Raw genomic sequence first — 143,842 nt, forward strand, 5'->3', positions numbered from 1 at the left:
AGGATGACAGGGTGATAGGGCCGGGTGGCAAGTTAATTTCATGCTGGGTGTCGATGTACATTGATTGATGGTGACTCCTGGAAAGCTTGATCCATTAGGCATGCCTGTGGAGGCTGGGGAAGGAGGCGGGGTGCAAGGCCAAGGCTCTGCCAGGCCTGCTGCAGGGGACGTCAGTCTTACTACAGTTTCACGTTGTTCCCGCTGAGCTGTGAAGGGCTGTCAATCCCAGAAGCCAGTGGGTACTAGGCTATGAAGTCCACCCTGTTATTATTTTAAATAGCAAACCTGACCTGCTTGGATTGGGGTGGTGGGAGGAGGTGGACAGAGGGCTTCCTGAAGGCCCACCAGACCCTGGTGGCGCCTCCTGATCAGGAGCTGCCCTGACAGCTTGTCCTGACGGCTGGGATTTGTCCTCTGGGGTCTAGTTGGGGGTCTGGCTCCTCCTGCTGCAGCCCAGCCTTTCATGTTACCTCACCCACCTGCCTTCTCCAGCGGCCAGCCTGCTGCTATCAGTCCCTTCCTTCCCCACTGATTGTGGTGACCCTCTGCCCTGGGTTTTCCAGAAGCCCAGTTTCATTATTTTCTTAATAAAGGAGATTGTAAAATGCATCTCAGTAAGATTTAGTAAGAATTTTCAGGTAAGTAAATTCATACATCAGGAAATAGTCCTTAGCAGACTCTTCCCTAGAGGTGGTCTCTGAACGGCTCACCTGCCCTGGAAGCTGACCTTCGCTTTGTTGAATCTGCCCCCTCAGAGAGACCGTTCTTGCTGGTTCACTCTCCAGCAGCCCCCTGCAGCACCCCTGTTGCACCACCACCTGTGTGACAGTAGCCGGTCTGCTTGTGGATTTCTGAGGGCACTACCCAGTGGGAACTCGAGGGCAGAGGCATGGCTTGTCACGTTCCGGGCCTATCCCGACACCTAGACCAGCACCTGGTACACGCCAGGTGTTCATGAGCTGGTTGCGTTTCCCTGATTTCTAGCACTGGCCTCATGTTCTGGCCCATCGCTCTCAGCCAGAAACCCAGAAATCCCAAGCGCCTTATTGGAAACATTCCAAGTCAGCAGCTGAGTTTCCCATCTAAACGGTCACTATAAGGGAGCCACACGGGCCATAGCTCTCCATCCCTGTGGCAGATGGAACAGAGGGCCTGGGACCCCAGGGGGCTCTGTCAGGGGCAGCGGCTGGGAGGATGGTGGCACCACTCCACACCCCGCACAGATGGCAGCAGGTCCTTTGAGCCTTAGTCCTCCCAGGCCTGAGCTGAGCTGGTCCCCTCAGGGGTGCTCTCAAGGGGCTAGAGCTCAGCTTCCCGGGGTCAGAGAGTTCCCAGGATGTGACAGTCATAGCTGGCCCCAGGCTTCTCCTGGAATTTCCCTTTTTCCGGAAGGAGGGTGAGGTCGGGTTTCCTTTCATTTTAAGGGAATAAGGGGACCCAGCCTGCGGAGCTATCGAGATTTCAGGGTGTTCAGAGTTCCAGTCGCCAGGGGAGCTGGGTGTGGTCCTCACGGGACCAGCCATCGTGGCCAGTTGCATTTCTGCCACAGGTGGCGCCTGTGGCCTCAGCTTGGCTGGAAGCTCTCCTCTCTTGCAGCCAGAAGAGGTCACTCTGTGTCAAGCCCGTTGTGGAGCCTGATCTGAGCATTGACGCAGCTGTGAACGCTCGCCAAGCGACCTGGTGTCAGCCTGCTCTCCTGGTTTTCAGCCACTTGGCTGCTGTTGTATCCCTCTGCAGAGCCTTGGCATCCCTTCCGGCAACCAGCAGGGCACCTGGCACACTGTGGGGCTCGGTAAACGTTTGCTCCATTGCACTCTATGGCTCCATGCACTTTTCCCTACAATATTCCCCCAATCCTTTCACCTGGGTCTGCCGCCGCCTCCACCAGAATGGTGCATCCCAGGGTTTGTCACAGCACAGGCTATGATTAGGTCAGGCTTTTGGAACTGATGTCTGGTGAGTCACCTCAGGGTGATGACCCAGCATGGTCAATGGGACCCTGACCTCCCAACAGTCCCTCACTCCCGTGACAGAAAGCCAAGAGGGCCCATGGGCTCCTGGCCCCCATCTCTCACTCTGCTGGGTGCACACTGGCCGTCACGGTGATCCCTCCTCCAAAGTACCCCTGGTCCCCATTATAACCTGCTTTCTCAATTGGCTCAAAGCTGAGTGTGTGTGTGTGTGTGTGTGTTTGTGTGTGTGTGTGTGTGTTTTTTAGTGAGCCTTGCACTCCTAGCTCCAACCCTGTGCCCACCCATCAGACGACCCCTTTCCCCATATCCAAGCCTCATTAACTTAAGACAGGGCTTCCTAGTCGTGTCACAGCATAGTTCAGAAGGGTGTTCCCTGGGGTAAAGGGGTGATGCCACTATGGCTGAAGAAGAACAGCCTGGCAGCCCTGCTGTCCCTGAAAGACCCCAGGGCTTAGAACATCATACTGTCCTCTTGCTTCGGACCCTCCCCAATTAGACGCTCTGAGTGAAGGTGGACCCTCCCTCTTGCAAAACAAAAGAAACACAACCGACACAGTTTGCTCAAGTGACATATTTCAATATAATCTCTAAAACTCTATGAATTGAACAGATAAAATACCTCTGGGCTATTTTGTTACAAAATATTTGCCATTTGGATTAGTCGCTGGGTGCAGCCACCCCACCTTCCCTAGAGAGGTTTCTCTCCAACAGGGTGAGGGGTGTCTGCCGGGAGGAGGTGCAGCAGGGAGGTACGCACAGCAGAACACAGGGCAGACAGACAGATGGTTATCACAGCAGCTAGCGGGTACAAGAGACATTCTGGCAGGCTACAGGGATCAGGTGGGGTGGGGTGGGGCAAGGGCCCGGGGCGTTAGACATGTGTGCCTTTGGACACAAGCAGGCAGGCAGGCAGGCTTCCAGGTCAAGCTGCCCAGGCAGGGCCTCGCTCCAGGTCTGGAGGTGGGACTTGCCCAAAAGTGGGTGGGAAAGCTCATTTTGTTTCCACTCCTGATTCTGGAGCCAAATGGATAACATTGAGAAAGGGGCTCAGGCCCCCCAAAGTAAGGCCTAGAGAGTTGATAGAGTGGGGCCATGTTGGGGCTGTGTCCGGGGATCAGTCAGCACTCCACTGCCCTCAGCCTTGGGAGAGCAGGGCGTCCCATGAGAATCTCCAGCGGGGCCTCTGCAAGGGCAGGAGGCTCGTCCCAGGTTTCTGGGGGGCTAGGCTCTGGGGGTGGGGACAGAGGGGGTCCTAGCCTTAGCCTGTTGGCAGAACAGGGGAGGGGGGATGCAGACACTGAGAGTTGTTGTTTCCCTAACAGTGAGGAGGGCCAGCTGTACCTTGCCCAGGCCTCTGGGGATGACAAGCCTCACAGGTCAGGCTTGGCCCCTGTGCTGCAGAGCCCAGGCTGGTCTGCTTCCTAGGCCAGGACTCCCAGTGCTGCCAGGGGGCCCAGGGAAGCCACTGCAGTGCCCGGGGGGAAGCCCCAGTCCCCGAGCATCCGGGTCCTCAGAGAAAGGCTCTTGTGTGATCCATCCCCAAGACCTCTGAGGTTCTGTCTAGAGAGTCATGGCTGCAGCAGAGGTGGGAGGAAGGGGCCAGGGCTGCCATGCCCACTGACAGGGAGGAGAGCACTTTGTCAATGAGAAGCACTATGTGGGCGGTGACAAGGGGCCTGACGGGACGGGCTGCTGCTTCCTCACCAGCCCCTCACATTCATAGTCCCCATCCCATAATCAGGTTTAGCCACCTCAACCCCCCACCCGCTTCCTTCATAACTCATAGTCCCTGCTGCCCACCCATTAACTTCCACTCTATTTCCAGGCCCCCTTATTCAAGATTCATTCACTCCCACCCCAACTCTGCTCCTGCTCTCCGCTGGCACTCTTTACGGGCGATCCCTGCCCTGGAGGCATCAGAAATGTCGGAATTTGTGGCCCCATCTGTCAGCCACTCTGTTCTGAAAGGCTCTGATTGGAGTGTCCTTGTTACAGTAGGGACACAAGAGAGGGACCAGGACAACAAGGACAAAAGCAGCTCTGCTGGGGAGCCACACGGAGGAGACAGCAAATTGGTCACAAGTTACGGATCCCAGGATGACAAAGACAGGGCTAGAAATAAACTCGCTGGGTGACGCCATAATGACGTTTGGTGACCACACACATACACATGAAACCAGGTCATCTGGAAGCTCTGAGCGCAGGAGAAGAATCGGGGTCTCCTAGCTGGCCCAGGGCTCTGCATTTGGGGCATGGGGTAGGGTCACGGAGAAGCACACTCACTTTAGACCTGGCCCACGTTCACTTCCACCTCTGGGGACACTTTGATAATGGGCTCCAAGTAGGAGGGGAGCTCGACGAAGGACAGCACTGGAATGATGGCCCAGGACTGGAATCTGGCCCGGCTTGGACAGACACTTCCTGAAAGGGCGTGACTGGGGCCCTGGTATCTTCTGAGGCCTTTGAGGGGGCTGCCCAGGCTCTGTGGGGTCACCTAAAGGTTGACTTCCAATGCTATTTGGCCCTGAAGGGGTCGGTGAGACCCACTTTGCGCTCCTTTGCAATTTTGAGGGTGCAGGCACTCTCCAGGAGGCGGGCCTGGTGCCTTCCTGGGGGAGGTGGGGAGCTGGGAGGTTTAAAGGCTGAGGGGCAAGTTTGGGATGGCAGCAGGGGAAATGCAAGTGCCTGTGGAGCGCCTGCTTCTCCTGCCCACTTCTGCATCCACATCCCTCGTGGAGGCCACGGAAGCCATGCGAGAGGGAGCCCGGCTCTCCCAATCCACCTCCTCAGGCTGCACTTGCCCTGGGCACACCACGGCCCCTCCTCCCTGTCTCCACTGCCACAGGGGAAGAAACCAACCACTCTATTTCCAGGCCCCCTTCTTCCAGGCCCCGGTGCACATTTTGCGGTGGCTGGGTGTTATTTGGGGCTGGGGAACTAAAACCCTAAAAAGATTCATTTTAGATAAATGACCTCATGGTTCCACAGCCGGTTGGATTGACCTAGAGAGAGCTGAGACCGGTCCCCCTCCTCCCTCCCTTTCGCAAAGCTTTCTTGGAGTCTGCGCAGCCCTGGACAGGCAGGGCCCAGCTCCAGAGAAAGGGCAGGCCCTGGGAGAAGGGGGAGGACGTGGTCAGGACAGCCAACATCCTTGGGGACAGACAGACCTCCTGCGTCTGCCAGTCGTGGGGGGCGGGGCAGGTGCAGCAGAAAAAGACCCCTCCTCACACTCCCTCCAGGGATCCAGGGACAGCTCTCCTCCACTCAGTGCAGCACCTAGAGCTGAGCGGGGAGCCAGGCCACTTTCTGTCCGGTGCTGGGTACTGGCTCCCAGCCCCTTGCACCACCCTCCCAGCCTGAGGCCCAGGGCCCAACACACTCAGACTCAGGACCCAGAAGCTGGGTAGGTCCTCAGTTCTTGTCCCCTGCAGTCCATGGTCCACGTGGTGAGTGGTGGCAGGAGGAGGAGGAGGCCGGGCCATGCGGCTGTGCAGGGCCCAGGAAGGTGCAGTGGTGTCTCCAGATTTAAGGGAGGGGGTGTTCAACTGAGTAAGGGAAGCATGTCCGGTGAGGCAAACCCAGGTGCCAGGGATTGGGGTTCTTTTCCAAAACAATGGTGATGGTGACCAGGAACACAGCGTGCCAGAGTGTGGGGAGCAGTGAAGGGGCGGCCGGGGCTCCTGGGTACAGCCCAGGGACCCTGGTGGCAGCCCCCTGGGGCAGCAGTGTGGGGAACAGTCTACACCAGGCTCCTGGAGCCGCTGGAGTAGCGGCGCCTGTGCAGCAGGGAGCCTGGAGGGCAGTACTGGTGAGGGTGGTTGTAGGGGGGTGGGGGTGGGGGCAGCGGGGGCTGGTGGATGACCTTGAGCGGGGAGCCCGGGCCGCCCAGGGGTGTGGAGCCACAGGAGTCAGAGGAGGAAGAGGCGTAGCAGGAGAGAGCCTGGCTTAGCAGGGGCTCCATGCGGGCCAAGCAGGGCTTGTCCAGGACAATGACCTTGACAATTTGCTGACACTGAACCAGGGTCCCTGGGGGCGTGGGTGGTGATGGCGGCAACGGCGGGGGCTGCTCTCTCAGGGGGCTAGGCTGCGGGTCTGGCGGTGGCACCGGAGCTCTCCTCTCGGCCCCCAGCCCGGAGTTGTGCTGGGACGTTTGAAGCCTGTTGTGAATTGACACCTAGTTTAGAAACAGCCAGAGAAGCATGAAATGTTACAAGACTAATTCCCAGCTACTAGAACTGGCTACCCTGAGCCTCCCTTCTCCCCTTCCCTGGCTCCTGTACCCATTAGGGGCTCTCAGCCCTCACCTTGACCCACTCCCCATCTCTCCACCAGAGGAAAACTGGCAGCTAATAGAGGTTCCCACCCTGCAGTCCAGAGACTGATGTGTTCTGCCACCGACCATGAGCAGCTTCAGTTCTCTCGGCCTCAGTCTCCTCATCTGTGAGATGGGCGGTTGGAACATAGACTCACCCAGGTTCTGCATCACTGCAGTCTGACTCATGGCTCTGCTGGGTGGCTTTGGGCTATGGGTAAACTTCTCCCCTCTTCCTCTCTACCAGCTTCTGAGCTTGAAAAGTTGGGGTAAGGGTCTCTGCTCCCTCCCTGCCTCCCAGGGTGTGTTGAGAACCAAGGGAGGACTCAGGGACAGGGTTAAGCACCTGAGACTTTCCAGCCCTCTCCTTCCTCTAGCTTTGTTAGAGGGGAAGCCTCATGGTCACTGCAGACATCATGAAGGCACCCAAACCCCAGAATGCCAGGGACCCTGAGGGGTGATCTGCACCTCCCTCCGCCCCCAGACTCCCAAGGCCATGACCACACATTCAAGAGCAACCCAGAGAGCAAAGGCCAGAGTTCGATCCCTAGCTGCCTTTATGGCCCAACCTGGATCCTGGTTAAACTTATTCTGCTGCAGGAGGGGGTGCCCAGAAAGGACTCTAATCCTTATCTCCTACGTGGGGAATGAGGAGGTGGCCCCCTCCCTCAGGCCATGGAGATCACTATGAACCAGTCTGGCCTCTTCTTGCTAGCAGTGGGAGGGGGATTCTGGAAGGAGAGGGCTTTAATTCCTCACCCCGAAAGTCTCTAGATACTACAACCCCCTCCTGACACCTGAGCCCTTTGGGGGTGGCCGAGCCCCTGCTCTCTGAGGATGTTTTCTACTGTCCTTGGAACCACCACCCAGGACAGGCTTCTCCAAGCCCAGGAGGATCCAGGCTACAGGGAGAGGACCTTATCCCCAGGCCTAGACCAGGAAGGCCCAGCCCAAAACGATCTTAGGGCCCTAACCAGCAGATCTTAACCCTATTTATTGGCAAAAGGTGCAATTTCAGGGACCCCCCTTTCTGGGTCCCCTCTCCCAGTGGACTGTGTCCCTCTCCACAGCTCCGAGCCCCATCTGTCTGCTCTTCCATAGTCAAAAGTCCCCAGCCATGCTCAGTATGTTGCAGTCTTTACTCTTCATTCTCAACCTCCAGCCTTGGCAGCACTTTCCAGACCTGAGATCCCCCAAAACTAATGAAGGGGCCCCTGAGCCCTGCACTGCCCTGCCAAGACACAGGGTGGGCAGAGAGCGTGGCTGGGCCACTTCCCTCCTGGGGAACCCTCACTTGGGCAGAAGGCCTCTGTCCACTGCTGCTGGTGGGGCAGGGTGGGAGGGGGGTGCGGGGGGGAGGGCCGGGAGCAAACTCCCTTCCCCACCTGCTCATATTCTGACCTATTTACCAGGAGAAAAGTGACTAAGACAGCAGGGGCAGGCTTGTGTCCCTTCTGCTCCCTCCACCCCCTGAGACTTTATGGCTGCCCCATCCCCAGGCAAATGCCTAGCTGCCCCAGTCCAGACTCGCTGAACCCTCTTCCTTCTCCTCCTCAGCTTCCCCCATGTAGCCCACAGCTCTGGACCTCATCCTACCCCTCCTCTTCACCTCCCCTTTCTGATCCCACCTCCATTGTCTCACCTCCCTCCTCCCCACCCCAGCCTGATCCCTTATCTCTAATAATAAGTGAAAAGCAGGAAGTGACAGCAAAACATTTTCACATTCTGACCCCCTTCTCACCTCCCTGCTGAAGAAAGGGGAGAGAGAGAGAGAGATTGATTGAGGATGGAACATGAGTAGCAGCCCGGAAGATGGAGAAGCGCCTGCCAGAGGGGCTTGGCCAGGCAATGAGGAATGACAGAGAGGGCAGAGGACAAAAGAGCTCAGGATCCAGTTGAGAGGGTGGGGCAGCGAGGCTGCCCTCTGTGCGGGGAGCAGAGGCTGGCAGGGCCCTGGGGCTAGCTGGGGGTGGCAGCCTTGCAGATAGCCACATGGCCCTCTGGGGAGGGCTGTAGTGGAGAACGGGCCATCAGAGTGCTTGTCCTCCCTGTGCAGGTCCGGCTAAGGTGCGGGCAGGCTCGCAGAACAAACCCGAGGGCAGGTAACTTCGTGTGTTTATCTGCAAGGCTAGAGAATGGGCAGCTGCAGGAAGATGGGGAGCGGAGGGGGCAGGGGATGGAATACCCACCCTGGGGGCTTGTCAGCTGCTGGGGCAGGAAGCTCCTCGGTGTAAAGGTGCCTCCTCCAGACACAGGTGTGTGGGAGATGGGGGCCATGGGGAGCGAGAAGAAACTGGGCTCCCCTGGGTATCCTGGGGCGTCCCTGAGCTTAGTCAGGCTGGTGGGGGCAGGGCTCCTTCCCCAGACCTCTATGTGGGGGCTCCTCCAGCTTGGGCAGGGGGCGGGGGACGGTGGGAAAGGAGGTGTCTATGTGAGCAGCTAGTGGTCCCTGGAGGCTTGGCAGAAAAGGAGTGAGGAGGCTCATTGGGGTTTGGGGCCCAGCAAGGCCCACAGTGGCAAGCAGGTGACTCTTGGTGCCTGGGGAGGAGTAGCTGCTGCTGCTATTCCCCCAGTCCTTCCTATGTGGTTTGAGGATGGGCTTCCCTCTCACATGGACAGTCTCCAGAGAGATCAGCTCTCCCCCCAGAAAACCCCTAAGACAACCCCAATGTATTCTGCTTTGTTTTCTCCTGCACACACCCTACCCTGTGGCCCACTTTCCAGATGGACCAGCTGTTCCAGGGAGAAGCTCTATCCTCCAGCTTCTCCAAGAGGCACCGGAGGGCAGAGTCCAAGAGGCATGGGGAGGGGGGCGGTGTGTGGATATTGGGTTCTCTGATACAGCAAGTGTTGGGGGATCAGTGAGCGGTGTGCTGGTGGCGTGGGCTTGGGGGTGTGTGGGAGGGCTTCATCTAGAAGGTGTTAGTCTGGGAGCTGGGCCTTGGAGGGCAATCAGCTGGGCCAGGCTGGGGGGTGGGAGGAAGTGCTGCAGCTTAACTAGGCGCTGAACAGTGGCATTACCCATGCTAGCGGTAACTTTTAATTGTATCTCTTGAAATTGGTAAAATGGTGAGTCGGGCTGGGGAGGCATTGATTAATACCTGAGAAGAGAAACAACAGAGACAGTGAGAAGGACAAGCGGGGGCACAGAACCACTCACCGGGGCAACCAGGCCTTCACTTACCTCCACCGTGCTCTCCGAAGGCCTCTCGCCCAGCGCAGCTTCCCTTTTGGCTTTGAATGCAAAGAGCACAGGGCTCATTCTCCACCCTCCCGATACAAACCCCTACCCCTCCTACCCCTCCAACTGAGCATGCCTACAACGAGAGGGCGTGGTGGGTGAGACTCTGGGTGCCACGCCACTCCTGACTGAGATGCAGCCAGGTCAGTGGCCTGGCAGGGGAGCCCAGCTGTGTGACCCTGGGCAAGATGCTACACCTCTCTGAGCCTCCACAGACCAGAAGATCTCTGAGATTCCGTCTAACGTGGGCATTGTGGAGCCTTCCCGACATGGACTGTGCAGGCTGGTTATGAGCTGGCATTGGTTCTTGGCTCCCAGAAACACAAGGAGGCTCTCTCACTGGGCATTAGTGGGCACCACGTTCATCGGTCTCCTTCAAACAGGCTCCCTTGTGTGAGGGAGGGGCCAAGTTCCTTCTTTGTTCCCATCCCTGCTGCTTGGCCCACTGGTGGGGATTCAGTGAAGTGAGGCTTCCAAGCACTCACCGCAGGGCCTGGCACGGAGAGCCCATGATGGCTCTGGAATTGTACAACGGTGGATGACGGCCTGGCGCAGCCCCAGAGACCCTGTGGACCCCCAGGGACAACTTGATGACTTTTTCTGGCTCAGTCATCTTCCTTCCCTGCCCATCCCACCCAGCAGGCATTCCAGGGCTCCTCTGCCAGAACCCCTCTTAGTCGCACACCCCTGGGGCGGGGGAGGTTGTCAGCTCCCATGCTGCACTCATCCCTCTGCTTTCTGTAGCACAAAAGGGAGCTGGGCCAGTGTTTGGGATCAAGCGTTTGGAGGCCCCTGATGGACAGGGCCTGGGGGACAGGACCTGGGGGACAGGGCCTGGAGGGACAGGGCCTGGGGGACAGGGCTTGGGGGACAGGACCTGAGGGACAGGGCCTGGAGGGACAGGGCTTGGGGGACAGGGCCTGGAGGGACAGGGCCTGATGGACAGGGCCTGGGGGACAGGACCTGGGGGACAGGGCCTGGAGGGACAGGGCCTGGAGGGACAGGGCCTGGGGGACAGGGCTTGGGGGACAGGGCCTGGGGGACAGGACCTGAGGGACAGGGCTTGGGGGACAGGGCTTGGGGGACAGGGTCAGGGGGATAGGGCCTGGGGGACAGGGCTTGGGGGATAGGGCCTGGGGGACAGGACCTGGGGGACAGGGCTTGGGGGACAGGGCTTGGGGGACAGGGCCTGGGGAACAGGGCCTGGGGGACAGGGCTTGGGGGACAGGGCTTGGGGGATAGGGCCTGGGGACAGGCCTGGAGACGCACGCTTGGTCTGACCAGGGCTGCAGCTTCAGAGAGGCAGCTGGGCTGCACAGTGTGCAGTAGGCTGCCAGGGAGTCACTCACAGCTGTGACTCAGCTTTGGAGTTCAACAGCTGCGGAAACAAGCAGCTGTGACCTGACAGAAAGAAAGGGCTGGCTGAAAGCAGGCGGGGCGTGGGGTAGGGAGAATCACGAATGCATGATGGCAGGTCAAACTCCAGTACAGAAGGTGACATCACAGTGCGCATCTCCATGCAGCTCAAAGAGCCCTCGGTCCGGCCTAGAAAATGAATCCCATCTCCCAGCTGGTGTGACTCGCCCTGTGAGCACGTATGTTGCAGCAGCATGGCATCCTGGCTGTCACTGAGGGTGTGGACCAGCATGAAACCCACTGGAGTTTCTCGGCTCAAGCCGATGTCTTTTTAGGACCCTGGCTCCGCCGTGCTTAGTGCGGGTCACACAGCAGGCACTCATAAGTGTTTGTTGCATGTAAGAATAGGTGCCTGAATGAATTAATGAGCGCATAGTTCTGGGTAGTTTGCTGGGGGGTTGATGCGATGGGGTTTAATTCTCATGCCACCTCTCCTAAGTCTTTTTCATTTGGGACTGTGAAGGTGGAGTAAGTCCTCCCTGAAGGTGGGGGTGAGGGGAGAGCAAGGGTAGGTAGGCAGAAGGTGTCAGGAAGCAGGCCTAGGAGCATGGCCAATGCGGGTATAAAGCCGAAAGTTGGCTTCATTCGTCTGGAGTGAATAATTCAACACCCCTGTGAACCAGCAGTCTCCCGAGAGCCTGGGTGTGTGAGGGCAGAAGGCGTCCTCACTAGGGCCAGGGCTATCAGGGCTCAGGCCTGACTCCCCACCGTGGGCAGCAGGTGGACGCCAGGCCCTGGGGCAGTCTCTCTCCTTCCTCCTCACTCCCACTATGAAGGCCCCGTGGGAGTAAGCCTGGAGCTCCTCAGCAGGGAGAAATGGCCATGGAAACGAGAACTTCCCTCACCCAAATCCCCGGGAACCCAAGCCCAGGGCGGTAAGTGGCCTCTGTGCCCTCCCTGGCCCAGCCATCCAGGCCTGGGGTCTGAAACTCCAGAGCAGGGCCAAGGCTCACCTGTAGGCGATCCCTGCTTCAACTGTGGATCCACCTGGGCTCCTCCAGACTTGAAGGAGCGTGTCTTTGCTCCCTGCTGCTTCTCCAGCTCCCCTAAGAAATGGAGAGGCTCATGAACAGAGAGAAACCCTAACCTCAACCACAAGAAAAAAAACGAAGCAGAGAGAGCAGGATGAGGACGAATCCTTGACACATGCTACAAAACGTGGGCCTCAGGGTCTGGCACCCCACTTCATGGCAATTACTACCCTCTGGAGCCTCAGTTTCTTCATCTGTATATGGGGATGAAATATCTGCTTGACTGTAGAAGAGGTTGGAGGGCTGTGTGGGTTTGAATCCTGGTTCTGATACTTTCTGTGTAGCTTTAGGCAAGTTACTGAATTTCTCCATGCCTCACCTGAGGGACAGCAGTGCCCAGTTCAAAGCATCATTAAGGGGATTTACACGAGAAAATATATATAGGCACTTAGAACAAGACCTGGCGGTGGCAAGTGCTCAATAAATATCTTTCATTACAATGTGTAAGACGCACTTGGCACAGCAGACTTTAGTGACGTCTAGCCCGCCCGCCATGCTCCCCAGGGCTCTGAGCGCCCAGCCTGCGGTGCTTCCACAGTGTCTTCTGAGTCTCCCCAGGAGAGACCCACGTGCCCGGGGAGGAGGGGGTCTGTCGGTGCTGCCCAGCCCGAATGGCCAGGGCATCTGGTACTCAACTGAGTTTGGTACTCAATTTCAATTTTTCTCTCTAGACTGTAAACCCATTCCTCCTTGTTCTCTGGGTGCTGCTAGAGAACTGCCAGTTACCATCCTTGGAGATTTGACAGTCATTATTAAATCACTCCAGCTTCTCTCTTCCAGGAGACATAACTCAAGTTCCTTTTATTAAAGCTATTCTCCTGGGTCCCATTTCCTGCCTCTCTGGTTGTCTATAATCCAGGGACACAGACTGCAAACCCCCGAACCAAAACCATTTGTCCTGATTACCTGAATCACAGCATCAATCAATATGAAATTCTTTTACTGAACTGAGCTTCGTTCCTCTCCCGCAGAGGGAAATTGGTGCTCAGTAAACGGTAGCTGTGGCTGATTTTCATTTCCTCCTTTCTCCTTGACTCCCTGCCTCCCCGCCCAGCCCTGCATCTTCCCTCAGCTCGCCTTTCCTTCCTCCTCATCTGAAGAATAAGAGCTAGATGTCTTTCCCTATGTCCCTTCCCTCTAGACAGCAGGAGAGGATATTCAGCTCCTGGCATACAGATTCTGGCGATGTCTACTCCTTTGTACTCATGGGAGATACACGTTGTCTGCTTGCAGGCGGATGGGAAAAGGTGCCCCTCCCAGCAAGGCTGGTGCCCATGGGCCCACTGTGGCTCCCCGGGGCTGTGTGGAGCCACCTGTGACATTTTGACAATGAGAGAAGTAAAGCCATTTCAGGGTGTGTCCTTGAGAATGTTCAACATCAACGGTAGCATCTCTGAACATGCAGCCCAGCCCTCTTGAAAAGAGGCTGTTGGTTACACTGTGAGCTCTAGCAGGCCAACGAGTGTCGAAAGGGAATTTACACACCCTCCCTCCACCCAGTGACTGGAGTTATATATATAGTCTGGTCTAGTGCAGTTTTCTTGTTTTAACTTGATTTAGTTTTGGTTGTTTTCTTAGGAGATTGTCAACAAATCACCTGTTCTCCCAGAGTGGAAAGTACCTCAAAATCAGACAAATGCAAATTCCAGCTCCTCTGCTTTTAATATGCATGACCTTGGACATACCCGCTAACGTCTCTGTCTTATCTGGCAAATGGGGACAATGCACCCACTGTGCAGCATCTGTGTGAGGATTAGGGGAATATAAGAAACTGCCTGGCACATAGTAGGTGATCCCAAACACTGATTAAAAAGCAATACTATGTAATACAGCCCTGGCTCAAAACCCCCCACTGCCTCTCCTGTTGTGTAGTAGATTTCTATGACTTTATTTTAATCATCACTAGAGGATATGTTTATTGATTTTGAGAGCGGGAGGGGGGAGAGAGAAAGAGGAGAAACACTGATTGGTTGCCTCCCTTATGCACCCTGACTGGTGATTGAACCCACAACCTAGAAATGTGCTCTGACTGGGAATCGAACCTGCAACCTTTTGGTGTATGGGATGGTACTCCACCCAACTGAGCTACCAAGCCTGGGTACATTTTTATGATTTTAGAAATAGTTTTCAACTAAGTGGCTGTATAAGGCAGACCTGAAGTTTAGTTTTCTTTTCTGTTTTACTTTCTGAATCCATTCTTGTCTGAAAGGCTATCTGAAGCCACAGTGGTGCTTAAACAGGAAAAGCCTACAAATGGACATAAGTAAAAAAGCAGCCAGTAAACCAGAGTCCCATGTTCTCTAACCGCCTGAATTGGAGCCGTCAAGAATCCAGGCTTTCCTTAGAGGAACAGAAAGACCACGGGGAGGGGCAGCTGGAGAACCGGCCTGGGCTCTTCTAAAGCACGCCATGAAAAACTAGGTAGGACGACTATTTGAGATGAAAGCAGACGAAAGAAATGAAACAACCAGATGTAGTGTGTGAACCTGGACTGGATCCAGGGGAAGAGGCTGTACAGGGAATCTGATGGGAGAGAAGCCGGGTCCGGACCTCTCTGGTTTGCAGGCCTGCCTTGGCCAGCTCGCTCAGTGTCCCAGCCAACCAGCGGAGTTCTCACTTGCAAGGGGCACATCTGTAGCCCACAGCCTGGCCAGGTGCGCACACGCACACAGCTCTAGCTGACCTCGCTTTACCGGAGAAGAAACAGAAGAGCAGTGCAGCTGCAGGGAGCTGCGACGGTGCAGTGGGCCGGGGAGGGTTCAGGACGGCAGGAGGGTCCTTGGCTCACCCTACACTCACTCCAAAGTGGGGGAAGGAGGCAGAGCATGTCTGTCTACAAGCCCACTCTGTCCCTTGCTGACTGGGAGCTGGCCCGCCCGCCCTGCCGACCACCTCAGGAAGCCTGGGTTGACTGTGTTCTTACACTCTATCCGGATCTGCTCCAGTTCCGTCACCTCCGCGATGGACTCCTTCAGGTCCTCCACAAACTTCTGCATCTCGTCTGAGCCCAGGGCACAGAAATGCAGTACCTGCTTCTTCTCAGAGCCTGAGAGCGGGGTCGCCAGGGTGATGCCATGAGAATAATCTGGAAACCAGACCCAGGCCCATGGGCCGTGAGCAGCAGCGGGCGAGGCTGGAGGCAGCCGGCTTGCTTGCCCCTCCCCACTCCCTACAGCCCTCAACTCCCCCCAACCATCCTCTGCTACATCTCTGGGTCCCACGAAGACTCACACTCATTCTCAAAGAGGTGGAACTGCATGCCCAGCAGGCCCACCGACTTGCAGAAGGTGTATGTGGAGGAGCTCTTCTTTTTCGGGCAAAGCTTGAGAATCTGTCCAGGAGAGGGAGACAGAGATGCACTGGCGGGTGTTCACATGCATGTGCCCGGATGCATGGACCTCCAGGGACGATCCTGAACATACAAGCAGATGCACGCAAAGATACATGCACACACATGCACACTTATGTACTTAGGATACATTCACACACATGTACATATACATCTACATCTGCACACACATATCCACGTATATAAACGTCCCCCTGCATCAAAATGTGTGTGTGTGTGTGTGTGTGTGTTTATTGCATAAGACCCTCCAGTGGCTATTCCCACTGCACTTAGAAGAAGCCACGCCACACTTCCTGCCCCACCTGATCTGGTCCCTGCCTTACTCTGGCTTATGCTTAAGCCACACTCTCGTCCTTTCTGTAGCTTGCACAGGGCAGGCTCAGTCCACCGCAGGCCCTTTGCTCATGCTATTTCCTTTCCACACAGCTTTCTGCACAGCGGGGTAACTCTCCTTACTTAGATCTGAAATGAAATGCCATCACCTTAGAGATTCCTTCCTTGAGCATCCTATCTAAAAAACAAACAAAATAAACAAAAAAGTCCACCTTAACACCAGTCACTCCTGATCCTATCGCCCTGTTTTATTTCTTCATAGCACCTTCCTCTCAATTTGATATTATCTTCTTTATTTGTCTTCTTAATTATTTTTTAAATCTCCCTTCTCTACTAAAATGAAAACTCTGTAAGCCAGTTGCTCAATACACAAAATATTGAGTACCTCCCATGAGCTGGACTCTGGGGACACAGGAAAATGGGAGATAGAGAGCCCTGCCCTCAGGATGCTTATCCGTGGAGGAGGATTGGCTGGGTCAATAAAGCACAATAAGCAAAAAAAAAAAAAAAGTGAAGAAATGGATAAATAAGGTAATTTCAGAAACTGAGAAGTGTTTTGAAGAAAATGAAATAGGGTAAGGATTAGACAGTGGCTGGCAGGTTCCCTTGCTAGGTGAGCAGGGAGGGCTTGTGTAAGGAGGTGATGCTCAAACTGAATGCAGGGAGAGTGGTGGCACAGGTGGGAGAGGTGGGGTGAGGGGAGGAGCTTTTCAAGCAGATGGAGCAGCAAGAACAAAGGCCTGTGATGGAATGAGCCTGGCCCATGAGAGGCAGCCTGCGGGGCCCAAGGTGCCAGAGCAGCCAGGGAAGGGGGGGTGGGGCATGAGGTCAGAGGTCCTGGAGGCCCATGGACTTCCTTCTCCTGCACCAGAAGTCAGGGTCAGGTCTGAAGCATGGCAGACAGGCCTGATCTGCACTCTGGAAGGACCACTCCTGGCTGTGGCAGATGCATCCTGCGTGTGATCGTTAGATTTGGGATAGTTTTATTAGAGGTAGTGCCAACACGACTCATGGATAGAGGGGATGTGGGGTTTGAAGGAAAGACAGAAACCAAATCCTGTTCACCACTGTTTGCACTTAGAATAATGCCTGGCACACAGTGGGCACTCATTGAACAAGTGTGGAATGGATACCTGGCTTCAAAGACCAAAGAATGAGTACCATACAGATGTAGGCACACACACACACACACACACACACACACACACACACACACACACACCACCACCACCACACACACCAGCACCCCTTCAGGCCCAGGGACAGCACATGCCCCACTGAGGTCCACGGCCCTGCACCATACACCCTGGCTGTGGGACATGAAGTGCACCCCTGCACCCTGCCTGCCCCAGGCTTCCGCTAAACCGAGAGGAGGAGGGTCAGAATCTAGTTCATTTCCACTGTGACTGGGGACATGATTTAGCCTCTCTTGCCTCTGTTTCATCACTTATAAGGTAGAAATGATCCTATCCACCTGAGCTACCTCACACCCCACAATGTGAAAACGCCACAAACAAGGTAAATCAGCCAATAAGTACACAGCACTCGGTGTGAAATCTGGGGGGCCCCTTCCGCCCCTCTCGGGGGTCCCTGCTGAGGCTGAGCAGGGCAGAGGAGCCCTGGGCCGGTCCGCTCACCACCAGCAGGTCGTTGAAGAGGAACACCTCCCTCTGATGTGCCGCCTGCTTTTGCAGCTTGTTCACGTCTGTCACCTCAAAGAGCCGGCTGCAGCAGACCAGGCGGCGATGGGGCACTGACAGCACCTGGAGAAAGGCACCTGCTCAGCAGGAGGCACCCAGAGCTCAGGGCCCTCCCCGCCCCACAGCACCCATTTCCCTGCAGATGGAGGGCCAGGGCTCTATTACCGGCCCGAACTGACCCTAAACCTCCTCTCTCCTCACTGGGGTCCTTTCCCCTTCATCACGCTTCTTAGGGAGCATGACTGGGGTGAAGGGCTCAGTATGCTGGAGTAAATGAGGAGGTAAAGGGATGGGAAAGATAGTTGGTAAGCGCCTTCAGACTATTCATATCCAGTCACTGTCAACCCGTTTCCCTCCAAGACCTTCTTCAGGGCACCCATGTCCCAGGCTGTGGCCTGCAGGATAGCACTGCACTCCCTTTCCACTGCACACCCAAATGCAAGTGTGCAAGAGGGAGGGGACTATAGGGACATCTCGAATCTGCTCCAGGGTGTAAAACAGTCCACTCCAGTGGCATCTGCAGAGCAGAGAGACACTGAAACCTCAGCATATAGGCTCTGGGCAGAACGGGGCCCTCCCTGCACACACTGGGCAGCGGAGCCGTGCACAGCCTCCAAAGGTCCCCAAAGTGCCCCCCAGCAGTTCAGGGAGGAGGAACTGGGGACAGACCCCAGAACTGACTCTACATCCTTTGTGTTTATGCCATAAAGAGCCTCCGCTGGCATGCAAGTAGAGCAGTAAACTACAGAGAATGCTCATCTTAAAAATCACTGCAAAACCACAATGTATTTACTGTGACACAGTCACAACTAAAGGGCACCTCAGTGGTTCAAGACACCACAGTCCAAAGCCTATGTTAGCCCATCCCCTGTGTCTATCCAGTAGGACCAGCCAGGTGTGCCCAGGATCCACTCCTTCCTAAACCTCCCTATTTAGCCATCCAGATGCTTCAACCCTAGAGCACTGGGCAGTTGCCCCACACCTCACCTCAGTCTTTCCCGCTGTAGCAGCTGGAGCAAGAGGCAATGACGCAAGGAAAAAAAGAGGGTGGAGTCTACGAGACATAGCAGGGACTCAGTAACTACTAAGTGCAAGAGTAAAGGAGCAATGGGGAGATATGTACACATGTAATACCTTAAAAAAAACTGGAAAAAACAGAAGAGGAAAAAAGAAATAATAATTAAAAAAAAGAGTAAAGGAAAAGTGTTTTTGAACGGCAAGGAGGAGAACGAGAGATGTCAGGAAGAAAGAAATGAGAGGAGAGGTGATGGGGGAGCTTAACAGACACAGGAGAGGATGTGAACCCCCAGGGGTACTGTTCTACAGTGGGCACTCACTGTCTTCATGCCCACGATGGACTTCTCCACCTTGGTGACATACGTGACGTGGTCCTCATTGGACTTGAGCTCCTTCTGCTGTATCCTTTCGTAGATGCCCACCACCAGCTCCCTGGGGATGTCTGCGCCATCATCCACACCTGTGGTGAGAGAAAGGAGGCGGGGAGGTGGAGGAGGGAGGTGTCAGAGGCTCGAAGCCAGAGAGGGGAATCCCCCTTCCAGACAGATGCCCTAAAAGAGTAGCCTTGATTTTGCCCTGCCCCTGCTCCAATGCCTTCAATGGCTGGCACCCATACCCATTACATTAAGGACAAACTCCTTAGCCAGGCACCAGAACTGCTATAATGTGGCCCCACATTTCTAGCCTCGTCTGGAATCAGGCAATGAGGCAAGGTTCTGCTGTTCCAGAACCTGCATTCCCACCTCCCAGGCCTTTTCCTTCATCTCCAAATTCAGCCTCCCTGTTCCTGCCATGTGCCTTTGCTTCTGCCGTCCACCTCTCCTCCCCCGTCCCACCATGAGAGTATCTTGAAGGCCAATGTTCTGTCTTATTTCCTTTAGAATTTTCCCCCTCCCAGGCTTTTCCCTCCCTCCCAAAAGGGAGAATGGTGCTCAGTAATTAGTTGTTGAATAGGTGACAAGATTCTTCCCTCACTGGGAAGGTGGAGGTAGTTAGACATTGGATGACAGAGGCAGCCCTGTGTGCAATGCAGGTAAGGAGACCCTGTACCCATATTCTACTTCACAGAAATGGTAAAACTCTGGTAACAAACATTACTAACAGAAAATATATCAACATGAAAACAAATTTCTTTAGAAGCAGAAACAGAGGCAATAAAAAAAGTCTACTTTTTCTAAATCTTTAATAACAGTACACTTTTTTGATAAGAGGGAGACATTGAAAATTAATCAACTTCGGCAAGTGTCCTTAAAGGAGTTTTCCTACAACTGAGAGGACATTCACATTCTATGAGCAATTCTCTGTATTGACCCTGCTTCTTCCATATCTGTATTTGGTCCTTAAAGGTGGGCTAATGGGCCATGCAGCACCCCAGGGCCTGAAAGAAATCTGGCTGGGGGCAAGACAAAGCAGGGATCGAGACGGAATAAAGATGGAAGGTAAAGATGGAAGGTTGTACATCTCTTTCTGAATATTCTGGTAAAAAGGAATTTTTAAAAGAGGCTACACCCACAAAGATGAAGAGGAGGGGGACGATGCGAAGGCAGATGAAGGAGTGACTGGATTAGCAAACCTAAGAAAGTGGACACTGAAGAACCACAGAACCTAGAAGGGCTCTAGAGTTGGCGGCAATCGGATCTCATAAAGTGGAGGTGAAGGTGGGCTGGGAACAGGGAAATAGGCTGAAAATCTAGAAAACATTTATGTCTTCCTATCCCTTCCTCCATTGCAGCAGAACACTGAAGGCTAATCCTCTGAAAGGGCTGAGCCAGGAACTCTGGGTTGGGGGTCCCTCCTTTAAGCCCATCCAAAGGAGGGAGTCTGTGCTGAAAACTAGGGGTAGAACTGATGTCTATATATTAAGAGACACCCCGCCCCCCCCCCCCCACCCCGCTCAACCCTATTCATTCACAAAGATCTCAGAATGTTGGCAGCCAGACTCATAGCCTTTGGACAACAGATTGGACATTTCTCTCCAACCAGCATAAGAGGAAACATCTAAAGATATTGCAGTAGGGGTCCCCCAATGAAACAGCTCAACTAAACCACCCTATGATTAGTCCACCATTCAGCAGCCCGCCCGTACTCACAGAATATTTAATCAGCTGTTTAGTGGCTCACTCTTAAATATAAATGGACACCTGTTCATCAACTACATATGAGAAAGAAGTGCGGGAAAAACAGAAAACGGAAGCCAGAAGAAATAGAGGCAAGCAGGAAGAAATTGAAATAAGCAAATAAAAATATATCATTAATGTCTTCAGAGATATATAAGAAGATATTGCATCTACAAAACAAGAATAAAATGCTATAGAAGAAGATTTAGAGAAGAAAAAATGAGTTATTTAAAATGAAAAGTATGACAACAGAAATGGAAAACTTAGTAAGAGACTTGAAAGGTAAGGATATCTTCAAGAAAGTCAACTAGAAGACAAAGATGGCAGGTAGAAAACTATAAACATTAGAAAATCAAACTAGGAGATCTAACATCTGAGTAATGAGAGTTCCAGAAAAAGAGGACAGAGTAAATGGATGGTGAAATGAACAAATACAATATTTAGAAAACTTCCCACAATTGGAGGGCTTGTGTTTCTAGACTGAAGGAACAACCCAGTGCCTAGTACAATATATTAAAAAAAAAAAAACCCATCATAAGGTACACCTTCATGAAAATTCAGAACAGAAAGGACAAAGAGAAGAACCTATAACTTTTTGGAGAGAGCAAGAAAAAATAATAGCAAAAGGTCAGGAATTGGAATGGCAGAGGGTTCGTTAGCATTGTCAGTTAAAAGACAATGGAGCAATGCCTTCAAAATTGAGCGTTTAATGTTTCCAATCTGGAATTCTATTCCCAAGCAGATTGCCAATCACGAGTGAAGATAGAAGCCCGGCTGGCGTGGCTCAGTGGTTGAGTGTCAACATATGAACCAGGAGGGCATGGTTCAATTCCCAGCCAAGGCACATACCTGGGTTGTGAGTTCAATCCCAGTGTGAGGCATGCAGGAGGCAGCCGATCAATGATTCTCTCTCATCATTGATGTTTCTATCTCTCTCCCCCTCTCCCTTCCTCTCTGAAATCAATAAAAATATATTTTTAAAAAAGTGATGGAATTAACCTGATTTATTTTTTAAAAAAAAGTGAAGATAGAAAAAGATATATTCAGACACACAAGTTCTCAAAAAGTTTGCCTCCAGTGTACCTTTTTTCAAGGGCGGGGGGTCGGGGGAACGTGTACCTTTTCTCTCTCAAAGAAGAAGCTATGAAATGTAGGCAACAGAAATCTAACACAGGAGCAAGGTGAAGGATCCCCAGACGATGGTGAAGGGAGATAGCAGAATGACAGCCGTGCAGCTGTCCAGACCAGAGCAGAACTAGAGGCCCCAGGAGACACAGCTCCCAGAATATGAACCTCAGGAAATACCTGCTGGGGCTCAATGTGTTTAGAGGAACTTGACACTTGAGGTGAAGAGTTTGGAGATGAATTAATGGCAGGTACATAAAGAGCTAAACAAATGGAAAAAGAATACAAGTATTCACTCCAAGAAAAATAGAAAGGATTTGTAATCATTTTATACTTCAAAACTCAGCTTTGTATTATGTTTACTCAGCTTTGGATTGTGTTTAATATAAACAATGACATCACAAATATGATGCTACAAATGATGCATGGAGTTGTGATGTAATTTTAGTGGGGATGGGTTAGTGAAGGTAAGTGAAAGAGGGCTAAATCCTTTTATTCCACTGTATGGTCTGAATGTTTATGTACCTGTCAAATTCATATGTTGAAATCCTAATGCCCAACGGTATTAGGAGGCAGGGCCTTCTGAAGGTGCTTAAGTCAGGAGGCTGGAGTTCTCATGAATGGTATCAGTGCACCTATGAGAGAGACCCCACAGACTCCCTCACCCCTTCCACCTGGGAGGACACAGCGAGAAGCATCAGCTAGAACCAGGAAGTGGGCTCTCGCCAGACACTGAATCTGCTTGTGCCTTGACCTTGGACTTCCAGCCTCCAGAACTGTGAGAAATGCGTCTGTTGTTTATAATCTACCCAGACTGTGGTATTTTGTTTTAGCAGCCTGAACAGACTAAGGCAGAAATTAATAGATAACACTTAAAATTTTTTTAAATGAGTAAGTAGCAGAGTGTGAAAGAAACTGCATACCACAATATATGTACTGTACAATCCTGTTCATATAAAATTCCAGAACTGGCACAACTTGGCAGTGGTGATGGAAGGTCAGAGGAGTTGTTACTCAAGGGCAGGGGTACTGAATGGAACAGAACCTGGGAGAATGTTCCGAGGTGAGGATAGTGATCTATATTTAGATCTGGGTGTGATTACATAGCTGTATAGGAATAGAAACATTCATCAAGATCTCAGATTTATAAACCTTACAGTATGCATTTTTTACCAATATGCATGACTAGGCCCAGAGAGCAGCGTCCAGTGCCCTTGGCTGCTGAGAGACAATCTACAATTGGGCTCAAACTCACAGTATTAATACTGAACAGAACAGGCGGGAGCAGTGGTCTCGTCCACCCCGCTGCCCCCACCTCCTCACCTCGAAGGTTTCGGATGAAATCCTCCAGCATCATCTTCCGGTCAGGCTTAATATTGGGGCTGTACATGTCGGTGTTGAGGAGGATGATGGCGAAGGCCAGGATGAAGATGGTGTCAGGGTTGTGGAATTGCTGCACCACCTCGGGGTTGCACATGCAATAGCGCTGGCTGTGGTGGGGGACACAGAGCCGAGGCTGAGGCCTCTCCCCAACCTCCCAGCTCCAGCAAGGGGGACTGTGGGGGCAGGAATCAGGCTCTCTGCAGGCCTTAGGTCTGGGCAGCTCCCTTCCCCTTGCCCCCCCCCCCCCGACCCCCGAATACCCCGCAGCCCCTCACACCCCGCAGCCTGGTCCTCTTCCCCTCTGTGGGGACAGGGCAGGTGTCAAACACCCACAGATCCCACCTCACCAACCTTGCACTGATGCTCATTAAATATTTGCTTGTTGTGGGATGAATGAAATGCATGCAGGCCCCGAGAGCCCAGTGCTGTTCCAGCTTGGAGAGCTCGAGGGGCTCTATCCCTTTTGTCTCCCTTCCTCCTTTCTATCCAGCCCACCTCTCCCACCTCACCAGGAGGGCTTCTCCCACCCCTAGGCCCACAGCAGCTCTCCTTCTCCACCCCATTTCCCCCACCCAACCTCCCCAGGTGTGTGTTCTGAGATGTATGAGGGAGGGGCTGCAGAGGGGATCCTACCTGAAGGCCTCTATCAGCCGCTCCACCTTCTGGGCCTCCCCCTGCACGCGGATGTGCGCCTGGAACTTGCGCAGGGCCTCGTCCAGCTCCATGCCCGAGAAGTCCATCTCATCCACCACGCAGCTGAGGCGGCGGGAGGAGGGTCATGAGGAAAGGTCGGCCCCACACTCCCCCATCCCACTGGAGCTGAGTAAGGTGCAACCACCTGTGGCTGGAGGATCCCACCCTGCTGGGGTGAGGGAGCGACTTTGCTCTCTGGGACCTCCCCGGCCTTACTCACCCCTGAGGGGCTCCCTTTAATAACAAAGAGAGCCTTTCCCATACCTCTCATCTAACACAATGGTTTGTAAGGCAGATGGCTGACTGTTGTCTCCACTTCACAGCTAAGAACCCGAGGCCCAGAGAGGCCAGCAGGTTGCCCAAGGCCACAGAGCTAGGAGGAGGTGAAACTTCCAAAACCCAGGTCCTTTCTTCTCAACCTCAGAGCATCTCAGTGCCAGACGAAGGTTTAAGACGTGCAATTTACTCTCCTAGTCTTCAGAGTCCTGCTGGGAGCATGCATGTCTCCCTCGCTTCCCTTTCCAGGTCCCATTGGAGTTTCTGGTGAAGGGACCTCCTCCTGCACCACCCTCCCATGGGCTCCCAGGTCCTTCCTTTGCAGCCAAGGAGCCCCAGCGCTCAGGGGAGCTGTGGCCATTGGGAGGAAATGACATATCATCTTAACATGGGAGGGGACAGTGTGAAAAGCACAGCCATCCTGGGCCTGGGCCCACCACTGAATTTTTTGTGACTTTAGTTCACAGACTCACCACTTGGAGCCTCAGTTTCTTCTGAGAAGGAGGAGGTCAGAGTCCTGATCACCAAGGGCCCCTCTACCTCTTAAATGCCACCTCTAACCTTGGAGAGTTTGCCTCTGATGTTCCCCTTTGGTGTGGGGGGGAGGAGGTAGTGGAGGGCACGTGCCAATCACCCCCACTAGGCAGCCTCATTCTTTTGGCTTGGGCTGCTCCTGGAGGGTCATGCCTACTGTCCACTGGGTCATGCTTGTCCTCTTTTGGGGAGCCTGTTCCCTGGGCTGTGAGCAGCAAGGGGGGAATCTAGGCCTGGCTCAGCGCAGACCTAATTCTCCCTGAGCTTACACATCCTAACAAAGCTCTTGGAGCTGTTTCCTCCACTTCTGCACCCATGCTGCACTCCAATCCCCTGTCCCGATCATTTTATACCCAGCCCCTCGCTGCCCTCTGGAGGTGAGAAGCCCCCTCTCTGCTCCCACAGCCCCTGGAGACCCCACCACAGGGTCAGGACCCCAGGATCAATGTCCCCTCACTGCTGTCTGCCAGTCCATGCAGGGCTCGAGTCCAGTGTGTGGCTCAGAACCCAGGATGCCGACGGACTCAGGAGAGTGGCTGCCTGAGTGGAGGGATGAGTCCTGACACCACTCCCACCATCATCCCGGCTCCCGTGCTGAGCCTGATGCTTGTGCAGAGATCCCGCCTACCCCAGTTGTGCTGTCAATGTTTAGGAGAAAGAAAGGGGAGATGCCCACGTGGTGGTGGTCATGGATCGGCTCCCCCAACTCCTTTCAGGGGGACCAAAGGGAAGAGGGCACCCAAGACTTCCTCAGAGGGAAGGGCTGATAGGGGCTCTCCTTCCCCCACCCTCCAGGGCAGGGAGGATGGCCATCTCATGCTGGGAGCCTGTCCTTGGCTTGGTCAAACCCAGCCTTCTCTCAGGCTTATCCATCTGGATAGTGAGTGAGTCAGAGGGTGGGGCTGGGAGGGGGAGGCAAGAATTTGGCCCAAGCATGAGAATTGGCAACGTCTGTGTCTGAGCATTTGAGACGGACAACTGGGTAGTTGGCCCTCCAGGTTCAGCCTGATTTCTTGGCAGCTCTTGTCGCCTCCTCCCTGACCCCTCCCCAGTGGAATGTGAGCTCTGAGATCAGCATCATGGGGCCCACATCTGCATGTCCCCGTAGCCCCGCCTGGTCAGGTGTTATAAATCCAGCATGATTGAGTCATACAGGGATGCCAGCTGTCCGGAAGAGGTGAACCAGACAGGGAGGGAGGGAGGAATAGGAGGGAGGAGACAGAGACACAGAGGACACAGAGAGTCAGTGAGAGAGACAGAGAGAACAAGGAGTGAAAGGCAGAGGGAGAGAGACACACAAAGAGAGGCAAGGAGATGAAGAGAGAGAGACAGACAAGCAAAAAGGGTGAGAGAGAACAAGAGAAAAACAAAAACTAGGAGAGAAAAGAGGGGGAGAGACGGAGGGAATGGAGGAGGGGGAGAAGAAGGCAGGAGAGGTGGAGGAGGAAGAGGAGACAACGACAGGACAAGACAGAGGCAATGAGGGGAGGAAAACAGCAAAGACAGGACCTGGTGGGCCTCGGTGTGAAGTGGCGGCGGGCGGCGGCGGGGGGGGGGAGGGGGGGCACATTGCAGCCTCTCACCCCAGGGACTCCCACCCTGACTCTTTTTTTTTTTTTTTTTATTGATTTCAGAGAGGAAGGGAGAGGGAGAGATAAGATAGAAACATCAATGATGAGAGAGAATCATTGATTGGCTGCCTCCTGCACGCCCCCTACTGGGATGGAGCCCGAAACCCAGGCATGTGCCCTTGACCGGAATCGAACCCGGGACCCTTCAGTCTACAGGCCAATGCTCTACTCACTGAGCCAAACTGGCTAGGCCTCCCACCCTGACTCTTGCAAGGCCAAGGGGAAGGGCAATGAACCCCAGCTTGGCCAACCCTGCCTGTGGAGCCTGCTTCCCTGGTGGACCCAAGAATGGCCCCTGGTTCCCCTGGTCTGGTGTCTGGCTGCCCCCCTGCCCAGGAACACTTGTCCCTGTGGTCCATCTGCCTACTCCTTACCTGGCCCTGACCTCTCCCTGCAGGCCTCTGAACCCTGAGGTCCTGGCACAGTGCACCCCTCACAGTGCCCTCCCAGAGCCTCTGTGCACACATCCTCTGCTGCCGCACTCTGGTCCAGGCCTCACCCCTGAGGGGGAGGGTGGGTGCCCAGAGGCCCAGGCACTGTGCGCAGTGGACAAAGGAGGCGGTGGAGCAGCTGGGAGAGGGTGGGATCTGCTCAGCCAAGCACGATGGCCTAGTTTCCAGCCCTTCACTCAGGTGACACGAAGCCGGCTCACTCGCTCTCAGGCTGCAGCTAAAAGCTCCAGTAATGAGCCCAGAGCCTGCGAGTCAAGCACTGGGATGGAGACGCAGCCGGGTGGAAACTCCAGCCCACGATGGGGAGCACTACATAAGTCAATCACGCCACGGGGACGATGACTTCAGGGGAGGACACCTGGGCCGTGGGGCAGACAGTCTCTATATCACACCTTTGAAAACCCCACGGAAGGAGCTCTTTAAAATATAAATCCCCGAACCCTACCCCAGATCTACCGACTAGAATATCTGGAGGCAAGGCCTTGGAATCAGCATCCTTCAAAGATTCTTTAAAAATTAAAACTAATAGCTGAGCTGAGTGCAAGGGTAGGGGGATCTGGCCCATGTAGAAGCTTTTAAGCTGTGAGTTCAGCAACTCACAGGCCAACAGGCAACAGCTCGTGAGGGCACATGTGTCCCTATCAGCTCTCAGGGGCTGCCTTTGCAGTGGGGTGGTGAGGGGGGAATGATGGAGGTACAGACAGATGCAGTTCCCCACCCCCGCCACACACACACACATTTCATGCTTTCCTCCCTGCAACTGCCACCATGGTTAATGGGCCACAGTGGTTAATGGGTAGCTCGTGTCCTGGCGTTCTTGGGTCCCAGGGGGGGAAATAGCAGTGTTTTCTGCGAAATCCCCAGATGGCAGCAAGAAGCCATGCTGCACGGTGGAAAGGCACTATTACCTCCAGCAGACAAATGCTTTCCTCTCTGCAGAGCTGGCGTTGGGCCAGGTGACCTCTCAGGACTCTCCCCAACCTGACAGTCTCTGACAAGGACTCAGCCAGTCTCCACGGCTCTGCAGATGCTCCGGGATGGCAGGAGACTGGGCATCATCTCTGGCTGGCTTTGGAATACAGCTCACGATGACTGCTTCTCTTATCTCCCGGAGAACCATCACTTGCCTTCCTGGTGAGCCTGTGCCTCCTGGGGCAGGTGGCTGTGCTGTCTAACAAGCGTGCTCTGGTGGAACCTCACCTCTGGGGTCTCCATCATCCTGGGATCGCCCATAATCCTTGCCCTTCTCACAGCATGATTGTTTTCCCACCTCCAAAGAAGCGTGGGCCTGCACCTTGACCTCTGCTATCTCCCCTCTCACCTTTTCCATCGCTTCTCTTATTTTGCAATATCTAGCAGCACTTAAAATCTCCCCCTCCCTGTCCTCTTTGCCACCCTAGAATTCTCGTAGGGAGCAGATTGTTGACAGTTTTTCAAGTCCATCCTGCTGCCTCCACCCAGGACAACCAACTACCATTTCTCCTCTTAGATCATCTTTAAGGTGAAAAATATCACGTTTCTAGGTGGTATTTTTTGATGTATAATCTCCCCATTTTACAGAAGGCAAAACTGAGACCCCAAAGCGATTGCTCCATGCTCCCACAACTAGGAAGCGCAGGTGTCTGGCTTCCTGCTTGTGAGCCTGTCCGCACCGCTGGGCTCTCTCCACTTCACTGGGGTCCTAACACTAGTGGAGAAGCTCCTCCGTGCTCTCACTGTTCTCAGTGCCTCACTGAGTGTACAATGACAATCTCCTCAATCCTGTGCGGTGCTAATTATCCTGTTATTTATATTACATACAGGAAAGTGATGCTCACAGGAGAGCTGGCCCTGCAGGGAGACTGCATACATCCACTTCCTCGCCAGCATCTCTGGGGCCAGGCACACCTGCCCCTCCCCCTCTCAATGTCTGATGCTAATGTGTCTCTCCCTTAGGGCTGCTCCCTTACCCAGATGCCTGATGGGAGCTATGAGGGGACAAGGGGCGGGGCGGGGGGGGGGGCGGCAATTGGCCACAGCCTTGGAGTCATGTGCGAGGAGCCACTTCTCTTAAAGCAGTCAGCATGAGGCGGTGTGGCCACCCTGCAGTTTCAGAGCTGGCCTGGGCACACAGAGCCCATGGAGCCCACGGCAGGGGCTAAATTCTTGCCCTCCTACCTTCCCCTTTCTGGTCTGCCCTCCATCTTTCCCTCACTCCCTTCTTCTCCCCTCTCTCCCTCCCTCTGTCCTTCCATCTCTCCCTTTCTTCCTTCCCTCCTCCCTTCCTGCCAACAAATATGCATTTAGTGTCTCCTATGTGCCAGACGCTGTGCTAAGGACCTGGTATAAGTACAGACAACAAAACACAGATCCTGTCCTGATGAAAGAAACAAATGGAGTTTAAATAATTATTTCATTATAATTGTGATGAGTCCTATGTAGGCAACGACAGGGTTCCATGAGAGGACAAAGGAGGCATATTTTATACTGGTGTGTTCAGAAAGGCCTCCTTGAGGACATCACATCTGAGCTGAGATTGGAAGATGAGTAGGAGCTGACCAAGGGAAGAGGAGGGTGGGAGAGAGCTTGGAGGCAGTGGGGAAAGCACATGCCAAGGCCCTGAAAGGTCAATGAGGCTGCAATGTGGAGAGTAAAGGGGAGGATGGAGACTGGCTGACTGTGGGGCTGGGAAGATGGGCAGGGGCTCGACCAGTTAAGAGCTCTGTGAGTCGCGAGAAGGATTTTGGAGTTTATACTGAACGCTGTGGGAGACAATGGAAGGGGATGACCAGAGGAGTGATAAGATCCAGTTTGCTGTAAGAAGGCTTCGCTGGCTGTTAGGGAGAGAATGAACAGAAAAAGGAGGGCAAGGAACCAAGAACGAAGGAGGGGTCCAGTTAGGGCACTACTGCAGAGGTCTGAGGTAGAGAGGGTGGGGTTTGGGCTGAGGTGGAAGCAGTGGAGACACGCTGAATGGACAACCTGAGATACATTGCAGAGGAAGAACAGATGCACCAGGTGACGGAGGGCATGTGGGAAGTGAGGAAACAGGAGTCAACAATGAGTCTCAGCTCTGGCTTGGCACCTGGGGGCCTGCTGCTCATTTTTTAGGACGAGTTGATGATAGGGTGACAAAGGTGCTGGAGGAGACAGGGAGACTTCAGTTTTGGACACATTAAGTTTGAGATGTTCTTTCATACAGTATCAATTTTTCCCTCTCTACTAAATTCTCATTAGCACTTAAATTATTTTATTTTCTGTTTTACAAATTAAAACCCTGCTTTGACCCTTCTTTGCTCTCTAGAAACTACTGTTTTCTCTATTCCTTTTTAGAGCCGAACTTCCAGAAGGCATCCCTTCTGTGCTGTCTTCACTTTCTCAACCCCATTCACTTTCACCCGGCTCCAGCCACGCTTCTACCCACAGCATGCCACTAACACTTCTCTTGTCGGGGCCACCACTGGCCGCCATGCTACCAAGTCCAATGGAACCAACTTCTGTCCATGTTCCACCAGCCTCTTGGCAACATCAACATGGTTAATTACTCCATTCTTAAAACACTCCTCTCTTGCTTCCACCACGTCACCCTCCCTCAAGTTACTCATTTCTCTCTGTGGGCCGATGCTCTAACCATCGAGCAGCACCAGCCAGGGATTAACCAGCCCACTTTTGAGTCCTGCCTGTTGTCTGAATCTGGGTGCTCTTGTCTGAATGCCAGTCATGGGCAATACTCACATGACCATAGGTTGTGCTAGCATCTCTTGCAGAGAAGTCAGGTTGTATATGTTTTATATTTTACTTGGTATTTATTATTTTAACTTGTTGTCAGTAAATATTTGACAATGTCTGATTTGAGGAATTCTTCAGATAAAGTCCCAAACCCAGCATCTTCCTCCCCCCAAAACTGAAAATACAGGCACGTTATTTAGTATAATTTGCATGCATTACTGTACTGTGCACAAACATATTCATATCAAAGACTGAGTGTTCTGAATTCTCAGCAGCTCGGGAGGCTGTCCACTGGGATCTGGCCTCCTCTGTCCCTCCACACTGCCACCAGGCCCCTGCTTCGCCGTGCCTCTGGGCTCCACCAACTCCTCCCCTCCCCAAGGCCTCTGCTGAGATTTAGGGCATCATCTCCCTCCACAGCGTGACTGCAGAAGCCTCCTAACCAGCCTCGTTGCCTCCAAATAATCTCCCAGAACAATCCTGCTAGGTCCAGCTAGGACATCATTTGGCCCTGTCACTCCTCTGCTTATGTTTTTTTCACGGGTTTCCCACATCACTTGTAGGAAACCTGAGCTTCTCAGCAAAGCAAGCCAGGCCCTGTTAGCTTCCCAGCTTCTCCTGCCCCTTCGGCATACTGGCACCCCTCCTGCCATCTCACTATCATGCCTCCACACTTTTGCACACACTGTTCTTCCTTTCTGCCACCCAACCCCAACCTTGCAGTCTCTGTTTAATTGTCAATCTCTCCAGGAGGATTCCTTCTTCACCACCGGACCCTGGCACGCCTTCTGTCTACCACCGCAGTTGTGCCCATGTCCTAACATTTACCTGCCTGTCTTCCCACCAGGCTACGTGCTCCTGCAGGAAGAGGCAGTGCTCTGAATCTCTGCATCCCCATCCAAACATGAATCCAACAAACACTTGTAAAATGAGTAAGTAAGAGACCAAGTGAATGAACGAGACCTCGAGCAACATGGCCAGCTGGGGAAGGAGTTCAGTGGCCTGCACCTTTGGAAGCTCTGCCCTGTGACCCAGGATGGCTGGGCTCACCGGCTTGCTGTGCAAAATCATCTGGAGCTGATCTGACACTTGGAAAAGCTGCCAGGGAATGGCCCCATGGGTTCCATCGGCAGGCAGCACGGCAGAGTGGTGTGCAGGTCCTTCCCTCCCCCCCTCAGCTGCACACGCAAGTGAGTGAGCGATGATGGGGCACCGGAGGCTGATTAGAGGGCTTCCCACAGAGCTTGTCTGGACCTGCCTCGCAGGTGCTGCTGATGGGCGGTGCGGCAGGAGTAGTTCAGGGCTCCTTCTGGGCAGGCCTCCCTCTCCTGTGGGTATCTGCAGAGGCTGCAGCAAGTAGCCCACAAGCGGCGGGGAACCTTAGCACAGATGTCCTCTGCACCTGTGTAAGGAGGTACAGTCATGCATAAAATGGCTCAGCCCTGATCTGTGTGTGGCATCAGTTTGTGTTGCAGGGAGACCCACATGATGTATGGTCAAAAATGATTTCTTTTAAAAAAATAAATTTATTGATTTCAGAGAAGAAGGGAGAGGGAGAGAGAGATAGAAACATCAATAATGAGAGGGAATAATTGATTGGCTGCCTCCTGCATGCACCCCACAGGGGATCGAGTCCGCAACCTGGGCATGTGCCCTTGACCAGAATCAAACCCAGGACCCTTCAGTCCACAGGCTGACGCTCTATCCACTGAGCCAGACCAGCTAGGGCAAAAATGATTTCTTTTTTAATGACAGTAAGACAGTGTCTGGCAGGCAAAGGAACTGGTTGGGAGCTGAAGCTAGGTAATGATAGCAGCAGAGCAGACAGCAAAGATCTGGCAGGTGAGGCACAGGCCAAGGCAGGGAGAGCGGCCTGTGCTGCAGACCCGGCACCTGTGCTCCCGGCGGAGACTGATTCCAGGTTCCAGGATGAGGGTGGAAAACGAAACCACCCACAGCCACGGATGCAGGAACCCTGGTTTTATTTCTGCAGTTCTTGGCTCACACAATTCAATTAAAAATATCCCCATCCGCAGAGAGTTATTTCTGTTAACGGAACTCACAACGTGCCCAACAAAGGTGAAGGCTTTTGGGGAAAGTGCGATGTGGCTAAGGAAATGGAGCAGGAGGAAGTGGACGCAGGAGGATCTGCTGTGCTCCTGGTGATGACATGAGGACAAAGAAAATCGTTTGAGGGGCCTCCGAAGAGATGGCTGCCAGTGACACCTTGAGGATTCAGGAACCACAAGAACTCAGTATAAACTATCCAAACACATTGGAAGTCAGTGTGGAGATTTCCCTGAGGTGATTTCCCTTTGCTGGGCCTGGCAGCATCTGTTTGCCAGTGGATCTCAAACTTGAGTGGGCATCAGAATCACCTGGCGGGCTTATTAACGCACAAATTGCTGCCCCAGAGTTTCTGATGCACTGGGTCTGGGTGGAGTCTAAGAACTGATGTTGCTGACAAGTGTCCAGGTGCTGCTGCTGTTCTGGGGAACACACTTTGAGAACCACTGTTCTATGCCAGTCATAGTGGGAGGAATGAGAAGCCAGGCCTTTGGTGTCAGATGCCCTTGGGTTTGAATCTTGTTTCTATCATTTAGCTGTTCGGTCACTTAGCCTCTCTGTGCCTCGGTTTCCCCGTTGGTAGAATGGAGCTGATACCTATAACACCTCAGGGGCAGGGTGGTTATGAGTTTTAAGAGAGTTCCTAGAAACAGAGCTTAATAAAGGTAGTTTCCATTATGTATCTGGAGACCAAGTGTGAACTGACATGCCAGGTGACTAAGTGGACTTGAAGTTCCTTCCCTCTAGCATAGGATTAAGACCCTCCCCCTCATCACCAATGAACTCTGCCTGAAATTACATCATCAGACATTCATCCACTGACCCTTTAAAATATACATATACCAGAAACAGAAAGAGGAAACTGAATCTAGCTCAGACTTTTTGAGATTTATGAATCAATTTTTCAGCTCTGCTTTCTTCTCAGATGAGAGGGTCAGAGCATAGCAAATAAAGGTGAGTCAATTGATAGTACCTGATTCTGTTCAATTCTCTGCCACTGGCCAGGGGACTAGTCATTTCCTCTCTCTGGGTCTCAATTTCCACCTGATAAAGTGAGGGGGCTGGACTACTTGACCATCCAAGGGGTCTTCTGGTACCACGAGTCACACCTGGGTCTGACAAGGACTATAAAGGCATTAGGCCCACACTTCTCTTGGGGTACAGTGCAGAGGTAGGATGATGTAGGCTTAAGAACTCAGGTTATGGAATCATTCTGCCTGGCTTCAGATCTCAATCATGGATTGTGGACAAGCTACCCACCCTCTGCTCCTCGGGGCCTTCATTTGCACAGCTTGACTGCACTCACCTCTCAGAGTTGCTGTGAAGATGAAATGAGGTTTTGCATGGCATGAGTCTTGGAACAGTGCCTGCTGGCACACAGTAAATGCTTAATACGTATATGTGAGCTGTGATCATTACGCTTTGAGGTCTGCTCACTCACAGCTGACCCTCCTAAAACCCCAGGAGATCGTAACTCCCAGGAAGCCTCTTCTAAAGTCCTGCATCAAAGAGTGGCCAGTCTACACCACACCTGAACATCACACACGGATTAAGAGAGACCCTTCCAGGGCTAAGGCCTGACTATTCAGAAAGGAATTGGGTGGCAGGTATATTCGTTTTTGTGTAAAAGCCCAGTTTATATGATAATGTGGCCAAGCCAAAGGGAGTCTCAACTCTGGACTTGTTCACCCCACACTTAGGATCCCAAGATCTCCACAGGGGTAAGTGGTTCTTCAGTGCTCATGACTCTTTACTGTTAAGGGGACTCTCTCATCTATGTGGGGGGGGGGGGGGGGGGGCGGGAGGGGAGGTGGAAAGGTGGTTGGGGATGGGGGAAAGGCACTGGAGAGGTAGAAGGTCAAGGCCATAAAACCCCAAGACATCACTTGTAGAAGAGACCCCCTCCTTCCATTCCTCTGGTGGTGACAGCCTCAAGTTTTCAGAGCAGTGGAAATCACCCCAAAGTCTCTATCCCTTTCTGCCCCAGGCCTCTCTCCACCCTCCTCCAGACACATAAGGCTCTGCCTGGGCCCTGAGGGCTCTCCTCGTGGAATTCACTGGGACCAGGGAGCGGTTCTGAGGTTGCACGGGGCACTAGGGGCAGGAAGTCCTCAAATACTTTCTTCCTGGTGACAGAAGGCCAGAGCCTTCCAGACAGCTGAGTGTGACAGACAGCCTGTCTTCATTTCTGAATGTCCCCTAAGAACAAATCTGTTACACTCTGGCCAACACATTTCTATGGGAATTAAATAATGAAATCTGACTAAAATGTCAAACTCTTCATATCTAACAAAGAATGAAGTAGACACAGTGAGAGAAGGAACACTCAGGAAACTTCCTTCTAGCAGTTCAAACCAAAAGCTGCCCTTTGCAGGCACTTCTGTGGGAATGACAGACACCAATGCCCTCCATGTGCACGAGGTTCACATTGCAAAGATCACGCGGGCCCGAGAAGAGACCACTCACAGCCACTCACAGCCAGCACCACCAGTCCCTGTTCACTGGCCTTCACACCTGCTGAAGCGAACATTTCAGAAAGGAAGTAGAGCAGAGCCGAATTTCCCAGCCATGTGAACACAGAGAGGGAGAAGCTTTCAGCCCCAGAGGATCCCAATCCCTGGGGCTCTCTCGCTCCCACTGCCGCTCCCGCAGCTGGGCAGCCACTGTTCTGTCTCCTCAGTACCGAGAGGATTTCCTCAGAGCGCAGCATGGTCCCTTCCTTCCCCAGAAGTTCTTACTGTCTGGGGAGTAGACCCAATCTCAAACCAGACCTGAGGAGTCTGTGGTTTCCCTGTGTTGGGGGTGGGGTGTGTGGGGGTAGGTGGGTTCATGGTGGGGGTGTATCTAATGCCTTGTGTGTTCAAGTAGAAAAGATCATAATAGAAATAGCTAACATTTAAAAAAGAATTTACTAAGCATCAGGTGCTGAGTTAGATACTTTATATGCATCTAAAATGTTTAATTCATAGGAGGTAGGTACCATTATCTCCATTGGACAAATGAGGAAAGTGAGGCTGGTTTCTCCTTAAGAGAAAACAAAAGTGCCCCTTCCAGGTAAACACGAATGTACAGGACCCTTTGAGCTCAGAGGCCTTCTATTATTACTCGAATAAAGCCCAGTTGAATACATTCCTTCTTGGAATGTGTCTTCTATGGAAGTAGGACACAAAGGGATGGAGAGGTCAGTTTCTAGGAGCCCCGAGGGCCTGATTCTGGAGGCAAACATTACCGCATCTACATGCTCAGACACAGGGCAGCGCTGAGGCAGCCTGCTCAGCCCCTCTTCCTGTCCCCCACAGGCATAAGAATTGGGGTAAGGGTCCCTGGGGTCCCACCCTTTCCTCTCCCAGAGGCTTTCAACCTCTCCCCTTCCTGTCTGGCTGCTTCTTGGAGAATGCTGTGGCTTGGGCTGTCTCAGTCTCCAAGGGGATGGGTGACTTATGTCCTTTTATTCAGCAAACAGCTTTGTACAGAACGAATGCAACTTGCTGAATGTCACCATGCGGGGGCAGGGGAGTCGTGCAGAATCCCAATGAAGCCTTTCAGGCCTAGGCGAAATAGCACCGGTGACGTGGTTATTGTGTTTTCCCTCTGGTGGGAGTAAGAAAGAGGCAGAGGATCCGAAAGATACCAGGACAGTTGGCTTGAGTGGCGGAGAAATGCCAAAACCCCCAGCGCCTGGCTCCCCGGCTAGTGCCTGCCTCCTCCTGCTTCTCCACCTTCTTTCTCCTGGCACTTTGCAGGAGACAAACCAGGTGGTCAGCACACTGCAGACTTGGGGGAAGAGGGCTCCTTTCTGTGTACAGAGGCTAGTGTGCAGAGACCTCAGAGCCCAAGCCTGCATGGCTGCAGAATAAAGCACCAGGGACCTAGGCATTCACTGGGGCAGAAATGGGGCTCAGCTCTGTACTCAGTCTTCCCCAAACCCACAATGCCTGCAGGAGCTTGCTCTGCCTCCTCTGCCTCCCTTTCCATGCCTGGCTTTTCCATTCTTCTCTCCCAATTAACACCTGGGTCTGTAAATTCCCTGAGGCCATGAGCCATTCCTGTTCCTCCCCCATCCCACATACACACACTGGGACAGCCGGCTCAGCCCTATTTCCAGCACATGGTAGGCCCTCAATGTTTACTGAATGAATGATGAATGGTCGTCTTGTTCTCCCATGAACTTCGGTGCCAGCACTGCCCTGGAGCCTGAGGGATGCTCTGGCAGGAGGACAGAGCCTGGCCTCCATGTTCAGGGCAGATGACTCTGCATGATGCCAGTGTGCTACAAATGCAATGGGAGATGGGAACAATGATAGATTCACAGGAGTTGGAGGGACCTCTGAGGTCACACAGCCCAACCTCTGGCTTAACAGATGAGAACTCTGAGGCCTAGAGGCGAAGTGCCTTCCAAAAGCTATATAGCCTGTTAGGAGCAGAGCCAGGTTCAGAGGACAGCTCTTTCTCTCAGGTCCAGCCATCTGTCCTACCCCCCGGGCCCCGCTACCCCCTCTCACACACACACTGCCTTCCTCATCCCAGGCCTGACTCTGCCTCAGCTGCTAGCGCAGTCCCCAGCCTAGGTCCCCTGCCAGCACAGGCTGCATGGCTGGTCTGAGTCTCCAGCCCACACACTCTGTCTCCCAGGGAAGATGGCAATTAGTTTCCATTGTGCTGTTCAGCATGACCTGGACTGGAGAAAAACCGTGTGTTCCTTATACTCTAGGCCAATGTGAGCCAGACAGGTTAAAATTACAGGACCAGGCAATACCAGGACTTGGGACACAAAAGGTCAGGGACTATGAGTGAAGCTTAGAGACAAAGCAGTGTCATCCAAGGGGTTGGAGCATCCGAAAGAACAAAGCCATAGGGCACAACACCTCCACTCACCCTCCTACAGAATGGAAAGGGGGCAAAAGCCAATGAAAAAGCCAGAGAGGAAAACTACAAGAAGACTGGAGAAACCAAGATGGCAGCATAGGTAAACACCTGAACTTGCTGCCTTGCACAACCACTTCAAAACTACAACTAAAACACAAAACGGACATCATCCAGAACCACAAGAAGGCTGGCTAAGTGGAAATTCTATAACTAGAAGGGAAGAGAAAAGCACACTGAGACTCAGAGGAGCTGCGGAAGTAAAGTACAGAGGTACGAAGGCGCATGCACGCAGAGAAGGCTGGCAACTGAGGATGCAGCTGTCTTTTTCAATCCGCAGGGAGACACAAGCTCCTGACTGCTCTGAACTCCAGTTCTGGGTGAGACTCTGGGGACCCAGACTCATACAGGGAGAAACTGGACTGTCTGGCAGCAGGCAGAACTCGAGGATGGCTTTTTCTCAGAGGTGCTTGCAACGATTATCAAGGGACACTGAGACCCGGGGCCTCTTAGGGCAGGGCTGACGGGAAGCCATTGCTGTTTGCTCCACCCTGAGACTCTGCCCCATCCAAGCTGTGCGCAGAGGCTTTTGCATATGAATGGCCTGGTCCTTTGACTTACCTATCAAACTGCCGCTGAGTCAGAGAGACCCAGAACATCCAAAAGAAGGCCCAAGGTCCCACAGCAGCTTGCATTGCTTCACAGCTGGGCCTCATCTGGGCACCTCCAAACCCCAAACAAAGAAGAGGAATCTGCAGATCTCTCCATAGCTCCTGCTGGGTGGCCTCAGGCAGAGGCTAAATTAGCACCTCCTTGGAGATACAAGAGCCAGTGTACCCAGGGATCAGAGTAGGACCATCCAGATTACAACTTCTCAGATCCATAAGGGACACACTCAGGGGGCAGACTCAGTTAGCACCAAAGCCCCACTGAGGCAAGTCTTGCCTCATAAGGGTGTCTCTAGCACAGAAGTTCTTCCAGCGTAGACACAGCTGATCCTCACAGCCAAGTGGCCTGGAGGTCAATTCCTCCCAGTGATACCAACAACAATCAAGGCTTAACTACAACAAGACTGTGCACACACCCCACAAAGGGGTGCACCAAGAGTGTCCACCTCAGGTAACTGGGGAGGCAGAGCCACTGGGTCCTATAGGACACCTAGCACACAAAGCCACTCTATCAACTCAGGGAAGCAGCCAAAATGCAGAGACAAAGAAACAGGTCACAAATGACAGAAATGGAGGAAAGCAAACTACTGGATATAGAGTTCAAAACCATGGTTATAAGGTTTTTCAAGAATCTTCTAGAAACCACCAATAAATTTAGTGAGACCCTCGAGGATATGAAAAAGGACCAACTAGAAATTAAGCATACACTGACTAAAATAAAAATAATATACAGAGATCCAACAGCAGACTAGAGGATCCCAAAAATCAAGTCAAAGATTTGAAATACGAAGAAGCAAAAAACACCCAACTGGGAAAGCAAAAAGAAAAAAGAATCCAAAAATATGAACATAGTATAAGGAGCCTCTGGGACAACTTCAAGCATACCAACATCAGAATTATGGGGGTGCCAGAAGAAGAGAGAGAGCAAGATACTGAATACCTATTTGAAGAAATAATGACAGAAAACTTCCCCGACCTGGTGAAAGAAATAGACTTACAAGTCCAGGAAGCGCAGAGAACCCCAAACAAGAGGAATCCAAAGAGGACCACACCAAGACACATCATAACTAAAATGCCAAGAGCAAAAGACAAAGAGAAAATATTAAAAGCAGCAAGAGAAAAACAGTTAGTTGCCTACAAGGGAGCACCCATATGACTGTCAACTGATTTCTCAGCAGAAACTATGCAGTCCAGACGGGAGTGGCAAGAAATATTCAAAGTGACGAATAGCAAGAAACTACAACCAAGATTACTCTACCCAGCAAAGCTATCATTCAGAATTGAAGGGCAGATAAAGAGCTTCATAGATAAGAAAAAGCTAAAGGAGTTCATCACCACCAAACCAGTATTATATGAAATGCTGAAAGGTATTCTTTAAGAAGAGGAAGAAGAAAAAGGTAAAGATAAAAATTATGAACAACAAATACATATCTATCAACAAGTGAATCTAAAAATCAAGTGAATAAAAAATCTGATGAACAGAATAATCTGGTGAATATAATAGAATCAGGGGCATAGAAAGGGAGTGGACTGACAATCCTCGGGGGGAAAGGGGTGTGGGGGGTGCGGGATGAGACTGGACAAAAATCATACACCTATGGATGAGGACAGTGAAGGGGGGGGAAGGTGAGGACAGGGGGTGGGGTGGGAACCAGGTGAAGGGGAGCTATGGGGGGAAAAAAGAGGAACAACTGTAATAATCTGAACAATAAAGATAAAAATAAATAAATAAAAATAAATAAAGAAAGAAAAAAATAGAAAAAGCCAGAGAGGTGAACCAGATGGAGGAAAAACAGGGGAAGGAAGGCACCTGGAAAACTCGACCTTTCTCCTTCTATTTTCCTTAGAGCACCCTGCACAGCAGGGGTGTGGTAAAGGGAAAGAGGAGCCAGAGGCAGAGGGAGAAGAAAGGAGGGTGCAGGGAAATGCTGCACATGCATTGGTTTACTTTCCTTTGGGAGGCATTCAGAGCATCTCAACCATCTGAGAGGGACAGCAAATTGTCCAAGGCCACCGAGAGTCACAGGCAGGAGCTGGGTTCTGCCAACCAAGGGCCATCTGGGGATTTCATGGTCCCTCAGATGGGTCCAAGCCACCACTCTTCTGACTGTGCTCAGTTAGAGACAATCACCCTATCGGTGAATTTAGGAATGTGACAAGGATTCCAGAGGGCAACTGGTCCACCCCTCACAATCCAACATCCCCACTCTACAGGCAGGGAAACGCAGGCCCAGAGGGCAGTGACTTACCACAAGACACAAGACCACCCCTTAAACTAAACCAGGTCTCTGACATTGACAACCTTGTCAGACAGGCTGGGTGACTCCCACGCTTCCAAAGCCTTGATCAGGAGCCCTCTGCCCCTCTGTAGCAGGCCCTTGCTGCTCCAAGAGCAAGGACAAAAAGGAGAGGTTCTCCTAGCACCCCAGGGAAAAACTCCTGCAGACTGTATCCAAGGAGAAAGAGGGGAGGGAAGTGGGGGTGGCTCCCTATAGAATGATGACCTTCAAGAACATCTGAGCCTAGCGGGCCTAGTGGAAGAGAGAAGGAGCATCAGAGAGTGGAAGGGGCCTGGAGCAGACTTCCTAGGACCTCACCCTCTCTTTGCCAGGGAAGGGGTGCTCCAAGGCCCCAAGTAATGCCACCTCTGCCCTGCATCTCCAGAGGGGGAGCGAGTATGAAGAGACTCTTGCCCATCCACACCGACAAAGCTGAGCACTGGCAAAAGCAGCCCTCACCTTACCCCACATCTATTAGACTTTAAAACCATTTTCTTCGTTGTGATTAGCGTGGTCAGTGTTTTCCTGCTCTAAAAACCCTCAGTCTAACCCCCTTTTTTTCCTGCCTCATGTTTGCCTCTACTGATATGAAAACGACCCTGATTGGGAGCAGAGAGATGCTTGTGGGGGTCTGGGGTCTGGACAGGTAGCACAGAGAGGGTGGGCTGAGGGCCTGTTCCCCAGGCCGAGATGGCCCCAGCACTGACAGCCCTCTTCTCTTCCAGGCTCATTCTCTTGCCCCTGAGGGTGGCAGAGAGGGTGGTCTTTTTATCACCCTTGACCATTTCTGTACCAATGGTACTCTGTGCACAATGTGCCCAATAAATAAAAGACTTTCTAGGGGAAACAGGCTGGTCAAAATGCGGAGACTGGCTAAAGGTCATGGATATTCTGGTTCCTGGGGCCAATCAGGAAGCTGCTAAGACTGGGGAGAGGATTTCTTGGAAATGACCAAGACTTCAGAGGTCCCTTTCTCTTCCCTGAGTCCCTCCCCAGCTGAGATCCCCCTACCTTCTCTGGACATCCTGGTGGGGGTGGGGTGGGAGAGTGGAGTGGAGGGAGAGTGCCAAGAGGGCAGGGCACTCACTCTAGCACATCGTGGTTGAACTGCTTCTTGTTGTTGCCCAGGAACTCTCCAATCATTTGCCGGCTGAGGCCTTTACGCTGGAGCAGGAAATGGGCCACTCCGATGGGAGTATCAGGGATGAAGCCACGTGAGATCAGGAACTGGATGCCCTTGTCCGGGTTTCTGGGGGTGCGGATGGGGGTGGGGAGAAGGAGTAGAGAGTGAGCCAAGGCCATCCATGACTTCTTTTTCTGTTCTTCCAGCCAATTCAACCCGAAATAGTGCCTGGAGGTCCTTGGAAAGAATTCTCAGGAAATGCCAGGATTCCTTCCTCCACAGAGGGGTTCTCCATCAGAATCACCTTTCACCTGAGCCTCACTCTCCTGAACCTCGCCACAAAGGAGTGAAGGTAGTGTGGGGCAGGAAGGGGGGAAGGGCAAGTCTGGCCAAGCAAAGTGAATTTCAGAGCAGGTGAAGAGGTGTCCTTTTCCTTCTGGCCTCACTCCCATGGGATCTCATCCTGAGGTCCCCAAGTCCTTTCTGCCTGCATCTTGCTGTCTATATGCAGTACCCATCCTGGAATCTGGAGAGGATGAGATTGGGAAACAGCAGTGGGATCTCCCCCACACCCCTCTTCCCTGTGGATGGTGGATACACAAAAATCCTGCTCTCCAGCATTTACTTTCTCAGGCTTGAGTCTCTATGTGTGGGTGCGGGTGTGGGTGTGGGTGCTGTGTCTTAAGGCAATTGTGCTCACAGTGTGGTCTGCAAATCCACACTGCTCCCTGAACTGTGTTTTACTGGCCCAGGAGAATATAAGTACAGAAATAGAGGGTAAGCATTTAGAACCTTTTATAGCACTTTGACATTTTCAGGACAACCAAGCATGTGATTGTTTTTCTAGCAGTTCATTTTTATTGTATTTTACACAAGTATTGACCCACAATGTGTTGGGTAAAAACCCAAACTGGTCCTTTACCACAGTTTGAGAACCACTGTCTTGAGGGATCCAAGTGTCTGTGTGAGCATTTGTGTGCATGCCCAAGTGATGCTGGGGATGTGTCCGGTGGGGGCTGCTCACCAGGACGGCAGCCTGAGGTGAAAGAAAAAGCAATGGATTGGGAGTCAGACAGATCTGGCTTCACCTAAGCCTGCTGCTTACTAGCTGTGTCAGTGTGCAACTCACCTTACTAGTATGAGCCGGTTTCCTTTCTGTAAAATGGTATAACAATGCTCTCTCTAATACTGTTGGGAAGATTGCAGATGCTTTATGAACAGTAACTGTTCTCCCCAGGATATACAATTCTGGAGACCAGGGGATGTCTTACTCATTTTTGTGGTCATGGTGCCTGGCATTCAATAAATAATGCATGTGGGCAAGAGGGATGTTGTATTTCCTGGCTCAGGTCTGTGAAGAAAGGGCCAAGTGGAGGGTGGAGATCAGTGCCTCATATACTTGAAATTTCCATGTGTGTGCCTTCTGCTTGCCACCAGCTCTAAACATTCTGGTTGCAAGAAAAGGTTGGGCTCTGACAGTCATTCTCTCTCTCCTTCCATTCCCCTTCTCTTTGTACTACACCCCTGCTTGCTTCATATTCTCTTTCTGTCGCCCTCTCCCCCTTTTGTCCCACACCCTCTTCTGCTTTCTACCTGTACTCCTTAGAGTAGGTCTCTTCCCTTTCCCAACCCAATCCCTCATGCACCTTTCCTCACTTTCTCCTTTGCTCTGTTTCTCCTCTTCATCAACCCCAGAGGATTGCTGAGTGTCCCTAACTTCATATCCTACCTGAGGGATTTCTGCTCAATCCTCATGTTATCTGTACTATTATTTACTTAATATTGTATTTTCTTTTAAAGTCTCTGACTTTTCGAACTCTAGCTTCATTTTAAGCAGTAACAGTGGTGAAAGCATGGGTTTGAAATGCTATTTTGTTCCTAATTTTTCTTAAAATAAATGAATAGCAAGTACAAGTAAAATCTGTATGTATTTGTACACAGTATCTTAAGGAGGCATGGCACAGATGTCACCTGGGAGGACACTGGATGACGTGCTAAATTACCCGGCACCCTGCTAATCTGTCTTCCCTCCCTCCAGGACCTCCACCCCGCCCCCCTACCCCCTAGGACGCGCTGCAGCTCCAAAGCCAGAGCTCACTCACATGTTGAAGAGGTTGAGGCCGATGCGGTAGAGGCGTTTGCGCAGGGTGTCAGTGGAGAGCGTGGGCGACTTGCAGCTGGCAGGGTTCTCGCAGTGGTAGCGCGGCAGGCTCAGGATCATGGCCTGCAGGGCCTCCTTGGAGGCCGACGCCGAGACTTCCGAGCCGGACTTGGCGGACTTGGTGGACGTGCTGCTGCTGCTCAGCTGCTCCGAGTTGTCGCCGGCCTCCGTCTCGGTCTCGGCCTCGGCCTCGGCCTCAGCCCCTTTCCCCATCTTCCCTGTCTCCGCCTCCTCTACCTGCGCGGCTGGGGCCTCCTCCACCATCGCATCCGCGGCCCCATCCGCTGCCCCAGGCGAGTAGGCGCGCAGGGTCTCCCCAACTCCCGCCTCTGTGCACGTGGTCTCGGCGGGCGCGTCTTCCTGGCCCGCGGCTGGGGTCACTGGAGCCTCCTGACCTCGGGCCTCGCCCAGCTCGGCTTGGCCCCGCAGGGGCTCCGCTGGGGCCGGAGAAGTCTGTGCGCCCAGGCAGTTGGCTACTGACAGCGCGGTGGAGGAGGAAACGGAGATGTTCTGGTTGGCGATCTGCACCGTGACATCCCGGAAAGCCATCATCAGGGTGCTGCTGTGGCCCTGGGCCAGGCCCGCGGCCTCGGCGGCTTCTTCCTCCAGCCCCGGGCGGGCGCTCTCCTGCTCCCGTATCTCCGCCTCCAGGCCGGGCTGCCCCGCGCTCGCGTGCAGGGCTTGGTGGATCTGGTAGGCGCCGCTCTCCTGCAGGGAGCACATGGTTTTGAGGCTCCAGGTGCTGAGGGCGTCGTCGATGGACTTGGCCAGGGACTGCACCTGTTCGGTGAAGGAGTCCTCCAGCTCGGTGAGCGTGCCCGCGAAGGTGGGCGGCAGGGAGGGCGAGCGCACCAGCGGCAGCCCCAGGAGGCCGTAGCCCTCCATGAGCGCCTTCTCGGCCGCCAGGCTCTCCGCGGTGGGTGTGCGCACCTTGCGCAGGGAGATCCGACGCGGCAGGCGGCTCTCCAGAAGCGAGTTGCGGATCTTCTCAAAGTTCTTGCTGAGCTGGTACTGGCGGAAGGCGGTTTGGATGGTGCAAGCTGCGCGCCGGGATACCAGGTGGCCCCCGTATTTGTGTTCTAGCATTTCAATCTTTAAGGACAGAGAGGAGGAAGAGCAGTTAGGGAAGGGGTGTTCCAGCCCTTCCAAAAGATGGGGTTGATGGCTGTCCATCAACGCAGGGAGTCGCCTGGCTAAACTTTGCAGGGACCCAGACTGCACAATTGGGGGGACACTGAGGGGCTCAGGACTGAAAACTAGCATGTTGGCAGGAGATACCAGGTCCTTGGCAAGACCCCTAGAAGTGTAGGATGTAGGAATGGGTTCCAGGGCTTGGTAAAGTCGCAGGTAGCGGGGAGAGGTATTGCTGATTGTAGTAAGATATTGCTGGCTTAGCCCTTTCTGTCCTGGGCAGAAAGCAGGGAGGAGGTGCTACACCCAGTGTTCTGGCACCCCCTGGCCAAACCCACAGACACAGTCCGTCAACCCCAAAGGGCCTGGCAGATGGGCAGAGGAGGAAAAAGGAGTCATGAGGAATCAGGCACAAAGATGCCTACACTTGCCAGATTATTGTTCACAGGATAAATGCTCATTGGAAATACTGGAGTTTCTGGGCTTTCTCTTTAAAATGCAGTAAGAATTTATCACAGTCTCTGCCCACCTCATGATGAGGGCTGGAGGACAGCAGTAGAGAAAGGAGAGACCACCCCATCTACAATCACAAGACCAAGTAGTAGTCCTACTGAAACAGAATTTTTAGATTGGAACCCGGATTCTTTGTCTGCCAAAGTTGAAGAATGAATCCACAGAGGGTAGTATAGCAAAGGTGGAGATTTATTGAAGAACAAGTACAGACTCCCACATGGGGAGAAGCAGAGAAGCAAAGAGTCCCACAGAATGGACTCACACGTGGGGTCCCACCCACTTCCTGTTTCCATGGTTTATAAAGGCTGTAGTTCCTGTGTCCTTATGTCCCCTCTGATTGGTCAATATTCCCTTTTGAATTGGTTACTATAGTGACTCCTGAGGCCCTCCTCCCTCATTGTTCTATTCCTTCTGGGCTTTCTTCCTTCTTCTTTATTTTGTAAATATAGACCTTTTTTGGCTACTTCCAGTTCCCTTGTCTTATGGAAATATACCCGTTGCTGCTTCCTTGTCTTATGGAAATGTAACTGCACCTGGCTTCCTTGTGTTATGGAAATGTATCGTCTTCCAGTCTGTAGCCCTGTGTTTTTCCATGGACCCCAATTCTAAAAATTCCCTAAACCTGCCTATGTTCCCCTAAAATTCCTGTTTCACTACTACATACTGGCTGTCTCACATCATGCAGTTTCTCCTTTTTGAGTCTCGGGTTCCTCAACTATGAACCAGAGACACGAATGACACACTGACAAACTTGTGGGATTGGGTGAAGTAAAGCCTGTTGCAAATTCCAAAAAAAAAAAAAAAGATATTGCTGGTTTGGGGGTGATTTTAAAATGTTCCTATCAGCCCTGGCCAGTGTTACTCGGTGGTCAGAGCATCCTTCTGCTAGGGTCGCGGGTTAGAGCCCCCACTGGGTCGGTGCATGAGAGGCAACCAATTGACCTTCCTCTCTCTCTCTCTCTCTCTCTTCCTCCCTCCCTCCCTCCCTCTTGTTCTCGTTCTCTCCCTTTCCACTTTCTCTCTAAAAAAAAGAAAAAAAAATCAATGGAAAAAATATCCTTGGGTGAGGATTAACAAAATAAAATAAAATGTTCCTATCAGAGATGCATATGGAAGTATTGCATAATATTTTGAATTTGTATTAAAATACTCTATCAAAAAAGTGGAAGGGTTAGAGAAACAATACTAATAAAAATTATTGAAGCTGGGTGATGGTTGTAAGGCAGTTTATTCTTTCTACTTTTATGCACATTTAAAAATAATTTTAAAAATTAAACAGAAATGCTGCTATTCCTGTTCTCTGCTTTCCCTCTCAGCATTCCTGTCACTGCATTGGGGCAGTCCCTCGGGCATCATAAGGGTTGGGATTGAGGTTTGATCATCTCTGTGTTCCCAGTACCCAGCCCAAGGGCTGGCATATAGTAGGTACTGAATAAATGTTAATTTAATTAAAAGGTTGATGGATGGTGGAGGATGGATGATGGATGGCTGTTTCAAGAGTGGGAGGCCCTCCATGCTGCTGTGCTTTACAATTCCAGTCACCGCTGTTCTCATCAATGGGAGCTGTACCACCAGGGCCCGGCTTGGTGGGGCTGCTGGTGGGGGGCACACTGCCTCGTCTGGGTAGATCTGAACCCAGGAAAATGTCTGACAAGAGGCCAATTTGTCCCACTTTACTCACATCCTCTCAGCTCTGTCCCCAGTCTACTGTCTTTCCTACCCCTTAGGTTATGCTCCTACTTCTCTCTTATCAGAACTTCTCAGAAAAGCACTTGAAAGATATTCCCACTGAGATGTGAATGACCAATAACATTTAGCCATGCCCCTTCCTGGAGATTTTTGCATTTAAATAAGGGACAAGGACTATGTTAAGGGGATGGACAGACAAATGGTAGCACTGTGGGCTCCAATCAGTCCTTAGGGAAGTTTAGAAAGTGAGAAAGTGTTCCTAGGCCCTGAAATTATGTCCTAGTCACAACCATACACTCCACATATATGAAGTGTCATTCCTGAATTAAGAATTGGGATAGGTGGGCTGAGATAAACAACTTACAGCAAGAACAGCATTATCCCACCCATGTTCCCCCAGAACCAGGGGTGGGAGGGGTACAGATAGGCCAAATTTCGTTCCTCAATAGAAAGAATCATTCTACTCATTTCCTGCTCCACTCAACCCACCAGGGACTGCAGCTGACATGATTGCCTCCCCATTATTCCAGCAGTCCTCTCTGTTCCCACTCTGTGGGTACCCCACAGCTGGACCAGTGGAGGCACCCTCCTACCCCAGGAGACCTCACAGACATAATCCCAATCCTCTGGAACAGTCCCAGGTAAAATGAATGCCCTCATCTTCAAGATTCTCTCCTAGCCCCACCATCCAGTGCCCTTAACCTGTCCTCAAACCTAGTGGCAGTGCCCTTACCTGTCTCTCTCTCTCCCACATCCAACCCTCTCTGAAGATAGTTGGAAAACTTCATATTAAGGTTTGGATGGCCCAAAAGGTTTCCTAATGACTCCTCCCAGAAGTATTTGCATTTTATAAGGAACAAGAGCTTAAACAGAAGGCAGAAAGCTCTCCCAGTCCTCATGATCTTCATATTGTAGGGGCCTTCAATATGCTCTTTAAAAAATCATACTAAGTGTATTAGTTATCTATTGCTACATAGCAAGTTACCACTAATTTAGCAGCTTGCAATAACACGCGTTTATTTTCTCACAGTTCTGCATGTCAGTAGTCTGGGCACAGCTCAGCTGGGTTCTGTCCATGGAATCTCACCAGGCTGGAACCAAAGTGTCAATCTCATGTAAGCTCAGAGTCCTCTTCCAAGCTCACTGTTGTGGAAAGAATTCAGTTCCTTGAGATTTTAAGATTGAGGCCTCAGTTACTAGAGGCTGCCTGCTGTTCTCAACCACAGGGCCCTCTTCACAGCAGGGTTGTTTGCCCTGTCAAGGCCAATAGGAGAGAGTCTCTCTGATGCTTCACCTTGTTTTAAGGGGTTCAACTGATCAGGTCAAGCCATCCAGGATGACCAACCTTTTGATGAACTCAGCGTCAACAGATTGGGAACCTAATGATAGGAGTGATGTCTCTCTCTCCATTCTCAAGTCCCACCCACACTGGTGGGTGTTGTGCAGGATGTGTACACAAGGGGGCAGGAGTCTGGGGACCCTCTTAGAATTCCGCCACCATACCAATTGGACAGTTGCTTATTGGGTCTTTATCTGAGCATGACCGCATGTACCCAGGAGCTCCAGAGACACACCTGCCTTCCAGGCATTCTGTTCCTGCTTTTGCAGAAATCCTGCCAGAAAGGGAAGAGTACTGTAGCTCAGCTGTTCTCCCTGCAGAACTCTAGCAAGTCTCCTGAGGCCTGGAATGTAGATTGGCCTTGGCTTAGGCAGGAAAGTCCTCCAAGGAGAAGTATAGAGTGAGGGGAACTGACCACTTACCTGCCCCCTTCTCTCAATTTCTGTCTCCTTCTTACCCCTCCCCAAGCACCAAGAGAAACTGACACCAGATAGGAAATTACACCTCTTTTCTACCTGGTCTATTCATTAGGGAAACCCCACAACCAAGAGCATTCATTTCAGGTTATGAGATGCTATTGACAATAGAGGGAAAGTATGAAATCCCATTGCCTGAAATGCTTTCAAAATAGTAAAGGGGTCCCATCCTCCTTGCATGGTATCAAGGAGGCAGGAGGCTAGCTGGGATAACCCTAGGAGACTTCTACTAGCCACTGTGCATGCTTCATCAAAGTAGAGAAGAAAACCTGATTTTAAATTCTTGAATCTGTTCCATCAAGTCCTCCACTAGATTATAAGCCTCATGAAGGCACAGACTTTGCCGGCCATGTTCACTGCTTTATCCCCAATGCTTGGAGAATGCCCAATCCATAGTAGGCCTTAAATCAATATTTATTGAATAAATTAAAGGGTTAATTACAGAGTTATCTTTGTGACTCTCCAAAACCCTCCTAATCTGACCTGCAACTTTCCTCTCCTAGAACTGATTGCCTCCTTTGTGCATTTACTCCATCCTCTAGGCTCTCTTTTACTTGTATTTCCAACCCTTACCCCTCCACTGCCCCTTTCCACCAGCCTACAGACTCCCAGATCTCCCAGGCTAAAACACAACTCTGCTTGGCTCCCCTGCTCTGGGGGCACTAGCTCAATCTCTTTTTATTTCCACCGAACCTCTTGGAGAACCAGTCTACACCCTCTGCCTCACTCTGTGAGCAGATGCCAAATTGCTGATCCAACCCTGTATGCCCTGGCTCCTTGCAGTCTGCCTCCTGCCCCCACCAGTCTTCTAAAATGATCTTTAGTGACTAAACCTAATGGCCCATCCTCAATCTTCCTCCTCACTCTTTTCTGCAGCTCTTGATATTTTTATCACCCTGAAACTCTGTCCTCAGCTCTCCTGTCTCAATAGAGCTCCTTAATCCTACATTTTGACCACCAAATCCCTAAGCATGTCAGTTACAAGTCATATATGTGCCATCTTCTATTCTCCGGACACATTTTAATTATTTTTCTATGCACTTCTGGACATTTTCCATGATTTCTATGTTGGAAGTCATTAGAGAAGCCCCTGGTAGTTGATAATTAACAAGTAATTAAGAGGGAAACTATCTCTGGCAGAGCCTTTGTGGCAACTCTAAAGATGTTCTGCCAGCTGTTCTTACCTCTTGCCTGAAAACCTCGTCCACACTGTCATAACTTCACTCTACTTTAATGGATTGATGAGAAAGCCGAAGGGGATATGCTCAGTCCCAGATCTACCTCTTCCCTGCTGGTTCACTTTGGACATGTTTCTGTCTCTCAGTTTTCTTATCTGTTAAATAAGGCTGAGCCTGCTGACTCTGCTGCTTATTGTGAGGCTTAAGTTATTTCACATAGCACATGGCACATAGTAGGTGATCAGTAAGTGGTAGCTATCTGATGATGACAATGATGATTATGAATGACTCTCAAATTTCTGTTCTTAGCCTTCATCCTGCATTTCCAACAGCCCATGGGTTTCCTATCCACCTATTCAAAGCCATTGTCTTTCCCCACCTCCCCCAAACCAGCTTTCAAGGACTTCCTTATTTGCCTAATAGCACCTTGGCTGTATGCCATCCAGTTGGGAAACCTTTCATTTGTCCTTGGGTCCTCCTTTGCCCCATCCTCCATATATATCAGCCTCAAAGTTCTATAGCCATGCCCTCTCCCAATATCTTTTGCAATCACCTTGACCTTTCCACCAGACTGGTGTCATGTGGGCTCTCTTTGACTCCCCACCTGGACCACTCCAGCAGCCTACTCACTGCCTCCCTGCTTCTTACTCATCCCCACCATCTACCTTATACCCAATTACCCTGATCACTGCTCTCAAAAAGCAGGTATAAACACAGGCTTTCTGTTGCTTGAGACCAGTGCCCAAAAGAAGTATAAATGCTTCCTCCTGACAATCTGGCCCAGCCTACCTCCCAGAGTCTACTCCACAGAGTCCATACACACAGCAGTTCCCCTTTGCTCAGTTCTCTCGCTCTGAGCATTTGCTCAGCCTGCAATGTTCTCCCCACCCTCAAATCCTACTCTTGTCCCCTTTCCTCCAGGTATAACTTGGCTCCTTTCTTTAATACCTATCTCCAGTGTGCCTCATCCACAAAGCCTTTTCAGTCCCCCAATAGACCAGGTCTTCCTGCCTTGGGCCCCACGGAGAATTTTTTTTTCCATTTATCTTTGTGATATTTGTCTAATCCCTCCTTCTCTCCCCCAGACTCAACAGAGCATATGTTATTCGAGGCCTCAGATATGTCTTAGTCATCCTCTGATCCATGTATAGCACCCAGCACAGAGCCTGGCATGGAACAACTGCTCACTGTCAGTTGTTGGCTCTTCTCCATTTGTTCCAATGTACTGAATGCAACCATCTCCCATTTATTCCAGCTCTGTGCCTGCTGCACCCCCCAGCCTGCATGTCTCTCCCTTCCTCCTTCCCCTACCCTCAATGCTCTCTCTGCACCTACAGACTAGACCTACAGTCTCTGCATCCTTGGTGCCCAGCGCTGAGCCAGGGCCATGGTTAGGACCTAATAAATGTTTGCAGACATGAACTAAACTGAACTTTCTCCTATGTCCCAGGGGAAATAAAAATCTAGGCTCTCTTCCAGGTCTGGGCTTGGAGTCAAATGCTACACACCGCCCCCCACCTCGTGCTTCCCATAGGGATTGGGGTCTTGACAGTGCCTTAGGTCAGCACCACCCACCCTAACCCTGTTCTTTTATTTTTAAAAAAATATATTTTATTGATTTTTTTACAGAGAGGAAGGGAGAAGGATAGAGAGTTAGAAACATTGATGAGAGAGAAACATCGATCAGCTGCTTCCTGAACACCCGCTACTGAGTATGTGCCCACAACAAAGGTACATGCCCTTGACCGGAATCAAGCCTGGGACCCTTCAGTCCACAGGCTGATGCTCTATCCACTGAGCCAAACTGTCAGGGCCCTAACCCTGTTCTTAAGCAGGGCCAAGCCAGAGAGTTGAGAGATAGATGTGGGAGGGAGGGGCCTCTGAGCCAAGGAGCAGCTCTGCTCACTTCTCTCTAAACCCCTTGAATCATGGGTAATTGTGGCCTCCCCTCCTCCCAAGAGAGCAATCTCTCAGCCTCTGCCAGAAGAAGCAATGGAGGGGGCTCCGGGCTCAGTCTCTCTAATGAGCCTCTCAGTGTTAATTAGAACATGCTTCCTCTTCAGGTTGCTACTGAGAGATGGCCGCCAAGTCAGGGTGGGGAAGGAAGCAGCTAGCTGGAGAGCCACGGTGCTGAGGAACATGGGGGAGGGAGGTGGGAATGGGGATGGGGGGGGGGCTTTCCTCTGATGTGAGCAAGGATTTCCTCTGATCCAAGATTTCTCAATTGAGAACATTGAGACATTACATGGAATAAGCCTGCAGGACTTGGCAAAGCAAAGCTTACCCTGACTGAGTAGCAGAGTCGGGGGAGGGCAGAGGAGCCTAGGAGATGCTCAGGGCAGCCCAGGAGAGATCGGCCTGACTGGGCAGGATGTGGCCCCTGCGTCTTCTCTGTGTGCCAATCTCCCTGCCCATTGTCCAAAATACAGAAATGCTCAACATGGCAGGGCACTGAGACCTGCCCACCAGCAGGGCCACCTTTGGGGACCTTCCCTGATTACAGTCAGGTAGGGGTAGTAGGCGCTGCAGCTCAGCTACTCCTAGGTCAGAGACGCCCTCAGGTGAGCTGCTTTGAACCCCAGCTGAGCTGCTGCCCTCTTCGGTGTTCCCACAGTGCACTGGGTGCCACTTTCATGGAACTACCCTTCACCGTAACAGAAAATAGTGGCAGGTGCTGGGTTAAAATCCTTGATTGTGAAGTCCAAGTCGTGGCTGTACGAGGGATGACCCATACCTGGGATGTATCCTGGGGCAAGTTACTTTCTGTCACTAAGCCTTAGTCCTCTCCTTCTTAGATGGGGAGAGTAATAGTACCTCACTCACTGGGATATGGTGCAGAGCTGAGGACATAATGCATAGGAAATGCCTAGTACTGTGCCCAACACATAGTGCCCTTTATGCCAGCTAGTACTGGTTACATGTCAGTGCCCACCACTGGATTGTGGGCTCCCTGAGCACAGGGACTGTGTCTTTAGCATTGTGGTGTCCCCAGGCCTCTCACAGGTCCTGGACAGAGCAGCTGCACTGAATGCAATTGTGCGGAGGGAACCCCGATGTGCCTTGCCATCGGCTGGTCCCCTGGGACCGCCCCCTGTCCATGGTAGGGCTCTCACCTTCAGAGTGAGCAGGTCCTCAGATACATCTGGTACAACCCCTCCTTTCACATCATAGTTATTAAGATGAAATGAGGAAACTAAGGCCCAGAGAACTGGAAGCCAGCACTTCTCCCCTTGAGAGTTACCCCCATAGTGAGGCCAGACCCTGAGGCTTGGGTATAGGGGACCCACTGGGGAAGGGCTGCTTTCCAGAGAGACATGGCTTCCATCCAGGACCCTAACTTGGGGAACAGGACCTGGATACCGCTGACTACAGCTCCATGGCCCTGGTTGGACAGCAGAGAGCTATGTAATACGGACATCTGAAATTGGCTCCAATGGGCTGCTCTCGACAGTGGCAGGAACAGGATGCAACTCTCTAGAGAGCCTGAATGAATTTGGAAATCACCATAGCCACTTTCCTAAAAGGCCCCCCCAAAGCGACCTGCATGTCCCTCAAGGTCGTAGTTCCAAGGTTCATTGTGAGGGAAGTGAGGGAGGGGAGAGGGAGCAGAGGACGAGAGAAGCTGTGCAGGAGGGCCTGCTCACTGTGTGACTATGGGGAAGGTACTGGGAGCGGGGAGAGCAGGGAAGCCTGAGGCAGCCCTCATTCACATATTCCTCCAATTCTGAGCATTTCCTAGGCACCAGAGACTGTGCTGGGTGTAGGAAAGCAATGGTGGGCAAGAGCAGGGCAGCACCTAGTGCCCAGCTCTAGGGAGTGTTTGCTCCTCACACAGACTATGAAGTGAATAGCACCCCTGGAGGTATTCAGTGCACAAGTTACTCAACTCCATGGATAACCCTGAGAATGACACAGTCCTTGCCCTAAAGTAGGACAGCTACCAGACAGTGCAGCGCCAGCAGTGGGGTACCCAGTGAAAGCACACAGCCAGGCTCGGGGAGCAGGGCTGAGACCTGAAGTGTGAGGAGAGATCACCCGGGTGAGGGTGATTGGGGTGTGGGAGGGTGGGGGACAGGGAGAGTATTCCCAGCAAACAAAATATGTGAAGGCCCAGAGGCAAAGGATGGCATGAAGACAGAAAAAGGTAAATAGGAATGGCTGGAACCCCGAGTGGGCCAGGACATGGAGTGATAGAAGAGCCTGGAGAAGAGTTTGTCCTACATGTATGAGGGGCCATGGAAGTACCATGGGGGGAGTATGATGATCAGATGTGCTCTTTATAAGGAGGACTCAGCTGCAGTGTGGAGATAGGTTGGAAGAGGTATAGCTTTCAGGGAGATCTGTGGGGGTTTGTCCAGGGGTGCAGGCCAGAGATGATAGTGGGCTGGTCTAGAGTGGGGGCAGGAGGTGGCAGGAGAGAGTGGGATTTGGAAAATAGTTGAGAGGTAACATCATTGGGGTATGGGGTTGAGCAGATGCAGGGGAGAAAATGACTGGGGTTCTAGACTGGCTGATGGAGCAGGGCTGGCAGGTTGGAGGGCTGGGGGAATGATGATTGTCCAAGATTCCTTCCAGCCCAAGAACTATAGGATTTGTGTGACTGGTGGAAATCATGGGATCAGAATACAAAAAGCAAGATCTCAAAGAAAACTAGAGTTAGGTCCTGGCTGAAGGCTTCATGCCCACCCCCACCTCCCTTCAGGTCACTGAGTTATTATTTTCCCCTTTTCATCTTTCCAGCATCTTCTTCATGCTGGGCACCATGTCCAGCACTGGGGATATAAGTCAGGTGCCCTGTTTTCAAGAGGGAGTCAAGTAAACAGGAAACGATGATATAGGGCTGAACAGCTATGACAGGGGACCCCAGGGCTATGGGAGAGCTGAGAAGGGGCATCCAGTGCAGTGTTGGGAGGGCAGGGAGAGCTGCCAGGGGGAGAAAGCACGGAAAGTGAGTCCCAAATCAAGAGGAGGAGTGATGGAGGCCCAGTGCAGGAGTATGGAGGGAGTAGGAGCATCAGCAGTGGAGTTAAAGGGAACAGCATGTACAAAGCCCCAAAGAGATGTGAGGCAATGAGGCCCAGAGAAGTTAAGCAACTTTTTCAAGGTCACATAGTTCATTTGCAGAAGAGATAGGAGCAGAGCTCAGCCTCTAGTAAATGTGTGCCATGTTTTTAATCACTTTGCTCTAGCCTGTCAATATCTTTTGCCCCTTCCAGATGTGCTTGGCCCAGAGAGACAACTGAGCCAGGGGAGGTGAGCTCCTTCCCAGGGCTGGGTCCACTTAGCATGAGGATCCTGTCACTTCTACTAACCCTCACCTTTCCTGTCCCACTCCTGCTGGCCTGATGTGCAAGCCCATCTATTAGCATTATGTCATGTCCACTATAAAATGTGTCCATGGTACTAATCAGAACCTTGTGCACTCTATCTCCCACCTAGTCATCGGCATTAAAGGAATCCTCCCGTCCAAGCTGAAGCATGAGTTTTCTGTGCTGTTATTAACTGGATGCTCCTTAAGTTGAGCTGTAATCTCTTTGTGGAGAGACCATGCCCTCCTTCCTTGTTGCCTTGCATATCATAGTTATTAAAAAACTAGAGGCCGGGTGCACAAAATTCATGCACAGGGGGAGGGTTGTCCCTCAGCCCAGCCTGCACCCTCTCCAATCTGGGACCCCTCAAGGGATGTCCCACTGGGATCGGGCCTAAACAGGCAGTCAGACATCCCTCTCACAATCTAGGACTGCTGGCTCCCAACCACTCGCCTGCCTGCCTGCCTGATTGCCCCTAACCGCTTCTGCCTGCCAGCCTAATCACCCCCTAATCACTCCCCTGCCAGCCTGATCAGCGCCTAACTGCTCCCCTGCTGGCCTGGTCGCCCCTAACTGCCCTCCCCTGCTAGCCTAGTTGCCCCTAACTGCCCTCCCCCACCAGCCCGATTGCCCCTAACTGCACTCCCCTGATGGCCTGGTCACCCCCAACTGCCCTCCCTTGCAGGCCTGGTCCCTCTCAACTGCCCTCCCCTGTTGGCCATCTTGTGGCAGCCATCTTGTGTCCACATGGCGGCGGCCATTTTTGACCACATGGGGGCAGCCATCTTGTGTTTTGGAGTGATGGTCAATTTACATATTACCTCTATATTAGGATATTCACTCAGTGGGCCCTAACTATGTCCAAGGCCCGCTGCTAGATGCTAGGGGAAGGGTAAAAAGATGAATAAGAGATGGTCTCTGTGCCCAAGGAGCAGAGTCATGGGGAATTGAGAGGACTCCCTCATCTGGGCCAACTGGCCTCTCCCATCACCCCGTGGTGTTCCAGATGGGCTGTGCTCCAGCCACTGCACGGACTCACTACCTCACAAGCAAGACATTCTGAGTTTGTAACATCTCTAGTTGTTAATCAAGCTAAAATCTTCCTCTACTATAGCTTTCATACATTAGTACCACTAGTTTTGCCTAGAAGGACAGAAAATACATCTAATCCCTTTATCACATGCCAGCTCTTCCATACTTAAAGCTTGTCTTCATGTCTATAGTTTCACCATATGTCTCCAGCCAATCCTGGAGAATCCTGCAGAATTCTCATTTCCCCCTTAAATGAAGCCCCATAACCAAGCACGGGCTCCAGACAGGCCCGAGCAGTAGCACCGTGGGGCTCCGTGGCTGCTCCCTATTCTGGGGCCTTGCCTACCCTGATGTGAAGGCTGCTGTGCTCACTTCTCTGGCAGCTGCTTCACCGGCTGTTGACTCATCTTAAGCTTTCAGTGAACTGAAGCCCTAAGGCCTTTCTCCCAGGACCAAGCCTGCCCATCTTATACTAGTGATGTGGGCTTTTCAAAGCGAAGAGCAGAACTTTAGATTTTTCTCTATTTAATTTGACTTATTTCACACAAACCATCTTTCTATACTGGATTCTATCATCAAGGTATTAGCTGTCCCCTACTAGCTGTGTCATCAGAAAGTTCTGCCTCGTTACAATGATTGAACCTGACAGGACCAAGGATAGTGCCCCACTCACCTTGGAATTGGCACTGATGGAAAATAAACAGTTTTGAGAATTCTGTTTGAGAACAACCCACCTGATTATATTGTGATCTAATCTACTTTCTATCATGTCTGCATAGCTATCATAAGAGATTTTATCAAATACCATTTGAGAGCCAGGTGCACCGAACTGCAGCTGGCCCCAGTCCAGGACAATAGCTTTGCATTGATGCCTAAAGAAAGACATGAGGTTGGTTTGGCTTGATTCAGTTTTATTGACCTTTCTATTAGCTTCCCTTCCTAAGACTCACCTTGTCCACTGTATTAAAGATTGGTTCTTTAGAACCTACTCATTTCAGAGCAAAAGGGACCTTGAAGATGATTCAAGATCCGATTCTCAATTTTGCTCATGATAAACCAATACCCAGAGTGCTTAACTGGCATTCCTGAAGTCACAGCTTTCCTAGAGCAAGAACAAGGCTCTTTTGTAGCAATATCAAGTCATAATGTCTTTCTCTAAGCACATTCATACACATGTGTGTACGGACACACATACACACATGCATACATACACACATACTTACAGATCTCCCTTCAGGTCTCTTAATTGTCCACCAAGAAAAACTGTGGCATTATCATTTTGGGGGTTCAACTGGGACCCCATAACTGACCACTTTCTCCTCCTGCTTCACAGAACAGAAGATAAGGCCTAGAACCCCTCAAAGGGATTTGTTCTCCAGCAGGGGAGCTTTGGACTTCCCCCAACCTGGGTTTATCTTGGGAATCCTCACTCTACCAGGAGACCACTGCCTTTGAACCACATTTGAGCTTGATGTGCGCCTAGGCATGGGATTGCCCCTTGAGTGGGCATATAAGCTGGGCTATCTCTTCTAAGTAGTGAGTGGAGGTGGGACTTCCCCAGAGAACAATAGGCCACTTGCCTAATGCTTTGTGGGGCAGTTTAGGCTTCCTCCATATGGTGAGAGGAGCAGAGCCCTGGACACACTGCCTAAGGGCCTGGCATTGTGACCCTACCAAGTAGAGGCTGGTTACATTGAGACTGGGCTGCAGGGAAGGGCAGATTAGTTAGCTCATTTTGAGAGAACTGGTTGCAAAAAAGATGCAGTTGCAGCAAAGGTGGGCCCAGATGGGGAGATCCCTGGTACCCTAGACAGTTCCCCAAAGCAGGGCCCCTTCACCACCCCTCCCACCCCCCTTAGAGGCCCTGGGTACCTGTTTATTCTTTAGGTCAAGGGAGAGTTCGTAATCGGAGGCAGCAGGGGCGTGGGAGCAGAGCGCTGTCGCCAGGGCAGGCTGCTGCAGGCCAGGGGAGGCCCCACGGTGGGGGCCAGCCCTTGGGGAGGCACCCCCCGCCCCTGGCCTCTCCTCCTCCTGCTGCAGCTCCTGGGCTTGAGCCTTCAGGGGATGGGCACTGGGTCTGCCGGCTGCCACCACGGAGTCCTCCATGCCCCCACTGGCCTGGGCACAGGAGCCGTCACTGTGAACAAAAGGCAACGGTGCTCGGTTGGCGGAGAGTGGGACAGGGTGCATGTGGGTGCAGGGGTGGGGGGAGAACCTGCAGTCTGGCAGCAATGGGCCTTTCTAGTGGTGAGGGCTGGCGGAGATGTCTCCTGCAGTCCCCTCTGGGGAGGGGCTCTCTTGGCATGGAATAGCCACAGGCAAGGAGGAGGACCTAAACTTGAGGAGGGTATCCCGCATCGAGGAAAGAAGCAGCTATGGCCAGAGCTCATGAACCTCTACTTAGGGGCAGTAGTGCAGAGTGGCTAAGAGTAGGGTGCCTGGGTTAAAATGTGGGCTCTGCCTCTTAGTAGCTAGTGGGTCTCTGAGCAGATTACTTAACCTCGCTGTACTTATTTCCCCATCTATAAAATGGGCATAATAACAGTATTTACTTCATAGGAATGTTGGAAGGCTTAAGTTAGTTAACATTTTTAAAACAGTGCTTGGTTCATGGTAATTGTTGTGTGTAAGTGTTAGCTATCATAGTTATCAGATACTTGGCTTCGATAGTGAGGAGAAAGCTGGCCCACACTGGACCAGCTCCCTCTTTTGTCCAGACGAGTCTGGGGAAGGAGTCATGCTTATAGGCCTGGCTGGGGCAAAAGCCCCTTCAGGGCAGGTGGGTGTCAGCTTTTCTGGGCTGTAGCTGTGAAGAGGAGGGTTCTTGCCCTGCTGGGTTTGGGAAGCATCTGTTCTTCTCTGGGCCCTCCTCTTCTCCCATGAAGCCACCAAACAGGCTGAGCTGTAGCTGCTGCCTGCCTGCCCACTATAAGAAGACACCTGCTAGCTGGACAACCACAGCCCAGCCTGCCCTGGAGTGTTAATGCAGTTAGGTCTCTCCCTTCCCCAGTCAGCCTCCAAGTTCTTCCCTTTACTCAAGGCCCAGTGCTAAGCCACCTCCTGCAGGAAGCCTTCCCAGGCGACTCCTGCTTTCACTGCCCCATGTGCTGGAATACTAGGAGCTGTGCTTAGAGAGTCGGTATCTATGTCACAGAGGAGGAGAAGTATCGAGGAGGAGAAGTATCATGGCTCTCAGTATGGGCTCAAATCCAAGCTCTTCCACTGTGTGGCTTTGATCAAGTTGCTTTTTCTCCGAGCCCTGGTTTTCTTATCTGTGTAGTGGGCATACTAGTACCTAGCTTACTGGGTTATTCGGGGTGGGTATAAAGGAGTCAGTATATGTAAGGTGCTTAGCACAGTTCCTGGCAGAGTACGTGTTCAATAAACATCAACTCCTGTTTTCCCCATCTGTCCCCTCCCAGAGGCTAGGACCTATATTCCACCTGGTTCTCTTCCCACACTTAGTGCTGGGCAAAGGATGAGTGCTCAATAAATATTTGCTGATGTCAGAATTAAAGCGAATCCAAGGACCAGAGGATGGCCTCTGCAGTGGACAGTGACAGAAGGCCAGGACTGAATGGGACCCTCAGGTCATCTAGTTCACTCTTCCAATCTCCCTTTTTCACAGATGAGGAGCAGGGGACCAGGGAGGTGGCATGAGCCTAATTAGAGAGCTAGGCAACATCAGGACTTGCTTATTTCCTCATGGCTTTGCCTCCATCTAAGATGCCCCAAATTGTACCAGAGAAGAGACCTCTTCCTGTTGCCTCCACCCAATGTTGGAGCCTCCTGGTGCTAAGAATAACCAGGGCAGAGTGAAGAAGCCTCTCTTCACTAAACCTCCATCTCTCCTCCCAACATCCCCCAAATAAAGGAGAGCTCATTGGCTTGCCCTGGAACCAGGAACCTCAAACTCCCTAAGGTACCCTTCCTTGCTACTGTGCATTCCTTTGCTCTGTCATTTCTTGTGTGGCCACCAATGAAGCTACACAGTTGGATGAGCTCTAGATATTTGATATGGTTTTCTTTTTAATTAGTATCTCCAGGAGGTTCTTTTAAAGCTCTGACTTCAACTCCTCTTGCTTAAAGTATATGCCCGTTCTTCCTTCAGGGCACATGGAAACAGCCCTTTCCCTCTGTGAGCACAACCTGCCGCCAGGCTCTGGAAGGCAACATTTAGTCTCCTCTACAAACATCCATCTCCCCCATGACTGTCCTTGGAACTGACAGCCAAGGCCTCTCCACCCCAAAAGGTTTCAAGACTTTAGAAAACTGGTGGCTACTCAGGGCTAGAGATATCTTTAAAACTAGCTCTTTGTTTTGTCTGATTGCTAGAGTGTGCTTGGCAAGAGGTTCTGGGGAGTTGATGCCACTCAATAGCAGGCCTCAACCAGCAAAAGCAGAGGCTGGTAGATAAATATACCAGCTTCCTCCTCCCTTGTGCAAAACAACTCTGAGGTGCATTCCATGCCGTCTCCCCAAAGTGCCCATTGCAATGGAGCTCTGGTTGGCCAAAGCAATGATCTAATCATTTAATGAATTTGTTTCCTTCTTTTCTGTGTCTCATTCCCAACTCTCCTATTGACACTTCGTAGAGTTACCTTGCTCCAAATAAACGACTTACGTTAAAACAAAACTAACTTTTGAAATAGCCTTCTGTGTGGGCCACCCCTCTGGATATAGACTAGGGCTCTGAGGCCTTCTCACCTGAACTCATTCACAGGGCCTAGGAGTTAGGCTGCTCCCACTGCCATCTCCAGCACATACACATGTGCACAGATGCATGTGCGTGTGCATGCGTGCACTCATGCATGTGCACGAGTGCACACACACTCGTGCACACACAATGTTTCTAAATAGTTGTGAGGCTTTGAGTAATTCATGTCCTCCTCCTGGGTCAGTTTCTTCACCAGTCACGTAAGGGAGTTTACTCCTCTCTCAGGACCCTTCCAGCTCAGACATTTTAGGAACGTGGGTTGCAGTGCCAAGACCTGTCCAACCAGGCCCACCAATTCCAAGGTAGAACCAACTCTCACCTATGTGCACAGGGACCTGAGAGACTGTGGCCCTCACAGGTATATGATTAAGAGTGTAGAAAGGAGACCCTGTCCTTGCCTTCCTTCCTTAAACTTCTCCACAGACTTGTGTGGTAGAAGGTGACTATGGAAACCCAGGACTGCTATCATCAGTATGGCAAAGTTTAAGGTTATTTAATGGAGGGCAAAGAACATTGGCTTTGATTTCAGGAAGACCTGGGGTAGAACTCTGGTCTGCTACCTATTACGTGACCTTGAGCAAGTTACCTAAACTCCTCATCTACAAAATGGGCATCCTAATAATTCTTTTGCAAGATTACTGTGAGAAATAAATATAGTCTGCAAGGCACCTAGTACAGTGCCTGGCACACAGTAGTCCTTGATAAGTGGTGATGGCAGTGGTGGTTGTATTCTGAGCTGGAACCCTACAGCATGGAATCTCAAAAGAATCCCAGAAAAATAGCATGGAGAATTCCTAAGTGGAAAGGGTTCTCAACATTTAGTCTTCCTGCCAACCTTCATGAAACAGAAACAATAGAATTTATGTGTTTTTTATCATACCTCCTGGCCTTTCCCAGCCCTCCAGACTAACGCCCAGGGTGTTTTGGGAGAAGACTGAAGATGGGCTGGCTTCTTTGAGGCTTCCTCCCACCTCTGTTCTCCATTTATGGGAGCAACAGCACAGTGAAGGGCCTTGCTCTGGAATGTCACCAAGTCATGGGACCCATAGAATCCCCATGGCCTCTGAGGAATCTGTGTATATTCACCACCTATCGGCCATCCCTTTAACTGTAGCCACCACAGTGTGGGCATCCCCTGGGTGGGCATTTGTCCAGTGCCTATTGTGTGGATTTGTGCTTTGGTCACTTTATCAAAGAGCAGGGGAGGCCTGAGTGTTCAGTACCTCTATTTAAAGGCTGAGCACCAATAGAATGTTCCCACCCTCTATTTCCCTCTCTGCATGCCATCTATAAAAATGGTCCAAGGAAAGAGGTGTCCCTTAAGCTTCCAGAGTTTGCTGGGCTGATCTCACATCATAAAGCTGCCATCCTAGTGGGTCAGATTCCAGGCAGCCTGGTACTTGAACAATTATCATTTGGAATTTACTCTGTGACCTGCATAGCTTCTTGTAGCCCCTCCCTTGAGCTGCTGGAGGGGGATCCTGGTGATCGTAGCTGTCTTGGACTCCATGTCCATCTCCAGAAACAGAATCGTTGAATGGCAGTCTACTAGCCTGGGGACACTTAAGGTCACTGCTGACATATGGGGGATGCTAGTCACAAGAGTCTTCCCTGGGTTAAGGCACCCATTTGAGAAGGTGAAAAGTAGAATGTGAGTGGCACCAAAGTAGAGGTTCTTAGAAGGCTTTGGTTGTGCCCACGTGATATTAGGCTGATACATATACAGGAGCCCGCGCCATCCATGGAGGTTATTCTATGCACGAGAACATTGGATTTGAGTGTGGGAAATGAAAGTCTTTGAGAAATTGAGAAAACTAGAGTTGCTCAGAAAAATATGTACGTTGGAGCTGAACATCACACTGGGGGAGGGCCACTCATTGGAAAGCCATCTTGTGCTCAGAAGGATGCTGGGTGCCTGCTGAGCACACCAGTCCTGGCGCATATGCGACTGCCCTGGGGCTCCAGTGACCACTCCAGCCTATCTACCATGTCTGTTACCATAGTTGACTTCCTAAAATGCAGATGCTTTGATCTCAATTCTCTGTTCAAAACCCATCTGAGACTTTCCAATGCAGTACTGCTGGGATGAAGTCCACCCGTGCGGCACTCAGGAGCATTCATGATCTTTCCACAACCTCCCTTTCCAGCCTTATCTCCACTGAGTGACTAACCATTCTGTCCACAATGAAACTCTCCCCAAATCTGCCAAGCCCTCTCAGACCACCATGCCCCTCACATGACTTCCTTCTGCCTGAAATGCCTTCTCCTCTACATGCCCTTACCTTTCTACCTACTCCCTTCTTTGACTTTGACTCATTCATTGCCCCCAGAAAGAATCCATCCACTCTCCAACATGCTCTAATAATTCTAGGCACTTGCCTCTATTCCAGCAACAACCATTTCGCACTCTAATTTTTCAATGAAGTGTCTGTCTTTCTCCTCCACTAGACTGTGCCATACACATCTTTGTTCTCACAGGTGCTTATCACAGTGGGCTGGCTCAAAAAGCATGCTTAATAAATGTTAAGTGAAAGGATGGATGGACATGTGGGTGGATGACTATCATTTAATCTGTACTACTTTCCCAAGGGCAGAGCTACTGGGTTGGGTTTGGTGATGCAAGTTTCAAAGAATGACTTCCTTACTCAGGCACAAAAAAAGAACGAAATCTAAAGAACAGAATAATGCCGAAACCGGTTTGGCTCAGTGGATAGAGCGTCGGCCTGCAGACTGAAGGGCCCCGGGTTCGATTCCGGTCAAGGGCATATACCTTGGTTGCGGGCATATCCCCAGTGGGAGGTGTGCAGGAGGCAGCTGATCGATGTTTCTCTCTCATCGATGTTTCTAGCTCTCTATCCCTCTCCCTTCCTCTCTGTAAAATATCAATAAAATATATTTAAAAAAAAATAAAGAACAGAATAAAAAGTGACTTCCTGTTCGGCTTTGGGAGTGCTGCTGGAGCCTGCCTTCAGTAGTCAGCCCCTTCCACTACTTCAGGGCTGTCTCAGCTGCAAAGAGCTCCTTGGCCCAAAGTCACGCCCTTCCCAGGGCTGTCTGCTGTTAATGACTAATTGAGGTGGTGCTATAAAGGCTCAGCCATCAACATGGAGTAAGTTGATAGGCTGTTCTTATTCCAGAGCTCGCGGAGGATTGGCCATGTCTTCTGTTGCACCTCTGTTGCATTTGCGTTCTCCCTTTGCCCCACGCTGTGTTCCTCCCCGCCCTTCCATGGGTGTTGATCCCAAGTGCATCCCCTAGCAATCATTCGGCACCCTGAGCTCAGAGTCGGCTTCCTGAAGAACCCAGTCAGTGATGGATACCCAGCTTTTCATTTCCTTCCTTTTCCTCAACAGCAGGATTATCCTGGTCTCTCTACCCTCAGATCTGTGAACATTTCTGGGTTCACATACCTTTGATAAGAACTCTGGGCTCTCTTCCCAGAAAAATACACATTATTTCATACATGCCAAATTTTATCCCCACGATCAGAGGCCTTACAGACTCCGTGGACCCAGGCTAAAAACACTATTCTGAAGAGATGATCATGGATTATCATCTATATGCTGAGGACAGTGCCAAGGGCTGCAGGCAGCTCTGCCCATACAAAGAAAATGTTTGTACCACACACCACAGAGCTTCCAGACACAGGTCACTGTTGTCCTCAACCCTGAGGGAATCCTCGTTCATAAGTAAGAAAGCTTGAGTAGCATAAGGCCCCTGGCTCAGCAACTTACTAACAGGGTGACCTTGTGCAAGACACCTTACTTTCTGCTCTGCAGTTTTCTCATTTGCAACATGGGGATGTAAATATCTCTCTTCCAAAAGAGTGATGAAGGGAAATGACTTCCTAGATTGGCATGTGGCCACCAGGGGAAATGTAGCCTTTCCATAAGAGGAATGAGGAAGGAGGAGGGCACCTGTTAGGACCCCGGCATCTGCCAAGAAGCTGAGTCCCTGCGAGGAGCTGGAGGGGCCAGAACTGAAGCGCTGTGTAAGGGCAAGGCAAGGGTCTGGGCTTTGCTTGGAGAGAAGATGTCAGGGGCGGGGGCGCCCAGCCTCAGGCTTCCATACCAGAGGCTGGCTTGGGTGGTGGTGGCCCTTGGCACAAAGGTGGAGAAAAGAATGAGGAGGACTATAGGCCCAGCTCTGAGGCTGGTTGGTACTGATGGTGGTGGGCAGGTTGTGGGTGTGGGGGGAGGGGCTGCTTTCCCATGGGTGCAGTGGCTAGAACAGTAATTACTAGAGACTTGCTATGGTGTTTTGAAGGCCACAGGCCTCCTCAGGCTGGAAGATTCCCCCGCACTAGATTATCCCAGACTCGGCCAGCTCTTCTTAAAGCTCTCCCGGGATGAAGAAACGAGGCATTTTCCAGACAAAAAGCTAGTAACATGCCTCACATCTCGAGATTTTTCAGCCTTTACTAAAACACATCTTTCTCTCCCTTGTCCGAATCAATAAAGTGATCTTAGGTCAGCCGTGGGCAAACTACGGCCCGCGGGCCCGTTCGGCTGTTCTATCCGGCCCGCGGAGCCGAAAGAGCGGAGGGTTCTCTTGCTCTCCCCTCCGCTCCTTCACCAGCAGCAGTGTTAACATGGCAACGTTGGGAAACACAGCCGCAGCTCCTTCTTCTGAGTGGGCAGATTTATATCCGCCCATTCAGTAGAAGGAACCACCTCTCAATCTTCCAGAGGCTCCTTGTAATGCCCACGGACGCGTCCCCCGACATCACCCTGGGAATGCGTAGACACCTTATCGTGGTGATGTAGGGAGACATGCCCCTGGAGAGCACAGTATTAGAGCATTAGCTAAAAAGGAGACCAACAACACTGTTCCCACTGAAGGTGATGTTTTAAAGACCAAAAACCTTTCAACCCAGTCTACATTGCCATCTACATCTACGTCCCAGGCATAATTTGGAAGTTGCACTAAAGAAAACGTTTAATTTACTGTTTACACATTTTGTTCTTTTCTATGTGTTTTAGTTTTAAATTATTTTATTATATTTAAGTTTAATTTGAAAGGCTTTTGTACCTTTCCTTTGTTAGGCAATTTTATTTTGCCTTTGCCATCTTCAATATAAGGTATGTTATTGTGCTATGATTCCTCCATTTTTTGAAGTTTCAAATTATAATAATTAGTGTTTACATTCTTCTTGTTAAAATGTTTGAAATGAATAAAACTATTGAAATTAAAAAAAAAGACCGTACCCTTTTATGTAATGATGTTTACTTTGAATTTATATTAGTTCACACAAACACTCCATCCATGCTTTTGTTCCGGCCCTCTGGTCCAGTTTAAGAACCCATTGTGGCCCTCGAGTCAAAAAGTTTGCCCACCCCTGTCTTAGGTGGTCAGAATAAGGGAACAAGGGAAGCCAGGTACCCTTTGAGGTTCAGGTGGTACTGGGGAGGGTTGAGGTGAACCGAGGGCCAGTGTTAAAAACAAATTCACTCTGTGCTGCTTCAAAGCACAGGCTGGAAATGCTGCTTGAGGTGGTGGAGAGAGCGTTCACATAACCTTAGGTATCGTCTTCTCTCTGGACCTCTTTCCTCATCATGAAATGGGCAGTTTGAGCAAGTTGCTGTGACATCTGGAAGGAAGGAGGGCCAGCCTCCTCCCTCTCCCCTTCTTCTGCGCTGGTCCAGGGCCCACACGCACCATCCCTGTTACGCCCACCAGTCAGCCCTCCACACCCAAGGACACAGCACCGGCCTCCCCCTGCCTCCCCACGTCATTTAATCCACGCCAGCTCCTCCTCCGGCCCTGGCTCCGTGACCTCCATTATTTGAGCTGAAAGCCAGGTCTCAGAATAGAAACCCCTGAAGGAGGGCAGCTGTGGCTTTCTGGGCTCATCCACTTGCAGACGCTGCCCTGACTTCATCCGTTTTGACAGAAGAGCCTCCCTCCCACCTCCCAAGGGCCCTGAGAGAGTAAGTTATTCTCTCTCCTGTCGGCTCCTTGGAGACTCCCGCCTTTGTTCTCACGGCTGCTCCAAAAGGCGCTGGCCAATCTAGTTTGTCTGTAGGGCTTTCTGTCAAAGGGATCTTGGCACTTCTCTGAGCTTGTGCCTGCCCCACACCCAGGCCCACAATACCAAGGGGCTCACTCCAGGTGGGCAGCCTGTGCCCAGATGTCCAATGTGGGAGCACCCCTGCTTAGCTTACCCCATAGTGGAACATTAGCCCCTGGCACGCCCCAGAGAGGCCTTATCTAGAAGCTTCCTCAGGAAAGCTCCCTCACAGGCTCCCCAGCTGACCACACTGACTAATGCCATCTTATTGCCCCCAGAATCCTAATATTTTTGACTATTTTATTTTCTCACAAATAGGCATGGATCTGGTAGCAAAATCAAGCTCTAAGGACATCCTCCCTGCTCCCTGCCCCCTCCACACACACACACACAATACACAGTTTCACAAATGCGTGCTTCTCTCACCCAGGCACACAGGCTCAGTGTACACCCGAGTACACCTGGCGCACTTTTATGTGTGCTGTGTTATTACCCCTAAGATAGGATATTTCCTCCTCCCAACGTTCTCATCTCACCAACCTTGAGATGTAGCTCCAGAACGGCTCCCCTTCAAACTCTCCCGGAACACACTACCTAAGTCAGCAACAACTGGTACAGGCAGCACCTAATATTTACAGCCCAGTGAACTCTGGTCTTCATTACATTTTTCTTTTTATTATGAACTAGTCTATAGTGCAAATATGAATAACATACATGAGGTATAAAGGAAAATATACACCTGCACCCAGCTCGAGAAATCGCCCATCGGAAGCCTTAATACCCGTGTATTCCTCCTCCCTCCTCAGAGGAATCCCTGTACATCATCCATGTTCATCATTTCCCAGCCTTCCCTTCGGGGCAGAGTCCCTTCCGTCTCTGTGTAAGCATGGTGGCTGCTTGGCAGGAGCACACGTGTGCACAGTATGCTGGGTGGGAGGCTCAGGAACACTCCAGGTCTGGCAGCCCCTAAGGGGTCAGGAAGCCCCTCCTGTGTGGTGGCAGGACTGCAGAGATGGCCCTGGTCTGACCGCAGCTGGGTGTGCCCATTACTTCAGCAAGGAAGACTTTCAGGAAAGAAAATGGACTTGTCCCTTAAGGACCCACCCCCTGCTGTCCCTGTGTGGCCTGGGTGTGTAATGATCTTCAAATGGACCATGGTGACTGTCGGGAGCCACGTGGGTGAGGCTGGCAGAGGTGTGCTGAAGAGAGACATCAGCTGTTTAGCATCTGGGAGCCGGGTCCAGGGTGTGAGAGCCTCAGGAGTCGCTGCAAGGAGGGAGCACATGAGGCTGCGGGCAGTGTTGGCCAACTCATGATCAGGGGCAGCACTGTGGCAAGCTCCAAGTGTGGGCTCGGGGCCGGGCTGCCTGGGTCTGAATTCTGGCTCTGCCTTTCACCTACTGTGTGGCCTTGGGCACATTGCTTAACCTCCTTGTGCCTCACTTTCCTTTCTATGAAAGAATTAGGGAGTGATATATGTCACGCACTCAGTAAGCCTTATATAAGTAGTAACTATCTTTTTCCTTTTTAGGATTTCCAACATGCTATTTTGCTAAATAAGAAAAACTGTTAAAAGTGCTCTTTAATTTTCCTATCCTATATAATAAAGAGGTAATATGCAAATTAACCCCCACACCATCACAGGGTGGCTGCACCCACAGTGGAGGCGGGGTTTCTATAACACAAGATGGCTGCGCCCACAGTGAAGGCGGGGTTCCTGTAATGAGCAATCAGCAGGGACCTGAGGCTGTGTGGCACTGGGCTGGGGCAGGGGACCTAAGGCTGCACCCCCCGCCCAGCGGGGCTTGATGGGGTACCTCAGGCCGTGCCCCGCTCCTGGTGGGGCTTGATGGGGGACCTAAAGGCATGACCGCACCCCAGCCCAGGCCTGGGGACCTCAGGCCGTGCCCCCTGCCCCACTGCCAGGCTGGGGGACCTCAGGCTGCACTTCCAGCCCTGGCGCCAGGCCGGGGGACCTCAGGCCACGCCCCCTGCCCCAGCACCAGGCCGGGGACCTCAGGCCACTCCCTTCGCCCCGGGCCAGGGGACCTGAGGTTACACCCCTTGCCCCAGTGCCGGGCTGGGGGACCTGAGGGTGCGCCAGGGGACCTGAGGCTGCACCCCCCCACCTGGCAGGGCTTGATAGGGAACCTGAGGCTGCGCCCCCTGCCCGGCGCCTGGCCAGGGGACCTGAGGCTGTGTCCCCCGCCCAGCAGGGCTTGACGGGGGTGGGGCCGGCCAGATCTGGATCTCACCCAATGGGGGTGGGGCCAACCAGGGCTGGGTCTCACGTGATTTCGAGGTGCATGCGGGTGGGCGGGGACTTGACTCTGGGTCCCATGGCGCGCTCCAGACTCTGACAGGAGGAAGATTTTCATATAAATTTTACTTATTTTCTTTCATCTCTGACATTTCTATTATAGAGAAAGGGCAAATAGCAATATTAAAATATTTCCTCTAATTAATTCCCTTTTAATGTGCATGAATTTTGTGCACCGGGCCACTAGTTTATATATATAAAAGCCTAATATGCTAATCATCCCTCCAACCGTTGGACTGTTTGACCAGTCGCTATGACACGCACTGACCACCAGGGGGCAGATGCTCTAACTGGTAGGTTAGCTTGCTGCTGGGGTCAGGTGATCAGGACTGGGCAAGACAGGCCGCATACGCCCTGGAGCCTTCCTGCAGTCCCTCTCCGGCCCCGATTGATCATGCACTGGTGGGGTCCCTCAGCCTGGCCTGTGCCCTCTTGCAATCCGGGACCCCTGGGGGGATGTCAGGGAGTCGATTTTAGCCCGATCCCCGCAGGCCAGGCCGAGGGACCCCACTGGTGCATGAATCCGTGCACCGGGCCTCTAGTAATATTATAAAAGAATATGAAAAGTAGGAAGGATGTAATTTCAGAATAAAAAACAGTCCTTTAACTTGAACTATCATTTTTTATGTTCTTGGTGTTTTGTGCTAGAATTCTTTAAATGGAGAAGTACTGGACTTTTGTCTATGGTGTAATTACTGAAGCTCTGAGCTAGAGATGATGCCAAGAGGAGCTCACCAGAAGGCAGTAAGGGCTGGGAGGCAGCAGAGTGTAACGAGATGAGATTGAGAACCAAACAGACCCACTGTGGTTAAAATCAGGCCACTCTCTATCGGTATGGCATTAGGCTAATTCCTTAACTTCTCTGAGCCTATTTTCTCATGTGTGAAGTTAAGATGCTTGCCACATGATTTTGCTGGGAGAGTTAACAAAATAACTGTCCATTAAGCCTCTGGCACCAAGTTGATGCTCAGTAAAGGTAGGTTTCCTACTCTAATCTGGGCCGGTTGTGCTTCCCCACCTTCTGGCTCATGAGCAATTGCTCCCTGGAGAACCAAGTCCTGGTCTTGTCCTTCTTGGATCTGTCGTAGAGCCCTGTGATGGTGACCTACACAAACCATGTGTGCACACAGCCCAACCCAGACGCAGGGCATGAGACCTGAAGTCCCTTTATTTCACCCTCCTCCTGGTGCAACCCAGATCAGTCCTACCTCACCCCAGAGTAGATGCTTCTTTGGTCAGGAGCCATTTCCAGGGAAGGATATCCTTCCAGCTCCTCACAGGCTCAGTTTCACTATATGCCAGGGGAAAGGGTCTCTGATGGCCCACAGGTGCTTATGGCGGTCAGGTGTGTGCTTGCCAAAACAGGACACAAGAGATAGAAATGGCAGAATTACCTGTAGCGTAGGATATTGCTCTGGACATTCATTAAGTTACTATGCAGCAAGATTCCTACCTGTTTCCCTACAGCCACCTTCCTTATCTTCACCTTTCCTACTGGAGGTCCTTCCTAACAGCCGTGGGCAAACTACGGCCTGCGGGCCGGATCCGGCCCGTTCGGCTGTTCTATCCGGCCCACAGAGCCGAAAGAGCGGAGGGTTCTCTTGCTCTCCCCTCCGCTCCTTTACTTTGAATTTATATTAGTTCACACAAACACTCCATCCATGCTTTTGTTCCGGCCCTCCGGTCCAGTTTAAAAACCCATTGTGGCCCTCGAGTCAAAAAGTTTGCCCACCCCTCTAGCTTCAATCTTCCTTGCTGCAGTAGAAACTACTCACAGCTTCCAGTATGAGAATGGCCCTGCTATTTCCCACATGTCTGTGGGTTTCCGACGTGTTTAGTAGGAAGGGACACTGCAGGACACACTGGCTTTGGGAAGAAGCCTCACAAATCCCAGTCTGGGGAGCCCTCCACAGGCAGGGCAGGAGTCAGTGCCGGGCCATAAACCTTTCCCTGAGGGGTTAAATGGTCTCCTTCTCTTAGGAGAACAGACAGTCAAACTGGCAAGAAGATTTTCCTGATAAAAGTGCCTCTGCTCTTAATCTCATCCCAGCCTGCACTGTGACGGCCTGGTGCAGGGAGAAATCATTTCCTCTCCTGCCCTGATGGCTAGAAAAGCTCTTTTCCCGCTGTGGCCCTGCTTGATTGGCATTAATCTGGGCCATTAGCTTCTCTGGCCTCTTCCCCCAATTAGTCCTTCAGTTCTGAGAGCCCCTTTCTCTCTCTGATATTGGGCTTTTTCCAGCCAACACGCTATCTTTCCTGGGCTGGGTTTGAATAGAAACATCTGAAAGACTGCTTCTTCCTCCTCCTCCATGCCCATTGTCCGCCATCCAAAGAAGAGATGAACCCTCTCCGTGAAGGGCATGGCTCAATGACCCCAAACAACCTGCAAGGAGTGTATCCCTTGCTGCTTGCCATACCAGGGGCTCTGCCACTAGGTTCTCACACCTGAAGTACTCAAGCCATTCTCTCTAAATTGAGTTTCTAGACCCCTTCTCCTGGGACTCCTAAATCTTAACTGACTTCCTCGTCTTTGCTCTTGAAAATCCAGTTTTAAAATAGCTAGCATTTATTGCATACTGACTATATACCAGATACCTTGCCATGCATCATCTCATTTAACTCTCCCAACTACCCTAAGAGGTAAGTGGTATTATGATCCCCATTTTACAGATAAGTAAATTGAGGGTGAGAACACTTAGTAATTTAACCAAGGTCACAGAGTTAATAAGTGGCCAAGCCAGGACTGGAACTGGGATTTGAATTGCTCTGTCTTATGTTCTCAGCTGCTCCACATTCTAGCGCTTCCTTGAAGTCGTTCTGAATTGGTCTCATAGCCCAGGGCACTCCTTTACCACCTCCTCACCTCTCTCTTCCTTTCCAACCTAGAAGGGAATCTGTGAAAGTCTTCTGGTGCTCAGTCCTCTGTCCTTGGAGTGTTAAGGTCATGCTGACGGTGCACTTCAGCCTCCTTCGTTTCTGTCCTGAGAGTGAACAGAGTGCACCTCGGTCTAGGACCAATGCTGAAGCCTGCCAGCACCGGGGGGTGTGGGGGGGTGGGGGTGGGGAGCTCTCCCTGTGGCATTCTGGGGGCACATCGACTAGACTGCAGCACTCAAATGTGTGGAGAACAGGGAAAATGATAGGAGGTGCTTGTGCAAGGGCTGCAGGTTATGAGTGAGGTGAGTTTGTTCTCCTTTTTAAAATTTCTTTCTATGTTTTAACAATAAGTAAGACAGAGAAAGGAAAAGCCCATGCCCTGGCCTAGCCCAGGCTTCCCCCCGTGTGCTCGTACTAGTCAGCACACTGCCTTTCCCATCTGCCTCTTGGGTCTACTGTCTGTGTCATACCACTTGCCCTTTGTTTTGCTTGTGGATGTTCCTGGTCTCCCTATGTGTATGTCTCATCCTTGGCCTGGGCACAGTGCCTTCTTATAGAATCGCTGCCAGAGGGGCCTAGGGGGTTAGACAGCCCCCCTTCCCCCATCATGTCATAGCTGAGGACATGGAGGCACAGGGAAGGGGAGTTCCTGGTCTAAGTGAGGTGGTGCAAAGCCCCAGCTTCATCAGGACTTCTACCTTGTTCTGCACTTGACCGGCTGTGAGACCTTGGGCAAGGCACCTTTCTCGGGTCCCTGGGCTCCTCTGTTCAATAGAGGGCCGCTGCACGCCTTGGCTCGCTTCCAGCCATGACATCCTGAGGTTCTAAATGAACAGACGCTTCTCTTTGCTCCTGCTGGCACCTGTCCTTGCCACAGACAACAACACATGCCAGTCTTCCCTCAGACACAGCTGTCTTCCCCGTTTTGCTTTTTAATTGTCACAAAAGAAATCTCTGAAAATCTCCCTTCTTAAGCCGTTCCAAGGCCCCTCAGAGGCAGTAATGTCTTTAAGGATGCCTGGTGTGATTAAATCACTCTTGCTATAGAGCAAGATTATTTCCTCTTTTTTGATTTTATAAAACAAATTTAAAACCTCTTTTGTCATACATCAGAAACACTTATTGGAATTATAAATTATGTTCATGGTCATAGTATTGGTTAAAAGATAAATGAATAAGTAAAGATGCCCTTTCGGAGGAGAAAAGCAAGACAAGAAAAGCACAGGAGATGCTGAAAAATCTCTAGGCCTGCAAAGAGAGGTGACTCTCTGGGAATAAAAGAAATATATATAGCCAAAAACTCAAACAGGAAGTTTCCGGTTAATAAAACAAGAATTTGTTTCTCAGAAAATGGTTCAAAACTCTACATTAATGAAGGCTGACTGAACAAAGATAGCCTGACATTCCTTGTGGTATATTTCATTTTGTTGTTCTGAAAGTTTTATCTTTAGTTATGTTTGTTTCTTTAAATAATAAAGTCTAGAGCTTTTTTTATCCCTACAAATGTCATCTGGGTCATCTCTCTCCTCAGTTTGATTGCGCTGACGTGTTTACCTAATTTGCCTGGAGTCTGAAAACAACCTCATGCACAGGGTGGACGGGCAGGAAAGAAAGGCCTGGCCTTCTCAACCCTTGACCTACAAGCCAAGTTCTCTCGAGGAGCTGGCCCTGAGCAGCCTGCTTCCTCTGGCTGGGAAGAGGGAGCCAGCTGTTCACGTCCCAGCCACACTTGCACTTCCTGTGCCTAAAAACACCTCCCTTTGTCTTTTTTAAACACCTCCTTTTGGTTATCAGACTCCAGCGTAGAAGCTGCAACAGATGCTTGGCTCAGATCTTCATTCTGCCGTTTACCAGACGTATGGACCTTGGATAAATCATTCATTATCTCTGATCCTCAGTTTCTTTGTTTCTAACATGGGAATAATAATAACATTTTATGAGCTTTTAGTGAGAATGACATAATACTTGTGTAGCACCGAAGCAAGTGCTCAATAAATGACAGCTTGTATTCTCCTTCCCTCTCTCACGGGTGAGGGACACAAAATACAAATAGTGGGAGGAATTCTCCGATCATTTCTAAATGCCGCGGACAGGAAGCTGTCTGTCCTAACTAGCAGCTCTTTGAAGGTGGGCCCCGACCTAGCCTCGCTCACACGGTGTAGCCCTCTGCTCAGCCCCACAGTTTTCTAAGTACCCTCTGGTGACAGCCTGGGCCTCATGAAGAGACCGGTTGTAGAGGATGCGCGAGGCCTGGGTGGGAAAACACGCAAGAAAATTGGCTGGACAAGTACTTGACTCCAAACACGAGTTTCACATCCCAGCTGAGGAAAGTCCTCTGAACAAAAGGCCAAACATCATGACAAGACAAAGCTTTCCTAACACTTTCGGGAAGTAGTGTGGGTACCCACTGCAAGGTATCACAGTATTTTGCTATCTTTTGTTTTTGTGCCTACTAGTCTGGTAGGGAAGACACAGGTGGAGCCAAAAGCATGGGGAGGTGAAGTGATAGGCCACACAGTTCCCTGGTGGACAGATTTCACCAGCTCTCGGATCAAATTCTGCCATCTTGTGTGGTCACTCTCAGGTGAGGAGTCCAGCCAAGGTGGACTCTGCTTAACTACATGAGGTCCTCAGAAGACTGGCAAGCAAATTTGCTCAAAAAGCCCAAATAAGAAGGAGCAGCCCCTCCCCTCCCCCCGCTGTGTCCCACACCAGACACAGTCCTCAGTCTCCAGAGTCCCACGTGGGCCAAGCAGGCAGGACGCTCCACTCCAGGGCACGGCATGGGAATGTTTACAGCCCTAGGTCAGGTCCCATGAGCCCAACGCTTGCAAAGGCTTCTGGGAACTAACCAATGGCCTGCCCCCACCAAACCCCCACCCCAGGGCTTGGGAGGGAAGCTGAGGCTTCTCTGTGCCTCTAGGGACTGGGAGCACACAGTTCTGCAGCCCCAGAACAACCCACACCCTCCTACTGGTGGGTGGGCAGGTTTCCCAGCAGCCTCTGAGCCTCGGATGTGACAAATAGAGTAGGCACTGACACCAACGCTCCCAAGCCCAGCGGTTTGAAGACTAAACTGTATTGATTGAGAATTTAATTGCTCCATAATGGCTGAGTAAACATGGCGGATCTATTGATCATGCCTAAGGCAGGCTGGGGAGAGAGGAAAGTCCCCGGATGCACAGGACAGCACCAGCTAACACAGGGCTCTCCCTGACAGCCATCCTTGGAAGGGTGTCCCTTCCTCAGGGGCCTCAGCCTCTGCTGCACACACTCTTCGGGCTGGTTAGCAGGTGACAGACAAGAGGGGTGGAGGCACCAGGAGGTTCTGGTTAGGGCAGGCGGCTTTCTCAATGAATGTATGCAGTCAGTGGGAAATGCAGGCCACAATATCCTTATTTTTTAATGGGGCACTGAAAAACCCAGTACATAGAAAAATAAAACCCCAGAAGCCTGCGCACTAATATATTGACAGTGGTTAATTCTATCTGACTGGATTCAATTTTTATTTTCTTTATGTTCCTGTATTTTCCACATTTCCAACAACTAGCAAGTGTAACTTGTAATCAGAGAAAATAAGTGTTATTTAGTATTAAATGAAATGTCTCAAAGAACTTCTCCTACGCTATTAAATAAAAAACTCCTAGCAGCAGCTCCGTGGAAAGAGGTTACGTTTTGGAGTTAGACCTGGGCTCACCTTCCAGCTCCAAACTGATCTGCAGTGGTCCCTCTATCAACATACCGAACTTCTCTCCTTCCCAGATTCCTTATCTGTCAATGGGAGTAGCAGTATCTCACAGAATTCGGTGAGATAAAATATTGAGAGTGCTCAGTGCAACAACCCTGGCATGTCCAATAAATATTGTGTTGAATAAATATGAGTCTCTCTTCCATCCTGGAGCAGGACAGGGTGGTTGAGAAGGAAGGACCAAATATTGGGGGTGAATCAGTTCATTTGTTGGGGCCCAGAATGCTGCCATCCACACTCCTATCCCGCCCCCTCCTGCTCCCCAGGACTGGGGGTTGTTCTGTTTCCTCCCTAGCACCTCCTCTCTCTGACCTCCACCCCTCCAGCCTCCCAAAATTGCCCTCATAGAAGCCAGTTTTCCTCCTCTTGCCTCGTTGCCACCCACGAAGACAAATGGGCTAGATGCCAGGAGGTAGCTGGCCAGCGCCAGGGTCATTGTTCCAAATGTCACCGAGAGCCTGAGAGGGAGGGTCCCCCCCCTCCCATAGAAAGTAGGGCAGCAATTACTTGTCTATTCAATTCCCCAGAATAAAGCTCTGCCGTCAGCTAGCAGCGGGAAGGAGCTGGGAAGGGGGATGAAAGAGGCTGGCACGGCCTGCTGCCCCCTGGCTGGCTCTGGGCCCAGTTCTCACCTGAGGGTCTATTACCCTGGTAAGCATAGGCTGTTGCCTAGGGATGTGTGAGCCTAAGCACAATGGAGCCCATGATAACTCTGTGCCAGCCCCATAACTGTTCCATTATACCCAGGACACAATGCCTACCACTCAGCCTCCCCTCTGTGAGACAGCAGCTCCTGGACTTGCTCTTCCCACTTCTGGGAGCATCACCTCCTGGCAGGCTCCAGGTCCCCAGAGAGATTTCTCCTGAGCCCATCCCTCAAAGGCTGCTCTGCAGGTGGCTGGGGAGGCTGTGCTAGCACACTCTAACAGGTTGAAGCTTCTCCCTCTTTGGAAGGAAGTGAGGGTCTATCTGGGGCCCTGGGGCTCTCCCCTGGGCTGAGGGTTTGCCTCAGGCGGCTGCAGCAGCTCCTCTCTACTGAGGATCAGCTGTGGGTGATAGACTTACACAGATCAGCTGCCATTGCAGCCCCCAGGGCTTGAGCCCAGTGGCTCATGGAAAGGGATTCTTGCTCAGTCCCACAGCTTGGGGTGGGGGCAGGGAGGAGACAGCCTCCCCCGCCCCCACCAACACTTGTGCTGGCCTTGGTCACCATTGGTGTCAGGGTACAGAGGAAGAAGGTGAGGCGGTCTCTGTGACCAGCTCTGAGGTCACACAAGAAAGGCCCCAATGACCCTAGATCTGATGATTGGTTTGGATTCCTTATATTGGTGTCTCCTATAGAGATCAACTGGCTAATTCCCAGAAATGCTCGGAAGAGCTTGAGGCTGGCTGAGATGGTAGGAAACCAGACTGACCAGTGGGGAGGAGCCTGGCTTGTTTTGGAGGGCTCTGTGACCCGCCCACCCTGAGCTGGCCCTCAGCCTGCTCTCTGACCTCTACTTTCTTGTAGAGAAACTCACCGGGGCTTGAGCTACACTGGAGGCGGGACACCTGGCTAAAGGAGAGGGATTCAGGGCTGTGAAGGAGTCATGGATAGGGCTGGGAGCAGGGATGTTGGGAATCTGATGGGAGAAAATTTATCTCAGAATGGAATTCCCCCAAGAATCCAAGCATAGACAGATCCACTGACACACTGTCCAAAAACATTGAGGTAGCCTTCTTCCAGAGAAGCCGAGAAACTGTCATCAGAGAGACAGACAGACAGACAGACAGACAGAAACACATTCTAGGAAACTACAAACCAGACAGACAGGACAACTTGGAATACCTGGGAACAGAGACAGACAACAGCTGGACCAACTTGGGTGCAAGCCTCCCTGCCCCACCCCGAGGGGAGGGCTGCCATAGGCAGCACTTACAGGCCCCTCCCTGAACCAAGGTCAAGAAAACCTTCCACCCCACCTCCCTCCCTCCCTAGAGCACCTCCGCCCCCAACCTTGGGGCCTGCCCTTCAAAGGGTGCCCGAGATAATAGGTTTCCTACAATCCCACCCTGAATCTTGGAAAATAACTCTATTCCCTTGGAGCCCAGGTCCCATGAGGGGCAGCACCCTTCCCTGCCTCCACATACACCGGCCTCTCTCCCACCCCTTCCTACCAGGAGCCAGACTGCAGGGTGGGTCCAGCAGAAGAGTGTTAGCATGTGGGAGAGTGAGAGGAGTGAGTGTGAGAGAGAGGACGGACCAAGGAAAACTCAAGGGAAGATTTCTGTTGCTGGGGCCCCTGGCACCAACTTTGTGAGGGTATGAAGTTACCCATCCTCACCAATGCCTGGTGCTCAGGGAGCAACAATTACCTGTCCACTGAAGTGAGTTGGACTGATGGGGTGGGAGGCAGACTACACAGCTTTCCTTGCTTCTCCTTCGCTTCCAGGGAGGACATTTTTAAGAAGAAGACTCAGCCACATGTCTGAACAGTGACAGCTCATGGAAGGAGCCAGGGCCCCCTATCTCTTTCCTCCTAGACCACCCTCACACCACTCCACTCTCTGTCCTCTCTCCTTTCTCTCCACTTCCTCATTCTCCCATTTCTCTTCTTCCTTCCGGTTTCTAGGTGAGCCATTTCCCACTTGGAGGCATTGCAATGTCCCGCTAGATGGGGAGCTCCCCGGGAATCCAAGTGGCCTTACTTGTCCTCGTGTTCTGGCACAGAACCACCCAGGCATGGCACAGAGCCTGGTCCTTCCCTTTGCCTTCCGTCCTCTAACGTGGTTGGCTGCAGGGAACACCATGCCTCCCGAAGCCCTGGACTGAAGGGTCTGGAGGTGTTACTGTGGCGCCACTGCCATAGTTCCCTCCTCAGAGTCCTGCCTCATGCCCAGCCCCCTCTGACTTCTTTAAGGGAAATGAGTAGTAACGCCTTCCGGGGGGTGTTTTCTGTCCTTAAGCTCGATAGCCATCATCTCTGATTATTATCTAGTTATTTTTCAAGGAAGAAAGGGAACGATGATGGGATTGTTAAATCTTAAACCTGGAAGTGGCGGGCAGGGAGTCAAACGCCGTAAGTGTGCATCTGAGCGTCCGTACTTACTGGCTGTGTGACTGTCTGAGTGCTCTGAGCTCACTCGCCTCTCAGGTAAGACAGGGCTTATAAAACCTGCCTGGTCTTGTTCTCCTAAGCAGGTGAGAAGCTCAGTGAGGTTACATGTAAATGTCATTTTCTAGACAGACCAACCCCTTCATTATACTGATGCAGAAACTGAGGCCCAGGGGAGTTATGTCACTTGCCCAAATTCATTCTGACAACAGGAAACTGTACATGGGGCAAATTTTTGTCCCAAATCGAAGGATCATGACTGAGTGAAGTAAAGAACAAGAGAAATGTGCAGAACTGTGAGACAGAAAAATTGGTGGGAAAGAGAAGAAAATGAGGTGGAATAAGGGACAGAGACTGACAGCACACACACCAAGATGAAAGGGAGTGGAAACTGATGTGGGCGGGGAGGAGGGGAATGGAGGAGCAGCAGGGCAGCCAGATAGATGGATGTGGGAGGAGAAAGATGAAAGCATGATGGAGAGAGAACACAAGGGAAGGAGACAGGAAGAAAGAGGGCGTATGAATAACCCAAAACAAGATGAAGGAGAAAGCTTGGGACAAGTGATACCAAATCGTGACTTTTCACTACTCCCCTTCCTTCCCAAGTTGTCAGATAACTCATCAAAGGTTGAAAAATCCCTGAAATGAAAGTCAGTCATCTTGTCTTCCTTACGGAAGGAGAAAGATCAGGAAGACAAGTGGAAATATTTGATATAAGAGGAAAGTGGGCACTCTCATTGGTTGAGCAACTATTGTGCTCTGTAATTACAGCCACATTCATTTCCCTTGATGTTTAAAAATGTAATTTACATAGGTCATTTAGAGGGGAGCAGTATAGGAGAGGGCATAATGACCTCAAAAGTTGGGAATGGCTCTCCTGGGTCCAGAGGAAACAAAGAGAAATGGAAGTATGATGAAGGAAGTAAAAACAAACAACCAACAGCACAAGACTCAAGGAAGAGGCCAAATGGTGCGGTGGTGTGTGCTTTGCTCCGAGGGGAAGGACTGTGGGGTGGGGAGGGAAGGACCATCCACCAATGACTTCCCACCTTTGGGAGGCCGGGTCTGCGCAGGAGGGCTTCTGCTCGGCATCGGCAGCTGGGCAGCAGAACTGGTGCAGCACGGTCTCATTCCTGAGGGCAGAGCAGAGGAAGAAGGTCAGAGCTCGGCCTGGACAGGCTGGGCCCGGCACGGCTCTCTCACACCAAGGCCTTTCTGCCCTGAAACCTTGCCCCTGTGTCACTAAAGTCGCCAGCATGGATGCTCTGCCATCAAGGCCCAATTCAAACACCGCCTCCTGCTTGCAGTGCCCCTGACTTCCTGCCAAGGGAACTCTTCCTCCTTCTGCACCCCCTTCCCCTCAGTAGGCTCCTCCAGTTGTAGGAGCCATTTGTTTCCTCTGTCTTTTATCATTATCATAGTTCTTTATTACCCTGTTCCCCACTAAGGTCCGGCAAGGCAGAACTAGTCTACCCACCTGTGATACACAGAATTGCATACAGTAAACATTTTAAAGCTGATCATATGCAAAGGTACAAAGCACTCACACAGAGGCCTTCATGTTGCCAGCTGAAAATCCAAGGTATGGTGCTTGATGGATTTGTTTGACAGGGATGGAAAAGCAATCCAGGAAGCAGAGACCTGGGCTCCAGCGCCAGCTAGCCAGCTGTGTGACACCTAGTTCACCTCTTCTGGGTCTCAGTTTATTCATTGGTGAAAAAAGGGAGTTGAACTAGAGAAGTGGTTCTCAACCCTGGCTGCTAGAATCACCAGGAGATTTAAAATCGACCCCTGCCTGGGCCTACCCCCAAGGACTGACTCACTTGGTCTGGCCTGGCTCGGGGGCAGGGGAGGGAGGGGGTGGGCACCAGGACTTGTTATAGGTTCCCAGGTAATTCAGCAGAATTGAGAGCAATTAGACTACATAATTTCCAAGGTCCCTTCCACCTCTAAAATGCTGTGATTCTAATATCCACTTTGAGCCAAGTTGGGGTTTAATATTGAAATTACTTTTTTTCATAAGTGATGCTGTCCATTGCCTTCTCTCTCTTAGCAAGCCGTCGCTGTACTGTGCATTATGGAGTCAGAGAATGTCAGACTTGGAAGGGCCCTGAAAGATCACCTGAAAGGGATTTTTAAACTTCTTTAGCTTCAGGACACTTTGTCCAAACCCAGTCTGTACTGGAAGCTGCTAAATCTGGCTGTCCTCATGGAAGAAAATACTGTTGAAGCCTACCTTAGACAAAAATGAATTCCAGAGAGACTGCATGTTTAAATGAGAAAATAAAACAAGGGAAGATAAAGAAGGAACCTTAGGAATATAGCCTACGTGTTAAGGAGGCTTAAAACAAAACAGGAAACTGAAAAGCCAGTCAGAAAAAGATAAACATGTCTGACTACACAAAGTAAAAACATCCAGTATGAAAAAAGATACCCTATTAAATCAAAAGAAAAATGACAGAATGGGAAAATATATTTGCAACACATGTGACAGAAAGCACGTTAATATCCTACTTTGAAGTCCCGCAAATTCATAATGCAAAGACAAACCCAGTAAAAAAATATGGGCAAAGGATATGAATTCCGGTTGACAAGAGGAAATCCAAAGAGCTGGTGAGTATATGGAAAGATGCTCCACCTTATAGGAAACAGGCAAATGCCAATTAAGGGAACACTGAGAAACTATTTCCCATCCCCCAGACTGGCAAACACAAAAAGGACTAATAAGTGCAAGTGCTGGTGAGGATGTGGGGCGAGAGGTGCCCTCATCCATTACCTGTGTAGATGTGAATTTTTACAGCTGTTTGGAAATTAAAAAGAACACAGTTCCTCTGACCCAGCAATCCCACCTCTGGAATTTTATACCCTAGATAAGCAAGTACCCATTTATGAAGGTATTTGTAGAAAATGTTGTGGCAGCCTTATTTTTACAGGATGGGGTGTGTGGGCGTGGAGGGGAGAGAAATAAAACCACTGGAAATAACCCGAATCCCAATCAGTCAGGGAATGGTGGTTGAGTAAACTGCGATAGCTTCATCCATACTATGGAATTATGTGCTATATCTCTTGGCCTGGTTTGATTTCCACAATATATGGCTAAATGAGAAATGAAAGTTGCAGGGAAATTATATAGTTTTGTAAAATAAATATTAACCCCTCTCCCTCAAATGCAAATTCTATACATTGTGCTATATTCACATATGAGTGCATACATAACAAGCTATTAACATTGGTTATCTCAGCAAAATTAGAATGGGGGGGGGGAGAGTGTAGGTATAAAAAGGAAAAGGAAAAAATGGTGTAATGTTAATTGAAAATCATACCTAATAATAGACAAACATGTAAATTGACCGTACCTCCGCTACGCCGACAGCCAATCAGAGTGAGTAGGCAAATTAACCCAACAAAGATGGAGGTTAATTTGCATACATATGCACCCAGCAGCCTGGGTCCCGGGAACTTTCTCAGCACCCAGGTCACTCTGAGGTAGGCCCCCCGTGTGTCCTGAGCAACCTGGGAAGGGCCTGAGCCAGGGGGCTCCTGGGCAGGGGCAGAGCCGGGCGATCGGAGGGATCTGGGGGTCCCCTGTCCAGGCCCCAAGCCGTGGCCAGAGGCTTGGGGCCTGGGCAGGGGCGGAGCCAGGCTATCTGGTGATAGGAGAAAGCTGGAGGGCCCCTGCCCAGGCCTGGAGGCTTTAGGTCTTGGCAGGGGTGGAGCCAGAGATCAGAGGCAATCAGTGTGAACTACAGAGGAAATACCTTTTCTGACCACTCATTTGCTAAGCTCCCTGTTTGCCACTGGTATAATATTCTTAATAACTTGGGTATAAGAATCCAAAAAGGTGATCTAGGGTTTTTCCACCACACTCCTGGAGAAAAAAAGGAAGGTCTGCTGCTGGAGGGCTAAGAAATGTCATATCCTGCCCTAGCCAGTTTGGCTCAGTGGATAATGCCTAGGCTTGCCAACCCCAGGGTCTGGTTCGATTCTGATCAAGGGCATGTACCTAGGTTGCAGGCTCCTCCCTGGCCGGGGCCCAGGTCAGGGCTCATGCAGGAGGCAACCAATCAAAGTGTTCCTCTCACTTTGATGTTTCTCTCTGTCTTTCCCTTTCTCTTCCACATTCTCTAAAAATCAATGGAAACATATCCTCAGGTGAGGATAAAAAAAAAAAAAAAAAAAAGAAAAAAAGAAATGTCATATCTTATGAAAGACACATCTTGAAAATGCCTAAAGAAAGTTGTTATTTTGTCATGGTGAAGGGACTGGAGTCCGTGTTGATGAAAACACCTTGGTGGCTGGGGTGACTGGCAGTGGCTGCAGCAGCAGGGTGATGGGGCGGTAACTTCACCTGATCAGCCCGGTCGCCTCAGTAGGACATCCCCTGAGGGCTCCCAGTATGTGAGAGGGGGCAAGCTGGGCTGAGGGACCCCCCCCCCCACACCCAGTGCACGAATTTCATGTACTGGGCCCCTAGTGTTAAATATAAAATCCTACTTATGCTATTACTATAAATACATTAAAATTGAATATGTACCTGAACAAGGACTAGCAAGTGTCAGGAACCAATACAAATATTAATGTCACTTCAGAATGAAGCAGGAGCAATTTTATGTTGGATTTTTATTAATTTAATAGATTAGTAATTATTGATTATGAATAATCTATAAATTATAGATTTATATTTACTACAACTAATATAGTTTTTTTAAAGGGCAATGAAGCAATAATTGAACCTGACCCCTCATTTTACAATTGAGAAGGCTGAGGCCCAGAGTTGGGGAAGTGATTTGTCTAGAGTTGTTCCCTGACCAAAGTTCAATCTTCCAGTCAACCCTACCATTCCTGTCCAGCCCAGGCATTCTGGGGCAAATCAGAGCCTTTAGAGAATTGTCTTGTGATACCCTGAGGGCCACCTGGCATGAGAAAAGAGGGAAGGAGGAAGGAGGAGACAGGGCAGATGTGCTCAGAGGCCGAACAATGGAGCGGTAGACTCAGAGGTGTAGCTAAAGCCGAGAACCTACCCCTTCACCCCAGTCCCTACTACCAAGTGCACCTCTGCCCCAGAGCAGGTTCAGAATTCTGGCAAAAGCCCTTGAGAGCCTAGGCGAAGAGGCACAGCTTGTTCACCACCTGCCACACTCGCATTTCAGGAAAGAGAGTGCACGCAGACACCGTCACAAGCTGTTTGATCCTGCCCATTTCTGAGAAGCATCCTCCCACGGCTGGGAGCTGCTCCTTAGACCAGGCACTGAAGCAGGCTCCAGATGGTTTTCCCAGGTCCCCAGACTCAGCTGTGTTGGCCCATGCAATGGGTGACATAAGCCTGAATGTCCCCAAGTCCGTCCACACCTCAGGCTTGGGATGGCAGTGTTATTGGGGTTGTACTCTCTTTTGCGGTTCATGCTAATGGGGCTCCTCAGGACAGTCCAGCTGAGAGGAGAAGCTTGCCTTCAGCCCTTCTCCAGTTTCTCCTCTATCCACCTCCTGCCCCATGGGCCTCCTAAACCTGGAGTGTAACCTCTCTTTTTGCCTTCACTTGGGGTTTCGTTCATGATGATTTATAAGTCCTATTCTGCCCACCTCTGACCAGTCTGGCCACCACATCTGCCCAAGGTCATGGTCCAAGTGCCCTGACCTGGGCAAGTCTTAGCTTAAGTTGGCTGAATATTGCATTTAGCCTCCCAGACTCCCCTTCCCTCCATCCCAAAGGAAAAACCTAACAAAGGGACCCAAAGAATTAATTGCCATTAAAAACAAAATTGGAGCCCTGACCAGTGTGGCTCAGTTGGTTGGAGTATCATCCTGTATACCCAAGGGTTGTGGGTTAGGTTACCAGTCAGGGCACATACCTAGCTTGGAGGTTCCATCCCCAGTCAGGGCGAGTACAGGAGGCAACATTGATGTTTTTAACTGTGAGAAAAACATCAGACCAAACCAAATTAAGGACACTCTACAAAATATCTGACCAGTACTCCTCAAAATTCTCAAGTTAATGAAAACCAAAAAGAGCTACAAACTGTCACAGACCAGAGAAAACTAAGGAGACATGACAACTGTCATGTGATACCCTGGATGAGATCCTGGAACAGGAAAAGAATATTAGTGACAAAACTAATAAAAACAAAGACTAGAGTTTGTAGATGGATAAATAGATGATAAAGTTGGGGCAGCAAAATGCTAATAATTGTGTATTTTTTTTGTGTTTTCCTTGATGTCAAAGAGGAAGGGAGAGGGAGAGAGAGTTAGAAACATCAATGATGAGAGAATATCATTGATTGGCTGCCTCCTGCACACCACCCCCATTGTGGATAGAGCCCACAACCCGGGCATGTGCCCTGACCTGGAATCAAACCGAGACCTGGTTCATAGGTCAACGCTCAACCACTGACCCACACTGGCAGGACTAATAATTGTATTTTACCACTTTATAATGTTTACTATATGGCACATATAATTCTAAGCACTTTCCATGTATTAAGTTGTTAATTCTCACAAAACATCCAACAAAACTTTCTCATCACTATGCAGATGAGGAAACTGAGGCATAGTGAGTTTGTGAACTGCTGATGAAATATTATACATTCAACATATGCTTCATTTCTTATGACAACTTTTAGGGTATGTTTTATATCCCCCCCCCTTTTTTTTTACAATTGAGAAAACCAAGACTCAGAAGAGGTAAGTGACTTGCCTAATGTCACACAACTGGTTAGTAGGAGAGCCTAAACCCCAGTCATGCTTTGGAATGATATAACCCTCAGCTCACCCCTGAGTATGAGACTGGGAAAGGCTTTCCCAGGGCCCCCATGATGCACTGTTCTGGAGGCATCATCCACATTGTAGTCTGTGGGGTTCACAGCCTAAGGCTGTGACCCTTGGGAATTCTGGAGCTGGATGAGACCCAAGGATTTAGGCAATGGAAGAGCCCCTCTGAAAAAGGAACATGGCCCATTCTGAGTTCTTGGCTCTTGAAATTCCAAAGGAGGGAAGTTTGTGGTATCCAGGCCAAAAGTTTGTTTCTTTTTTTTTTTTTTTTAATATATTTTATTGATTTTTTTACAGAGAGGAAGGGAGAGGGATAGAGAGTTAGAAACATCGATGGGAGAGAAACATCGATCAGCTGCCTCCTGCACACCTCCCACTGGGGATGTGCCCGCAACCAAGGTACATGCCCTTGACCGGAATCGAACCCGGGACCCTTCAGTCCGCAGGCCAACGCTCTATCCACTGAGCCAAACCAGCTAGGGCCAAAAGTTTGTTTCTTGGATTCTTAATTCCAGGGCCCATGATTTTAGGCAGAATACAGCTCTTTCTGGTTTTAGCGGTCTCAGGTGCCCCAAACTGATGAATATTGAGAGATAGCTGGATTGTAGGCGGATGTGGTGAAACCTAAATGTGGGGGGCAGCCCGGACCCACAAAGCAGAAAGTGATGTGTGGCCATTCCCTGGTCATGCTGGGGGTGGGCTGGGGAGGAGAGGAGTAAAGCGAGGAGCAGCTGGCTCAGGAAATTTCAGACATCACCCAAGTAAGATGGGGGTTAAGAGTCCTCAAAGAAGGCATTGTGGACCTGAAGGCCGAGGGGAACCTCAGGCTCAGCCAGAAAAGGACCCTTTTTCTTAACTAGGAAGCTGGGAAGAGAGTGGTGGTGCTGTGGAGACCTGCGGGGCCAGGTGGTGGTGGGAAGAGGAAGAAAACAGTGCTACAAGGAGCTAATTACAGCTCTGTCAGGGACAGTCAGAAACTATGGGGGCTGCGCACCTATAACTCCCACATCTATATTTAGTTTGAGGCTTAGGATTCCACTTGCAAGGCCATGAGAACAGTTGAGTCGTTTAGAGGAACTGATGATGTGTGCAGTCCTGCCTGGGTGAAGCTGGCAGAGGGATGGAGAAGGGAATACCCAAGAGGAGAATCAAGGAAGAAAAGCCAGGGACCTAGTGAGGCAACTTTGAAGGGAAAAAACAACAACAACCCTCCCCTTCACCAAGCAGAAGAAGGCAGATTAGCCCCCAGTCTTTGAAAGGAAGCAGTCAGGGAATGTCTCTACAGGCACTGTCTAGAACTCCAGTAAAAGGGAGAAACTTGAAATCATTTCCAGTCACCTCCCCACCCCCATTCATCCTGGTACCACCATCACTAGTGCTGGGAGAGCCTGAAGACTGAGTTCCTTTTCCCCCCACTTTCTCTTAATTTTTTCACCTCTTCTAAGGAGCCCTCTCTATTTAAACATGATGAATAGGAGGAAAAGATACCCTCATTTCCTCAGAAATCACTGCTATTACAGGGAGTGGGGGGATGTGGGGGGGGGGGCGGAGACGGTAAATCTACAAAACTTTGAAAAACAAGAACAGCTTGTAAGACACACTGTGTGCTTTCAAGATTTACAACAAAGCTACCAAAATTAAGACAGTTTGGTGTTGGCATAAGGACAGACATGCAAAGTGATTGAATCAAATAGAGGGGCTGGAAATAGAAAGAAACTTGTATTGGTTCTTAGTAAAAGTATCAAGATAATTGAAAGGAAAATGATAACCTTTTTAACAGTGCTGAAACAATTGGATCTCCATAGGCAAAAAAAGGACTTTACCCCATGCCTTGCCCCATGTATAAAAATTAATACAAAATAGATTATAGATAAAAAATAACAGATAACCCAGCCAGTGTGGCTCAGTGGTTGAGCATCAACCTATGAAATAGGAGGTCGTGGTTGGATTCCCTGGCAGGTCGGGCTCAAACCCCAGTAGGGGGTGTGCAGGAGGGGCAGCTGATCAATGATTCTCTCTCCTCATTGATGTTTATATCTCTCTCCCTCTCCCTTCCTCTCTCTGAAATCAACAAAAAAACAACCATTCAGATAAAACTGCTAAAAGAAAACATGGAATAAAATCTGGGACTTTTGTTTATGCAGAGATTTCCTAGGTAGGAAATGAAAAGCACAAATCATAAAAGAAAAAATTCATAAATTAGACTTCATAAAAAATTTAAAAATTTTTCTCTTTGAAAGACACTATTAAGAAAAATAAATAATTCTTTTTTAAATTTCATTTTTCAATTATTCACTATTATTTTACACTAGAGGCCCGGGGTCCCTCAGCCTGGCCTGCACCCTCTTGCAATCTGGGACGCCTCAGGAGATGTTGGACTGCCAGTTTCAGCCTGATCCCCAGAGGGCAGGCCGAGGGACCCCACCAGTGCACAAATCCATGCACCGGGCCTCTAGGATGCATGTAAGATCTTTGGTTAATCTCTTCCTGCCCTCCCCCTTCCCCCCTGCCCCCTGAGATTCATCAATCTGTTCCATGTTTCCATGCCTGTGCATTGAGCATCTGACCCCTAGTGGTTAGTGCGCGTCATAGCTACTGGCCCAATGGTCAAATGGTCTTGGTAAAAGCTTAGGCTTTTATATCTATAGATGACCTAAAGACTCAAGTAAACATTTCTCCAAAGAAGACATACACATGATCAATGGGTATATGAAAATATGCTCAAAGTCACTGCTCATCAGGGCAATGCAAATCAAAACCACAATGAGATATTACCTCATACCTGTTAAGATGACTATTATGAAAATAAATAAACAAAAGACAACATGTGTTGGCAAGGATGTGGAGAAATTGGAACCCTTGTACACTGTTGCTGGGAATGCAAAATGGTGCTATGGAAAACGGTATGGTGGTTCCTCAAAAATTAAAAATAGAACTACCATATGATCCAGAAATCCCACTTCTGAGTATTTATTTAAAATAACTGAAATCAGGATCTCGAAGAGATATTAGCACCACAGGATCATTGCACCACTGTTCACAATAGCCAAGATTCACAAACAACCTAAATGTCCATCGATGGATGAATTAATCTTTAAAAAGTATATGCATTCAATAGAATGTTATTCAGCCTTAAAAACGGAAATCCTCCAATGTGTCATCATATGGATAAAATTTGAAGACATACTCAGCAAAATAAACCAGTCACAGAAGGACAAATACTATATAATCCCACTGATATGAAATATCTAAAATAGTCACACTCATAGAATCAAAGACTAGTATGGCGGTTACCAGGGGCTAGGGGAGAGGAGAAAATGAGAAACTGCTAATCAATGGGCATAAACTTTCAGCTATGCAAGACAAAGAAGTTCTCGAGATCTGCTGTACAACATTGTGTCTGTAGTTAACAATACTGTACTGTACACTTAAAGTTTGTTAAGAGGGAAGATCTTGTGTTAGGTGTTCCTACCACAATAAAACAAAATAAAATTAAGAAGTTAAACATCAGTGTTTTGGTTTGAATATTTGTTTCTTGAGTTGTATGACTGAAATGAGTGGTTCCCACCTTGTGAGCACCTGAGCCCTGCCAGGAGAGTAGGAGTGAGAGGGAGCTGGTTCGGAGTTAATACAAGGAGTGCACATGCACACCAAGCATTGCCTGTAAATTAAATAAGTGATATATCCTGCACACATATGGATGGTGTATTCTAAATGGATGCAGAAGAATTAGTATCAACAAAATAAAGTTTGATGTTATAAAACAGCAACATTAACTGGTAAATGGATAAAATTGTAGTACATCTATACAATGGAATACTAGTGAGCAATAAAAAGGGATGAGCTACACATGCATGCATCAACGTGGATGAATTTCAAAAGCATTATACTAAGTGAAGGAAGCTAGACACAAAAGTCTACTCACTGTATGATTCCATTTATAGAACATTCTAAAATAGAAAAAACCATAGTGATAGAAAGCAGATCAGTTTCATTGGTATAAGGGGGGGTCAAACTACAAAAGGGAAGAAGGGGTCATTTGGGGTGATGGAAAGGTTCTATCACTTGATTGAGATCATGGTTACACAACTGTAGACATTTGTCAGAACTTAATCAAACTATACACTTAAAATGGGTAAATTTTATTATATATAATTGTACCTTAATACAACTGACATTTTTAAAAGACCAAAATCTTTTTCTTCCTATTCTCACTTCTTGATACTCCAAGAGGCTTTAGAATAATTTCTTTTCTAACTTCCCTCCTCCCATTTCTCCCCAGATCGTGTAATTATTAACCCCCCTCCAAGCAGCAGGGAAAAACACTGTATTTTCCCTTCCTTCCAACTGCTAGATTGGATTTTCAGAGACCAGATGGCTCATGACTGAGCCAAAGGAGTCCAGGAGGCCAGAAACTAGAACAATGAGAAAATCAGGGGTTGGGATGGTTGAATGGAAAAATGTGGACCAGGGCCTAGGGCAGGGGTGGGCAAACTTTTTGACTTGAGGGCCACAATGGGTTCTTAAACTGGACCGGAGGGCCAGAACAAAAGCATGGATGGAGTGTTTGTGTGAACTAATATAAATTCAAAGTAAAGGAGGGGGGGGGGAGCAAAAGAACCAGATAGAACAGCTGGATCCGGCCCCCAGGCCGTAGTTTGCCCAAGGCTGGCCTAGGGGCTGAGAGTCCCTGGAAGTGCAGTAGTAACAGTACTGAGGAGATGGAGACCCCGCCCCACTCCACCACTGCTGGCTCTCAGGAGTGCCGGGCCAGTCATGGTAAATGGGGCTCTTATTCCTGCCTGTTTTTTTTCCACTGAGTTGTGGGGACTCAGTAAGACTTTGAATGTGAAACTTCCTCTGGAGAAACATAATAAACCCTGCATAGATGCAAAACCTTATCGTGACTATTACTGATATTATTAGTCTTTGCCACCATGGAACTCAGCAGAGACCTCCCAGGATGTCATCTTGAAGTCCTTCTCTCTAGTCCCACCCCCTCCTCCAGGCAGGCCTGGGGGCTGTGAGGGTAGATTTCCTTTGCTCATTGGTAGAATCTGCCACTGCACAGAATGTGGTCTTCCACGGAAATTTTTGGAAAGATCTTAACAAGGCTGGTGATTACAGCTGTTTCAGCAACCAGGAGTAAAAGGCAACAGAAAATATCACCCTGGTGCCATCCAGGTCCGGGAGGACAACTGGGCTCATTGTTCATTGTTCAGTCCTGACAAAGTCTGAAATCTCTGTGGGGACCTCACACTCACCTGGATTTGCTTCTTTCATTCTCTGCTCACTTTCTTTTGGGAGAGTTTTAAAGGTCACCTAGTCCATGCCCCCAACAAATAGAAGGTTACAGACTCCTGGAAAGAGTTCCTGCCTCTCCTTTTCAAAGAGCCTTTCCCTGAAAACACGCCGTAGGCTCTTCAGATGTTCATATGAAAAGAACGCCTTTGGTCTTGCGGTACCCTGTGTTTCTCTCTTGTGTTCTCAGGAGCCCCACCGCCCCAGGGGCTGCCCCAGGGGATACTCTGAGGTCAGAGGAAAGTGGAGAGGGAGGGCAGAGCATACTGCAACCCATGCAGCTCTGGTTTGGTCTGTTTTAGCTACTAGGGATGCCCATTAGGTTTAAGTTGGAGATAAAATTTCCTTGTTGTTTTTTGGTTTTTGTTAAAAAAACAAAAAAAAACAGCTGAGAAAGTATTCTTCTAACCCAGCGGTTCTCAACCTTTCTAATGCCGCGACCCTTTAATACAGTTCCTCATGTTGTGGTGACTCCCAATCACAAAATTATTTTTGTTGCTACTTCATAACTGTAATTTTGCTACTGTTATGAATCGTAATGTAAATATCTGTGTTTTCCGATGGTCGTAGGCGACCCTGCTACCGGTTCTCAACCTGTGGGTCGCGACAGGTTAGAATCTAACCCAAAGCCCTGCTACTGCAGCTACTGCAGCTCCCTAGATCTCAGCCAATCACAGCTCCTCTTGGGGCAGAGCTGCTGGCCGCCTTTCAGGCAGTGGCACCCTGCCCTCTCTTTCTCATTGCCTGGAGGAAGACCCTTTAAGTACTCCTACCTAACTCCTCTGTACAAATTCTGCCTTGGTTTCCTCATCAGTAAAATGGGGTTAGTAACAGAACTTTACAGTGTCGTTTTGAGGATGAAATGAGTTAAAACATGTAAAGCACTTAATAGAATTTGGCACATAGTAAATGCTTAATAAATGTCAGCTGTTATTAATATCTTATTTCTGCCAGTCTTGCCTCTCTCCCTTTGATGGCAGGGAAGAGGTGCTCCCTCTTCTCCAAGCCCCATCCAGTCTCTACTGCTCTTCATCCTTTGTCCCCTACTGTCTTCAGTGCTGTCATTCTCATAGGCCTTTTCTCTTCAGCATATAAATATGCTCAAATCTCTCATCCCAAACTACTGTTTTTCCCTACAACTCTTCCAGTCGTTCTTCAGCCAGACTTTTAGGAAGAGCTGTCTGTGTCCAGGGACTTCTTCCATCTTGATCTCCTGCCAACTTGCTGGAATGCAGTTCTTCCCCCAGAACTCTCACTGGGGAAGTCCCCAAGGATCTAGTTGCCCAACCCAGTGGAATTTGTCAGTTCCTAATGGACTTTTCTGTAGTTGTTGATTGGCCAAACCTTCTTTCTTATAACCTTCCTCCCTTGACTTCCAGGGAAGTGCTCTGCCTGCTCTTCCTTGCTTTCATGGAAATAGGAGGAAATCAGCCTCTGTGCTGAGAGGAGCCCAAACAAGTTCACAGAGAGGTGCATGTGGGAAGGAGCAACCACCACCAGCTCACCAGCCATTTGATGACCATCCTGAAACCGGATCTTCCAGCCTTAGTCAAGCCTCTCCAGCTGATGCCATGTGGATTTCTGCCGTGGATAACAAGCAGATTTCTAAGCAAAGCAGATACTTACTGATGTATGAGTTCCGGGATGGTTGGAAGACACTAAGTTGGGGTGCTTTATTATGCATCTCATAGATTATAGTTGTTGGCCTGTCTCCCCAACTAGACTATAAGCTGCTTCAGGGAGAGACATCTCTGCATCAGATATTGACCGACACCTATTAGCCTTGTGAGGTAGGTATCAATGTTGCCATTATTCCCTTTTTACAGATAAGAAAATTGAGGCTGAGGGAAAGGAAGTGGCTCTATTCAAACTGCAAACAGTGGACCCCATCCCCTTTTCAAAATTCCTTAACAAGGTGCCAAGGCACCCTTTCCCCACAGAAAAGATCATATCTCCTCCTTAGTGTCTCCCCACAGAGCTCAGAAGACAATGAACATTCCATAATTGCTTGCTTGTCCAATTATTTACTGAGCACACTTACTACCTGCCAGGAACTTGACATACAGCAACTATAACACAAGAGTTTTACAGATGAGTAGTGAAATTTAGTAACAAGGTCAAAGGCACACTGCTAAGTAGAGGCTGAGGTAGGAATTGAACCCAGGCCAGGTCCCAGCCCCCACAGAAGAGGCTCTGGTGTAGAGTGGGCCAAACAAGAGGCCTGGGTTCAAATTCTAGAGAGCTCTATCTGTGCGGTTTGGGGCTCATCACTTGAGCTCTCTGAGCCTATGCCCTTACCTGTGAAGTCCACTAGCTCACTGCGCTGCTTTGAGTGTCATAAGAGGTAACCGGCATGAAAGCTCTGTGGGTGATGCAGAGTGCAGGCAGCATGGGGCTGCTAGTTGTAACTGCAAAGGCCCATCTCATGGACCACCCCCATGTCCATTTTTATTTATTTTTTATTTTTTTAATTTCTTTATTGATTAAGGTATTACATATGTGTCCTCATCCCTCCATTAACTCCCTAACCCCCCCCCCCCACTCATGCCCTCACCCCCATGTGTTCGTGTCCATTGGTTAGGCTTATATTCATGCATATAAGTCCTTTGGTTGATCTCTCCTCCTTTCCCCCACCCTCCCTATCTTCCCTCTGAGGTTTGGCAGTCTGATCGATGCTTCTCTGTCTCTGGATCTGTCCCTGTTCATCAGTTTATGTTGTTCATTATATTCCACAAATGAGTGAGATCATGTGGTATTTATCTTTCTCTGACTGGCTTATTTCACTTAGCATAATGCTCTCCAGTTCCATCCATGCTGTTGCAAATGGTAAGAACTCCTTTTTTACTGCAGCGTAGTATTTCATTGTGTAGATGTACCACAGTTTTTTAATCCACTCATCTGCTCATGGGCACTTAGGCTGTTTCCCAATCTTAGCTATGGTAAATTGTGCTGCTATCAACATAGGGGTGCATATATCCTTTCTGATTGGTGTTTCTAGTTTCTTGGGATATATTCCTAGAAGTGGGATCACTGGGTCAAATGGGAGTTCCATTTTTAGTTTTTTGAGGAAACTCCATACTGTTCTCCACAGTGGCTGCACCAGTCTGCATTCCCACCAGCAGTGCAAACGAGTTCCTTTTTCTCCGCATCCTCACCAACACTTGTCGTTTGTTGATTTGTTGATGATAGCCATTCTGACAGGTGTGAGATGATACCACTTTGTCGTTTTGATTTGCATCTCTCGGATAATTAGTGACTTTGAGCATGTTTTCATATGTCTCTTGGCCTTCCTTCTGTCCTCCTTTGAAAAGTGTCTATTTAGGTCCTTTGCCTATTTTTTGATTGAATTGTTTATCTTCCTTTTGTTAAGTTGTATGAGTTCCCTGTAAATGTTGGAGATGAAACCCTTATTGGTGATGACATTGGCAAATACGTTTTCCCATGAAGTGGGCTTTCTTGTTGTTTTGTTGATGGTTTCTTTTGCTGTACAAAGGTTTTTTATTTTGATGTAGTCCCATTTATTTATTTTCTCTTTAGTTTCCATTGCCCCTAGGAGCAGTATCGGTGAAGAAGTTCCTTCGGCATATGTCTGAGATTTCGCTGCCTGTGGATTCCTCTAGTATTTTTATGGTTTCCTGTCTTATGTTTAAGTCCTTTATCCATTTTGAGTTTATTTTTGTGTATGGTGTAAGTTGGTGGTCTAGTTTCATTTTTTTGCATGTATCTGTCCAATTTTCCCAACACCATTTGTTGAAGAGACTGTCTTGACTCCATTTTATGTTCATACATCCAATTGAGCATAGTGGTTTGGGTCGATTTCTGGTTCTCTATTCCATTCCATTGACCTATATGTCTGTTCTTGTGCCAATACCAGGCTGTTTTGAGAACAGTGGCTTTGTAATACAGCTTGATATCTGGTATTGAGATCCCACCTACTTTGTTCTTCTTTCTCAGGATTGCTGTAGCTATTCAGGGTCTTTTTTTATTCCAGATGAATTTTTGGAAGGTCATTATAGGTCTGTGAAATATGCTGTTGGTATTTTAATGGGGATTGCATTGAATCTGTAGATTGCTTTGGGTAGTATGGACATTTTGATGATGTTGATTCTACCAATCCATGAACACAGTATGTTCTTGCATCTGTTTATGTCTTCCTCTATCTCTTTTTTCAGTGTCCTGTAATTTTTCGCATATAGGTCTTTTACCTCCTTAGTTAAGTTTATTCCTAGGTATCTTAATTTTTTTGGTGCGATGATAAATGGGATTGCTTTTTTAGTCTCTCTTTCTATAAGTTCACTATTGGTGTAAAGAAATGCCATAGATTTCTTAGCATTAATTTTGTATCCTGCTACATTGCCAAATTCATTTATTAAGTCTAATAATTTTTGATGGAGTCTGTAGGGTTTTCTATGTACAATATCATGTTATCTGAGAATAAGGACAGTTTTACTTCTTCTTTTCCAATTTGGATGCCTTTTATTTCTTCTTCTTGTCTGATCACAATGGCTAGTACTTCCAGTACTATGTTGAACAGGAGTGGTTAGAGTGGGCATCCCTGTCTTGTTCCTGTTCTTAGGGGAAATGGTTTTAGTTTTTGCCCACTGAGTATGGTGTTGGCTGTGGGTTTTTCATATATGGCTTTTATTATGTTGAGGTATGATCCTTCTATTCCCACCTTGCTGAGAGTTTTTATCAAGAAAGGGTGTTGGATTTTGTCAAATGCTTTTTCTGCGTCAATTAAAATGATTATGTGATTTTTATCTCTCAATTTGTTTATGTGATGTAACACGTTTATTGACTTGCGGATATTGTACTATCCTTGCATCCCCGGGATAAATCCTACTTGGTCATGGTGTATGATCTTTCTGATGTAGTGCTGGATCCGATTTGCTAGAATTTTGTTGAGGATTTTGGCATCTATGTTCATGAGGGATATTGGCCTATAATTCTCTTTATTGTGTTGTCTTTATCTGGTTTTGGTATTAGGGTGATGCTGGCTTCATAGAATGAGCTTGGAAGTGTTCCTTCCTCTTGAATTTTTTGGAATAGTCTGAGGAGGATAGGTTTAGGTTCTTCCTTGAATCTTTGGTATAATTCCCCTGTGAAGCCATCTGGCCCCGGGCTTTTGTTTGCTGGGAGCTTTTTGATGACTGCTTCAATTTCATCCATAGTTATCGGCCTATTGAGATTTTTAGAATCTTCCTGATTGAATTTTGGAAAGTTGTGTTTTTCTAGGAATATGTCCATTTCCTCCAGGTTGTCTAGTTTGTTTGTTGGAGTAGAGTTGTTCATAGTTTTTTTTAACAATCCTTTGTATTTCTGTGGGGTCTGTTGTTATTTCGCCTCTCTCATTTCTGATTTTGTTTATTTGAGTCCTCTCTCTTTGCTTCTTGGTGAGCCTGGCTAGAGGTTCATCAATCTTGTTTATCCTTTCAAAGAACCAGCTCTTGGTTTTGTTGATCTTTTGTATTGTTTTTTTGGTCTCTATGTCATTTATTTCTGCTCTGATCTTTATTATCTCCTTCCTTCTGCTCATGCTGGGCTTTTGTTGCTCTCTTTCTAATTCTTTGAGTTGTAGAGTTAGATGATTTACTACCATTTTTTCTTGCTTTTTGAGATAGGCCTGTAGAGCTATGAACTTCCCTCTCAGGACTGCTTTCATTATGTCCCATAGATTTTGGATTGTTGTGTTTTTGTTGTCATTAGTTTCCAGGATGCTTTTAATTTCTTCTTTGATCTCATTGGTAACCCAGTCATTATTTAATAGCATGTTATTCAGCTTCCAAGTGTTTGAGATTTTTGGATTGTTTTTATTGTAGTTTATTTCTAATTTTATGGCATTGTGGTCAGAGAAGATGCTTGGTATGATTTCAATCTTCTTGAATTTGGGGAGACTTTGCTTGTGACCCAATATGTGGTCTATTCTTTAAAATGTCCCATGTGCACTTGAGAAGAACATATATTCCGTGGCTTTGGGATGCAATGTTCTGAAGATTAAGTCCATCTGATCTAGTGAGTCATTTAGGATTGCTGTGTCTTTGCTGATTTTTTGTCTAGGGGATTTATCCCGTGATGTCAGTAGTGTATTAAAGTCCCCTACTATGATTGTATTGTTGTCGATCTCTCCCTTGATATCTTCCAGGAGTTTTGTTATGTATTTGGGTGCTCCTGCGTTGGGTGCATATATGTTTATCAGGGTTATATCCTGTTGTTGTATCGATCCCTTTAGTATTATGAAGTGGCCTTCCTTATCTCTTGTTATGGCCTTCACTTTGAGGTCTATTTTGTCAGATATAAGTATTGCTATCCCAGCTTTTTTTTCATTTCCATTTGCCTGAAAGATGTTTTTCCATCCCTTCACTTTCAGTCTGTGTGAGTCCCTTGTTCTGAGGTGGGTCTCTTGTAGACAGCATATATATGAGTCGTGTTTTTTTATCCATTCAGCCACTTGATGTCTTTTGATTGGAGCATTTAGTCCATTTATGTTTAAAGTTATTACTGAAAGGTACGTGTTTGTAGTCATATCTATTTTTGTGTCTGTGTTCCTTCTTACCTTTTTATTTCTTCTTTTTATAGTATTCCCTTTAGCATTTCTTGCATTGCTGGTTTGGTGGTGATAAACTCCCTTAGCCTTTTTTTGTCTGCAAAGCTCCTGATTTCCCCTTCAATTTTGATTGATAGTCTTGCTGGATAGAGTATTCTTGGATTCAGTCCTTTGCTTTTCAACACTTCTAGCTTGATGTGTCTCTGTTGAGAAATCATTTGATAATCTGATGGGGATCCTTTGTAGGTAACCCTCTGTCTCTCTCTTGCCACCTTTAAGATTCTCTCTTTGTCGTCAATATTTGCCATTGAAATTATGATGTGTCTTGGTGTGGGTCTTTTGGGATTGATCCTGCTTGGGATTCTCTGTACTTGTGTAACTTTTTTCTTCCCCATATCCGGGAAGTTTTCTGTCATTATTTCTACAAATAGATTACCTAATCCTTGCTGCTCTTCTTGTCCTTCTGGCAGCCCTATTATATGTATGTTACTTCGTTTCATGTTGTCCCAAAGCTCCCTTAGGCTTTCCTCCTGCTTTTTAATTTTTTTCTCCAGTTGCTGTTCAGATTGGGTTTGTTTCTGTACCTGATCTTCTAACTCACTAATTCGGTCCTCTGCTTCTTCTAGTCTACTGTTGAAACTTTCCATGGTGTTTTTGATTGTAGCTATATCACTTTTCATTTCTTCCTGATGCTTGTTGTCTGTTGGTCTGAAGCTGTGGTCACAGTTCTCTGTCCCCAGTGACTGCAGGGTCCTGGTTTGCGTCTGAGACACGACTAGGTGGTGCTGAGGCCAGTATCCTAGTCTCAAGCAGCTCTGTTTCTCAAGATGGCGTGGTTTCTGTGCCCACACTGGCTGCCCAGAAGTGTCTGCTTTGTGCACGGGGCTCCACTGTCTAAGACTGCCCGGTTTGGCAGCCCCTCAGAGTACCTGCAGAATCTAACTGTCCCTAGCTCATACACACACACACACACACACACACACACACACACACACACACCACATGTCTATACTCTCCTCTATGGTTCCCTCACTCTCTCACACTCTCTCCCTCCCTACCTTCCTGCCAGTCGCCATCTTCCAATCCCCATGTCCACTTTTAAATCAGATTGTTTATTTCTTGCTAGTGAGTTGTCTGAGTTCTTTATATATTTTGGATATTAACTCCTTATCACATATATGATTTGCAAATATTTTCTCCCATTCCATCAGTTGCCTTTGCATTTTGTTGATGGTTTCCTTTGCTGTGCAGGAACCTTTTAGTTTGATTTTTGCTTTTGTGTCCTATTGCATTCCTTATCACATTCACCACAGTGGTGGGCACACAATGCTGTCTCTTCCTTTCGTTACAGCACTTCACAGTTTATACAGCATTTTCTCACACAGCTTCTTTTCATCTTTGTACCACTTGTGAGTTACACCCAGGTACTCCCCTTTGCAGAGATGTGACCTGGTTTTCCAGTGGTCACACAGCGTGGAACCAGTATTGCACTGAGGGCCTCGGGTCCTAGGAGTGCTCCGTCATGGAGCAGTGAGGGAGGAACCAATACTGGAAGGAGGAAATTCATCATGCTCTTTCTCAAACCATAGGAGGTAGCTCAGTTCCATGGGAAGCCGACAGGTTATAGGTTTGGCCACTGGGATGGCTCTGGAATCTTAAGACAGATTATCTGACCTTCTTTAGCCTCAGTTTCCCCAACTGTAAAGGGAAGGTCATAAAAGAAACTATCTCATGGGGTTGCTGTGAAGATCCAACAATATAATCCATGTCATGCTTAGTATACAATATTGGTATATAGCAGGGCAACACAGAACATCTGGAACATGCACTGGTATGGGGCACAGGAAGTCCAGTGTTCAAAGCCCAGTTTTTAGTTAACAGCTTGGTCTGCCTAAGCCTCAGTTTCCTTACCTGTAAAATAGGGTACTGTTAGCATTTACCTCACACTGTGTGATTGTGAGGATTAAATGAGCAGATATATCTAAAAGTGCTTAGAACTGTGCCAGGCCCAATTAGTCTGCCCCTGCTGCTCCTAGACCCAGAGTTCCTCGCCCTCGGCCCTGGAGATAAGTACTCAAAAGCCGCACAACAATGCTGTGCAGGTGGCACAGCTTCTATCTATATTTGAATTTTATGATTAGGAAACAGGCTAAAGTGGATGGAAGCCTCAGTCAGAGATCCCTGGCTGCCCCAATCTCCAAATCTCCCAATTCTGTCCACTCTTCAGGGCCCAGCCAAAGACATTTCTCCTGCAAAGTCTTTCCTCGCTCATGCCATGCCCACCCCTCCTTCCCCTGCCCCTGCCCTGCCCAGGCTGGAAGCACGCACCTCCCGACTCCCACAGCAGCTTCCCTGCAACACGCACAGGCTAAAACATCGTATTGCCAATGTCTATATGCATGTTGCACCTCCCTATACTAGAGTGAGCTCTCCAGGACAGAGCCATGACTGTGACCAATTCATGTCTACATCCAGTACAGATGTAGCCTGGCTCGTGGCAATAGATACCATTTATCAACTCAATGCATGCATAAGTCTCTATTTCTGAGGATGCTGGAGAGAAATGGGGATTAAACATGCACATGCATGAAACAGGCACATGCATGGAAAAAGCCCAAGTATGTATCACAGAAACACATCATATGTGCAAAGCAGTGTGCAAGCCCTTTCCATACATTCCCTCATTTTAATCCTCACTTTACAGATGAGGAGACTCAGAGAGACCAAGACACTTGCTTAATATCACACAGCTTTGGCATCAACCTGGCAGTCTTGGGGAAGCTTAACTCAGACCAGGAAACTGAGCCTGTAACTCGAGTGTGTCAGGAGGCCCCCAGCTCCTCCTCACCACACTCACCACCCCAGCCCAGCCCTAGAGCTGTCAGGCTTCCTCAGTCCTCACACTGCATGCTGCCCTCTCCCCTTCCTGCCCAGTGGGTGGCACTGCCAGCAACCTCAGAGCCATTTAGCTGCCTAGCTCAAGACTATTTGTGTAAAGTCCAACACCTTTGTAGGCAGCCAGGAGGGTGCCGGCACCAGGCAGGGGTGGCTCAGCGTGAATGACAGGACTGGAGCTTGGCTACCCTTTGCCACTTCCTTCACAAGAGATCTCTTTATTACCTGGCAGGCGGGTACCTGGCTGCTGGGCAAAGCCAGCTTGAGAGGACAGATCAAGGCCATCTGGCCCATGCAGCCTCAGAGGCTGCTTCACACTGTGGCCTACCTCAGGATGCCAGAGCAGCAGCCCACATGGCATCACTCCCACACCCTTAATCAACGGTGAGCATGCATTGCTTTTCCAGGGATAGCGAAGATAAGTCCCGATCAATAATAATGATTGCATTTGTGCAGTAGTTCCGATTTATAAAAAATGGTAGTAATATCATTATCCTATATAATAAAAGCCTAATATGCAAATAGACCAACTGGCAGAATGACTGGTCGCTATGATGCGCACTGACCACTAGGGGGCAGATGCTCAACGCAGGAGCAGCCCCGAGCCCTCAGGCTCCAGGCCAGCCAAGGCAGGTGCCAGCAGGGGCCCCCTGATTGTCCCGCTGGTAGCTCCACAGATTGGCTTTGATTGCCAGCCAGGCCTAAGGACCCTACCCATGCACAAATTTTGTGCACTGGGCCTCTAGTATATTATAATAATTAATGTTAATATTAATGCCACTTGACTGATGAGCAAGGTTTGATGACCTCCTGAGAACACACAGCTGAGACTCTAGCCCATGCCCTTCCTTGCTGCATGCTGCCCCCAGCACCTACTCTCACTACGCCACTCAAGCCCACAGCAGGCATCTGCAGGGGAGGTGGCCACCGGGCTGTGAATGGAAGAGGCTTGATCTTGCCCTCCATAGCACAGGCAGACTCTTGGAGTTAAACAAAAACATAAAACCTCATCCAGCCAATCCCCAATCTCACAGCTTCAACCAACCTCCTAGCCACCTGCTTGGTGAACAATGAGTCATGTGTATCCACTCAACTCACATACCTACAGAAATATCTCTTACTTCTGGTAAACCAGCTACATGCTAACATGCAACATTCTTTTTACACCTGTTTGGATGTGCAAATATGAATATACATAAACATATACACATGCTTCTTGGTGTACACACACACACACTCCTTAATATGCAGACCTCACTTTATGAACACATCCAGAGCTCTCATAAAAATGCACATAGGTCCTGAATATACATTTGTCCCTTGGTATCTGCAGGAGATTGGTTCCAGAACCCCCCACAGATACCAAAATCTGCGGATGCTCAAGTCTCATATATATGTAGTATTTGCATATAACTGGCACACACCCTCCCGTATACTTTAAATTATCTCTAGATTACTTACAATTCCTAATACAATGTAAATGTTATGTAAATAGTTGTTATACTGTATTGTTTAGGGAATAATGGCAAGGATAAAAAGTCTGTACACGTTCAGTACAGACACAAGCATATAGGCCTAACTACATAATACACATCAGCAACAACATAACTTTTTTTTCCCTGCAAATATTTGATCCCTGGTTAGTTGAATCTACAGATGCAGAACCCTCAGATATGGAGGGCCGACTGTAGTCCAAGTCTCACACTCAATATAAACTTCCAAAACTTATGCACACACAATCCTGCACACACATGCACATGAGTGTGCACACACTCTTGGATATGTAGATACACATATACATATTTTCGCATACAACCCTGTATGTGAAGGTGTGTGCACACACACGCATTCACACACAGACAGGACTGAGGCCAATAATGTTCTATTCCCTATGTGAGCCCCCAGAGTATGTGGGCCACAGAAGGATGTCATGTCCCATGAGGACCTGTAAATCATCCACCTTCTGGCTACATGTGGATGGTATTCTGGCAGTCCTCTAGTCCAGTCTTGCATGGCATGCGGAGATGCGTCGGCCAAGGGCCAAGTTCTGAGCTGCAGCAACATGAACAACTGTTACATGGGCATGGTGCCTAGGGCAAACACTTCCCGCACCACAGGGGACCCTCTGTAGAGTGGGGATAGCTATGTCAGGGTATAAGAGCTTAAAGTTTGCATGAGAATCTTGAAGATGCACTTTAGCTGTGTGACCTTGGGTGGGTCATCTTAACCTTTCTGAGCCTCAGTTACCACATCTGTGAAATAGGAATGTGTAGATAAAGTGAGATAATAAATGTACATGAATGCTTAGCACATAGCAGAAATTACCAAACTTTTCAGGGTCACCCATAACCTCAGTGTTGCTAAAGCCAGTGGACAGTATTCATTCCTCACCCTGCTCCAGTGTTTGACCCTATGTTCCTGCACTCCTCGCTGAAACACCTCTTGGTCCTCCAGCTTTCCCCCTCCTCTCGGCTTCTACGCCCACCTCTTGACATTGGAGTGCTCCAAGGCTCCATCCTTGTTCCTCTTCAGTCTTCTTAACTCACTCCTAGGTGGCGTCATCCAGTCTCAAAGCTTTAAAAGCCACCCCAAATTTGTATCTCAGTCCCTTCGTGGTCTCCACCTGAATATTGAACAGGCATCTCCAACTTACCATGTCTAAACCTCCACCCCTCATCTTCCCTCCCACAGACTCCCCCAACTCATCTTTCCAATAACTTTGACCCAAACTCTTGGAATCACTCTCAACTCCTCCTCTTCCTCTCACACCCCACATTAACCCCCCAGGAAGTACTGCTGCTTCAACTGCTACTTCCATCTCTTATCTGGACTTTGCAACAACCCCCTACCCAATCTCTCTGCTTCTGGCTTTCTTCCATCTTCAGTCTATTCTCAACCCAAACTCACCCAAGCATCTGAAGTTCTCTTTAAGCATTTTCTGCTCAAACTATCCAATTGTCATTTGTTTGTCTTAACTACAAGCCAAACTCTTCACAACAGACTCCAAGGCCCTACCAGTGTTTCTCAACAAGAAACACTTATTTGGGGCAGGAAAATTCTTCCATGTGGGTACTATCCTGTCCATAGGACCATATAGGTCTAACATAGCCCTTGTCCCCTCAATGCCCGTAGAGCACCACTTTCCCCGCATGTGCTTGGTATTGTTTCACTGTAGCATCAATGCCACAAACATATTCCCACAAACATTTTTACCCCATTGGCTGTGAGGCAATTTTGCTGGTAAAAAAAAAAAGATAAATTCACAATAAATAGAGGGACATTAAAAATGAGTAACAAAATGAAAAAGACTTTATTGTGAAATACAGAATATTTGAATACATTTAAATGTGTGTAGATTCATGATAATACTGTGCAAATAATTGATTTTATATTTTGGTTGTATCTAAGCACTATCTTCATTCTACAGGAAATGTGAATTCAACTCTGTACCCTAAAAGAGGCCCCTCAGTGCCTCTCTTTCTCCTCCCAGTGTAGTGTGTTTCAAAATAAGAAACCAATGAACTCTTGAGGCAAAAATCTTCATGTGGAAGAAATGCTAACTATTTTATTAATATTATTTTAGAGGAGAAGAGACAGAGAGAGAGAAACACTGATGTGAGAGACACATCGACTGGTTGCCTCCCACATGTGCCTCAACCAGGGCCAGGGATCAAGCCTGCCACTGAGGTACATACCCTTGACCAGAATCAAACCCATGACCCCTTCAGTCCACAGGCCAACACTCTAACTGCTGAGCCAAACAAGCTAGGGCAATGCTGCCTATTTTATTTATTTATTTAAATGTTTTTATTGATTTTTTAGAGAGAGAGAGTGAGGGAGAGGGATAGAGAGATAGAAACATCGATGAGAGAGAACATCATCGATAGGCTGTCTTCTGCACACTCCCTACTTGGGATTGAGCCCACAACCTGGGCATGTGCCCTGACCAGGAATCAAACCAGTGACCTCTTGGTTCATGGGTTGATGCTCAACCAGAGCCATACCAGCTGGGCAATGTTAACTATTTTAAAACACCATTATATGTAACTATTTTCTCCACCATTACCTCAATGGAAAAATGAAACCAACCTGACCAATCTACCACAGCACCCCAACAAAAAACAAAAGTATATTTGCTGTATATTTTTTACAGCAAAATTACCTTTCAGACAATTAGTTGTGTGGCAAAAATGCTACAGCAAAGATGTCTATGGCAAAGATGCTATCATGAAAGTAACTAGGCCCTCCCTCTTAACCCTGCCAGTCATTGTGACAACTAAAATGTCCCCACACATTTCTAAACACTGCCTGGTGAATTTAAAAATCCCAGCTGAGAATCTCTACAAGATTTGCTGCATCCCTGCCCTCTCCAACCCTCCCCTACTCCCCACTGATGGTTCTGATTTGGCCTCAGACTACTCTTCCTGCACTTCCTCTGCTATCTTACTGGACCAACCAGACAGGCTCCTGTGCTGGGCCTACGTGCTGGCTGTGGTCTCTACCCGGAAAGTTCCTCCCAATGCAGATAACTCCCTTCTTCAGGTCTTTGCTCAGGCACTATCTTCTCAGTGAGGCCTTCCCAGCGCAACCTGTTTGAAATTGCAAATCCCTTGATTCCCATGCCCCACTCTCTATTTTTCTCTAGAGCACATAGCCCATGAGGTGTACTATATGTGTTTATTATTAATCTTGCTTATTTTTTGTCTGTAAGCTTCACGCAGGGATTTGGGGATGTGGGGTTCACTGCTGTACCCAGTGCCTGGAACAGTAACTGGTACATAGAAGACAATCAATCAATATTTGTCAAGTGAAAGAGAAGACACAGGTGCTATGAACGTAAACTTACCTAGAGAAGGAAACAAGCACTTTTAAGTCACAGGAATAAATAATTAATTGCATTCTTAAGACTGGAGTAGGCTCAGCTTGGGGTGGTAAGTAGGGGGAGAGGCTATGAGAATATCAGTTTATTTCTCAAATCAGTTCAGGAAAACTTCCTGAAGAGATGGGTTTAGGGCACTCCCCTTCAGCTTGTTTTGAACCAGATTATAACACCCTGGCAGCTCCCCCAAGCCCAGGGAACAAAAGTGAGCCAAGCTAGAAGAGTGTTAAAAAGTTTTCAGGCTGGGAAGCACACTCCACCAATCTTATTTCTACTATAATTTACCTATAGGACACTAAAGCAGCAAGTCTGCAGTTGCAGGGCCAAGTTCAAATGGAGCCCTTGGATAATGTTTGCCCACTCTCAACCCTGGATCCTCAGAAAAGCCCACCCCCAATGATCACATAGAGGCAAGCCTTCCAAACTCTCAGCAGACAGAAAGAACCTAGATTCACAGCCATATAATGAAATACTTTGCAGCTATTAAAAAGAATAAGGCAGTTATTTTTTTAAAATATATTTTTATTGATATTTACAGAGAGGAAGGAGAGGGATAGAGAGCTAGAAACATCGATCAGCTGCCTCCTGCACACCTCCCACTGGGGATGTGCCCGCAACCAAGGTACATGCCCTTGACCGGAATCAAACCCGGGACCCTTCAGTCTGCAGGCCGACGCTCTATCCACCGTGCAAAACCGGTTTCGGCGAGGCAGTTATTTTTATACTGAAGATGGATGGTGGCTCAACTACAAAATTGTGCACACAGCCTACACAGGGACACACCTAGAGTGACCAACTCAGGTGACTGGGGAGGCTGAGCCACTCAGCCCTACAGGACACCTACTACACAAGGCCACTCTACCAATTCCAGAAGCCATAGCAGCTCTACCTAATACATAGAAACAAACATAGGGAAGCAGCCAAAATGCAGAGACAAAGAAACATGTCACAAATAAAAGAAATGGAAGCAAACAAACTACTGGACACAGAGTTCAAAACCAGGGTTATAAGGTTACTCAAGGATCTTCATGAGACTTTCAAGGTACTTAGTGAGGATGTCAAAGACATGAAAAAGGACCAGTCAGAAATTAATCAAACAGTAACTGAAATAAAGAATATTTTACAAGGATTCAACAGTAGAGTAGAGGATTCAGAGAATCAAATCAACAATTTGAAATATGAGGAAGCAAAAAAACACCCAATCAGAAGAGCAAAAAGAAAAAAATAATCCAAAAATATTAAGATAGCATAAGAAGTCTGTGGGACAACTTCAAGCATACCAATATTTGCATCATGGGATTGCCAGAAGGAGAAGAGAAAGCAAGATACTAAAAACCTATTTGAAAAAAAAATAGTGACAGAAAACTTCCCCTACCTGGTGAAAGAAATAGACTTATAAGTCCAGGAAGCACAGAGAGTCCCAAACAAGAGGAACCCAAAGAGGCCCACACCAAGACACATCATAATTAAAATGCAAGGGTTAAAGACAAAGAGAGAACCTTAAAAGCAGCAAGAGAAAAACAGTTAGTTACCTTCAAGGCAGTGCCCACATGACAGTCAGCTGATTTCTCAACAGAAACTTGGCAGGCCAGAAGGGAGTGGCAATAAATACTCAAAGTGATGAATAGTAAGGTCCTACAATCAAGATTATCCAAAAAAGCTCTCATTTAGAATTGAGGGTCAGATAAAGGATAAAGAGCTTCACAAACAAGAAAAAACTAATGGAGTTCATCACCACCAAAACAGTATTACATAAAATGTTGAAGGGTATTCTTTGAGATTAAAAGATATGAACAATAAAATGGTAACAAATATATATCTATCAACAATTGAATCTAAAAATCAAAATAAATGAATAAGAAATCTAATGAACAAAATAAACTGATGAATAAAATATAATCAGAGGCATGGAAGCATAGAACAGACTGACAAATCTCAGAGGGAAGGGGGAGTGGAAGTGGGAAGAGATTAACCAAAGATCTTACCTATGGACACAGACAGTAGGGTGGTGAAGGGTGGGGTGGGAACTGGGTGGAAGGAGGCAATGGGGTGAGGGGGGGAAGGGGAACATCTGTAATATTCTCAACAATAAAGAGATTATTAGTGGGGGGAAGCAAGGTGAGATACAGTGTAAAATATACTACCATTTGTGTAAAAGGAAATACGTGTGTGTGCATGCACATACACACTTAAATGTATAAAGAATTCCCTGGAAAGATACATGAGAAATTACTAACATTGGTTGCTGGTAGGGTGTCAGTGGGGGTGAGTGGGTTCGAAATGGGTGGGGAGACACTTTTCATTGTAAACTTTTGCATCTTGTAAATTTTGTACTATGTCAATATATTACCTACTTGAAGAGTGAATTAAATTTTAAAAAGAACACAACCAGGTTGACAAAATAAAAACCAATAGGTCCTTGTAAACAGTTCTGCATTTTTTTTTTTAATGTTAAACTGCAAGCCACCTGCAAAACTATAGGGGCCTGGAGTCAGAGAACAGAGTCCTTCAGGTAGGAGCCCAGGTGCTGGAGGCTAAGTCCAGCAGTCATAATAAATGCGAGAAGTCTTCAAAAGGTTGAGTGGACTCTTTCAGCAAGGCTGAAAATCTGCATGTTGTTACCTGCTGCTGGAACAGCAAAGGCAATTCCCCCAACCTGATGGTCCTTTACTGTTTACCAAACCCTACCTTTGATATGTATATTGGCTTTGCTAAAGGGAAAAATGTGTGACTAAAGAGCCTTGGGTCCGGAGATTCAGAGAGCTTAGTCACTAAAGCTAAGTCTCCCCTGGCTCCCCCAAAATGCCTCCCAAATTTATATTTCATGTCTAGTTTATTCATTTACCCGCAGTCCTTCTCCAGATTCCTGAACCCTTAATGCGGAAAGACCCTAGCACCCAAGGGCTTTAGCTGACCGGTCCCTTCTTTGTGTGAGGCACCAAGTGGGTTCCTAGGCACCAATCGCCATTCAAAGCCAGGTTGGGTCAGAATTTGCCTGGTTGAGGCAGGAGGTTAAGGGGTGGTCTGGCCATACCCCCTGGATGGAAGGGCTCCCTTCTGGCTCCTGTGTCAGGAGAGCAGTGATAAGAAGGCACAGCAACCCACAAAGCCACAACAGCAGGAAGTGGTAGGCTTAGGTTTGTTCCCCTTAAATAATAAATGAATAAAAGGACTAGGGATGGGGAGATAGTGGACAGAAAGACCAGGGAAGGAGGTATGACTGTCTTCAAATATTTGAGGGGCTGCCAAAGAGGAAAAGAGTTCTGTTCTGAGTCCTCTGGAAGACACAGAAAGGTAAGGAAGTGTGCTCTACCTTCAAAAGCACTTTCTGGCCCAGTTCTTGCCAGAAGGATCCCAAAATAATAACAACTACTCTAGATGGAGTCCTTACTATGTGCTTGGCTTACTTGGTGTTTTGCTGGCATTACCTCTTAATTTTCACAGCAATCCTACCAGGTTAGTACTAATTGTATCCCCATTTTACAGATAAGAAAACCAAGGCTGTCACTGATGAAGATCACACAGTAAATACATGACCGAGTCAGGATTCAAACCTAGTGTCACACTGAACTATTATGCTTCATCATAGGTTGGCTTAGAATTCTAAGATCATGTGATCCATTAAATTAAAATATAAATATGGGGGTACTAAGATCTGGGCTTTTCTTGCAAAGGTGTCTTGGCAACAAGGAAGGCTATGGAAGGTGGATACTGAGAAGTTGACCTGGGTGACACCATCCTGGTCACTGACCTTAGCCGTCTGGTCTCCCACCTTCTTCAAAGGGAATCCACTCACAGCAGCCTGGGCTGGGCCTACGGAGGCGGGGGTGGGGGGTTAGGGGGGACGGGGTCGCCAGGAGCGCACGTCAGGCCAGAGGGCCCGCACCCCTGGGGAGCAGCCTGCGTGGAGGGTGAGCGGGTCGTGATCTGAAGCCAGGAGGCCGCCAGGATCCCAGGCGCAGCGGCGGCAGGAGCGGCAGGAGCCGCAGGGCTAGGCGGTGACGCAGCACCGAAGCCCCTTCCCTCCCCTGGTTCCAGGACGGGGGCGGCGGCGGCGCTGGGGTGCTCACAGACGCCGTGGGCGGGCGGCGTGCGCGCCGGATGAGCCGGCAAGGGCGCTGGGGCGGAGAAAGACCAGGGAAACAGCCACAGTCGGGAGACCGCCTTACGCTGGGGCCAGGGTAGCGCGGGTGGGGCGGGGAACCCAGGGGAGCACCGCGGACTCCGGAAGCCGGGCGGAGGCGCCGCGCCCCTCCCTCTCCTTCCCGCCCCCGCGCACGCCCACGCCGCGGGCCGCCGGAGCCTGAGCGCCCAGGTGTGACGCGGGGCGGGGCCGGGACGGCGCCAGGGCTGCGCTTCCCGAGCGTGTGACTCAGCACCACCTCACCCGGTGGGGGCGTGGGAACGCGCGGGACGGCGCGGGCGCGCGGCGTCCCCCAGCTGTGGGCCCACCGCGCGGGGATGGCGGAGGAGTGTGTGGCCTGGGAGATTCCATTCTGCGTGTCAGCAGCGCTGGCCGCCCACGCAGCAGCAAGCCTGACTCGGCGTTCCCTCCCACCGAGAAGCCCCCGGGACACAGAGGAGGAAGGGCTTTCCCCAGGCTTTCGGAGCGAGATTGGGGGCAGAGGCGGGAAAGGGGACCCCGGGTGGGGAGAGGGTTCAACCCTAATCTCTACCTTCCAGCTGCTCCCAGATTTTCAGCAGTAATGACGCAAAGGAGCCCCGTGGAAATTCCTGGGGTATTTAGAGCTGGAAGGCACTGCAGAATTCACGTCATCCTTGCAGACCTGCAAGGCCGCCATACTTCGGACCCACAGGTGTCTGTGGTGTCTGTTTCTCTCCCCCCCCCCCGCCCCCCTCTGGCTCTGGCTCTGGCTCTGTCTCTCCTGAAAGGACGAGTGAATTCATTCTGTCTTTGTCCCCCATCCTGAGTTCCCTCCTAAGGCTCTTACCATTTGGAAATCACTTTTCACATCTAAGCTGGGCCCTTCGTGCTGCAGCAACCTCTAAACAGTTCTGCTTTGCCACAGACTTGGTCAGCTGAGGGGAGAGAGGGGCAAAAAGTGATTGTTCCTATTGGCCTAGAGAAAGGGAGGGGGTTGCTCCAAGCTTACACTTGGCTTCTGTGAAGGTGGGCACAGAACTCGGAAGTCCTGGCTTCTTGGTGGAGACCAGCTGCTTGGAAGGAAAGTGTCCCCCTTATCTGTCCCTGGAATTCCCTATGGCCTTCCCTGATGGAATCTTATGAGCTAAGTAGCTCCAAGAATGTCAAAGATGGCAAATAGCCAGTTTGGAAGCATTCTGGGCATCTATTTGTAAAGCCCAGGCTGTGCACAGGAATCACTGAAACTAGACACAAGCAAGAGGTTCCCAACTACTTTGTAGAATTTTTGTTGCTGTTTTTAAGTAATTATTGTGTTGAGTTGATGTGTTCAATGAATAGCGTGGTCAATTCAAATCATTTATCAAGAAATTATGGAATTACCTTGCCTCTCTGCCTGGTATGTGGGGTGCATTCCTCACAGTAGGCAGGGAGACAGCGGTTTGACCTGACTTATCCAGATCCCTGAGAGGTCATGTGGTGCAAGGCCATGGCCACAGCTAGGCCAAATCAGGTGCAGGGAAACCCCACACTGCAGCCTTCCCTGCATCTCCGGCATCTCCCTGCTGCCCGGTTAATGAGCTTCCAAACATAATAGCTCAATAGAGAGTCCCAGACGCCCACCCCTGCACCCATCCACCCTCCAGATAGCCTTCTTCCCAGGAGCTTACAGCCTCCAGAGACTGCAAATCCCTTGATCCCCAGGCCCCCTTGAGACAGAGAAAGCCTAGAGCCAGGCACTGTAGACTCACCCCATTTTGTAGAGGAAAAGACCCAGAAGGAACTGGCCAGCCAAGAGAAATGAAACAAGCCATGCAGAGAAAGAAGAAGGAACCCCAAGTCCTGACAGGGTGACAGACCAGGGTGTCATGGGGAGGCAGGAAGAAAACCGCTGCTGAGCTTTGCTATGAGGCCCACACACCTTCTGCATGGTGTGGATGACATCAATCTCCCCCAGCCCAAGTCAGTAATACACTCACCCATGCGCAGCTGTATCCACTCAGTCCCCCACATACATCCATACCATACACACCCCCACTCACATCCGCCCACCTCCAGTCAGTGTCCTAACATTTCCCCTGAACAGAGCTGACGCTGCCTGATAGAGAAATAGGAAGGAAAGGCTAGATAGAGCCTGGGTGTTGGTTTTTGCTGCGTTTCCGGGCCAGAGGGTGATCCCAGTATCCAGCTCACTCTCTGTCTCTTTCTACCTAGAGACATGGCCACATTTTAAGCTTCCTTTCCCTCCCATTATCATAGATGCATTACACATTGCTAGTTCAACCTGCTGACAAGGCCGTGTGTGTGTGTGTGTGTGTGTGTGTGTGTGTGTGTGTGTGTGATGAAACACTCAAGTGCTTTGTCATGCTTAATAATGCAGCTTCCCAGGCTGAGGACTGGACTTGTCAGAGGCAGACACAGAAAGAGAGGAGGGCTCACATGGATAGAGTTAGGGTAGGATCTGTTAGCTGGGAGGAGCACCCATGTCCCCATCACTCCCCAAACAGCCTTAAGAGCTGAGCCTCAGATCCAGCTTTTCACACATGCTCAGCTGCAGAAACTGCTATTGGGCCTAAGCACAATTATTTGCCCAGTGGGGCCTCCGTCCAGCTGACCTCTCTCCTTCCCGCTGACCCCTCTCCCTCCACTCAACTACCTATGAGCTTGCCTGAGCCCCACACACTAAGAGTTTATTCATTCAAGCAGTGTTTATCAAATACCTCCTAGATGTTGACTTAGCCTCTCATCCCCCATTCTCTTCAGGCCCATGCAACACCAGCCTCTACTGTCTGCTAGCCCTTCCTGCCCATAGCTAACCCCAATAGAGCTGTGTGAAATTTTTCCTTCCAAAATATTATTTTAAGATGCTAGAAAGAATAAAAAGAGGTTACCAAGCACCAGGATGCTCCTTAAATTTCTGCCTTATGACTTTACACATGAAGCTCATTGGGACAGTACCCCTTCTATGGCTCAGATAATTACTTTTCCAAGACAAGCCAATGAGGGAGTGCCCAGTTCCCTCCCCTTTGCTTGCCAGGTTCAGGCAAGGCAGTTCCAACTCCATGCAAAATATAGCAGTGATAAAGATCATTTAGGTACTGGACAGCCCCCTTCATGGGCCCTTCAACTCCTTCTGAGCCTCTTGACCTGGCCCTTAGTCAACCATGGCAACCTCCTCCCTTATCAAACTTGTTCTCAGACATGGCTCAAATAAACTCTTTCATGCTGAAGTGTAAAAGGCTGATATAGCTAAATGTGTTGTTTTTCTCCTGTCCTCAGATAGTTTACATTTTAACAAGGGTATAACCTTGAAGTACCCAAGAAATCCCTAATTGTGGAATATCTGCAATAGGCAAGATATTGTGGAAGGCAGAGAGATATCCCTGGGTCCCCTAAACCTCCGTAACTAGCTGTAAGTTTGGCCCTGCACACTTGTGGAGCAGTCCTGTGAGTTCTTTGGGTACATCACCACATGTTATGGATGAAGAGTTCTGCCACTAACTAGTTTGGAAGCACCAGTCACTTCTGTCTTGGGCCATAGTTTTCTCATTTGCCAAATGAGAAGTTTGGACCAAATGACCTTTTATAGGACCTTTCTAGCTCTGACATTCACCTGACTCCTCAGAGGGGCTGAGGGACCCTATTCCATTTCCTAAAGCCCTCCATCCCCTGCAGCTATGGCCTAGAGGGAATGGCCTGATGCCAGCACAGAAAATGGGCAGGGAGTTGGACAGGCCTGCATGCCCTCTGTCCACAGGAGCCTGCCCACTTGCCAAAGACAAGAGGCACCATTCAGTGCATACACCAGTCTTGCAGTGCATACACCAGTCTTGCAGTGTTACATAACCCTCCTAGATGGGATATTCCAAACAAAGAGCAATAGCAAATCAGTGCGCGTGTGTGCGCGCGCATACACACACACACACACACACACACACACACACACACACACACACAGAGCAGCCTTTGCCTATGGTGGCCTCACAGCCACAACCACACTGGGAGAGAATTTTAGAGCCCACCATCTCTTAATTTTCCAGTTGTTTTGTTTTTCCTAGGAGGTATTTCATCTAAGAAAGTCTTTCTCGAGAAAGAAGAAACTCTTTTACTTCTATGCTTGACCAAATAAAGCAGAATTCGTCCCTAACCTCCACTTCCCCGATCCACCACAAAAAAAAACCAAAAACCCAAGAACACACCAGGCCTCTCCTTTTCTTGGTTCATCCTGCTATTCTTTCCAGCTTTCTGACCTCAGAGTCCTGAAAAGAGCAGGTCTACCCTTTCATCCCCAGGGTGGAAGAATTTAAAGGAGTAGATTTAGTTTTCATTCATTTCAGGTGGGAGGCAGTCTCCTAGTTCAGGCCCCATTGTCCCCACCCTCCCCTCTGTCCCTGATAAGTCCATATACTCGATGAGACTGTAGTTTATGCATTTAGAAAATGGGGAGACCATTCTTATTCCATGGGGCCTTGGGTGATAACTCAGATCCTTTCAACGACCTTAAGTACAAATCTCAAAAGACAACAGATGAGATTTAAGTTGGGCTTAAGGAAGCATTTCTCAGCTATCAAATTGTGAGCCTTCAACACAGATCACTAATGGATGGTGGATTTGGCCTGCCTGGCTGCATTTCAGTGTAAGCTCTACATTCATTTATCTAGAACAGCTTGGGTGCACATTGTCCAGAGGTAGAAGGGCAGATGGGGAAAGGGCAGATGGAGATAGCTGGCCTGTAAGATGGGAGGGAATCCTACCTGGATTCTAGTCTGTCACTATGGTCTGACTATGGATGGGTCCTGGGCCCTGGGTTCTCTATCTCTAGAAATACTACAATGTATTGAGCACTTACTATGTGCCCAGAACAGTACTAAGCAACTGATACTATTTAATTTTTAAACTTTACAACAACTCTTCAAAGTACATACTACTTCTCATTTTATAAATGAGGAAACAGAGGCTCAAAGAAGGTAAATAATGAATGTAGGGTCTCTGCTTGTAGTAGGAGAGCAGGATTCATACTCAGCTTTGCTTGACTCCAAAGCTCATGTTCTTAACTCCCTAGATCTTTTTTTTTTTAAATATATTTTATTGATTTGTTACAGAGAGGAAGGAAGAGGGACAGGGAGTTAGAAACATCGATGGGAGAGAAATATCGACCAGCTGCCTCCTGCACACCTCCCACTGGGAATGTGCCCGCAACCAAGGCACATGCCCTCGACCGGAATCGAACCTGGGACCCTTCAGTCTACAGGCCGACGCTCTATCCACTGAGCCAAACCAGTTAGGGCTAACTCCCTAGATCTTGACAATTCTGTGATTCTCTGGTTTTCCCTTCAGCCCGAAAAATCTAATTTCTCCCTCACTCCTGACCCTTTTTTGTTTAGTTAATTTCCTCATTGCATGAAATGGAGATGACTACCTCTCCCTCTGTTGAAACAAGAAGCCCTTTGCAGCCCCTGTGGGAACCTGCAGAGGAGGAAGGAGCTGCAGTGCCCAAAGCCTTGGAAAGCTGCCAGATGGACTTGTGTCTGGGGATCTGTGAGGTGCAATCAGAGTCCCCAGAAACTCTTACTAAGAAACCCCATACTAAGCTGCTGCTGCCCTGTGTCCAGGTCACTGAGAGTATGTTTTGGCCCCCATGAAAAATGTTTAAGTTTCCCAACAAAGCCAGTCTGTCTGAAAAGCTTTACATAGGATTTAAACTCAGGATCTGAATCTCTTTCCAGATCACGAGTGGAGCTATTTGTCCCAGCTCCCCACTTCCTTTTCATATCACTCTCCCTTTCATTGGTTCTCCACCCAGACCTGACCCCATCTACCTTTTTTCCTGAGTGACCTTTGAAACTCAGGCTGCACAGGTATTTGCTGAATCAGCAGCACCTCTTGCTTGGTTTTGGGCCAACGGGAAAATGCTCCAGGATGCCACTGTGAAGCCCCACGGTGTTGACTTTGGGGGTCTGGGAAGGGCTCAGGAGTAAGGAAGGAAAGAGCAGGGGCAGAGCAAGGCAAAGGGGGCTGGTGAGGAGGAGAAAGGCCATCAGCATTTCCCAGAAGGCAGGGTGACTTGTTTCTCTTGAATGGTGTTCTTTTTGGCTGAGTGGGAGGGAAGAGTAGCAGTCTGGGCCATTGGAAAGGAGGGGGACAGCAGATCTTCACAAGTGCCCACTCCATGTCAGCTTCCATGTGAGCAAAAAGACACACACGCCCTCCTCTCAGTGAACCTTCGTCTGGCCCCATTTCCAGCCTACCAGCTGGAAGTCCTCTCCTTGCAGCAGACAGAGGAAAAGAAGGGGGATAGGCAGCCTTGGCCTCAGCAACCAGGCCTTCTAGGCATGAGATAGACAAGGACCCCGAGTCCTAGGGCTTTCCTTACCCTGTGGATAGGGTTTTGCCTGGAGGGAGGGGATTAGGGTAGTGGGGAACTATACCATCAGAGGACAGGATATATGCAGATGCCGTACAGTGATTCCATGCACTGAATCTTCTGGGCCCTGTCCTCCATCCAGCTAGCCTTGACTCTTACTGTTCCTGACATAAACCCTTGAGTCCAACCAATAAAACCTTCTCTCTGGCCTTTGAATGTGATTTGTATGCTCACCCCTTTCACCATTCTGTTCTGATAGAGGGTAGCTCTAGGCAGCCGCAATCTGCTTACACTTGTTTGGATGTTTCTAGATATGTGTCTCCTGCATGTTGAACCACAACTGTTTGCTTATTTCCTCTTTCCACAGCACAGAATGCATAATTTTGAATTAACTGGACAATTGATGCAATGGAGTTGACTGACTGACAGACCTTCATACTCTTAATAGCTCTCAGGATGGGTCAGTCATGAGTTGCACCTCCAAACAGAGACACCTACTCCAATCAGCACCTTAGATAACAGGGTAAAAAGATCACTTCCAATGATCTTCTAACCATCCTCCAGCCTCCAGGCAGTATAAGAACTCAAAAGATGACCAATATTTATTTTATGCTGAGAGGATGGGAGTGGAGAGGGGGAGACTTCCTTATGCAGCTTAAGTAAAAGCAAAGTATAGAAAGAAGAAAATATGGGAGAGAGAAAGTGTGTGAGGGGCAGGAAGAAAGGGAGAAGAGAGAAGGAAGAAAAAAGAGAAAGGGCGGATAGTGAGGAAGAAGTGTATAGAAAAAAAGACAAAGGAGGAAGGAAGAGAAAAGAGGACAGGTGCTACTGAGCCATTCGGACTTCATGGCCACTTGGAGGTGGGGAGTTTGAGGTAGAAGCTAAATATGAATTATAATGCAAGGATCTTACCTAGCCTCCAAAAATCCTCTGCCCATGGGCTTGGGGATGTTGGCAAGCCCCGGGGTCCAGGTGCTCTAAATGCATAGCTGGATGGCTGGGCAAACCTGTGCTCAAACAGGGAAACTGGAGTCATGCAGAAGCCAGTAGCTTCAGGCAAGGCCATGTGCTTCTGTGGCAAGGAGGAGACTTTGCCAGGTCAGGCTGAGGCTCTGGCTTCAGCCAGGAAGAGCATAATCAATTCTGTAGATGTAGTGAGCCTTGATTGAAAAAATAAAGAGGAGAAAGCTAAGATTGCTGCTTTCATTAAAAGGCAAAAGCGGTGGGGGCTGGAGCATAGCAAGAGCCAGGAAACATGCAAAGAAAGAATTTTAACCCCTGAAGTCTCTTTTTCCATAATGTCTCTGCACTCATCTCCATAATGTTGCTTCCTTGGCCTAATTTCCAAGGCCACCATTATTTTATCTCCCTCAGCCGAAAGAGGGAGAGAGGCCAAGCTGCATATTAATGCAGATCTGATGACAATTAAACAATCTATTATTTCCCAGTCCCAGGTTCCCTAGGGCTCCTGCTTCTCCTGGATTTGGGCAGGAAGAGGAGTTCTGTGGATAAGAGACAAACTGTATGACGAGACAGCGCATCTAACACAGTGCCTGGCCCCTTGTAACCCTTACCTACCCTTCAGCAACCTCACCAGGGCCTCATTCTCACTGTAATGAGGCCAGAGAAGGGAAAGTATGAAATTAGAAAAGAGTGCAGCAAAATTATAATCCAAAGACACTCCCCCTCTGTCATCTCTTTCTCTACTTCAGCACTCCCCGTAGAGAACTGATTGAGCAGGGAGTTCCCTAGGAGAAATATTGGGGGGAGAGTTGCTGGCTCTGCTCTTCTCCTCACCTAATGCTATCCATGAAGATACCCCCCCTGCCTGCTGGCTGCATCTAGCTCTGCACCATTGAGAGGTATAGGCAGAGGAGGACAGACATACAAAAAGGGTGTCATAGGTAGAGAGCAGGTTGAGGCCAAAGATCTAGTCAACAAAGAGAGTCCCTTCCTGAGGTCCTGTGGGGGAAAATTTGCGTTGAAGTTAGGCAAAACAGTGGGGAGAAATGGGTGGTCCAAAGGCATTCAGTAAGTTAACATTTCACATCTATGGGAGAGAGAGAGCCTTAGGAAGGAGGTGAGCTATGCATGTCCATACCCAAGCTCTCTAAGTCTCTTGGTGTTCAGACTTGGGGAGCAGGAGAAAAAGCTGGAGGATCTGGATAAATGAAGGAGCTACCAGTGGTATCAACCTTTTAGTGCCTGGCACAACTTCCTATGTGAGAGATTTCCAACAATCTCTACTCTTTTCCATCACTCTAATTATTTCTTATTTTTGTTCTGCTTTCTTGGGAAGCAAAAGCAGGACAAGGGAGAAGGAAAAATGATGTTTCCTCTCCAGTTTTTCCATATGAGGCTGGATGGAATTCAGATCATTCCTAAACCCCTGAATTCCCAGCAAGAGCACCTGGGCAGGAGAGTTGGGGTTCTCTGAGCCACTTTTGGGGCCACAGCAAAGTTATTATTCAAGAAAAATGACCTTTTCTCAACATAGTATCCTGAAGGGATGCAAACAATGTGGGGTGCAGTGGAAGAGAAGGAGACAATAAGAACAAGAGGAGAGGAATCAGGTGAAGAACCATCATTTTTATGAAGCCGTGGCTACCCTTGGGAAAAGGAAATGAAATAGTTTTTATCTCCCTATTTGGGGGAAAAGCCACATAGTATCATGGGCCTTTTAACTAGCTATGAGCATGGGGGGAAACTGACTTTCTGCTTTTTATGCTAGATAAGGAAAGAAAACAATGAAACCGAAGGGAGGGCAATTAGACCACTGAGGGAGCTAAGAAAACCATCTTCTTGGGGCTCGAATCAAATCTTTAGGTGAGCCAACTCAGATGATCCTAGACCTCTCCCTCTTAAATCTCATGGTTTTGGTCAAATCTACCCTGTGAGCTAACATGTCCTGACCCAACTTCTCTAACCTACAGTATATGTGAGGAGAAAATGGGTTTTTAAGAAATATATAAAATCTTCACAAGTATTTCCATATCTAAAGCACACCAAGACTGGATGAAGATGAGATTCTTGGCTCTTTTCACTCTTTTCCCTAATCAATTCCTTTAGCGTCATCATTGTCAGGATCAGGTGCTGACCAGGTGCTGATTTCCCCAGAGCTGTTCTTCCATGCAGTTATCCCATCACCTCTAATTAGAGAAAGGAAGCTGACATGATCACAGCTTTCCCAATACTCAGGGGAGAATATTCCAGTCCCCTTTCATCTCTTCTTTCCATATTCCTAGTTTATGGATATTGTGTTTGAAGAAAGAGCTGAAGGTCCTAGAGTCCCTCATGAGGGGTCACTATTTCTCTCAGAACTCAACATGAGATTTCAGTTATCACCAAAAAACCAAAGGGAAAGAAGGTTGACAGTCACTAGACCTAACAGAGAGATTTAAACAGGAATTACACTGAAATACCAACTCCGTTTGGCAACTGTCTCTCTCATCATTGTTCCCTTTGTACGACTGCCAACCACCCTGCACAGAAATCCTCTTTGAGTCAGAGGGAAAACTATAACCAGACTGAGTCCTCATACTATAACTCAGTCCTCCATTAGCTTGGTGGGTTGTTACCTTGCACCCCTGTATTTCTGTGGGGATTCATAAGAAAGGCAGTCACTCAGGTCAGAGAAGCATAAGATTCCCCAAATGAGCCACTGCTGGCTTTGATTCCCACTGCATCAATTAAAGAGCCAGCTCATCTTCTATCTACAGCCCCCCCGCCCTGACTTTTTACATCATTCCTGCTTTTCAGCTGTATCCTCTACCTCCTGAATTCCCTCAGATCCAAGTCTACTCTTTCTGGACTCTAGCCCTTTTAAAGCCCTTAACATGCCTGTTTGCCAAGCCTCCATCTTTTTCATATCTTACTCTTCATTGAAATAATTTTACCACTCAAACTCTCTTCTAAGATTTTTCTAACTTAAATACATTCTCCAACTGTTCTCTTTTCTTCAGTTAAATCTTCACCCCAACTTTCTCTCAATCTTGTCCCCATTGAAAACTGCTAGTTTTCAACATCCCCAATCACTTAAACCAATTTTCTTTCTTCTTTGCCCACAATGATGGTCTGGATATTCCTCTTTTCTGCAAAAAACCCCAAACCCTCTCAAACACTGATATCATTTCCTCCTTTCCCCCAAATCTCCTTGACACACTTCTACCCTCAAGCATCTTCTCACCCCATCACTTCACGTTACCTTAGTCCTTCAGACTCTTAGGTGCACCCATTTCCCCCTTGGCTCTTCCTCATACCCATTTGCTTCCCTTTCTCCCACCTCAACTGTCCGCAAACCCTCTTCTCCACTCACTCAGGTCTCCTGCTCAGGACGCCCTTGCCGAGGGCAGCGGGGGATTTGTGCTGAAGGAGGGTTCCAGCGGTAGCGCAACAACTCGGGGGACGCTCCTTCTCCTTGTTGGCGATGGCCCCTGGCGCCACCATCTGCTGGTGGGGCGACTGGGGTGCGTGCGCCCTGCTGCTGTGGGCCGGTGAGGGCTGCACCAGGAACTGTCCGTGGTGCTGAATCGGTGGCTGCTCCGCTACAGTCTGTGCCGAGGTGGGCGGGAGCTGTCCGTTGTTCTGGAGCGGTTCCTGGGCGACAGCAGTGGCGGTGGCGGCGGTGACTGGGATAGGGGGCAGCGGGGCTGGCGATGGAGGAACGAGCCCGGGCGGAGGCTGGGCTTGCAGCAGCTGCTGGTGTTCCCACAGGCTGCGGTTCTCGGCGCTTAGCTCATCCAGCCGCCGCTCCAGCTCATCAATACGCTGGCGCTGGGTGTGGATGAGGCTCTGCTGGTTCTGCACGATGGCCGTGAGCTCCTTAAGATAGAGCACGGCACGCACCGGATTCTCCAGCAGGCTCTCCATGCCGCCCGCCGCCGCCTGCGCCCTGCCTGCGCCTCGGCGGGCCGGCAGGGAGAGGGAGGGCGCGCAGGAGCGGAGCAGCCCCAGCGATCCGCTCTCTTCCCTCTCCGCCGGCCCAGCCTCCCTCCCCGCTGCCTGTGCCGCGTCACTACCACACATTCACACACGCACCGAGGGGCGGGACCGCTGCACCAGGGCCCACCCACTCACCCTCCCACCTCCAGGCGTCGTGAGGAGTCTTGGCTTCCAGCAGGGCTGACAGCAGAGGAGGGAGGCGAGGGAGAGAATGGGTAGAGACGCAGGATAAATGAAGGAGAACTGAGATGGATAAAGTAAATCTGGAGAGAAAGGGAAAGTGGGAGAGGCAGAAGTAGAGGTGCCGGGAAAGTGCAGTGGAATGGGTAGGAGAAGAGAGGCAGATAAGGAAAGAGGGAAAAGAGAGAGAGGCTGCGAGAACGAGGAAGCAGAAAAAGGGAAGATGGCAAAAGGAGAGAGATATATATTTAAAAAGAGGAATCATGGGTACTCTGAAGGGTCACGAATTCTTGTCCCTATGTCCAGCCATCCCAGAGGCAGGGGGTCATCTTAAAGACCTTCGGAGGAGAAGCCACACTTGCCTCTTTTGTATTCAACAACCTATTCTGCTGGGGAATTTCTGGAACACAAGGATCATGGGATTATAAGAGGCCCTAGAGAACACCTAGTCCTACTCCTTCGTTCAGCCAAAAGGACACTTAGAATTGCAAGGTTGTTTATGCTGGGTTTTCCCTGGGAATTGGAGCTCAGGACAGTTTTGCCCACTCTAATAGGAACACAAAGTAAACAAACCGGAGCCTCTGTGTCATGGGCTAATGCTTCCAGAAACTTCTGGAGGGATTATATAAATGTTTGAAAAACATTTATAAAGTGCATGCTACTACCCAACACTGGGCTAAAATATGGATGACTTAGGATGAAATTTTTTACTTCTTGAAGCTTATAGTAAAGTAGGTCAAAATGGTAATCAACATTTAATTTTAATATACAACGGTGGTTGTAAGTGATAAGATAGGAAGTACTTCAGGAGCCCAACAGCGTAGGGACCTAGGGAAGCTTATTGGAGGAAACAACACTTGAAGTTGGAAGGATTTTCCAGAAAAGGGGAAGAGCGTAAGCAAAAGCTCAGAGATATGAATCAGCATAAAATGAATCACTCATTAATTTCTACAATAAATGTACACAACACACCCACCAAGTTCTAAGTAATGTACTAGGAAGTAGGCAGGCTACATCTAGCATAGATAATAATTTATAGTTTCTATAATCAATAAGATTACAGTCTGGTAGAGTAGATATGGTATGCACATGATGACTAAAATACAAATCAAAATTTCTGTAAGAGTTCTCAGGCCATGTTCCAGGGAAGGAGAGATTGACTATGGGGGCCTGATAAGGAGAAGGTGTTAGTCAAGCTGGGCCATGAAAGTTGAGAAAGATAGACTGAATAGGGGCCTGAAGATATGTCAGATAGCAGGAACAGACTAAGGAATGGAAATAGAGCACCTAGGTTTAATTTGGCAGGGAAATGACCCTTTCCTCTGGGCTATGAGTGCTCTTAGCATATCTACTGTAGTACTGTCCTGTTCTCCACACAGGTGTCCATCAGGCTCCCTGGCTGTCTGCTGTTCCTCAGGGTAGGTATATCCATAGATAACATGTATCTAGTGACCTGGCCAGCCAAGCCCATCTTGAATGACCTTATGGGAAGGGATCTATGCTCTGAAAATATATTGGTTTCTCTTCACTTGTTATGTGTTTTTTCTTTTTTTTTTTAAGCTAGAAAATATACTTTTATTTTTGCCATTTTATATTAGGAAATCAATGTTTAATTTCATAATTCATTGTTCACAATTGATTTATAAACATTTTAATCCTTAAATTGTACATCAGTATCCTATGACTCCAAATTTTATTTATCATTCTTCTTCAGGTCTGAAGAAAATGATTAATTTATTAAGTTTCTCAGACAGCACAGTCCCACTGACATAACATTTAGTCTTAATCCTATGCTCATGTGAGAATTAAGAATAGCCAATATCAAACTGGCCTGAAACCTGATTGTGTTTCTGGCTCAGGATACCTGTAACAAATTTGTAAATTCACACTAAGACACAAAAATAAACTAGAGTGTGTATGTCATACAAAAAAACTTTTCACAGTAGAGTATAAATTAACATTAAAGTGTTACCGAATTTCAACCATATTATGTTTTATCCAATTAGCTTTCTAAATGCCTGATTTAACTGTGAATCAAATGCAAATAACTTCATAGTTTTTTAAAGTTTGCTCAGCATTTCAAAATGGTTACATAATTAATATAACTTTAAAATTTAAAAATGTCAAAGTATGCTATACAGATTACACTTTTCTGCTAGTCTGGGCTAGTATCTTCCATGGCAAGATACTAAAACTACTGAATAAAATACACTTTAAAATCAATAGGTACTTGATTAATTATCCTGAAATTATCAACATCATTGCCAAAGCCTTCCAGGATTTTGTAAGATTTGATTCCTTAAATACAGTTTTAAAATTTAACTTAAGGAGGGGGAAACACCCTTATATATTTCACTTTTTATGTCCTTTTTTGGTCCTTCAATGACCAAAGAGAACTTTAAACAAGTTATGTTTCATGTTTCCTGTCTTAACAAAAGACTACAATTGCTATTATCCAGATTAAGAAGAAATTATACTAAGCAAAAGCTATTAATTTTGAAATGTCTATCTGTAGGTCCCCTTAGAACCTTTCCAAACTTTTATGATCAAGTGCCTTTAGTCAATTATGTACTAGAATCTAATTAGATAAGGAAAAACTTATTTGCAAAATAAAGCCACTTCCCAATATGCTTGATAGAAACAAGCTATTCATATTTACTTGTGTTCCATTGAAGACATTACTGAAATCTGTCCAATGGTTTATTTCCAACTGGTCCACTACGGAATTCTTAGGAATGTTTTAAGATTGGCTGTAGCTAGAATTCTGACTTCCTTTTGGACTCTGCTCTCCTTCACTGTTCAGATGAGGTTTGGGTTTTGGCATCTTGCTAAGAATAGTTGCCATCTCTTTTCTCTCATCAAAATTCTTTCACAATTTATATAGTTTTAAAATAACCTTGATTATTTCTAAAATCTTCTCCATATCCACAGAAAGCTCAGAAAACTACTATCTGGTATCTTCCTGCTGTACAACACAGGCTAATGTAGGCAAGCTAAAGCTATCATGAAAGGAGGATAGAGTAGGCAAAGATCCATTCTGTAGGTATCATTCACTGTCCTCCATGCAAGGAGAAACAACATGTCTTCTTGACCTATACCCTGCACATACTGGAGAAAAGGTCTATAGGGATGTTACACTATCAAGCAAAAATCCATTAGTTCTAAAATATAGAATTCACATTCTAATATATGGTTCATCCTATAAGAAAATTCCTTTGGAAAGGCATATGAAAATCTAGTTTTTAATACAGAAGTAGCAGCAGAAATCAGTCTTACATTTGAGACAACTCCAAATTCCTCTACTTTGGATGCCAAAAACACACATGTAGGAGCCATTAATATAGGATCTATACTTTTCAGAGAATACCTGGCATAGAATATCTTGAAATAGACTGTAGCAGTGGCAATAACTTGTTGTCTTAATTTAAAATGTTCACCTAATGCTTGTAAAAACACTTGTAAAAAATATTTGTAATTTAAAGTATTCTTCTTCTGAGAGAAACTTTAAGTCCTTTTGGCAGCCCATCCACAGATCTTGTTCATCAAAAATCCATTGCAAATAATAGGAGCTCTGCCAAAAATTGCCTGCCATGGAACACAGCTTTCCCTGATAAAAAAGCACCAGCCAGTGGAGCTACCATAGACCCTGCCCACCCCCCGACATGCTCCTCCATCTTGTAATGTGTTTTTATTTTTATTTTCTCTCACTTAATTTCATAGCAAACTTCCTTTTGTAAAGAATGAGTGAAGAAAGCTTATCCACAGCTGAGCCAGCAGTTGGGAGAACAGAGCACCCAGTAGGATACTTTGGTAGTGATCAGTATTCCAGCTAGAGTGAAGGTTGGGGGATAGAAAGAGGGCACACAAAAACTTACTTTTCTTCTGAATTTTCTTTGCTTGCATGGTTGATTTGTTGTCCAAGAGTTGGGTGCTTGGAAACGAATATTATTTCTATAAGTGAAACCACCTGCAACATAATTATCCATGGGACTTGTTTAAAATGCACATTATAGGTCCCATATGAGTCCTGCTATGATGGGGACCAAGTGTTTTTATTTTTAACTAGAGGCCCGATGCATGAAATTCGTGCAATAGTAGTAGGCCTTCCTTCTCCCAGCTGCCGGCACCGGCTTCCACCTGGCACCCGCAACCCGGGCTTCCCTCACAGCCCTGGCTTTGTCTGGAAGGTCATCCAGGAGGACATCTGGTCTAATTAGCATATTACGCTTTTATTATTATAAAAAGTTGTTTTTCCTTTTATCAGAAACATCAACTTTGTTGAATTACAATTTACATGTAATAATATGCACCCACTTTAAGTGCACAGTTCAATGAATTTTGATAAATATATACACCCATGTAGTCAAAATTTCCATTACTGCAGAAAGTAGCCTCATGCCCCTTTGCAGTAAATTACTCTCCTTCTCAGCCCCAGTCAACTGCTGATCTGCTTTCTGACAAGATAAATAAGTGTTGCCTGTTCTAGAATTTTATATAAATGGCAATCATAGAGAATATACTCTTTTGTGCTTTTCCTTTTTGCTCAACATAATGCTTTTGAGGTTCATCCATTCTGTTATAGGTATCAATAGTTTGTTCCTTTTATTTCTGAGTAATATTCTATGGTATAGATATAAAACTGCTATGATCATTAATGGACAAGATTTTATGTGAACATATCTCATATGTTTTGTTTAATATGTTTTGTGTGAACATGTATTTTTATGTTTTATCTGGAGGAAAAATCTAGAATTGGAATTGCTGAGTCATATACAAAGTATATATTAAACTTAATAAGAAAATGCCAAATTATTTTCTAAAGTGGTTATACTATTTTTTATTCTCACCAGCTATGTATGAGAGGTTCAGATATTTCATAGCCTTGCTAACACTTGATATTTTAAAACTTTTATTTTTATTAACTCAAGTAAGTCAGTGGTAGTATATTAATATGGCTTTAATGTGTTTCCCTGGTGACTAATGCTGTAGAGCATCTTTTCATATGCTTATTACTTATTTGTATATTTTCTTTGCCCACTGTTTCTATTGAATTGTTTTTCTTCTTATTAAGCCGTAAGAGTATTTTATATATTCTGGAAAGTAGTCTTGGTCACATGTATGCATTGCAAATGTTTTCTCCAGTCAGTTGCTGGCTTTTCATTTTCTTGACATTGTCTTTTGAAGAGCAAAGGTTTATATTTTGATGAAGAAAAACTTACAATTTTATATTTTATAGCTTGTGCTTTTTGTGTCATATCTAAAAATTCTTTGCCTATCCCAAAGCCCAAAACACATTCTCCTATGTTTACTTCTAGAAGTTTTATCACTTTTGCTTTTATGTTTAGGTCTATGATCCATTTCAGTGTAATTTTTGTGTTTGGTATAAACAAAGTTCATTTCTTCCCTAAATGTTTGACAATTAATCATTGAAGCCACATCAACCTGGAGGTTTCTTTTTGAATTTATTTTTATTGTTGACAGTATTGCAGATGTCTCTCCGTGTCACTTTATAACACTTGGATTCTTTAAGACAATTTGCCTTCCAGCTATTGTTTTCTCTTGTCCAGTGTCCAGCCTTCCTTGAATTTTTTACTTTCTCCTCTCTTCAGAGTAGCAGCCTACCTTGTCTGCTGCTGTCCTCTTTTGTGCATGAATTTGCATGAAGAAAGGAGGCACGGAGAAGAGGGATGCTGGCTTGCATGGGAGATGTGACCATTGACCAGGCACATGTATCTCAGATCGTATTCTCTTCAGAAGCCATCTCCAGTGAGGAGCTCTAGCTTTCCAAGCACGAGAATATTATTTCCCTTTTTTACTTGGGGTAACTGTAATATTCTTCTGAAAGCATTATTTGGCTGGTCATTAGCATGGTACTAACTCTGGCACTATGTTGTGCTCTAAAGATGGAGAGCTATGTAAAACTTGTTCTGTTCTCTTAAAAAATAAAATGATCTAGTGATGGAAATAGGATTGGTTACCCTCTTTCTTTATATTGGAAGAGAAGGGGAATTTTTCTGCAAGTGGTAACTCAGAGGCATTCCTAAATGTAAGATCTACTGATGGATTTATGACCTTGGTGAGAACAAAACTTCATGGACATCACAGGCCTATTTGGATTCTTCTTGCTTGGAACTCTCTGTGGCTCCTGGACTTGTGTGGATTTTTCCTTCACCAGGTTAGGGAAGTTTTCTGTCATTATTTCTTCAAACATATTCTCTATACCTTACTCACTTTCTTCTCCTTCTAGCACTTCTATTATGCGAATATTGTTACATTTCATGTTGTCCCATAGCTCTCTTAAGCTGTCCTTCTGTTTTTTATTTTTATTTTTATTTTGGTTCTCTGATTGAATGATTTTTTTTTCCTACCCTGTTTTCTAATTCACTGATCTGATCCTCAGCTTCCCCTAATCTGCTGTGTGTTCCTTCCAATGTGTTCTTTATTAGTGCTATGTCATTCTTTATTTCCAACTGGCCTTTTTTCATAGTTACTATATTTTTATGCATGCTGTTGAGCATTTTTGCCATCATGATTCCTAACTCTATATCTGATAAATTTCTTATCTCCATTTTGTTTAGCTCTTCTTCTGGAGAAATCTCTTGTTCTTTCATTTGGGGGTTGTTGTTTTTTTGTCTCTCCATTTTAGCTGTCTGTTTGGGTTTGTGTCTATGTTTTAGGTAGATCTGCTATGACTCCCAATCTCTAATGCAGGACAATGTCAGACACTGTTTGTGACTGGTTCTGAGTACCCTGTTTGGAGCTATCAGCAATCCACAGCTTGTGGCTCCCTCTGCTGGGGCTGAGTGTCTTTGGAAAGGACCAAGATGTGCACCATGGTCTGCTTTTCCTAGCCCCGGTCCCAGAAGGAGATCAGGCAAAGACTCAGAGCTTCCAGCGGTCCTCCACTACCTGCAGTCCAATTAACACTCAGTCTTGATTAGCCTCCAGCTACCACAGGGTAGAGGGAGAGGTCTTCCAATGGGGTGGGGCAATTGCCTTCTCCCCCAGCAAAAACCACCTGGATAGCAAAGGTCAATGAAGAAAGATGTCCTCCTCAGCATAAGGGAATGGCTCAGCACAGGAAACCAGTGTAGCTTTTCTCCAAGCTCCAACCTCATAGCCCCCAACCCTGGATCTGCTTGCACAGCTCTAGTCAACTATGCCCTACCTTTGTCAGGGCCCAAGGTGAGTGGCTGCACACAAAATTTTGTGTGTTGGCCCTTTAAGAGGATGCCTGTATTTCTTTTTTTTTTTTTTTTAATGTTTTATTGATTTTTTACAGAGAGGAAGGGAGAGGGATAGAGAGTTAGAAACATCGATGAGAGAGAAACATCGATCAGCTGCCTCCTGCACACCCCCTACTGGGGACGTGCCCACAACCAAGGTACATGCCCTTGACCGGAATCGAACCCGGGACCCTTCAGTCCACAGGCTGACGCTCTATCCACTGAGCCAAACCGGTTTCGGCGGATGCCTGTATTTCTAGCTGTCTCTCCCTGGCAGACAGCAACCCTGCTGCTTTTCACAGCCAGATGTTATATGGGCACCTCTCTCAGTTCTGGTGCTCTGGGCTGGGAGCCCAACTTTGGGTTTTGACCCCAGAGTTCTCAATGGGAACCCCCATTGCTGAGATATCACTCCAAACTTCAGCTGCTGTCTGTGGGAGCCTAGTCAGCCCTTCTGTGCCTCCACTCTTCCTACCTATCTCGACGCAGTCTCCACTTTCCATCCTTGGTTATTAGGGTTCTCTCTTGCTAATCCTCAGTTGATTTTTCAGGGTGGGTTTTTTGAATTTTAGTTGTATTTCTAGTTTGGGCCTGGGAGTGTCAGTGTAGCTTCCACTTACTCTGCTGCCATTTTGGAATCTCTGGAGGTTTCTTTATGGCAGTGGTTCTCAACCTTCCTAATGCCGTGACCCTTTAATACAGTTCCTCATGCTGTGGTGACCCCCAACCATAAAATTATTTTCATTGCTACTTCATAACTGTAATTTTGCTACTGTTATGAATCGTAATGTAAATATCTGATATGCAGGATATATTTTCATTTTTACAATTTGAACATAATTAAAGCATAGTGATTAATCACAAAAACAATATGTAATTATATATTGTGAAATATTTATTTCTAATTACAAATAAATGAAATTTTGTCTTGAAGCATGGTGTAGCATGGGTAACAGTCTTAATATAACAACAGTAAACTACATTGCTACATTTTGCGACAGTATGCATAAAAAGCCAACATTAGTGCGAAGGTTGAGATTGCTTCTCTCTCACCAGATCAGAAATTCTCGGGGCAGTCTTTGCAAGAGCACAATGAAGATAATCTTCCACAACAAGTCTACTTCTGTACTTAGACTTGATAACCAACAAGCTGGAAAACCCTGTTTCACAAAGATATGTTGTTGGAAATGGAAGAAGAAGGCGCAACACAGTCTCAGACAGAACAGGATATGACTGCAAACACTTGATCCAGAATTTTGTAACTGGCATTGTAGAGAAATCAGTTCTCACTCCATCACTGTTAATAAGTTCAATGAACTCCTCTTGTGCTGTCTCAGGAACATCTTCAACTTTGACTGTGAATGGGCTTCTGGCAAGTGCAAATGGGGTGTCAGGTAGATTTGGAAAGTACGATGAAATTTCGTCTGCAAGGATGTGCAAGTGTTCTTTCACAGAAATTATCATCATAATCCTTTTGTCTGGTTCAATGTCACGTTCCTCAAAGAAAGCAGATAAGGTAGGCAACATGTAAATTTTATTTTCATCCAATTTTTTTTGCCAAAGCTGAAGTTTCATTTGCAATGATCAGATCTTTTCAGACAAATTGAGGCATGTTGCATTTGGTCCTTGCAGTGATAAACTTAACTCATTCAAGATGGCAAAGATGTCAACCAAGTAAGCTATTTTATGCAGTTCACTTTTATCGCTGAAAAGTGCTTCGAACTGTGGTCTTGCTTTCTGATTAAAAAACGTTTTGAGTTCACCACGAAGCTCAAAAACATGTTTTAAAACTTTTCCTCTCGACAACCATCTCACTTCAGTGTGAAATAGCAGAGCATTGTTCGGCGCATCCAATTCGTTGCACAGTTGTGAAAACAGTTGACAGTTTAAAGTGCTCGCCTTTACAAAATTGACAGAACTTATGACGCTTTTCATTACTTCTTGTAACTCTTGTGGCAGCATCTTCGTTGCTAATATTTGCCGATGAATCATACAGTGAGTTCCGATGACTTTTGGTGACTCATTCAGTACCAAACGTTGAAATCCAGATCGACATCCTAGAATAGCTGGAGCATCATCTGTGCAAACACCACTAACCTTTTCCCAAGAGATCTTACGCTCTTTCAGAAATGAACCAACTGTGTCAAATACATCACGTGCAGTAGTTGTCGTTTCAAGAGGTTTGCAAAAAAGAAACTCATCTTTAAAGTCGCCATCATTAATATACCTCACATAAACCAGTAACTGTGAACAGTTTGCAATGACTGTAGATTCATCAAGCTGGATACTAAATATTGGCAGTGGAGCAGATTTAATTTCCTGGATTACCTGATCAAGAATATCAGCAGGCATGTCATCTATTCTTCTGCAGACAGTGTCGTTAGATAAGGAAATTGCACTCAATTTTGTAACAAATTCGTCTCTGATCATAACTCGAACAATGTCTTTGGCCGCTGGCAACAGTAAATCCTCAGCAATGGTGTGAGGTTTCATAGCTCTGGCGATTCTGAGCGCCACCAAATATGAAGCTTCAATGGCTGCTATGTTTTGTTTGTGGTACTTGCCACCAGTGTCAAGTCTGGCTTTCTTGAGTCCATCAGCTTTGCTTCTAAAATAGTTGGTATCCTTGCTGGCAAAGCTCGGATGCTTGCTATCAAAATGGTGTTTTAGTTTGTTCAGCTTCATAGATTCGGCTGATAGAACTTCACAACAAATAACACATTGTGGTTTCTCAATTCCTGCTGTAATTATTGAGGTAAAACCATACTGTAAAAAATCCTCACTGTATTTTCTTTTCTTAACATTCTTCTCTACACGATCCATTGTCATGGGATGGTTTGCTAATGAAAATAATATATAACAATAGCTTTAATAATACAAAAGATGATACATGGCATAGTTCAGTCAATACAGTTCATTGAAGTTTCCTATGATTTACCATTCTCTGTGTTGTTTTTTTAACATACCTGTTACTATCACAAGGGGGCAGTATTCACATCAACCACAGCTAAATATAAAAAGACCGATCAGCATCCAGATTAAGTTCCCATGGTACAGATAATTTTTTTTTGCAGTAGTTGATGATTTTACAGCATATGATTTTACATTTACCCAGTAATTATAATTCATGAAGTGTCGTTTTACCTCCAATACTGCTGCTTTCAACACAGTAGCTGCTTTTAACAGAGTAGCTGCTTTCAATACAGCAGCTGCTTTCTACACAGTAGCTGCTCTCTACACAGTAGCTGCTCTCTACACATGTGTGACTGGTCCGCATAAGTACATTATGGCACCAACCCTGTCACATACACCTGTATTTGTACGGGGTGTATGTGATGGGGTTGGCACAATGATGTCATCACACCCGGTACTCTGCATGTGGGCGGACCCGCCTGGAGACGGATAGAGGAGCCGTGTCTCGGTTCCTAAGACCATCGGAAATATGTGTTCTCCGATGGTCTTAGGTGACCCCTGTGAAAGGGTTGTTCTACCCCCAAAGGGGTCGTGACCCACAGGTTGAGAACCCCTGTGAAAGGGTTGTTCTACCCCCAAAGGGGTCGTGACCCACAGGTTGAGAACCACTGCTTTATGGGAATATTTTTAACTACAAATTCAAATTATTGGACAGATATGAAGTTATTAAAATATTTTATTTCTTTGTGTATCCATTTTGTTAATTTGTGTTGCTGGTAGACAGAATGATATCCCAAAATGTGTACGCCTTAATCTTCAAAACCTGTGAATAGATTACCTTACTAGGCAAAAGCGACTTTAAATGTATGGTTGAGTTAAGGTCTTAAAATGGAAAGATTATCTTGGATTATCTGCATGAGTCTAATGTGATCATGAGAGTCTATGAGTGAGGTGAGAGTGTCAGAAAGAAGATGTGACAACAGAAGCAGAGGTCAGAGTGAAGCAATTGCTATCTGGGAAACAGAAGCCAAATAATGCAGGTAGCCTACAAAGGTTGGAAAAGGGAGATAGACAGATCCTACTTCAGAGCCTCCATAAGGATGAATTTAATCCTGCCAATACCTTGATTTTAGCCAGGTGAAACCCATTTTAGACTTCTGACTTCCGGAACTGTAAGATAATAACTTTGTGTTGTTTTAAGTCACTATGCTTATGGTAATTGAACAGCAGTAGTAGGAAATGTGTACAAGTGTCTTCCATGAATGTATCCATTTCATCTGAGTTGTCAAAGTTGTTGGCATGAAGTTGTTTCCTATTAGCTTTTTAATGTCTGTAGTCTGTGTGATGATGTCTCCTTTTTCATTCCTGATATTGCTAATTTGTGTATTTTAAAAATTATACTGGATAGAGATTTATCTATCTTTATGATACCAGTTTTTGGTGTCATTGATTTTTCACTATTGTTTGTCCATTTTCTATTTCTCCAACATATTCTCTTTATATTTTCCCCATTTTCTACCTACTTTTGTGTCTATTTGCTCATTCTCCTCCTCTTCCTCCTCCTCCTCCTCCACCACCTCCTTTTTCTCCTCCTCCTTCTTCTTCTTCTTTAAATCCTCACCAGAGGATATTTTCCCCATTGATTTCTAGAGAGAGTGAAAGGGGGAGGGGGGAGAGAAACATCAATGTGAGAGAGAAACATTGATGCAAGAGAGACACATTGATTGGTTGCCTCCCATATGAGTCCCTAGCAGGTCTGGGGAATCTGAAACTGAGGTAAGTGCCATTGACTTGGAATTGGTCCATGGGCTGATGCTCTAACCACGGAGCAAACTGGCCAGGACTATTCTTCCACCTTTTTAAAATATATATATTTTTATTGATTTTAGAGAGGAATGGAGAGGGAGAAAGAAACAGAAACATCTATGATGAGAAAATATCATTGAACAGCTGCCCCCTGCACAACCCACATTGAGGATTGAGCCCAGGCATATGCCCTGACTGGGAATCGAACTGTGACCTCCTGGTTTATAGGTCGACGCTCAATCACTGAGCCACACTGGCCGGGCTTCTTCCATCTTCTTAAGATAGAAGCTTACCTTATTGAGTTTAGACCTTTCTTCTTTTTAAATAAAAACACTTAAAAGCTCTAAAGTCACCACTAAGCATTGTTTTAGATGCATTCCAGAAATGTTTTCATTTTCATTCAGTGCAAAATATTTTATAATTTCCCCATTACTTTCAAATATGTCTATTATTGAGTTCTAATTTAATCTTTTTAAATTTATTGACCTTTCTTTGGAACTTTTAAATGGTGCAATTTATGGTCCATTTTGCTGAATGCTTCATGTACAATTGTCTGATATCTACTCCAGCTTGCTAATTAATAATGTTTGCATCACATAGCCAGGTGGCTCTGTTGTATCGTCATCCCATACACCGAAAAGGTTCTGGGTTCGACCCCCCATCAGGGTGCATATGGGAGGAAAACTGATTGATGCTTCTCTCTCACATCAATGTTTCTTTCTCTCTCTCTCTTTCTCTCTCTCTCTCTCTCTGCCCCTCCCCCTTTCTCTCTCTCTAAAATCAATAAGCATATCCTTGGGTGAGGATTAAATAATAATAAGAAGAATGAATAATGTTTGCATGTGGCTCCCTAATGGTTCCTATTTTGGAAACCTGTGAGTATGTTACCTGATTTGGCAAAAGGGACTTTGTAGATGCCATTAAAATTAAAGACTTAATGTAAATGGACCGAATTCACCAATAAAAAGGCTCACAGTAGTTGATTGGATCAAAAACCTATACCCAACAATATGCTGCCTCCAGGAGACATATCTAAGCTGCAAAGAAAAAGATAGACTCAAACGTGAAAGGGTGGAAAATGATTCTCTAAGCAAATAGCATCTACAGAAAAGCAGGTGTAGCCATACTTATATCTGACAAAATAGATTTTAAGATAATAAAGGTAACGAGAGATAAAGATGGACATCTTATTTTATTTTTATATGTTTTTATTGATTTTAGAGAAACATGAAGGGAGAGGGAGACAGAGAGAAACATGAATCAGTTGCCTCCCACACACAGCCTGGACCAGGAACTGATCCAGCAACCTGGGCATGTGCCCCGACCAGGAATCAAACCAGCGACCTTTTAGTGCACGAGATGACTCTCAACCAACTGAGCCATACTAGCCAGGGCAAAGATGGATATTTTATAAATAAAAAGGGACACTATATCAAGAAGACATAACACTTCTCAATGTATATGCACTCAATCAGGGAGCACCAAAATATATAAGATGGACTACTAACAGAACTAAAGGGAGACACTGACAAAAACACAATTATAGTTGGGGATCTAAATACTACATTGACTGCTCTAGACAAATCATTCAATCAGAAAAATCAATAAAGAAATATTGGCCTTAAGTGACACACTAGACCAACTGAACATAATTAACATTTACAGAGACTTTCAACCCAGAGCATCAGATTGTACATTCTTCTCCAGTGCACATGGAACATTCTCAAGGATAGACCATATGTTGATTGGGTCACAAAACTAGCATCATCAAATTCAAGAAGATTGAAATTATACCAAGCATATTCTCTGACCACAATGCTTTGAAGTTAGAAATCAACTGCAAAAAGGAAGCATAGAAATGCAAAAATATGTGGAGATTAAATAACATATTGATACTGGACACTATGGGTCTGAGGCCACAGTCACTACTTGAGCCAAATTAAGCAGAGACAGAGTTGAATCTTAATGAGCATTTATTCCAATAATGCTGGCAGTATGGGGAGAGCAGTTGGTCACCCTGGAAATTCTGTTCTGACTCCCCTTGCCAGTTGGCTGAATATATACGGGCAAGGGAGAAGATAACTTCATGCAGCTTTGAGCTACGCGTGTCACAGTGAAAGGGGAGGGGAGGGTCTGCAGTAGCTACTTCAGTATCTCAAAGTCCAATAACAAGGTGGCTTCTATGATGTTACAAACAGCTCAGCCCATTCCTGGGACCGGAGAATGGTCACCATTCCTGAGGCAAACTCCTGAAGGGGTCAGAAATGGACTCATTGAGGCATCTTATCTTTTTACAGCCTTGTTTCATCCTCTAGTTTCTCAGGGTCTATAAGAAAACTTCTTATCTATAGTTAGTAAGGTGAATAATTATTAAACAACTGTGGCTCTGTTCTTATTATGTGCCCTTCCCCACTATTAATACCACTAAAAAATTGTTGGGTCAAAGAAGAAATAAAAGGGGAAATGAAAAGATATATAGAGACAAATGAGAATGACAATACAACATACCAAACTTCTGGGATGCAGCAAAAACAGTAATAAGAGGAAAGTTTTTATCATTACAGACCTATCTCAAGAAAAAAGAAAAATCCCAAGAAAAAGGAAAAATCGCTCTGGACAGTGTGGCAAATGAAATACTGCCATTTGCGACAACATGGATGGACCTTGAAAATATTATGCTAAGCAAAATAGTCAGAAAAAGCTAAGAACCATATGATTTCACTCGTATGTGAGATATTAAACTGAAACTCATCAACAGACAATAGTATGGTGGTTACTAGTATGGGGGGTAGTAGAGGGGGCCAAATATATGGTGATGGAAAATGATTTGATTTTGGGTGGTGGGCACGCAATACAATATACAGATCATGTATCATAGAAATGTACACTTGAAACCTATATGATGTTATTAACCAATGTCACCCCTATAAATTTAACAAAAAAATAAAATTCACAGATACCAGAAAAAAATTAAAGACTTTGAGATGGGGATATTGTCCTGAATTATACAGGTGTGCCCAACCTAACTGTATGATCCTTAAAGATAAAGAACCGTTTCTGGTTGTGGTCACAGGAAGACGTGACTACAAAAGAATGGTCAGAGTAGTGTGATGTGAAAAGGACTAGACTTACTTTGTTTGCTTTGAAGATGGAAGAAGGGGCCATGAGGCATGGGGAGGCCTCTCAAAGATGGAAGAGGCAGGTAACTGATTCTCCCCGAGCATTTCAGAAAGAAATGAGGCACTGCTGACGCCATCATGTTAGCTTAGTGAGACCCATGTTGGATTTCTAACTTACAGAACTGTAAGATAATTAATTTGAATGGCTTGAGCCACTACATTTGTGTTAATTTGTAATGGCAGCAACAGAAAACTAATACAGAACATTACATTTTTCCCCCATCCTTTTACTTTTAACCTATATCTTTAAATTTAAAGTGTTTTTTTTCTTAGAGATAACATTTTGTGGGATCTGGCTTTTTGAAAATCCAGTCTGACAATCTGTCTTTTAATGGGGGTGCTTAGATCATTTACATTTCATTTAATTTATCAGTATGGTTAGATTTAAATCTACCATCTTGCTTTGTTATTATTTGTCCCATTTGTTCTTTGTTCTTGTTCATTTTTCCTGCCTTCTTTTAAATTGAGTATTTTCTGGTACTCCATTTTATCGCCATATTGACACTACATGTTTATTTATTTTTTAATGGTTCCTCTAGGTTTTACAATACTTGTTAAGTTTTCATTTTCAACTTTCAAATATTTTAACATTTTGCATGTAAAACCTTACAACAGTTTATTTCATTCTTCCACCCTCTGTGCTATTATCATTATAGATTTACATCTATGTATGAGTCCCACAATGCATTGTAATCCTTTTATCCTTTTTTATTTTTTGTTAATCCTCCCCCAAGGATATTTTTCCCATTGATTTATAGAGAGAGTGGAAGGCAGGGACGGAGTGCAGGGCAGAGAGAGATATATATATAGATGAGAGAGAGAGAGAGAGAGAGAGAGAGAGAGAGAGAGATAAATCAATGTGAGAGAGACACATCAATTGGTTGCCTCCCGCATGCATCCTGACTAGGGCTGGGAGGAACCTGCAACCCATGTATCTGCCCTTGACCAGGAATCAAATCTATGACCCTTTGGTCTTCGGGCTAATGCTCTAATCCAGCCGTGGGCAAACTACGGCCCATTCGGCTGTTCTATCCAGCCCGCGGAGCCGAAAGAGCGGAGGGTTCTCTTGCTCTCCCCTCCGCTCCTTTACTTTGAATTTATATTAGTTCACACAAACACTCCATCCATGCTTTTGTTCCGGCCCTCCGGTCCAGTTTAAGAACCCATTGTGGCCCTCGAGTCAAAAAGTTTGCTCACCCCTGCCACTCACTCATACTGGTAAGGGCTGCACTGTTATCATGTTTGCTTTAAATAATAAATTATCTTTTCAATAAGTTGAAAAGATATCTAGATATCTTCTATATATTTACCCATATATACACACCATTTCTGTCATTTCATTTCTTTGTAGATCCAAGTTTCCATGTAGTATAATTGTCCTTCTACCTAAAGAACTTCCTTTAACATTTCTGATAGTCAGGTCTGTTAATGGCAAGTTAGGTCTTTTTCTATGCTAAAAAAAAAAAAAAAGTACTTATTTCCTTTTAATTGTTGAAATTTCTTTATTCTGGATGTAGAATTCTAAGTTGAGTTGTGTTTTCTTTCAGCACTTAAAGATATTGTTCCAATGTATCTGGCTTGCATTTTCTGGCAAGAAGTCTGTAATCATTCTTACCATTGTTATGATTCAGAATGAAGAGAAAAATAATTAATAGAAATGAAATGGTAAATGACAGAGAGGTGGAGTTAGCAGACAAAGGTTTTCAAATAGCTATCATAAATACAGGGTGGGGCAAAAGTAGGTTTACAGTTGTGAGTACATGGAACATAGTTTATTCTTGTATTATTATTTATTAATTATTGTATTACTTTCCATACAAACAACTATAAACCTACTTTTGTCCCACCCTGTATGTTTAAAGATTTAAATAAATATATGAACACACTGAGGAGAGAAATGGATGATACAAAAAAAGAACTAAATGGAACTTCTAGAGGTGAAATTATAACATCTGAAATGCAAGTTTTACTGGATGGGATAAAGAGCAGATACATATTGCAGAATTTTTAAAAATCAGTATACTTAAAGATACATAAACATAAACTAAAAGATACATAAACATAAACTAAACTGATTAATATTGCTTTATGGTCACTGAGTCTCTATTTGTTGTTTGTTTGTTTTTTAATTCCCCTGTCTTTTATCTCTCTGTGCTTCAATTTGGATAGTTTCACCTCTAGAACTTCCAATTACTTCTTTTTTGTATCTTCCATTTCTCACTTCATTATGTTTATGTTTTCTCCCAGTTTGGGCTCTAATGTTCCTGCTTTTTCACATGTCTAGTAATTTTTTTATTCTCTGTTCGGCATTTTGCATGTGACTTTATTGAATGCTATATTTTGTTGTTTCCCTTAAAGAGTGTTGGACGTGTACTTTGTTTTTGCAGGTAGTTAAGTATCCACTTGATACTTTCAAAAGACTTATTTTTAAGCTTTTTTTTTTTTTTGGCAAGTCTAAAGTAATCACTATTCCAGGACTAATTCATTTCTAATACTATAGTGTGATCATTCTGTCATCTGATTGAATGCCATCAATGTCTTTTCAGTTTGGCTGATTGGAACTCTAATCTCTTCCAGCCTTGTGTGAGCCCAAATCCCTCAGTCATTATTTGCTCTGGCTTGAGGCATTTTATGCTACACGTGTGCACTTTAGTGTTCAGATTCAAGAAGGGCTCTCTGAAGATTCCTGGAGCTCTTTCTTTATATTCCTCTTCTGTGGTTCTCTGGCCTATAAATTCCAGCTACCTCAGCCTCCCCAAACTTCAATCTCTGTGACTTCAACTCAAAAAGTCTGTTATGCTTTGTTCTGGTTCCCCCTCCCTGAATGCAATGTTGCAAGTTCCTCAGGCAGTAAGTAAGCCAAGGGTATTGTAGGGCTCTCCTAGTTTTCCTTTTCTCAGAGATCATAGTCCTATGAAGCTAGTTCTTCAATGTCAGAAAATTGGTTTTAAAATATCTATATATATAAAAGCTTAAGCGACCGTTCAACCGGTAGCTATGATGCGCACTGCCCACCAGAGGGCAGATGCTCAACACACAGGTGTGGAAACATGAAACAGACTGATGAATTTAAATTTCAGAGGGAAGGGGGGAGGGGGAAGAGCGGGAAGTGATTAATCAAAGATCTTATATGCATACTAGAGGCCCGGTGCGCAGATTCGTGCACCAGTGGGGGTCCCTCGGCCGGGCCTGTGGGGATCAGGCCAAATCTGTGCACCAGGCCTCCGACCTCCCCCAAGGAGTCCCAGATTGCAAGAGGGCACACGCCAGGCAGAGGGACCCCACCGGTGCGTGAATCCATGCACCGGGCCTCTAGTGTGAATATATTGGCATATAACAATTTCTAGTTGTTAATAATAGGAGGGCAAATGTAATCCCAATTTTTTATTTCTGGCTAGTTTTTAATAGCCAGAAGCTAACAACTACATTTAAAAATTTTATTTTATTGTTGAGAGTATTACAAATGTCCCCTTTCCCCCCCTTTGTCCACACCCACCCATCTCCTACTCCATCCCAGACCTTCACCTGTCTATTGTCTGTCCATGGGCTATGACTAATTTGTACTTCTAAATCCCTTCACTCATCCCCCATTCCTCTCCTACTGGCAACCATCAACATGTTCTCTGTATCTATGAGTCTGTTTCTGTTCTGCTTGTTTGTTCATTTTGATTTTTATATTCAATTGTTGATAGATATATATTTATTGCCATTTTATTATTCATATTTTTAATATTTTTTCCTTTTCTTCTTAAAAAAGACCCTTTACTTTTCTTGTAATACTGGTTTGGTGGTGATGAACTCCTTAAATTTTTCTTGTCTGTGAAGCTCTTTATCTGACCTTTAATTCTAAATGATAGCCTTGCTGACTAGAGTAATCTTGGTTGTAGGTCCTTGCTTTACATCACTTTGAATATTTCTTGCCACTTCCTTCTGGCCTGCATAGTTTCTGTTGAAAAGTCATCTGACAGTCATATCAGTGCTCCCTTTTAGGTAATGAATTGCCTTTCTCTTGTTGCTTTTGATTCTCTCTTTGTCTTTAACCTTTTGCATTTTAATTATGAAGTGTCTTGGTGTCAGCTTACTTGGCTTCATCTGGTTTGGGACTCTGCGCTTCCTGAACTTGTAAGTCTATTTCTTTCACCAGGTAAGGGAAGTTTTCTGTCATTATTTTTTCAAATAGGTTTTCAATTTATTGCTCCCTCTCTTCTTCTTCAGGCACCCCCCATGTTCTGAATGTTGGTACTCTTGAAGTTGTCCCAGAGGCTCCTTACACTATCTTCATAGTTTTGGATTCTTTTTTCTTTTTGCTATTCTGATTGGGTGTTTTTGACTTCCTTATATTCCAAATTCTTGATTTGATTCTTGGTGTCCTCTACCCTGCTGTTGATTCCCTGTAAATTATTCTTTATTTCAATTAATGTATCCCTAATTTCTGAGAGATCTTTTTTTATGTTGTTGATGTTCTCACTAAGGTCCTTGAAATTATCACTAAGTTCCTTGAAGTTCTCAGTAAGTTCCTTGAGCATCCTTATAACCATTGTTTTAAACTCTACATCTGATAGTGGTCTTGCTTCCATTTCATTTAGTTCTTTTTCTGGAGATTTCTCCTGTTTTTTCAATCGTGACTTTTTTTTCTTTTTTTGTCTCTGCATTTTGGCTGCGTCCCCGTGTTTATTTCTATGGACTAGGTAGATCTGCTATGTTTCCCAGACTTGGTAGAGTGGCCTTGTGTAGTAGGTGTTCTGTAGGGCCCAGTGGCTCAGCCTCCCCAGTCACCTGAGCTAGGCACTCCAGTTGCTCCCCTGTGTAAGCTGTGTGCACTGTCTTATTATAGTTGAGCCTTGGTTGATGTTGGTCTCACTAGGAGGCATTGATCTCCAGGCCAGTTGGTTGTGAAGACCAGTTGCAACTATAGCAGAAGAGCTGCTGTTCAGGAGCCAACCCTATGGAGCAGGACTTGCTTCCATGTGGCTTTGGTGCTCACCAAGTCTTCCCTTGAGTGTGTCACTCATGAAGGTGATAGGGTTGTAATCCAGTGTGGTCAAAGCTGACTACTGGGTGCACTGGCTCTGGAGCCTCCCGGGAGGTACGGAGTCAGCCACTGCCTGTGCCCTACCCTGGGCCACAGAGCAATCTACAGATGGCTTCTACTTGTGTTGGACTTGAAGGTGTCTAGCAGAAGCTATGAACCAAGGTGGACGGCCACTAGTGCCTGGTGTGGGGCCACTTATTGAGAGGTACAGGGCATGCTGAGGCCAGCTGCTGTTTGTTTGAGATATTTTAGGAAAGTTTGAAGCATGAGGCAAGAGAGGCCAGTGTATGGGAAAGCCACTGGAAATGGCATGGATGAGCCAGCAAGTAGAAAGGGGAGAAGTCTCAGGGAATCACCAGGGTGGGGCGAAAAATGTGAGCCCGGTTGATGGAGATGCAGATATGGCTCCTACTTTTGGGCTCTGTGGTGGGGAGGGCTCAGCAAAGGAACGGTAGCCTCTGTCAGCACTTCTGTCTGGGAGAAAGCTGCCCATACAACTCTTGCCCTGATTCCAGATAAGTTAGTCCTTACTGTAGGTCCCTGGATCCTTTCAAGCTGTTGCCCCAGTGCTGGAGCTCAGAGGGAGTGAGTCCAAGTAAGTCCATACATGGGCCCTTTAAAACAATCTCTGCTGGTTTTTATAGCCTGAAGTTATGGGGACTTTTCTTCCCAGCACTGGAACCCTGGGCTGGGGGGCCCGAGTGTGGCACTCCTCAGGGAAACCTCCATAGCCAAGATATCCCTCCTGATTTTAAACCACCACATGTGAGTGTGGGGCCAGTTGGTTCCATGATTTTGCCCCTCCTACCAGTCTCAATGTGTTTCTTCTTTAATTCCCTAGTTATAGGACTTCCTTTCAACTATATTTCACGTATGCTCTGTAGTTTAGTTGTAATTTTGATGTGGTTGTGGGAGGTGGCAAGTACCATCTTTAACTATGCCGCCATCTTGACCAGAACCCCAACAACTACATTTTTAACAAGCACCCAAGTGATTATGATGCACCTCAATACTGCGCACTCCTGACCTAGATAGAGGGCAAAAAAAGTAACGACTTACATCTGTGGAGCACTTTCCAGTTTGCAAAACATTTTTATATTTATTATCATTTAATCCTCACATCCACTCTCTGAGGAAGGCAGAGAAACTATTACTACCCTCTTAGGACACAAAATTTGAGGCCCAAGGAAGTCTTAACTTTCCTGAAACAGAATTGTTGATAGGTGGAATGCTGGAGCTGGAACTCTAGTCTTCAGACCTTAATGCAGTCTTGTCTCCCACACATTGTCAGAAGTGAGGAGTCCCAGAGGAAAAGGCCTACGAGTGCGCTTGGGATTCACCTTCCCTGAGCCATGACCCATGTTTGCTCCCCAGAGCTCAGGCTGCTCTGCCTTTCTCTGCCACTTCATGCCAGCTCTCCTCCAGCATTGTGTCTCCCCGCTGCCTCCCAATGAATATTAGCCTTCAACCAAATGGGACCTCCTTTCAGATTCAGCCACACTCTTCTGTTTTTCTCATATTGTTACAGGCACCTCACAGACACCAGTAAAGGTGCTATCAGACAGCACCCCGAGTTGAAGGGAGAGGGCTGTTGCCTCCTCAGTTCTTGTCAGTCTTATAGGAATGAATTCAAACTAGTGACAGCAGTGTTGTAATAAAGACAACTTATTAAAGAAATAAAGCAAATAATTTTATTAAAGAATCAAGGCAAGCAAATTTATCAAAATACATCTGACCCTTAAGGCGGGGATGGGCTCTCTCAGCTAACCTGAGGTGTGAGTCTAGTAGGGATTCAATGGGTTATATACCCTTCTGCCTATAGGTTTAAAAATTCTCTGCCAAATATCTTGGCACAGATTAACTCTCAAGGTCTCTTTTATTTTGTTACAGGAGGATGCACGAAATGCATGCAAGAGTAGGCCTTCCTTTCCCCGCCTGCCGGCACCGGCTTCCCTCTGGCACCCGGGACCCGGGCTTCCCTCGCAGCCCAGGCTTCGTCCACTTTTATTATTATAGATGGCTTTCCTAAAATTTATGGGAAGTACCTGGCAATTTTATATTGACAAGCCCCGAGTCAGCTAGCTCTACTGTTTAAACAGTGACATGATCATTCCCTTTTCTCTCCTCCTTCCCCACGATGGCTGACTTCTTTGTTTAGTGAGACAGGCTCTCCTGTCTTTCTTTCCTACTTTAGCAGTTCCAGGGTGATTTACGCTATGTAGACTCTGGTTGAGGAGAAGAGGTATTAAATTTCCCCTTTTCTCCTTCCCTTCCCCCTTGCTTTCTGGCATTCCTTAGTGTCATTTGTTCTCAAGATAAGGTTTTGCAGCAAGCTGGCTGCATGTTTGGCCTTGTTTAATTTTCTTCTCTCAGTTTCCCTATTCCTCCTGCCCTAGAATTTTCCTAGCTTCTCACTATCCTGAAAAAGTGTTTTCTACAGTCTTAGGTGCTCTTCCATCAAGGCTTAGTATAAATGCCACTTATGCCATGAGTGTCTTCCACTTTCTCTTCTTTCTTTACATTCCATACACCTTCTTTCTCCCCCACCCCCCCCCCCCTCTCTCTTTCTCTCTCTCATTCACCACTCTGTCCTGTGGTTATCTGTGTTGCTCTTTTCCTCCTGGACTGCAAACTCCTTGAGGGCAAGAATTGGTGCCTTATCCCAGGGCCTTGGACACAGTAAGTATTCAAGGAAAGAATAAAGTAGCAGATGGAAGTGGGAAAAAAGAGGACAATGAACAATTATGCTTAGCTATAGAGAAGAATTCAGCCATAGAAAATGGCACTTTACCCGTTTAGGTCTCAGATGTCTCTCTTTTAAAATAA

At 47.8% G+C, this 143,842-nt stretch overlaps 1 protein-coding gene and 1 pseudogene across 13 annotated transcripts; both read right to left on the reverse strand.

The window, feature by feature from the left end:
• Positions 1–2,535: 2,535 nt before the first annotated feature.
• IQSEC3 (IQ motif and Sec7 domain ArfGEF 3) lies at positions 2,536–120,762 on the reverse strand. 12 transcript variants are annotated; one of them, XM_080659899.1, is made up of 15 exons: positions 120,055–120,762; positions 79,939–80,022; positions 57,992–58,256; positions 43,394–44,544; positions 41,256–41,417; positions 23,631–23,753; positions 22,938–23,104; positions 18,693–18,832; positions 17,293–17,418; positions 15,205–15,304; positions 14,897–15,058; positions 11,896–11,988; positions 9,470–9,519; positions 9,307–9,386; positions 5,990–6,130 (listed from the first exon to the last, which is right to left on the reverse strand). In XM_080659899.1, exons 1-14 carry the CDS (start codon positions 120,606–120,608, stop codon positions 9,312–9,314), a joined length of 3,252 nt encoding a protein of 1,083 aa, XP_080516025.1. In that variant the 5' UTR covers positions 120,609–120,762; the 3' UTR covers positions 5,990–6,130; positions 9,307–9,311. The 12 variants fall into 12 exon arrangements, 9 of the variants coding, with proteins under 9 accessions (XP_080516021.1, XP_080516022.1, XP_080516023.1 ...); XR_013960114.1 differs by having other exon boundaries at positions 6,002–6,130; positions 8,475–9,386; XR_013960116.1 differs by having other exon boundaries at positions 6,011–6,147; positions 8,475–9,386.
• A 2,838-nt stretch (positions 120,763–123,600) lies between these two features.
• LOC308244012 (cyclin-C-like) lies at positions 123,601–124,452 on the reverse strand (annotated as a pseudogene). Its single transcript has one exon. The product of its transcript is annotated as a cyclin-C-like (transcript).
• Positions 124,453–143,842: the final 19,390 nt, after the last annotated feature.

This window comes from Plecotus auritus, assembly GCF_963455305.1.
Source record: "Plecotus auritus genome assembly, chromosome: 3".
NCBI lineage: Eukaryota > Metazoa > Chordata > Mammalia > Chiroptera > Vespertilionidae > Plecotus > Plecotus auritus.

Coding starts and splice junctions, on each gene's coding strand:
- IQSEC3 (XM_080659895.1), bottom strand. CDS start 120,608: ATGGAGAGCCTGCTGGAGAATCCGGTGCGTGCCGTGCTCTATCTTAAG. Junction 80,023..120,054: donor GTCCTGAGCAGGAGACCTGA/GTGAGTGGAGAA, acceptor CTCTGCCCTCAG/GAATGAGACCGTGCTGCACC. Junction 41,418..43,393: donor GGCCTCAACCTCTTCAACAT/GTGAGTGAGCTC, acceptor CCGCACCCCCAG/AAACCCGGACAAGGGCATCC.